The sequence below is a fragment of the Dreissena polymorpha genome, chromosome 9, assembly GCF_020536995.1.
Source record: "Dreissena polymorpha isolate Duluth1 chromosome 9, UMN_Dpol_1.0, whole genome shotgun sequence".
NCBI lineage: Eukaryota > Metazoa > Mollusca > Bivalvia > Myida > Dreissenidae > Dreissena > Dreissena polymorpha.
In genome coordinates, this window is record NC_068363.1 from 105,266,547 (window position 1) to 105,410,725 (window position 144,179).

At 35.8% G+C, this 144,179-nt stretch overlaps 6 protein-coding genes across 11 annotated transcripts in view; 2 read left to right on the plus strand and 4 right to left on the minus strand.

The window, feature by feature from the left end:
* The window catches only part of LOC127844086 (coiled-coil domain-containing protein 102A-like), a 30,109-nt gene extending 27,562 nt beyond the window's left edge, over positions 1-2,547 (minus strand). The window contains exon 1 of one of the 2 annotated variants that reach the window (XM_052374058.1): positions 2,100-2,547. In XM_052374058.1, the coding sequence (XP_052230018.1) occupies positions 2,100-2,153 (54 nt within the window). In that variant the 5' untranslated portion in view covers positions 2,154-2,547. Of the gene's footprint in view, positions 1-1,767; positions 1,891-2,099 lie in introns of those variants that run through there. The other variant, XM_052374059.1, reaches the window with a different exon arrangement.
* Positions 2,548-9,859: 7,312 nt separating this feature from the next.
* On the minus strand, positions 9,860-48,399 carry LOC127844088 (aurora kinase A-A-like). Its single transcript, XM_052374061.1, has 8 exons — positions 48,270-48,399; positions 44,298-44,428; positions 43,398-43,509; positions 43,104-43,183; positions 31,529-31,667; positions 13,882-14,030; positions 12,840-13,071; positions 9,860-11,944 (listed from the first exon to the last, which is right to left on the minus strand). Exons 2-8 carry the CDS (start codon positions 44,423-44,425, stop codon positions 11,846-11,848), a joined length of 939 nt encoding a protein of 312 aa, XP_052230021.1. The 5' UTR covers positions 44,426-44,428; positions 48,270-48,399; the 3' UTR covers positions 9,860-11,845.
* On the plus strand, positions 31,156-34,010 carry LOC127844087 (uncharacterized). The gene is made up of 2 exons (XM_052374060.1): positions 31,156-31,284; positions 32,547-34,010. Exon 2 carries the CDS (start codon positions 32,789-32,791, stop codon positions 33,764-33,766), a length of 978 nt encoding a protein of 325 aa, XP_052230020.1. The 5' UTR covers positions 31,156-31,284; positions 32,547-32,788; the 3' UTR covers positions 33,767-34,010.
* A 4,208-nt stretch (positions 48,400-52,607) lies between the features above and the next one.
* Positions 52,608-55,434, minus strand: LOC127844089 (uncharacterized). 4 transcript variants are annotated; one of them, XM_052374063.1, is made up of 6 exons: positions 55,292-55,434; positions 54,742-55,003; positions 54,327-54,429; positions 53,522-53,669; positions 53,042-53,191; positions 52,608-52,906 (listed from the first exon to the last, which is right to left on the minus strand). In XM_052374063.1, the coding sequence occupies exons 2-6, from the start codon at positions 54,931-54,933 to the stop codon at positions 52,705-52,707; spliced, it is 795 nt and encodes a 264-aa protein (XP_052230023.1). In that variant the 5' UTR covers positions 54,934-55,003; positions 55,292-55,434; the 3' UTR covers positions 52,608-52,704. The 4 variants fall into 4 exon arrangements, with proteins under 4 accessions (XP_052230023.1, XP_052230022.1, XP_052230024.1 ...); XM_052374062.1 differs by having other exon boundaries at positions 55,183-55,338; XM_052374064.1 differs by lacking the exon at positions 55,292-55,434 and adding an exon at positions 55,128-55,285.
* A 40-nt stretch (positions 55,435-55,474) lies between these two features.
* LOC127844091 (homeobox protein caupolican-like) lies at positions 55,475-61,052 on the plus strand. The gene is made up of 3 exons (XM_052374072.1): positions 55,475-55,708; positions 58,991-59,091; positions 59,720-61,052. The coding sequence occupies exons 1-3, from the start codon at positions 55,604-55,606 to the stop codon at positions 59,967-59,969; spliced, it is 456 nt and encodes a 151-aa protein (XP_052230032.1). The 5' UTR covers positions 55,475-55,603; the 3' UTR covers positions 59,970-61,052.
* A 622-nt stretch (positions 61,053-61,674) lies between these two features.
* LOC127844085 (epithelial splicing regulatory protein 1-like) lies at positions 61,675-93,361 on the minus strand. 2 transcript variants are annotated; one of them, XM_052374054.1, is made up of 13 exons: positions 93,067-93,361; positions 90,147-90,290; positions 86,696-86,921; positions 79,445-79,534; positions 78,703-78,757; positions 77,118-77,228; positions 76,537-76,712; positions 75,559-75,653; positions 72,329-72,544; positions 71,713-71,970; positions 71,042-71,306; positions 70,165-70,493; positions 61,675-67,731 (listed from the first exon to the last, which is right to left on the minus strand). In XM_052374054.1, the coding sequence occupies exons 1-13, from the start codon at positions 93,217-93,219 to the stop codon at positions 67,570-67,572; spliced, it is 2,280 nt and encodes a 759-aa protein (XP_052230014.1). In that variant the 5' UTR covers positions 93,220-93,361; the 3' UTR covers positions 61,675-67,569. The 2 variants fall into 2 exon arrangements, with proteins under 2 accessions (XP_052230014.1, XP_052230015.1); XM_052374055.1 differs by having other exon boundaries at positions 67,586-67,731; positions 70,313-70,493.
* Positions 93,362-144,179: the final 50,818 nt, after the last annotated feature.

A 144,179-nucleotide genomic window follows, 5' to 3' on the forward strand; every position in this document is an offset into this window, starting at 1 on the left:
CAAACACTCAACGTCACTATAAAAGCTAGGTGAGCTGTTTATATAGCAAGGCATTATAAATTCTACTGTAACTTATACCTCACACTATTTCACATAGTATTTTAAATGTGTGAGGATATTGTAGACACACTATCTGATGAAATACATGTAGTTACAACAAAGTTTAATCAATTATCATAATTAAGTTGGTATCCATTTTGTCAATTTTGAGTTGTCTTAACAAGATTTTAAAAGATAATTCTTTCTATGTCATGCAATTAATACTGGTAAATGACAATTAACATATTACATCTGAGGAAAACTGAATGCCTTGTGTATGCATAATCATTAAAGCTTATATTTTCCCAACCAACTTAGCATATAATCTGTAATTTTTCACAAGGAACGTGCACTGATGCAGCGTCTACAGTTGTATTCTAGAAAACCAAAAATAGAGAGGAAATTCCACCCTCACTTGCCAGTTGAAAACATTATCAAATACCATGTTTATACATTTAAGATTTTAAGTTCAATTGTTTTACCATAAAAAACATAACATACCGTCAAGTCAGCAAAATACTATGGTAACTGCTGTAAAATTTAACAGCACTTTCCATAGTATTGCACTGACTTGACTTAAAAACTAAAATGGCTTTACATTGATACATCCACGCTTTCCATGGGAATGCCATGACCTTGTACAACCTGATTTTCACTTGCTTTTAATCAAGATAAAGGATCAACACAAAAGACATGATCACTGTTTATTTGAAGCTATAATTTGTTTACGTCACATTAACATAAAGATTCATAAGTGTATTTCGGCATAAAAACGTAATTTCGCTCATTTGAGAATTAAACAAAATGTTTACAGTTGTGTGTAATGAATTAAAGGATAATTTGTTTGAATGCTTTACGTGTCCAATAAACATTTTGACAATATTATTATTACGCATTAAATTCAAACTTTCCACAAGGATTGCACCAGGTTGCAATCATCAGTTTTCTTAGAAACTGGACAGGATTTCATAGTGGAGGTGTACATTGTAGGGTTCGATTAGAATGATAGGTATAACAAAGCCAACAAACTGCCACAAAACCATGCACTTATGGTAATTACGTTACACTAAGTCTGCATGATTTCAATGATGTTATTGACTGCCTACGACTGCTGTTGCTCATTCAAAGTTTAAGCTCACAGTGGTCAATATTTTTTAACACAACACTGCTCAGCCTTTTAGCGGGCTTAAGTTGGGTAAGTTAATTTCATTGACAAACAATCAGTTATCAGCTATATACATTTTCGGGACCGTCGATATCGATTTGATCTTTAGTAAATTCTCCTAGATATCACGCCCACTGATTTTCTGCACACATGCTGAAAATATGCAGGATCATTGGAAAAATTATGCTGCCTAGAATGGACACTGCTGATAAAATGCAGTAAACTACTACATGTATTCATTTCATGAAAGTTACTTAAAGTAAGAAAAAACATTCAATAAAAATCAATATCTTGATGAATTTTATCTATATAACTTGGCATTGATCTTAATGAATGTATCAGATAAAATTCGAAATTTAATTGATTTTATTTTAAGATCATTTCAAATCATAGATTGATTCACTCAAATAATAGTTCAATAGAGTTAAATGAAGTGGTCGCGAAAATATGTGTTACTTTAAATATGTACGATTAATAGTATAGTATATCTTTCGTCAAACTTCTGTGATTTGCTAAATATATTTTGCTTGCTAATGAATGATAATATGTATTTAAAATATTACCTGAAATGGTAAATGCCACGGAAATTATAATGTCAAATTATTAGTGTTTGTGTTTTGCATTTCCCCCAAGAGCCTATACTTTAGGATACAGTACACTCAACTCCAATGACCTTAGAAGCCAAAAAGTGTTATCAAAAGTCATGCACATACGGACATGCTGTTTATTGATACAATACAATATAATATGAATATATTTGTGTTGCTTTTTATTGATACAATACAATATAAGATGAATATATTAAGTTATATTGCAATGAAAAATACGTTTATTAATTGCGCTTTATTATTAATGTGAAATTAAATGTGCTAATAGTAAATGGTAACAATGATACCTTGTCATTTTCGGGAAACATTTCCTGAACAGTTTCGTCATCAGTTTTCAACATACATGCATGGAAAATACATTTTCAATAAATGTAACCGTTATGCACTGGTTAATTGACGGGTTTGATCGGATGAATGGTCAATTGTTGATTGAGCCAGTTAAACAGGCCCGTACCCAGGCACTGGGCTCAGGGACCCGGCCCCCCAAGCTGGCTGTCGAGTTTTGATTTTTAGCTCATCTATTTTTTGAAAAAAAAATATGAGCTATTGTCATCACCTTGGCGTCGGCGTCTGCGTCGGCGTCCGGTTAAGTTTTGCGTTTATGTCCACTTTTCTCAGAAAGTATCAATGCTATTGCATTCAAACTTGGTACACTTACTTACTATCATGAGAGGACTGGGCAGGCAAAGTAAGATAACTCTGGCATGCAATTTGACAGAATTATGTGCCCTTTTTATACTTAGAAAATTGAAAAGTTTGGTTAAGTTTTGCGTTTAGGTCCACTTTTCTCAGAAAGTATCAATGCTATTGCATTCAAACTTGGAACACTTACTTACTATCATGAGGGGACTGGGCAGGCAAAGTTAGATAACTCTGGCGTGCATTTTGACAGAATTATGTGCCCTTTATATACTTAGAAAATTGAAAATTTTGGTTAAGTTTTGAGTTTAGGTCCATTTTATTCCGTAAGTATCAAAGCTATTGCTTTCATACTTGCAACACTTACTAACTATCATAAGCGGACTGTGCAGGCAAAGTAATGTAACTCTGACTGGCATTTTGACAGAATAATGTGCCCTTTTTATACTTAGAGAATTGAAAATTTTGTTAAGTTTTGTGTTTAGGTCCACTTTATTCCTACAGTATCAAAGCTATTGCTTTCATACTTGCAACACTTATTAACTATCATAAGGGGACTGTGCAGGCAAAGTTATGTAACTCTGACTGGCATTTGGACGGAATTATGGGTCCTTTATACTTAGAAAATTTGGTTTAAGTTTTGTGTTTTGGTCCACTTTACCCCTAAAGTATCATAGATATTGCTTTCATACTTGGAACACTCGCAAATTATCATAAGGGTACAGTAAAAGGACAAGTTGCATAACTCTGGTTGTCATTTTTACGGAATTATGGCCCTTTTTTGACTTAGTAACTTTGAATATATGGTTAAATTTTGTGTTTCGATCCACATTACTTCTTAACTATTAAGGCTATTGCTTTCAAACTTCAAATACTTTCATGCTATCATGAGGTTTCTGTACTTGGCAAGTTGAATTTTACCTTGACCTTTGAATGACCTTGACTCTCAAGGTCAAATTATTAAATATTGCTAAAATTGCCATAACTTCTTTATTTATGATTAGATTTGATTGATACTTTGACAAAACTACTCTTACCTGACATACCACAATAGACTCTACCCAAACCATCCCCCGTGCCCTCCCCCACCAAATCCCCCCCCCCTATTTTTTTTTTTTTTTTTTTTTAAGATCATCTCACAAATGACCACCACACCCTCACACTATACCCCCCACCCCACCCACCCCCAAATTTTTTTTTTGAAACTGTTAAAAAACACAAAGATTTATTTTTGTTATTTTATGTTTGAAATACCGTCCAACCATCGCACCGTAGAATCCCTCCCCCTCCCCCCCACCCCCCCCTAATTTTTTTTTTTAAAGATCATCTCACAAATGACCACCACACCCTCACACTATACCCCCCCCCCACCCTCCCAAATTTCTTTTTTTTTTTTGAAACAGTTAAAAAACACAAATTTTTATTTTTATTAATTTATGTTTGAACTACCGTCCAACCATCGCACCCAAGAATCCCCCCCCTCCCCCCCACCCCCCCTATTTTTTTTTTTTTTTTAAAGATCATCTCACAAATTACCACCACACCCTCACACTATACCCCCCACCCCACCCTCCCAAATTTCTTTTTTTTTTGAAACGGTTAAAAAACACAAATTTTTATTTTTATTAATTTATGTTTGAACTACCGTCCAACCATCGCACCCAAGAATCCCCCCCCCCCTCCCTCCCACCCGAATCCCACCCCCCCCATAATTTTTTTTTTAAGATCATCTCACAAATGACCACCACACCCTCACACTATACCCCCCACCCCCACCCCACCCTCCCAAATTTCTTTTTTTTTTTGAAACAGTTAAAAAACACAAATTTTTATTTTTTATTAATTTATGTTTGAACCCCCCCCCCCCATTTTTGGAAAATAATGTAATAAATGTCCTCACCCCCACACTATACACCCCTCTTCACTCCACCCCTCCCTCCTTTGTGATTGAAAATGAGAGTCCCTTCACCTTTAAAAAGAAAATAGATGAGCGGTCTGCACCCGCAAGGCGGTGCTCTTGTTTAAATAATGGGCCTACTACAATTTGTTCTCACATGAAAGGGCCCACAGTACACTTCCCTGCAATACAAATGCGAAGATGTGTTTTATTGCCCCTGATACACAAGGGGATTAGCGCTGATTTACTCGCCAGTGGAGATAAACATCAACATAAAGCAGGTTGTAAGAGAATTTGGGAAGAATTCTAGGAAGATGGCACTTCCTGACCTGATGTCAGAGCTATAGACAATTGTGATGGTGTATATGGTGAAACTGTGTTGTAGATAATAAACATGTTATTATATATTTACTTTGAAACTTTAGAGGAGGTTTGATTTCAAAGTGAAAATACTATTAGGTTATATTTCAGTGACTGACAAATACCCAGAATAGTATTTTCTCTTTTAATTCAAACCTCCTCTAGAGCCATACTTTATGATACATTTCTGTGAAAACTGTGTTGTAGATGATAAACATTTTATTATGAATTTACTTTAAAACTTTAGAGGAGGTTTGAATTCAAAGAGAAAATACTATTAGGTTATATGTCAGTTACTGACATATAACCATAATAGTATTTTCTCTTTGATATCAAACCTCCTCTAGAGTCATACCTTATGTTACATTTCTTAATAAAGGTTTTTGATGTTTAAAGGTTGCTTTTCCTTCTTCATAAAACATCATACATTTCTGAAATTAAAGATTTAAACATGTGTGTGAATTTCAAACCAATGGTTAAAGCTTTAGACTTCAGAAAGGTGCTGATTTACTCGTTATATACCATAAATCTATAGCACAAAATAAGGTTTTTAAACGCATTAAAATTCACCTTGAACATTGCCTAAAAATAAAAAATCTATTCCGGAGGGGCAACCCCATCCGCACCCTCCCCGTTTGCCCCCCCCCCCAGTCAAAATTTTCTGAGTACGACCCTGTTAAATGAGTTGACTAAGCCAGTTGCATGTATAAGTCAGTGGATTCATCAATGGACATGGTATTTGGCCAGTGTATTGTCAAACTTAAAGCATGGACAATGACTGTTGATTGTTCTAAGGGTGGATATGGATAATGCACTGGGCAATAAAGGGTTGATAAGTGGATAACTCAATGCATGAATTGGACAAGTGGTGTGGTCAATGGATGAGTTAGGACAGTGATGTATTCCAGTAAATCGATCAATGGGCAGATTGAAGCAGTGGATTGGTCAAAGGATGATTTGTGTCGGTGAATTGATTGGGGCAATTTTAGTAGGTCGATGAATAGGCTTGATAAATGCACCTGTCAATAATACCCGCAAGGGGAGTTAGACAGTATAGATAGAGATAACAGATTGTTAAGCCTGTGAATAAGCCAGTTGATGAGTTTAGTCAAATAAATGACTTTGGAAAATCAACCAATAGATGATTTTGGTGAGTGAATTGATCAGTTTATACATTGGTATGATATATTCGATGGATGGATTTGGTAATGAAACGGTTCGTTGATATGTTTGTAACGGGATTTGTTTTCATTTATTTGATTTGACAATTGAACAAGTCATCGAAAAGGAAGGAGCATTCAATGGTTTAATTGATGGATTGAGTCTAAGAATTGGCCAATACATTGATCGGGGTTCATTTATCAACAGTTGGATTTAGTCGATGAAAGTAAATGTATTTATCAAACATTTAAATATGACCCTGTTTTTATATTGGTGAGTCGGCCCGTCGATTGACTCATTAAAGGTGTTATTTTGAAAGTTGACTGATAAAGCATGGTGTTTGTATTTCAGATTACTAAAGTGGTGTTTTTAAATTTGCCACAGTGAACATGGCACATAATACATATATGCTAACAGTCTAAGAGACGTTTGGAACCGTACTAGAAATGACGATACATTGACTAAACCCACTACAAAAATATCAGCGAACCGCCGTTTACATGTTTGAAATTCTAAAAATATGTTCTGTTTTCCAATAATTAAAGTTTGTTTGATAGGAAAAATTATAATTTTATCACGATATTTGGAGCATTTAAAGCATTATTGAACAAGGTTCAAATGCTGTGCGTTGGTATTATTTACACGCACATGTGGTCGGCGTGTGGCTTTGTTATTATTAAGACAAGAGGGCCATGATGGCCCTGAATCGCTCACCTGACTCATTAAGATCAGATGAAAACTATGACCTCAATTGTCTACACAATGTTTTTCTATGATTTGACCTAGTGACCTAGTTCCTGACTCTAGATGACCCAAATACAATCCCAATCCAGATTTCATCAAGATAAACATTCTGACCACAGTTCATAAATATTGGATGAAAACTGTGACCTCTATTGTCAACACAAGGTTTTTCTATTTATTTGACCTAGATTTTTACCCCAGATGACCCAAATACAATCCCACCCAGATTTCATCAAGAATTCTGACCAAATTTCATAAAGGTTGGATGAAAACTGTGATCTCTAATGTCTACACAAGGTTTTTCTATTATTTGACCTAGTGACCTAGTTTTTGACCCCAGATGACCCAAATAAAATCCCAACCCAGATTTCATCAAGATAAACATTCTGACCAAATTTCATAAAGATTGGATGAAAACTGTGACCTCTATTGTCTACAGAAGGTTGTTCTATTATTTGACCTAGTGACCTTGTTTTTGACCCCAGATGACCCAAATACAATCCCAAACCGGATTTCATCAAGATAAACATTTTGACCAAATTTCATCAAGATTGGATGCAAACTGTGACCTCTACTGTCTACACAAACAAATTGTTGACGGACGGACGCACGGACACACGCAGGCACGCACAACGGACGCAGAACATCACACGATCACATAAGCTCACCGTGTCACTTCATGACAGGTGACCTAAAAATATGTGTCGGAGATAAACATGAACAGTTGTGGTTAAAATCCCATAGAATCAAGGGCTGTTTGTAAAACATGCATTCCCCCCTATATGGGCTATAAGTTGTAGTAGCAGCCATTGTGTGAATACGTTTTTGTCACTGTGAATGGTGGTGGTGGTGGTGGTGATGTAGTAGTAGTAGTAGTAGTAGTTATAGTAGTTGTAGTAGTAGTAGTAGTAGTAGTAGTAGTAGTAGTAGTAGTAGTAGTAGTAGTAGTAGTATTAGTAGTAGTAGAAGTAGTAGTAGTAGTAGTAGTAGTAGTAGTAGTAGTAGTAGAAGTAGTAGTAGTAGTAGTAGTAGTAGTAGTAGTAGTAGTAGTAGTGGTAGAGGTAGTAGTAGTAGTAGTAGTAGTGGTAAAAGTAGTAGTAGTAGTGGCAGTAGTAGTAGAAGTAGTAATAGTAGACGTGGTGGTGGTGGTGGTGGTGGTGGTGGTCGTCGTCGTAGTAGTAGTAGTACTAGTAGTAGTAGTAGAAGTAGTAGTAGTAGTAGTAGTAGTAGTAGTAGTAGTAGTAGTAGTAGTAGTAGTAGCGGTAGTAGTAGTAGAAGTAGTAGTAGTAGTAGTAGTAGTAGTAGTAGTAGTAGTAGTAGTAGTAGGAGTAGCAGAAGCAGTAGCAGCATTACAAGACCAATACTTAAGAATGATCAAATGGGAAAAGGTAACCTAGCACTGGCAGTAAATATGGGGCTCATTTACAGGTCAGATTTGGAATCTCTGCTGTAAAATGAGATTTTGAATGAATTAAAGGGATGCAAATCTGTAATAAAAAGAACATGCATAAACCGTAGTTGTTTCCCTTGTTTGAACCATGCTAAATCCTTACAAGTTTGGAAAGAATTGGATGAAAAATTTGGACTTTATTGAATAAACACCATTTTCTCAATTCAAGGGGAGGTAATTCTGTACTTCATGGACCAATAATGCTCATTTTTTGTAGGGTTCGTGTCCTCATTGATATAAAGACACTGTGCAAATTTGGAAAGGATCGGACAAAAAATGTGGAAGATTTTTGAAAGTTATCACAAAATAGGCAAAAACGAATAAACATGCAAAGTTCAACGAGCTCCTGCGGCCATGTTTTTTGACGAATCAAATTTCTTTGAACATCTTTTTCAGGGGAGCCCTCAAAGGTCATCCCTGTGAAAATTTTTGAAAATCTGATGAGCGGTTTCTGACAAGAAGATTTTTTAAGGTTTTTACCATATATGGTCATGGCGGCCATCTTGGTTATGTGATCAAATTTTTTTTAACAATTCTTTTGTCCCATGACCTAGGGATGCTCCACATGAAATTTAGTTAAAATTGGCTCAATGGTTAAGTAGAAGAAGATGTTTACAAATTGTTTACATACAGACGGACGGACGGACGCCGGACGCTGAGTGATCACAATAGCTCACCCCGAGCTATCGCTCAGGTGAGCTAAAAACACATCATTTTGAATGAAAAATAGTCAAATAATAACGAAAAATAAACTTCTCTTATAATAAAAATTCAATATCAAATACACATGTAAAAAGATTGTTTCATAGGCATTCGTACAGACCAAATTACTTACAGCTGCTACTGAAGAGAACCACTCTTAAATGAGTTATTTTTAAACTTACCAGTATGTTATTCATAGTAACAGCTGTTGTATTTGGTATTTTATTTGCAAGAATTGTTCTCATATTTGGACTTTCTTCATTTTAGAAAGTTAAGTACTAAGAAATCTGATAGATAAAGTAATGTTAACATTTAATACCAAATTTCTTATTAATGACAAGAGGGAAGGATGTTAATAAATCTTATATACTAGTATGATATGCACGTACTAATAAATGTGCCGTTGAATTTTTGCAGTCAAGTAAATTCAATTTTTTTGTTGATACAAACTTAATTTCGTGTTTTTTAAACAAGAATTGTTTGAAATCATACAGCAGAAGCACACGAAAAAACGTAAAATGGTGTAAAACAGATGGTATTGCATATATTTTTTATGAATTGTTAAACAACACATGTCAACCTGATAAACCAGTCACTGTTTTGAGTGTTTTCCCTTAAAGCAATAACTTTTGAGTGCCAAAAACTTATCACCACCAATAAACTTATGCCAGATTAATCATCAATTAATCAAGAAAACAATCTTGTTAACGATCTTTCTAAAATGTCTGTACTTGTAACTTAATTCAGAATCAGCTATCATCACCAACTGCGCACTAATTAGCATAACGCTTTACAGCAATGACCGCATAAGATTAAAAATTTATATATATAATGTATTTAAATTTGTAATCGCATCTTATGCAAGGATGTTTAAGAAACATCTGCAAATGAGGCGCATTTTTGCAGAGGCCTGTTACCTGAGTATATTCAATCAAGATTCGTGCCCTAAAAAAACATACATGTGCCCAAAAAAGGAGACAAATGGACTGTGTTCATAATTATTTTAAATTCCAACCCCAGACATTCATTGGCATCCCAAAAACATACAGCAGACATCCATAGAACATGCATAAAAAAACACATTCGAGTAAGAAAAGGTTTGGGAATTTTATTCAATGAGTGTATAACAATTTCGCATTAAATGAAACATATAATTTAAACAGCTGTACAATCAGTGCATACTGGCACTACAGATATTACATCAGGAATACAATAGCAAGCATAAATCATCGAACGAACAGCACCCAGTACCACAAACACATGGAGAAAAACTAAAGATGGACAGTACAGAATAGACCATACCGTAAGCCATTCTTCTTCCTACTGAAAAAGAATGCTTAGTAAGTTGATTGTAACATTCAAAAGCGCTTATCATCCTTCCATGCACAAGTACCGGTAATGATAGAACCTTTTGGCTTTTAAAGGATTAAAGATAAGATGGTAAATACGATACCAGCACATTAATTACAAGAATATTAAATTGAAAAATTTTGTGTTAAATTAACAAAGTAAACACATTAACAGCAAAATATCATGCATGTCCGTCTTCATGACTACCAGCAAATGCGCATGTATGCCTGTTATTATGACTGCACATATAAAATTGAAAATGTGCACATAGAGAAATCAGCACTATCAACAATATCAAGTATGGGTAAATCAGACAACGCATCAGTAATTCATTAGTTATTAGTTTTTACACGCATGGATCACACATTCTGAACAGCACTTGAACTATACTGTTTAAATTGAAGCACATAAATACATGCCAGCAGAGATTGAAGGTTTATAAAGAAATTCAAAATATTTGTTGCATTTTATAAACAATTCTGGTATTGATCTTTCAAAAACAAAAATCTAATTACTAGCCAGTACAAGATATACAACTGCAATTACTGGACAAGGAAAAATAGTAAAAATAGAGAGAAAAACAAGTACATGTATAAATGTTCCGTTATGCAAACTTTGTTCATACACTTTAAAAAGTTAATTAGCACCTTAATTTCATGACATTTTGTTATAAAACTTAAGATTCATGTAGTGTATAAAAGAATATTATAATACAGTAGTTAGTATGAGCAGCAGGAGAGAATGAGGAGCAGAATCACATATACATCAAACATTCCATTGAACCAGAGCAGTTGGACTTCCATGGATAGATTATAACTACCGGTATATGTAGAAATTGCACATGTAAGAATCTAAGGATGTACACATAGTAAGTTAAGTCTTTACCTCTAAGCACAAATGTAAACACAGTCCTTGTTCTGCACAAATTAAGGCACATTGTTATATCTAATTTGATATCACAGAATGATCACAAGAAGTCAAAAGAAAAATTAACTTCAGAGCGACTGTTTATTACTTTATACTGTCTGCATTACAGTATTAACAAATAATTCCTTATCAATCATGTTCACTGTCAATATTCAGATGTTACATAAAGCAAAGTTGATTGAATATATAATGCTCAAACTTTATGTTCTCATAATATCCAGAATCCTCACCCTTAAAAAATGGGAATTAACATGTTATCTGATAATCCAAATACCCAGTAAAAATAATAGTGAAACAAATTGTAAATTGTAATGGCAGATCATCAATTTCAATTTACAAACTTGCCAGGGGCAATATTACCAAGACTTTTATTAGTATGCAATACTTAAAGGCTGTATAACACAAATATGGAAGGCATATAGAATATGATATAGCAGATATGAGTAAACATGTTTCATGTCACAAAATTATCCGAAAGCATTACATCTCAAATAATAGTGTCTTTTATTGTAATTGACTATTACCCTTAAAATACCAATGTAATGACATTAAAACATCTTTGTTCATAAATTTAGACATTCATGTTATGTCTATTTAAATGTTTTTTGTTGAAACCATATGAATTTCATCCTGAATGACAAATAAAACTGGAATTGTCAAACAAGGTCAAATAGGTTATTTAGAAAAAACATATACACTCTAGAAGTATATGAACTTTTTCAAGCCCATATCCTCGATGAAAGACTCTTTTCTGAAGCAACTGATCCCATAGCAACCCTCTGTTTCCATGACACTGGCAGGTGTTAGCGCGGTTCCTGTTTGGGGCAGTAGTTGGCAGTGATCCATGGGTGAGTCATCACCTGGTCCAGGGGCATTCTTGTCTTCGGGTCATGCTTCAACAACTGTCAAATAGCAAGGGCAAGTGAAACATCATGACACATGATATGATCATGGGACATTATTAAATTGCAACTACAAACAATGTATTTTGTAATGAGTTTGGAATATATTGTTAAAAGTTTGGAATGATATTTTCTCCAAATGAAAAATGCTTAAGTTAAGCCGCATCTATAGGCTATATGGCCTCATGATTTTTCAGATAGATCAGTATTGACCAGTGACTTGTACATTTTATTTTATTAACCTTGACATGGTTATAGTGTACTTTGGCTTTATGTTTAAATAAGAATTTGATTGATTATAATTAAGAGTGCATGAAATAAGACTATAAGGATGTTGTCACGATGGCAATTGCTAAGTGAGCCCATGACACAAAACTGTTTACCTTTAGTGTGATGTACAATAAGGGTGCTAAACTAAACCCCTAACAGGATTGTTTTAAAGTTTGATAATAGAAAGGAAAATTAAAGTATGTTCTTAAATTTCTAAATGAAAATCTACATAAAAGAAGACAATTGACATTGTTGCAGTTACCAGAAAAATGTTAAGTGTAAGTTATACATACAATCAAGCATTGATTATATAGCTGGAATCCACCTAGGATGTGAAAAGGGCAGAGTGCTCTTTTGTCAATGGGCACTTTAGCCCACATGGTTATATTAACCCTGAGGTGTAATTACAATATAGCATGTGTTATATAAAATAAATATGTCATATTACAGACATTTTCATTTAAAACCTGGTAAAGTATTATAATAAAGTAATAAGATAAAAACAAAGGAATGGATGGGGTCTAAAACTAAAAGTGGAGGGTGTGATCTAAAGGGGCAGGTTGCTGTGTCCTCCCTTTTAGTTAGGCCTAGCTGGAGCACTGCAAAATAAACTGCAATCACTTACACTGCCGATCAAGTCCCTAGCCCCCTGTGACATGTATGGGGGGTAGCGTATATCGACCTTGGTGATGCGTCTGTATGTCTCATTGTTACTCTCGGTCTCAAACGGGGGTTTACCGACGAGCAGTTCGTAACAAAGCACCCCTAGGCTCCAGAGGTCAACGGTCTCATCGTGATACGCCCCCTCGATCATCTCTGGGGGAAGGTAGTCCAGAGTGCCACACAGCGTGGTACGTCTGAAATGTTATCATGATATGAGTCACGTCATGCGAAAATGGGTCTTATCCCAAGAGTTGCTGCACTCTTATTGAGATCTACCCTGTCCACTAGTGTAGTCTAATGCACTGCACAGAGTGGTACACCTAAAATGTTACAAAGATACATGCCACATCATGCAAAAATGGATCATATGCAGCCAGGGTAGTTGCTGACCAGCCTGGGCATAAGCACAGACTGGTCAGGGGCTTCCCTGTGTGATATTTAGACCACAAAACCTAAAGCCACTTCACAGCAGACAGAGAAGCTCCTGACCAGACTGCATTTATGTATTCTTTTTTTTTAAGTTAAAACATAAAAACATTGATGGCAAAATCGATGGACGATTGCAAAGAAAATGGCCTGATTGATGGAATGCGCCTTTCATGACCTGATTGAATCTAGCAAAGTGCCCCAGGTTACAAACAACTAATCGATTTTTTTTGTTCACATGCTGAAAACACAATTTTGGGGAAAAATGACACAATTTTCCTTTGTTTTGTGATTAGTATTTCAGACAACCATTTGGACTTTTGTTATTTTCATTAATAGGGAAAGTATAAATAAATAAGGAAAACAATCACTTTCTTTAGATGGGTAATACTACCAAAAAAGAGGGAGTGTTTTTTTAAGATATGCAATGACATATTTTTATTTGTTTTAAATATGTACTTGTAACATTTGCTTTGATATCAACCAAAACCAGGATCATGCTTAAGATAAATAATTGCGCCATGGCAATGGAGCCACATTTTGGTCCCAAATCATCCCTAAAACAAGTGACAGCCAACCTGGAGGATGGAGCATGTACGGACCAGCCAAAGTCTGCAATCTTGAGGTTAGCGGTCATTCCTAGAAGCAGGTTCTCAGGCTTGATGTCTCGATGGATCACCTTCTTGCTGTGGCAGTACTTGAGGGCATTGGCCAACTGGTAGATGTACTGAGACAGAGATAGTAGGAGGGGTTAAGATACACATCGAGTGCCAATTTTAATACTTTCCCATGCCCCCAAAATTACTGGACATAATTATGTATAGTACAATCAATATCTAATATAGTAGCCAACACCAAAACAGTCTAATACAATGGCTGTAAAACAAGCCCCTGCTAAAATCAAAGCTCTGACTGATATAATTTAGGCGAGTATGTTGGAAATCCTGTTTGCCCGCTGTAAACATCACTGCGACTAACAAGTAATGTTTGACTACCATTAACACTGGGGCAAAGTGGTCATAATGGCATTGATTGGATTTTGTAAAAAGGAATAATACAACATGACTAGATTGAACAATAATCAAGCGTTGTAGGGGCCATTTTTTTTAAAATTGACTATTGAGGCATTGGACAATAAGTGGGAAAGGAATCATCCGATGTGCTTAAACTGCCTGGGAAATGTCCTGACCACACATATCTATGTCCTTCAGTTTTATTTATAGACAACTTTTTTCATCTCTGTCAAACAGTTGGAAAGGTATTTATTCATGAATCCATGAACCTTTTCTTTCAGGACTTGTACTAGCCATTGTTTTTTGGACAAGAGGGCCTGAAAAGGCCCAAAGTTGCTCACCTGAGATTCAAAGAAACTGACCTATTCTGTGCAGCCCAAGATGTCATAAGAACAAAATGTTCTTACCAACTTTCATGACTAGTGAACACCCTGGCAGCCACATTTTTCAACAGAACAGGGTTTTACTTTAGCCATAAAAGGAACAAGACTACTGGAAGCAATAAAAGTCCCTTACCGGCTCCACCATTGTCAGAAATTCCACCATTGTCAGAATCTTTTTTTTTTATTTGTTGCCATAGCAACCAGAATTTTTGACATAGGAACAAAATGAAATGACGTGCATAATGTCCATATTGACATCTATCTATGTTCCAAGTTTCATGAAAAAATATTAAGAACTTTAAAAGTTCTTGCAGGATCCAGAAAACCACAATTTTCAGCAGTATTTCTAGCCTATTTGTTGCCATAGCAACCAAAATTTAAGACCTAGGAACAAAATGAAATGACGTGCATAATGTCCATATTGCCATCTATCCATGTTCCAAGTTTTATGAAAAAATATTAAGAACTTTTAAAGTTATCGCAGGATCCAGAAAACCACCATTTTCAGCAGTATTTCTAGTCTATTTGTTGCCATAGCAACCATAATTTTTGACGTATGAACAAAATGAAATGACGTGCATAATTTCTATATTGTCATTTAGCTATGTTTTAAGTTTAATGAAAAAATATTAAGAACTTTGAAAGTTATCGCAGGATCCAGAAAAAGAACACCATTTTCAGCAGTATTTCTAGTCTATTTGTTGCCATAGCAACCAAAATTGTTGGCGTAGGAACAAAATGAAATGACGTGCATAATGTCCATATTGCCATCTATCCATATTTCAAGTTTCATGAAAAAATATTAAGAACTCTTTAAGTTATAGCAGGATCCGGAAAACCACCATTTTCAGCAGTATTTCTAGTCTATTTGTTGCCACAGCAACCAGAATTTTTGACGTATGAACAAAATGAAATGACGTGCATAATGTCCATATTGCCATCTATCCATATTTTAAGTTTCATGAAAAATATTAAGAACTTTTTAAGTTAACGCAGGATCCAGAAAAAAACACCATTTTCAGCAGTATTTCTAGTCTATTTGTTGCCATAGCAACCAGAATTGTTGACGTAGGAACAAAATGAAATGACGTGCCTAATGTCCATATTGCCATCTATCCATATTTCAAGTTTCATGAAAAAATATAAAGAACTTTTAAAGTTATCGCAGGATCCAGAAAAAACACCATTTTCAGCAGTATTTCTAGTCTATTTGTTGCCATAGCAACCAGAATTTTTGACGTAGGAACAAAATGAAATGACGTGCATAATGTCCATATTGCTATCTATCCATATTTCAAGTTTTATGAAAAAAATATTAAGAACTTTTAAAGTTTTCGCAGGATCCAAAAAAGTGTGACGGACGGACGGAGACAAAACCATAAGTCCCCTCCGGTGAAACCGGTAGGGGACTAAAAATGCCCCGCCCCTGGCAGCTATGTTTTTCAACCAACTGGCATCATTTTTAAACTAGTCCAAGATATTATTAGGATGAATCTTCTGACCAAGTTTTATGATGATCGGACAATAAATGTGGCCACTAGAGTGTTAACAAGATTTTACTAGAGCCATATAAGGAAAAATGCCCCGCCCCTTGGCAGCCATGTTTTTCAAGGAAACATAACCATTTTGAATTCATCCAAGATATCATTGAGACCAATCTTCTGACCGAATTTCATGAAGATTGGACAATAAATGTGGTCTCTAGAGTGTTAACAAGGTTTTACTAAAGCCATACATGTATAAGGAAAAATGCCCCGCCCCCTGGTGGCCATGTTTTTAAAGCAACTAAAACTATTTTCGAACACATCCAAGATATCATTAGGACAAATCTTCTGACCAAGTTTCATGAAGATCGGAAAATAAATGTGGCCTCTAGAGTGTTAACAAGGTTATACTATAGCCATATAAGGAAAAATGCCCCGCCCCCTGACAGCCATGTTTTTCAACCAACCAGCATCATTTTTGAGCTCTTCCAAGATATTATTTGGATGAATCTTCTGACCAAGTTTCATGAAGATAGGACAATAAATGTGGCCTCTAGAGTGTTAACAAGATTTTACTATAGCCATATATGGAAATGTCCTGCCCCTTGACAGCCATGTTTTTCAAGCAAACGTAACCATTTTCGAACTCATCCAAGATATCATTGAGACCAATCTTCTGACCTAACTTCATGAAGATTGGACAATAAATATGGCCTTTAGAGTGTTAACAAGTTTTAACAAGGGAGTTAACTACTGGTATTAGAAAGTATGAACATTGTACAGGTTATCTTTCTTCAGCATACTGTTCACGTTTTCACTATATACATATAGAGTGTACTACCTGTGTTCTTGGATATTGAAAAGTGTATAACTTACTTTACAGAAACATTTGCAGCAATTAAAATAAATAATTTTAGCTTCTTAAACAGTTACTTTATTAGGTTTTCCATTCTGAATTATGATGCAAATACAACCAGGGCAACAGATAATATTTTGTATTTTGGGTCAATTCTTTTCACTGCAAGCTTTTTGTAACAATTAGTTTTTGCCCCTCAAAACTCAGGCTTTTTCCGCCCCATGCCACGGGTCCGAAATTCGGCCCCATTCCCAATGCAAATCTGGTAGTTTTTTTCCCAATTGAAAAAAAAATTCCCAATTCCAAAAAAAAAAAAAAAAAAAAAAAAAAAATTTTTTTTTTTTTTACCTTAAAATATATAAGGCCACAATTAAAATATTGTTGGTTTGCCCTTTACCGACCCTAAATTTTACAGGTGGGTAGGTAGGTAGGAAAATTATTTTATTTTATTTGAGAAATTATATTTTTAATACACTAATAGTCTATGAATATTTAAAACACTTTTATTAAAGCACTGTTGCAGTGTACGAAGCCCTATGTAGCTTAACATTATCTTGTTTGCTGTTTCTTGCATATATTAATATCAAATGCATGCTTGTGTGTTATTACATCAAATATTTGTTCATTATATGATTTTAATTGCTCAAATGCATTTGTAATTATTTAACAGCCAGACAGCTTTTATTTTTAACTTAAATCTTTCCCTTAAATTGGGCTTAATTAGCATGCAACAAGCATTTAAGGAGTGTAGAAAGACAGCCCAAAGCCTTTAATGGAAAAATTCAGACGTGGCGAAAGACCATCACATTTTACAGGCCAGACTTGCCTACCAGGAGAAACAATTCACAGGCCTGTTGAAGTTTTTACAGGCCTCAATTTTAAGTGTTTGACCGGTTAGTGCATAGTCTCAGCATGGAAAAGTAAATTCATAAAAGTGCAAACTGAACATTATTATAAAGCATTATTTCTTCTTGAATGCTCTGAGCTTTTATGAGTACATACGTACAGCTCAAAGGGTCAATAGCTGGGAGTTGTATTATTGCAACTAACATAAGCATGAAAACTTGATTTGGGGAAATAAATTCTGGATCTGGATAGGTACGTTGCAGGACCTTTCGGTGTAGGCGCAACGGGGGAGAGGGTGGTTAGTCCCACTGTAGGACAGTGGATATACTAACGCTTTAAACATATATACTTGAGTGTTGTCGATGTATTTAGCTAAGAGACATTAATAAATTAAATAAGTTTACCTTTACATATCCATTTCACTAACATGCCATTACAGTAAACTGTTCAGTGTGGCAAACATAATAAAGCAGAATATGCACATGAATCTGATTAAACACAGATCCACTTGCATATAAATCAAATCATGTTTGTCTTTTATTTTGCATTTTCGACAAAAAAAAATCCTGTAAATGTTAGTTCTGGCTTCCATAACTTTAAATGTCGCTTTTTATGATTTTTGACTGGCGCGACTTTATAGTTATGGACCAACTCCATTAGGAAAGTCAACCAGAAATTCCCGAAAAGTTGACAGTTAACAAAGACCGGTCCAAAACAGCTTTTAAATGCAGTTGTTGGCCCAAATCAACCACTTGATTGGAAAGATTGACATTTTTCACATTTAACTGATATATTCTTTCACAAAAAACTATCTTAAACATTTAAAAAGGAATCTATTCTGCTCAAACATATCGAGAAAAACAGCGATGTGACAGACTTTCTTGAAATGCGAATCTCCCGAGATTTCACGGTCATATGACGTTATTTCTATTTTTAGTAACAAACCATGTGCTCAAGTGTTTTTTCAAATTCAGAATGACATTTCCCGGTATTTTAATTATTCTGGCTTATTTTGTAAACAAATTGTAGTGTCAATACAAAGTCAAAGTAAATATTATATAAAACTACCTGATTCACAATGAAATCAGTCTTATAATCCACCAGACGTAAGTTGTTAATCACAAATAATAGATTTCAGAAAACGAAAGTAATGTTTACAATTTCAGCATAAAATGTCAAGGTTTATCCGAAAGTATCCAAATGAAAACTCGTCACGTGACAAAGCGACAATGGCGTCAAAATTGTGAATTTCAGACTGATGAGAGTTATTTTCGTCTAATGTAAGATGCATTTGAAACATCTGAACCTTAAAACATTCCTCGATGCAGTAATTTATATTCATTCACTAATATATGTAGAAATGTATCCAAGAAAATGAGCTTTCTTTGATTTATAGCGTGACATAAATATGTTACGACTCTGGTTGACTTTCGATACGGGGTTAGCTTCAGCGTACAGGTCTGTCAATACTATATAAACTGTACGCTGAAGTTTCTTTAGCTATGTAAATGTAAGATGTATTTTTCTTTGCGAGTAGACTGCATTCCAATTTTCAAACACTTCATCACTTGTTCTGTGACATTCAGTTCATACATTTGCAAAAAAAAGAGAGTTTTATTTGTATCTAAAACCTATGCTCAATCGTAGAATGACACGCTCTTTTCATTAATCGATACTAATTATATGATGTCCGTCGTAAATTCGATAGTTATTTGTTCTCGCTGAGCATCGTTATTTCTTTTAAGTGTCGGCCATCTTGGATCACGTTAACAACATGTGTACAACGAACGTAAACTCGTATATGTCCGACTACTTTCGCGAACCAATGGTTCAATCTGAACGCATCGGACAGTGGGCTACACCACACCGTCTCTCTGATGTACGTAGGCGGCCGTCATATTGGATTTGGAACTACTTTAGAAAACAAGATGGAGGCCCCCTCGTAAAGAGGAAAAATTGAAATGTGTGTTTTAGCTCGTCTTTTTCAAGATTACATTCTTTAAGTACTAATTTAATGTAGATCTGTGAATTCCCACAACGTACTTAAAAACTTGTTTAAATTTAAAGATGCCATTACTGACATACTGATAGGAGTACTTATAATATTGACATCGAGTAAATTTAAAAATTAAATCGACTGTTTTTGTTATATTTTGTGAGATACGAGGATTGATTACATAAACTTGATAAAGTATGAAACACATCACTCATTGTATGAGCATGGATGGCCGATTGATCCAAACGGTAGACTTTTACTCCATGGGGTCAATGGTTCGAGCCCATTTGAGGGTTACTTTTATATTTTTATTCAATTTTATTCTTTTTTTATTGCAGCATTTTAGATTCAATGTTTGCATTTATCAATATAGCATAGAGTCCATAATGACAAAAATAATTTGGGGAGTTCTTATGGTATAGGTAGATTTTGTGACATTACAAGGATTGCTTATATATTAATAAAGTATAAAATAAACCACTGACTATATGGGAGCACTGATGGCCCATTTGTTTAAGCTTTTACTCCAAGGGTCAGTGGATCGAGCCCAGTTAAGGGAGATTTCCTTTCTTTTTTTTCTTTTTTTTATTGAGTTATTTTGCTAAAATGTTTACTTATCAATTTAAAGTATTTAATAACAAACTTCAATACATGTCTAATTTGTGAAAATGTCCCTTTGAAATTGCTAGTTTTCCTCTTACATGCCCTTGTATTTTAAGATAGAATACTTTCCTCTCCAGAGGAAAGAGGTATGGGTTTGAATCCCATCAGGGGCTTCAGAGGATGATTCATTTTGAGACAAATGTTAATATTTGCTTGAGTGTATCCCAAAGTTAACCTAATATTAAATATATAACTGTGAAAGATAATTCAAAATAATGTTTGTTACAATATACATTGTGATCCATGGACATGAACATTCAATTATGCAAGAAACATGTATGATTTGAGGGAAGAATAAGACAGCAAACTTAGAATGGACATTCATTTTAGATTGTTTAGTAACTAAAACTATAAATGTTGTAAAGCTTGTGTATGACGTCCTTGCTTCTGGACAGCAGAACAGTTTAGGCATAAATGATTACCCTTTTTCTTTAGAATCAACATTGATGCATTATTACCTAAGCAAAGTTGAACTTTTTAAAAACTCGAATTGGGAACTGAATTTTTCATGTTCGTTGCTTGCAATTTACCAGTACTGAACATAATGTTACTGGTGAATAAATGCCTTCTCTCTTTACACTTTACAGGGAGATGGTGTTTTTCATAAATATCCAGGTTAATTTGTATAAGACCTCGTATCATATTTATATACATGTAAGCTACCCGGTATACATTTATGATGATGACATTTTGTGTTTGGCTGTAAATTTACAGAGAAAATATACTACAGTCGCATGTCACCAGAGTTGTTAAAAGGGCATTTAGACAGTATTGTCCCTGACTTTTGCCCATTTTGACATATTCTTATAAACAAGAGGGCCACGATGGCCCTGTATCGCTCCACTGCTGAAAAAAGGCTGAAATAAATATTCTCGGCATGTGCAAATACTTAAATATAGGCCCTATTTAAGCACATGTACACTTTTGTGACCCCTGGGCTGGGCCAAATTTAACCCCAGACGCATAATTTGAGCAAACTTTGTAGAGGACTACTATACCTCACTACATACAAAATGTGGTAGCCCTAGGTCCTAGAGTTACGGATAAGAATATGTTAACAGTTTTCACAAAATAAGCAAGATATAAGCGTATATAATGTTCAATTTTGTGACCGCGGGTCAGGGTCAAATTTGACCCAAAGGGCATAATTTGAACCATCTGGGTAGAGGATTATAAGATGTTACTGCATACCAAATTTGTTAGCCGTAGTCCGAATGGTTTTCGACAAGAAGATTTTTTAAGATTTCACAAAATAGGCGCTTTATAAGCGTTTATTAAATTTTGTGACCCCCGGGGCAGGGTCAAAGTTGACCCCAGAGATATTATTTGAAAAAGTTTGGTAGAGGTATATTAGATGCCACTACATACCAAATTTGGTAGCCCTAGGCCCAATGGTTATGAACAAAAAGATTTTTAAAGTTTTCACAAAATAGGCCCCATATAAGCGTATGTTCAGTTTTGTGACCCCCCGGGCAGGGTTAAATTTGACCCAAGGAACAAAATTTGAACAAACTAGGTAGAAAACTATAAGATGTCACTACATACCAAATTTGGTGGCCCTATGCCTTATAGTTAAGGACAAGAAGATATTTAAAGTTTTCACAAAATAGGCACTATATTAGCATATAATCGATTTTGTGGCCCCCAGGGCAGGGTCAAATTTGACCCCTGGGGCATAATTTGAAATACTAAGTAGAGGACTATACAATGTCACTACATACCAAATTGTGTAGCCCTAGGCCTAATGGTTATGGACAAGAATTTTCTTTTAAGTTTTCACAAAAAAGGCATTATATAAGCATATGTTCAATTTTGTGACCCCTGGGGCATGGTCAGATTTGACCCCAGGGATAAAATTCAAACAAATTTGGTAGAGGACTATAAGATGTCACTACATACCAAATTTGATAGCCCTAGGCCGGATGGTTATGGACAAGAATATATTTGAAGTTTTCACAAAATAAGCACTTTATAAGCATTCAATTTTGTGACCCCCGGAGCAGTTTCAAATTTGACCCCAGGGGCATTATTTGAACAAACTAAGAAGAGAACTATTACATGTCACTACATACCAAATTTGGTAGCCCTATGCCATACAGTTATGGACAATAAGTTTTTAAAGTTTTCACAAAATAGGCCATATATAAGCATAATGTGCAATGTTGTGACCCTCGACGCAGGGTCAAACTTGACTCAAGGGGCATAATTTGAACAAACTTGGTAGAGGACTATGAGATGTCATTACATACCAAATTTGGTAGCCCTAGGTCCAATGGCTATGGACACGAATATATTTGAAGTTTTCACAAAATAAGCACTTTATAAGCTTATATTCAATTTTGTGACCCCCGGGGAAGTTTCAAATTTGACCCAGGGGGCGTTATTTGAACAAACTAAGAAGAGAACTATTACATGTCACTTCATACTAAATTTGGTAGCCCTATGTCATACAGTTATGGACAAGAAGTTTTTAAAGTTTTCACAAAATAGGCCGTATATAAGCATATGTTCTATTTTGTGACCCTCGGGGCAGGGTCAAACTTGACCCCAGGGGCATAATTTGAACAAACTTGGTAGAGGACTATAAGATGTCACTACATACCAAATTTGGTAGCCCTAGGCCCAATAGATATGGACAAAAGATTTTTAAAGTTTTCACAAAATAAGCACTTTATAAGCATATATTAAATTTTGTGACCCTCGGGACAGGGTCAAACTTGACCCCAGGGGCATAATTTGAACAAACTTGGTAGAGGACTATAAGATGCCACTACGTACCAAATTTGGTAGCCCTATGCCCAATGGTTATGGACGAGATTTGTAAAGTTTTCACATAATAGACCCTATATACGCATATGTTAATTTTGTGACTCCCGGGGCAGTGTCAAATTTGACCCCAGGGGCATAATTTGAACAAATTTGGTAGAAGACTATTAGATGTCTCTACATACCAACTTTGATAGCCCTAGGCCCAATGGTTATGGACGAGAAGATTTTGAAAGTTTTCACAAAATAGGCCTTAAATAAGCAATTTTCAATTTTGTAACCCCCGGGGCAGGGTCAAATTTGACCCAGGGGCATAATTTGAACAAATTTAGCCAGTGGAGCTAAAAACTGATTCTTTGTTTAGCATGCAAAGGGGATGGAGGAACATTTGTTGGTGCCTTTTTAAAAAGTTGTTTCATTGTGTGGAAAATTGAGTTTAAAAATGTATACACAATGCCTTATTTGTAGCAAATTCCAACAATGTCTGTGGTTTTTCATGTAAAAACAAGAGATATGTTTGTCAGAAACATATTGGGCCGCTTTGAAGCCGTATATTTGACCTTTAAGGATAATCTTGACCTTTCAGTACTCAAAATGTGCAGCTCCATGAGATACACATGTATGCCAAGTTGCTATATTCAATATTGCAAAAGTTATAGGAAATGTTTAAGTTTTCGGACAAACAGTTAGCACATATAAGTTGGTTTTACAAATTCACTGAGTGTAAACATTGGGCACTTATATAGCTCAAAGTGACCGGGAAACAAATTCTTGTGTTCTGATTTACATACATGTATTTACACTTGCAAATTTCAAAGTTAAGAATGGTAATTGTTCTCTTATTGCCAACAACTGCATAAATCTTAACATTGTAAACTGTTTTGTCTTTATTACTACTTTTGTACATTCTTTTGTATTGCCCTCTTTATATTAACTTTCAACATATTTATTATATCCAGTAATTGTAGATATCATATGTTTTGTGATGTAAATGTGTAGGGTTCTTGTTACTTGTCACACCCATTTCCATTTCATAATGCCTTAACACTGATATAGGATATTAGTGATTTTTTATTATTGTATTTATGTAAACTTATTCTCTATGCTGATGAAAGTGTCATCCTTTATTTTCACAAAGATCCTAGTATCATCAGTAGTGTTTTTTGTAAAGAACTTGAAAATTGTATTAAATGGTTAGTGGATAACAAACTGTCTTTACACCTTGGAAAAACTGAATGTATAGTGTTTGGTTCCAAAAGGAAATCTAAACTTCATAATTTTAATGTATAATGTAATGATCACACTATTGTTTCTCAATCATCTGTTGAACACCTTGGTTCAATATTCGACACCGATCTTTCTGCTACATCTATTGTTAATAAAATTATTAAAAAGGTGAACTCAAGAATAAGATTCTTCAGGGGCGTAGCTAGCATTTTTTGAGCTGTAGGCCCAAATATGTTACATAAAAACAGGGTGTGTGTGCGGGGTACCCCCCTGGAAATTGTTTCAATCCCATAACGCCTGTGGTGAGATTTAAAGCATATCTAGACAAATAATAAGGTAAGAAAATATAAGACTTTGGCCTGTATTTTTTTTGATATTTTACTTTTTTATCTCAATGTCAGAGAACTAAATTTTACTGTATTATCTTTATACCTAAGAACTTAATTTTAAAACAATATGGAACAGAGAAACATTTAAAATTGTAACACTCACTTATTCACAAGTCAAACCATGGGAATTCTTTCCAATAATACTGTTTGCATGTCTATATAGAAAGAAGTAAAGTTGATAATTGGATGATATGTCCTTTGGAATCCATTGCCTGAGGATCGTGTCAATATGAAATGCAGATTTCTTACACCTCACCACCTTCAGGGTCAACATTTTAATGCATTTTTCGAAGTTGAAGCAATTTTAATTTTTTCATGTTTCAAAAAAATTTGTAGGCCCGGGCCTGCTGTGCCTAATAGCAGCTACACCCTGTTCTTGTATAGACAAAACCACTGTTCAAATATGGAATTAAGAAAATTGTTATGTAACTCATTGGTTCAATGCCATTTTGACTATGCTAGCTCTTCATAGTACAATGGTATAAGTAAACAGTTAAAAAATAGACTACAAGTTGTACAGAATAAAGTTGTTAAATTTATTCATGGATATGACTCTAGAACATCTTTGAAAGTAAAGGATTTTAGTAGTATTGGTTGGTTAAATGTTCAAAACAGAGTTAAGCAAATAACACTCAACCATGTTTATAAAATTGTTAACAAGAAATGTCCTTCTAACATGACCTTTTTGTATAATAATATTAGTTTAGTGTCTGATATACATAGTGATAACAGTAGACATAGTAAAGATAACTTTTATTTACCTCAATGTCCTCAAGTGAATGGTTTTACCAGCACTACTTTTAATTATAAACTATCAAAGACTGGAACTGTTTACCTGCTGATGTAAAAATCATTATAAAAGAATAAATATGAATTTGAAAACAGAGTGAAAACTTCTCTCACAGACAATATGATTGAAATTGAAAGAAGATGCTGATTTTATTTGTTACTAGTAGTCTTATTGTTTAAATTAATGTTTATGTGATTGGTTTGTTTTATATATATATATATATATATATATATATATATATATATATATATATATATATATATATATATATATATATATATATATATATATATATATATATATATTACTGTAGTTCAAATAAGTCATCAATAAAGTATTTGTATGTACATTTAAATGTGATGACAAGATAGTAGTATACATTGTGTAACTAATGCTCCCTAATAATACATACTAATTACTATTTGATCTCAAGACTATAGTCTCAAGTTTAAATTAATGATATTTTTATGCGTATTAATGCCACCATTTTTGTACATTTTCCACCCATCTATAGGGCCCCATTGGAAATAAGTTGCAAACCTTTCATGGGACATCCTGTGGTATATATATCATGTCTTGATTTCAACATCTTGTAACTACTTGTTATTTCAGATCTCTGCTAAATACACTTACTTTTTACTTGTAACTGAATTTAAATGATAAACTTTGACTGTGATATTCAAAATGTGATATATCAATGCATTGTGATCCAAAACCTGTAATAATTGTTTTCCAATTATTAAATGTTGTAAATTGACTGTATTGTATGATCTGTACTTGTATGACATATATATACATATGCATGAATAAATCAATATTTAGAAAAGTGTGATAGACACTGTTTCCAGACATATTACAGTTAAATTACTTCATGTCAGTAATGGCAGTCAGGGATGGAAAATATCTTTTTACAATTGTTGCCGGCACTGTCAACCATATTTAGTGTTTTTGTTTCCCATCTAAAGAGTACTGACCCAAAACCATGGGCATGCCTGTGATATGTATCTTAAAGATTCTTAAAAGAAAAATAATATAAATTTTTACAACACCACTGCTCAGTTTTAACATTTCGAATACAGTATGTCTTATTTTGAGAGGCCACTCTAAATTGAGTTCATTTCCAAGGGCAAAGTTATGTCTTAATTTAATAATATTACCAAACTGAAAATTGTAACAGGCTGTCCCTAATTTTAATGGCACTGGATTGTTTAAGGCTTTGAAAAGCTAGTTGCCTGACCGGGATTATAACAACATCTGGAATTAAAATGCCTAGGATAAAATATAAACAATATCTGCCAGAAGTACTGTATGGTTGCAATCATCAAATATACAGAAATAATCGTTTTTCAAATTCAATCAAGCCCCACTCATTCCATTCCATGAAACCTTTCAGGTGTCTCAATACTGATTATAGCCCCACTGAGGGCTGTATGGCTATAGTCCATATACAGTTTGTGACTGCCTGGCTGGTCACTATAATGCCATTGGGACCAATGTGGAGTTTACTATTTCTTATATTACATCCAAGAGTTTTCTCTGTACCACTGTACAGTGTTGTACGATTGTTTATGGTATAGAACATAAACATATTGATTAAATTTCAAAGTTTGTCGCCTGGAGCCGAACATCAGCAATGTTGCAATGAATATAATTTAAGAAATACTGATTCTCTTAAGTTTGAATAATGTTGATGTTTTCACTTCAATAAACAACTATTTTGCTTTCTTAACATTTTATTAAAATTTGAATATTTTGCATGCAATAATATCTAATTTTAAACAATATCATTAATAAATATTCTATTATATTACTCTTTACAGATATTGGTCATTATATATCTATATTATCGGTTGATTTAGTGCAAATTTGTTGGTGTGTAACCCGAACTATATTTTCGGTGTAATATCTTCCGCCTAGAGGCGTTAGACATATTCTTCCACCAAATACACCCGAGAGACGATCGCCGATATGGCGGAATTGTCCGAGGTGTCCCGATTGCCAATGGTTAAGTATGATGTCGTTCGGCCATTTTCACGGAACACCGCCGATCGCGATGCTGGTTATAGACGCTTGCATTACTGTCTATTCTGGGGCGTATGAAATTCCAACCATCGGAGCGACCTAGGTCGGTCAAGGGCGATAATAATAGACAGGGATATAAATACGCGCATGAATAAATATTGCTTTCGGCTCTTTTATCATCGTCGAAAAAAACGAAAATAAAAAAAATAAGTTTTCAGAAATCGCAATAAAAATTTTTGGGTCGGGGGGTAAAAAGTGGGTCGGTCGGTAAAGGGCAAACAAACTCAATTTTAATTTAGGCCTAAGTTAACCTGATCCGGTGTAGAAAATAGAAAGTGTTGCATAATTTAAGAATCTGTTGCCTTGAATTTGTTTTAAAGACTGTAAAATATGTTATTATTATTTAAGACTTTCCTTATTTTCCTCAAAATCCGGCGCTTCGCACGATTTTTTTCACCTCAAAAAAGGCCAGGCCTTTTCCCCAAATTCAGATTAAAAAACCTGCAGTTATCTCACATGTTCATAATACTTTGTAAAATTTTAATAATAAGTTATCAAAATAGTCGTTATTTACCAGTTAACGGCTTCTTTGAAATATAAGAAACACTATTTACATGCGATAATTTTTCCCAATTGAGCCAATTTTGCGAATAATTTTTTTCCCAAAATGGGGGTTTTCACGACGCGAAATTCCCAAAATTCCAGTGTGGCGTATTCCCAAAATGGAGCGGAAAAAGCCTGAAACTATTTGTCAATTAGTTTTTTACAATTTGATCAAAACGTATATACATTTCTGGATCAGATTAGCGCTTCATTTTTGGATATTGATAATGCTCAGCATTTCTTATTCATATTAAGTCATTATATATTCACACAGACAATGGTTGTTTGTAAATATTAGTACAAATTGTATATTGACAAATGGATGATGGAGTCATTTTGTTTAAACCAGTTTCAACACTCCTGCCCTGCAGTCTCAGATAATACTTACATTGCCCAACCCTCTCAATCGATGACAAGACAGTGGAAATCACGATGTTGTTAGTTTTTGAGACACGGAATCGCAGCAGTGTTTTGAGCCGAATATTTCAGAATATGTCACCTGCGCTATAAAATGTGATAGAATACTCTTCACAATGTCTTTTCACGACCGTTTGGGTCTCGTAACTAATTGTAAAATATTGGGCGCGCACGCCGTTTATGAAAGTTTCCTAACCCGACCGCGTTTCAAAGAGAACCTTTTTCCGAACTTATTTCGGCAGAAGTAACTTTTTACATTGACACCGGCCCAAAACGGTGTTTATATGAACTAACTGAAAATATTACGGCGGCACTAAAGGTTACAATACACTTATTATAATTAAACGCGGTACGGCCGAAAACGGAACAAATAAAACGACGAAGAATCAATATCAATTAGTTTTCCATTTTCATAATTGTTTTCTGTACGATTGATTTTTAATTTCTATTCGTTTTCTGTCAAATACAAATTGTAAAAACGATAAAACGAACCTTATCTGTTGCCCTGTACAACTACACATTAAAACCCATGGCTAAATACTATTTCTTCATTTTTTTGACAAGAAAACACAGTCAATTAGTAAGCTAAGTAAATGAACACTAATGTCACTGTCTCATCTCAAAAAAATCATTGCTTTAGCAGTTAACTGTAAACACCTTTTTAGCCACTGATATAATTATTATCAAATCGTTTAATATCGGGGCGACAATTTCTTTTTCTGGGTTTACATCTTGAATGTCAGGATGGTAAGACGACCGTATGTAGCCAGTTAATATGACAACTGTTGAGTGAGTGAGTGAACAAAGTGTTTTTTGAACCGCTTTCGGTTAAGCCGGCCTGCCCTTGCGCACAGACATATTGTTTTTGACAGGTTTACGAGTTACCAGAAATCACGCCTCAGAATAGACAATAATACCGGAACCCAGTCTAAAACTTTTCGGTAATTAAAATTAACGAAAAGCGCCATTAGGTTAGAGACCAACAAATCACGCGACTCTGACGCAGACGTATTGGTTAACAGTGTTTTTTTCATTCAAAATCGGGTCCGGTAACCGAACCCATTCCCAATGGAAAAAAAAAATATTTTTCCCAAATTGGAGCTAAAAATTCCCAATGGAACCAAAAAAAAAAAAAACAATTTTTTTTTTTTTAGATCATTATTTTGTTTATCTCCCATCCATATAAGATCAACCTTAGTAAATATAATACTGTGAACACTTGTATCCATAATTTTGAAGCATTTGTTAGCAAAACAACAACAACACTAATCTCCCAATTTTAGTCAAAACGCCGCGAATTTCCCAATCCAAAGGGACCCGGCCCCATTCCCAAAATGGTGGAAAAAAAACGCTGAGTACATCCAGATTTTTTTGTTAATGCGTACAAGGGATTTAAAAGTTGTAATTGTACGTCCAGTTTATAACAAAAGATGTGTTTGTCAGAAACATAATGCCCCCTTATGCGCCGCTTTGAATTATTTTTTTGACCTGTGACCTTGAAGGATGACCTTGACCTTTCACCACTCAAAATGTGCAGCTCCATGAGATACACATGCATGCCAAATATCAAGTTGCTATGTTCAATATTGCAAAAGTTATGAAGAAGGTTAAAGTTTTGGTTAAATTTTTTGAATTTGTTTTTTTGACCTTTGACCTTGAAGGATGACCTTGACCTTTAACCACTCAAAATGTGCAGCTCCATGAGATACACATGCATACCAAATATCAAGTTGCTATTTTCAATATTGCAAAAGCTATGACCAAGGTTAAAGTTCTGGTAAAAGTTTTGGGACACACACACGTACGAGATATCAATGAAACCAATGTTTTGATGAAATTTAATGATGATTGGGCTAAAATTGTGACTTCTAGAGTGTTCACAAGGTTTCTATAGCGCCATTTAAAGAATACTGCCCCGCCCCCTGGCCGCCATATTTTTCAACGGACCAGAGCCATTTTTAAACTCAACCAACATATCTTTATGACAAACATTTTGACACAGTTACATGAAGATTTGGCATCTAATGTGAGTTCTTAAGAGTTTACAAGGTTTTTCTTTTTTCTTGACCTAGTGACCTTGTTTTTGACCCAGCATGACCCAGTTGCGAACTCAGTCGAGGTATCAATGGGACAAATGTTCTGACCAAGTTTCATGAAGATCGGAAAATAAATGTGGCCTTTGGAGTGTTTACAAGGCAAATATTGACGCGGCACGACGGACAAAAGGCGATCACATAAGCACACCATGAGAACAGCTCAGGTGAGCTAAAAAGTTCAATTGTGAACATTTTGATGTACCGGTAATTGAATTTAATTTGAGATTTTATAATCAAAATACACTTCATTAAAATAACCTCATTTAATTGCATTTTTTTAACCATTTATTTTTCAGAATAGGTCCGTTTAGCAGCCCCGTACATATGCAAGGAAAAGGCCTGTCTTTCAACACAGCATAGCAAGATCGTGAGCAAAGTAATGGGCTGCTGTGCCTTGCTCCCTTTTGATTACCACACACTGTCTAGGCTGGTAAACACAATACAAAAATGTTTCTAAATTCTATTTTCTTTTGCAAATTACAAACTTCCAATACAAGTGTAGGCGAAGAGTGAAAATTACCTAGAGTTGTTCAATTATTACATAATGTCACCCCATTTATTCAACTTTTCATTCTCTGTGTGTCTCCTTTTGCATTAACATGAACCTCTTCGAGTTCCTTAATCTTTCCCAACAACATAACTAATCAAATTGCATGATAATATGTATGACCAACCTTGGCAGCTATTTTTTCCTCAAATCTCTTGACTCTCTGCAGTTCCTTATAGAGCTCTCCCTTTGGGGCATACTCCAGTATAAGGTACACACGTGTTTTGTCGTGGAAATAACCAAACAGCCGAAGGATGTTGTCGTGCCTATGGAATACAAGGGCAGATATGTTAAGACTTATCTTAAACTAGAATTTGTTACAATATTGACCATCAATAATCATGACGCGGCTTGTCATATTGAGCATCATGTTATAGATTAAGAATGTTCAAGTTTAGCCATTTTTTCGGCCCATTAAGGCATTTCATGATTTGGTAAAAGTACTGGTACCATACCGCTTGGGAATAATTCACCCAAACCCCCTGAAAAAGTCAATAGAGGTATTTCAGATTACGTAATCAGCCAATCGCTGAAACCGCTGGAGGCTAGGTCATTTTACCCTCGCACCGGTTGCACTTAACAAAGTACACAGAGGCTATCGATTTAACGCGTTTTTTAACCAATTCAACTGTCAAATTTGACAATAATGGTGTTAAAGTGTGGAGTTTATGGCTGCTCAAACAAAGCAGACCGAGAGGAAGGCTTACAATACTTCAGATTACCTGCTATTATTACGAATCAAGGCTCATTAGCTGAGAAACTGAGCACAGAGCGACGGCATCAATGGCTTGTAAAACTCAACCAAAACTTCGCCGATAAGAACCTGGGAAACCTCAGAATCTGTTCTGAACACTTCATAACTGGTCTGTAGTTGCATTATATGCGATTTTTTTGACATGCAACCATCACACCACATTATGACATAATGAACGAAGTATATATTTTGCTTGTGACAAATTCTATTTTTAGAAATTAACTTGTCATCTGTATATATAACAGCTAATAGTACACAAGTTAATAAATATTGATATATAAAATTCAATCTTCCCAACTACCATGATCCAAGTTGGTCTTACAAATAAAATTATTACTTGCGAGAAAGATTATTAAAGTGGAGTTAATTTTGAAATACAACTGTTCTTCAGGTAAAAAGGCAGAGCTCCATGACAAAGACAACCCAGACTGGGTACCAAGTCTGAAACTAGGAGGGCAGAAGGTGACTACACCAAATCCTGGTTTCATTTCTCCACAGCTGGGCAGGTACAACCGAATCCAGCAGAGGACCAAAAGGAAGCTAGATTTAGACACAGAAGAAGTCTACGACATACAACAATGTGATGATAGCACCACCACCCAAGGCACACAAACTGACATAGACAGTAGGTACATGGAAGGCATGCAAAGTGAACTGACTGCCCTCAGGACTGAAATTGATTATCTGAAATCAGTTTCAGTAAGCAGCAAGATCTCAGAGAAGGCTTTTCAGGGAAATGATGGGAAAGTCAACTGTTTCACAGGTCTAGCCTCCTTTGCAACACTGATGGTTCTGTTTAACTATCTGAAAGAGTTCATTCCAGTGTCCGACAGCTTGACAAAATTCCAGATCTTGATGATGACCTTACTTAGGTTTAGATTTAATTTATCTGTACTGTTTCTTGCGCATGAATTTAATATCTCACAACCAACAGTATCACGCTTGTTAAACTCTATGATAGATGTAATGTATTATCGCTTGAAGAGATGCATTAACTGGCCTGAAAGAGAGACGCTTGTAAAAACTATGCCAATACAATTCCGTAAACATTTTGGCACCAAATGCGCCGTCATTATAGACTGCTTTGAGATTTTTATTGAAAACCCGTCAAATGTGAAAGCCCGTGCTGAAACATGGTCTGCATACAAACACCACAATACTGTGAAATTCTTAATTGGAATTACACCAACAGGCAGTGTGTCTTTTCTTTCAAAATCATGGGGTGGCAGAGTAAGTGACAAATACATCACAGAACATTGTGGATTCTTAGATAAAATTCTTCCAGGCCATTTAATATTAGCAGACAGAGGATTTGATATAAAGGAAAGCGTTGGATCATTATGTGGACATGTGTATACGCCTGCTTTTACTAGAGGACAGCGACAGCTATCAGCAGCGGATATAGAGTCGACACGAAAACTAGCAAATGTTAGGATTCATGTGGAACGCATTATTGGGACAGTTAGACAGAAAAACCCCATATTAAATGGAACAGTCCCTATTTGCCTAATCATGGGTAAAGATGAAAATGGATTGACCATGATTGACAAAATAGGAGTTGTTTGTTGTTCACTGATTAATTTGAATAATCCTGTTATCTGTTCCGATTGAAATAATTTATCACCAAGATCAAATCAATCATTTGAATTAACTCGGCCAGACTATTAAGTTATTTTACCTCAAGCTTGTTCAATCATACATAACTGTAGCTCAATTGAATGAAGTAAAGGAAGAAAACAACTTGTTTATAAACAATTTTAATTTGGCTATATTTTAATTCACATACTGACAAGTTACTGTGTATCTGAGAACTATTTTACTGGCATATTTTCTGTCACACAACTCATTTTATAAGTAGGAACAACAAATAAATACACAAATATATTTATGCAATGCGTTTATTATCAATTTTATCAGAGTAATAGAATGACTTGCACAAACATTTGTTTTTAATGGCACTGATAAAACTCAACACATGGTAGCATATTCAAATGAGCCATTCTCTGGGTAAACGGGTCTTAATGCATGTGCGTAAAGTGTCGTCTCAGATTAGCCTATGCAATCTACACTGGCTAATGAGGAACAAAGAACTACACTTTCCGTCAAGACTGTAATTTTGCTAAATAAATATCGAGCCTTCCTTTAAATGAAAAATATGCTTAAAGCGAAATGTTGTCCCATATAAGCCTGTGATGACTGAACAGACTAGTCGGGGACTACACTTTATGCGCATGCAATTGGTCCTGTTTTTTCAGAGTGAGGCAAATATAATTAAATTTCTGATAAAACCTCTAAGACAAAATAAAAAAGTGGTGCAATCTATTTTGTTAACTCTCACAACTCAGAAACACTTTGAATTCACCGCTTTCTTTTAAAAGCAGGTAATTTCCTGCATTCTGGACAGTACCATTTTCCTTGGGGTTCATTCTCAATGCCCACACATCCCCAGTGGAACCATTCCATTGAACATTCAGTATTGTCACATGCGGTCATTAGCCCAAACTCCACTTGTCCGCACACACAGTACAATTTTTCATCATCATCATCATCCTTGTTTCCGCAACCTCTTTTTTTGGATTTCCCAGATGCCAAAGTATTGGTGCTGACCGGTTTAAGTATTTTCGAAGATTGGTCATTGGGCTGACCATTTTTGTAGTTTGCTGGCTTTTTATTGCATGGCAATTTTGAAAAGTACTTTCCAATTAATTCAGGCAAAACACCGCGGACGAAGAAATTCTTCGATTTTACACAAATTTCATCCCACACATCCTCATCGAATTCTATTTGCTCCAGATGAACATTTTTTTCTGACCATACAAAGAAGAAACATAAGTCATTCTGTGTCACACCTAGCTGAGCCTGAATCTGGTAGTAATATTGATGGTTTTTCTTCAGGGTCAGTTCTCCATCACGCAGTGTAAGAAAGGGGCAGGATTTTTCGGAGATAGGTTCCTCTTGTGTATGGGGTTTGAATGGACATTTTATTTCCACACATGCTGTCCCACAACAGTCACATGACCAAATGCCATCTGGCAAAGCTCCTAGGAAGGGCAGTTCTTCGCTGATGACCAGTCCACTATCTGAGATTAAGGCATTCTCATGATCAATTTGAAGCATGTCAAATAACATTTGTCTGGCTTGTTTTTCATTATCACGTCCATATGTCAAAGCTGGAATGCCCTTTGTTTTAGCACTATTTAAGTCTGGATAGCAAATTCTCTTCACTAGAGATCCAGATGGCTCACTTGCACTTGTGCATACTGCTTTCGCATTGGAAGCTGTAATGCGTCCAGCACGAAAGCGGTACCACAGGGCTGAATCCGACTGCTCTCTGGTCTCTAACTCAGCACTCTTTGCCTGTTCTGCAGAGCATTGAACTTTGACTGTCTGGCAGTGTGTCACTAATGAATCGTAGTCCTTGTCAAACCACTTGGGGTCTCTCAGTGCAGACAGATCCTGTGGGTAGTCTTTTGTAACTGTCTTTGGAATATACTGGTCAGCATAGGGCTCCACTGTTGACAGCAAAACTGGCTTGCTGTCCAATTTGCTCAGTCCTTCACAAAATTTCAAAAACTCTCCTTCGGTTGCCTCGGGGACAGTTCCTTTACTAGTCGGAGTTGGTGTCTGTGCGCCTTGGCTTACACATGCAGCATTAATTATGGAGTCCAGTTCTTTTTTGGCTGACCGTGCTGATTGAAAGTTTATTTCAGACACTTCTTTATACTCAACAGCCTTCATTGATGTAGGCAGCTTCCAGTAAGCTGGCTTTTCAGTGACAGTTTTCGAGTCTCTGATTTGGACAAATGTTGCAACTGAAAACAGCAGTGCTGCTACATGAGTACAGGCCTCGCCGAGTCCAGCCATGCAGTCACAATGTGCCCCGGCAATGGCTCCATCTGGCCGCACAATCACCCATGGGTTAAGTGGCTTTTCCCTCATTCTCTGGGAATGCATGACCTAAAAACAGAAAAATTAAACAGGTTGAATTGTTTTATCAAAAAGATGATGATATATAAAAATAAAGATACGGTAACAGCCCGCATCCCCTTGACACAGGATGAGGAGGAAGTTTTGCTGATCTATAAGTTACAAATCAAACAAGATGATTAAGTAGCCAATGATTGACATGATTTTTAATCTACTTTCTATTGAATTAAGTAAGAAATAAAATAATACATTATGAGTTGTGTAAATTATGGCAAAGTGACAATGCTGACAGAGTTGTATATGATGCAGAAACTCATTCACAAAAATAAACCCACCTTTGCTGTGACAACAACATGGTCTCCTTTCACAAGGGCCTTTTTCTCTCTCGCCCATCCTTGGCACACCTGATTTATTGCCTCCAAGGATTTCCAAGCCTTCAAATCTTCTTGAGTGTATACGCTAGGAGTGTGGATAAGGTAGAAAAAAATGTCAGGATGAGTAATGGGTGGGAAAATATCCTCTTTGTCCGACCACCCTTCCTTTTCCTCGTATGGATCTAACCCATTTATCAGCGACAATTTTTCCTCGTAGCGCTTCCTTGCCACAGAATCTAGTCCATCTTTGTATGGAACACAACTTTTAGACATCTCAACAAAAGCACACTATCAAATTTTATCACTATTTGAACAAATAACCGTCTTAATACGCTAGCGAATTCCTTTGTTCCTTTGTTGACAATCGATCGATAAGCGGTGCTGCAGTCCGAATGCCTCCAACCGGTGTTAGGGTAAAATTGTTACCTCTCATGGATATCCTCTATAGGGAAATATCACGTCATGAAATCTTCACATTGGGAATTATGGGTCTTTTTAATCACTTGGTAAAGATTGCACAAACCATTTCAAATATTCATATACATGCATTTTGGCTTGAAATGTTTCAGTGCTCATTTTACTTGTTCACCTGCAGATAATTCACTTTTGGAACTAAAGTGATGTAATTTTTTCCTTCCTTTTAAGTATTTTTCAGATGGCAATCATGAATTTTGTTGCTTTTCCTCAATTAAAAAAGTATCTTTTATGGGCCCTTATATAGAGGGAAAAAATTGATGCAGTTTAAAAATGGACATAAGTTTGATTTTCAATGCAGGATTATAAAAAATGCACATTAACAACTTTATATCATAAGAAACAATGTCTTCAAGGTTGAATGTTCAATGCTAAAGTGAAGGAGGATGTATTCTGGACAAGATTTTATCTACAAATGTCCATGGTGATTTCAGTATACCCCCATCACCTCCTGGTACTATGTAGCACTAGGAACAATCATGAGACTTATTTTTAATGCATATTAATTAGCCAATTTCTACATCTAACTTGTTGGGTTCTAGTCCTTTCTAATGAACATCAGGCCATCCTTAAAAAATTGTTTGTTTGGCATAACCCGACCCACGTAAATTTGGGTGGGTAGGTAGGTAGGGATTTTTTTTAGCATTTTTTTTTCTGAAATTGAACTCAGACATATACCAAACTAAAAGGTAATTATCAAATAAAGCTCCAAGTCTTCTGCCTCATGAAAGGAAATTGGTAAATATTTTTCTGCACCTTCCGTATCACCTCACGTGTATTCCAGGGCCCTCACACTACTTTGGGGGAAGGGGTCCGCAGCCCATAGGAGGGGGAATTTTCGCGGCGTTTCCCTTTTTGGGGGATTTTTTTACTTACTCTCCTATTATTTCATTTGTACATGTTTGCACTATATTCATTGCATTTTTCATAATTTAGTATGTTTGAAAAGATTAAATTTAAATAGAATTGAGATATAATAATCATGAGACACATCTTTCTAAAAAAAAAAAATTTTTATTTTTTTTTTAGGGGAAATTTCCCCCCCTTGTATACTTTTCAGGTAAGGGACTGCCACCGAAATTCGACGGCAGATTTGATAGATTGAGGGCCCTGTATTCATAAGTCTATATTTTTTTATAAAGAACATCGAAAATATAATATAATCAACAAAAACAAAAAATACTTTATCCGAAAACGAGAGTCCGAAAAGTGTACGCATTTTGCACATGAAATTAATATACTATTTGGTTGACATATTACTTTACTATAGCATAGTTTGTGAGTAAAAAGCAACAAAGTAATCATTACATTTTAATTTCAATCAAGAACAGAAAGGTGTAACATCTTTGACATGTAACTAATTATTTAATTATCATCCTTTAATTAAGATCGATAGACGGTAGAAAGTTGTAAAGTGATCAGCTTAAAAATAATTTATATAGTGTTACGCTTATTTTCATTTGCTTATTTTTTATACAACTTTTGCCATCGGCCATTATATTGCAGGCAGACGACAATTTCAACTGTGTATTCCATTAACAGCGCATGAATTACCCAATATTACCCCATAGCGAACTCAATGTGGATTGGCCAGCTTCTATATGCGCTTCAAAACGTTCATGGAAACAAAGAGAAACAAGAGCACCGCCTTGCGGGTGCACACCGCTCATCTATTTTCTTTTTAAAGGTGAAGGGACTCTCATTTTCAATCACAAAGGAGGGAGGGGTGGAGTGAAGAGGGGTGTATAGTGTGGGGGTGTGGACATTTATTACATTATGTTCCAAAAATGTGAAAGAAATGCAAAAAAAAATAATAAAATTGGGGGGGGGGGGGATTCTTTGATGTGATGGTTGGACGGTATTTCAAACATAAAATAATAAAAATAAATATTTGTGTTTTTAACCGTTTCAAAAAAAATAAAATTGGGGGGGGGTGAGGTGGGGGGGGGTATAGTGTGAGGGTGTGGTGGTCATTTGTGAGATGATCTTATAAAAAAAAAAAAAAAAGAAATAGGGGGGGAGGGGGATTCGGAGGGGGGGGTGGGGGGAAAGGGGGGGGGCACGGGGGATTGTTTGGGTGAAGTCTATTGTGGTATGTCAGGTAAGAGTAGTTTTGTCAAAGTATCAATCAAATCTTATCATAAATAAAGAAGTTATGGCAATTTTAGCAAAATTAAATATTTTGACCTTGAGAGTCAAGGTCAGTCAAAGGTCAAGGTAAAATTCAACTTGCCAGGTACAGTAACCTCATGATAGCATGAAAGTATTCGAAGTTTGAAAGCAATAGCCTTGATACTTAAGAAGTAAAGTGGATCGAAACACAAAATTTAACCATATATTCAAAGTTACTAAGTCAAAAAAGGGCCATAATTCCATAAAAATGACATCCAGAGTTATGCAACTTGTCCTTTTACTGTACCCTTATGATAGTTTGCGAGTGTTCCAAGTATGAAAGCAATATCTATGCAGTGCTCCAGCCAGCTTTTCAAAATAGAGGGGAGCTTCCCCAAAAAGGGCACATTTCACGCGTAGTTTTGGAAAATAGGGCATTTGGTAATAAATATACTTAAGTATATACTTGGGTTATACTTTATACTCATGAATTGTAAACATTTGTGCATTTGATGATTTCACCAATTGTATGCTGTTCCTCATTTTGTGTAATGAAATTATAATAAATATATTACTTTTTACATTGGCGCTAAGGAAAACAACTTAGTAGCCAATTTCATAAGCAACTTAATTGGCCTTGGGCTAGCATCTGACTACACATATTAGAGAAACGAAGAAAACATGAAATAAATTCAGGGGGTTTCACTGGGTCAAAAAAACGTTGTGACTGTCAACTCTTAAATTCATTGCTTTAAATAACTTTGAGCCAATGTTTGTCCACAATAATAATATCAATTAAAACAAAAATCTATATTGACAAATTTAAAGTCTAAACAATGATCAATGTCACCATAAAGTAGCATCCAGTCTGGAGATTAAAATGAAACATTGTTATTTTTAAAAATATTATATATTTATTTTACAATACATTATTTCACCTAATGTCAACAACGTTGACAGTTTTGTTAGGTCGCGAAAATATATAATATCAAAATTACATTTTACTTGCAGAGTGATAAATCCTCCTTCCAAACAAGCTCTTTATTTGTTGAAATAACAACTGTCTGTCCCTATTCATGTTAAAATTCATCATGATTGAGGACAGACAGTGTTTTAAAGTTCAGAAATAAAATCCAAACACTAATATGTTTTTCCATGCCGTAATTTCGGACTAAAAATTAACCTAATATTCGCATTAAAAAAAGATGATTAATTTTCAAATTTTAATATGTATTTTGAATTAAAATTCACTATTTTTGGAAAAAAAATCATAGCCAAAGAATTCAGAAGTTAAAAAAATCAAAAGTGCTGAGTTTGATTTCATTAGAGTGTGATTGTGCCTACCCAAGTGTGACCCCAGAGATAATCTCTCACAGCATGTTACTATCGTCTGTAACAAAAGGCTAATTAGTGATCTGATAACAAACCATGCCCTTGGGGCTTGTTTGTTCACAATGTGTTGACTTAATATGCCCTAGGCAGTCATGTACTGGTAAGGTGTTATCTGTGTATTCATGTCGATGTTTCTGGCGATTTATACAGCATGAAAACAGGAATTTAAGAGACCAAAAGGGCATTTGACAGAAAAATAGAGGGGCGCTTTTTAAGAGGGCAAATTTTAGAGGGGCGCAGCGCCCCTCTATTTATTGCTAGCTGGAGCACTGCTATGATAAGTTAGGGGTAAAGTGGACCAAAACACAAACTTAACCAAATTTTCTATTTTCTAAGTATAAAGGGCCCATAATTCCGTCCAAATGCCAGTCAGAGTTACATAACTTTGCCTGCACAGTCGCCTAATGATAGTTAATAAGTGTTGCAAGTATGAAAGCAATAGCTTTGATACTGTAGGAATAAAGTGGACCTAAACACAAAACTTAACCAAATTTTCAATTTTCTAAGTATAAAAAGGGCACATAATTCTGTCAAAATGCCAGTCAGAGTTACATTACTTTGCCTGCACAGTCCCCTTATGATAGTTAGTAAGTGTTGCAAGTATGAAAGCAATAGCTTTGATACTTAAGGAATAAAATGGACCTAAACACAAAACTTAACCAAAATTTTCAATTTTCTAAGTATAAAAAGGGATCATAATTCTGTCAAAATGCATGCCAGAGTTATCTAACTTTGCCTGCCCAGTTCCCTCATGATAGTAAGTAAGTGTACCAAGTTTGAATGCAATAGCATTGATACTTTCTGAAAAAAGTGGACCTAAACGCAAAACTTAACCAAAATTTTCAATTTTCTAAGTATAAAAAGGGCACATAATTCTGTCAAAATGCCAGTCAGAGTTACATTACTTTGCCTGCACAGTCCCCTTATGATAGTTAGTAAGTGTTGCAAGTATGAAAGCAATAGCTTTGATACTTAAGGAATAAAATGGACCTAAACACAAAACTTAAAAAAAAAATTCAATTTTCTAAGTATAAAAAGGGCACATAATTCTGTCAAAATGCACGCCAGAGTTATCTAACTTTGCCTGCCCAGTCCCCTCATGATAGTAAGTAAGTGTACCAAGTTTGAATGCAATAGCATTGATACTTTCTGAAAAAAGTGGACCTAAACGCAAAACTTAACCAAAATATTCAATTTTCTAAGTATAAAAAGGGCACATAATTCAGTCAAAATGCACGCCAGAGTTATCTAACTTTCCCTGCGCAGTCCCCTCATGAAAGTAAGTAAGTGTACCAAGTTTGAATGCAATAGCATTGATACTTTCTGAGAAAAGTGGACCTAAACGCAAAACTTAACCGGACGCTGACGCCAAGGTGATGACAATAGCTCATAATTTTTTTTCAAAAAATAGATGAGCTAAAAATAGTTAAAAAAATAACAATCTGGATTAAAATGGCGGATGTTTTCAATGAAATTTAACGAGATTTTAGCATATTCGCAAATTATATTTTTCTCTGGAGCCAAATTCGCTATATTTTTGCAAATAGCAAACGACAGCGCGAGCCCTGTAAAAGTGAGCATTTATTCCAATAATAACATGTTCGCAATGCTCGTGTTGCCATTTGAGCCATCTGCACCATTTGCAAAAATATTGAGAATTTGGCTCAAGAAAAATCTAAATTGCGAAAAATAAAAAATCTAGTAAAATTTCGTTGAAAACATCTGCCATTTTAATCCGGACTGGTTTTCTATATTTGTCTCTTTGTTTCAATGAAAGTGTTCGCAATTTGAACAATTAACAAAACCCGGTCTGTACCCGATTAGACATCGCTTGACCTGACATTATTTTTATTGAAGTGCACATGGTAGCTGGCCAATCAAAATTGAGCTCGCTTTCACATGACATGACGTGGTCGAATGAAACATGAGAAAGGGTGGAGCTATCGGATAATATTGGGTCATTTATGCGCAGATGTTGTATAATTTGAATACACATTTAATATCGCAGTCTGCCTTCAAAATAGCGGCCGGTCGCTAGAGATAAACAAATAAAACAAAAACGTGACAATACCCGTCAATAAATATTTCTAAGCTGACCACTTCATCTTTCTTCCGAATATTTACCCATCTGAATTAAAGGTGATAATTAAATAATTAGTTATATGGCGATAATATTACACATCTCTGCCAATTGCCGAATTAAATTGAACGGTGATAATTAATAAATTTGTTTTTTTACTCCCAAACTATCCTGAATGACAGCAGCGTATTTTAATTAAAGGGATACGAGAAAAACAGGAGCGGTTTAGTCGTATTTAAAGTCTAATTAATCTCAAATGCATATGTCAAATAAATAGGCGACTCAATAAATACCGGTACGCGTTTTGTTTATTGCTATTCTAGATATCCTTGAAAGAGCATTCAATTAAATGACGCAAATAATCGGAAAGGATAAAAAGCGGAAAAATTTAGCGGAAAGAATTTTCAGCGAGCAAAAAAATTTTTTTTTGGAAAGTGACCAAAAAAAAATCAGTCGGCCCGATTTTAGTGGGTCGGTCAGGTTATGCCGAAACAAAAGAATTTTTAAAGGTGGCCTCATTATTCATAAACATGAGCAACCAGTTTGACTATGTGAATTGCAGTTTAAGACACTAGTTTTAATCTCTTACCTCAAATGTGACTGTATTTCTATTTCTCTTCTAAGTTGATGTTCCACACCTGACTTTTGAAGTTGTGATTTAAATAAGACCTGAAATAAACAGAATGGGGCTTGAGCAATAATTATTTTGATCATTGTGAGAGATTCTAGCGATTGACAATGTGTTTGCATTACAGTACAGTCCATTTGTATTCAGTGGCAGTTAAAACATTTACTATTTGAAATCTTTTCTATGCATGGAAATTATTCCTTTAAAAAAAGCTGAGAAGGAGTAAGTATAAACAATGTTGGCTATCTTTCATACCTTTAATGCTACTACATATTTGCTGCTCTTCTCTCTCGCCAAATATACATTCCCAAATTTGCCTTTGCCCAGCGGCTTTCCAATCTCAAAGTCTTCCAGACACCATCGCTTTCTACAACAACAAGATATGTGTTTGTCAGAAACACTATGTCCCCTTCTGCGCCACTTTGAAGCTATATATTTGACCTTTGACCTTGAAGGATGATCTTGACCTTTCACCGCTCAAAATGTGCAGCTCCATGAGATACACATGCATGCCAAATATCTTCAATATTGAAAAAGTTCTAGCAAAATGTTAAAGTTGGGGCAAACAAACACACCAACAGACAGGACAAAAACAATATGTCCCCCACTATAATGGGTGGGGGACATAAAAATATAAATTTTGACAATCTCCATATACATAACACTAAAACATAAAACACTAAATAATGCTACTTTTTGCATAGTGACTGTCAGATCACTATGAATTCTCATGATCCCAAGATGAGTGGCAATTCGGTCGCAATTTCAATAACCTGTGTACACATTTGATGTTGGTGGACCCAGTAGACCCTTTAATACAATACAAAATCAGAGTATATCCTGGGCACCCGTATTACCGGTGACGTAAGCATGCATTTGTAAATAAAAAATATTAAATTAATAACATTTGTAAGCCTGTCTTAATATCAACATGTACATGTACTTATATTACTGATAATATGAATATATGAAAAAAATAGCAACAACACGCTCTTTTTGCATTAATAAAAACATAGAAAAAAGCAGAAAAAAACAACAATAAACTACTGAAATTTTTTACAATGTATAACATTGTAATCAAACTTATTGACAGGCAGAATTACCAACTGACTGACTTTGTTTGTGGGGTTATAATCACTATTACAAGAACATTACTTTTCTTTCTGTCCCCCTTGAAGGTCTCCCCCTGGGGCACCTGCAGCCCCTCCCTCTGTAAGGTTCTCATCTTTAATCGTCTGTAACACTCGTTCATCTTTGATTTGCTCTAACACTCTCGGATCCATTACCTAAATTGTAACAAATACAATGTACATAATTCAATGAAATGAATAAGAAAGGCGAACATTTTTAAAAGGGCCTACGTTTTGCAGGGCTCACAATGACATTTACCAATTTAGCACTTTGAAAAGATGTTCAGATGTTCTGGGACATTGAGTTCAATTTTCCAGGACTTGTGCCAATTTTCTGGGACATGTATACATATAGCGATATTTAAAAACATATATGCATTTTTGGTACGCATTTTATTTCACATCGTAAATTGCTTAGTTCGAAAGCCTATCCAAAATACACTAGATTTATTAACGTCAAATTAAACATTACTACTTCCATTACTAGATACAAGCCACGTGTTTTTCGAGTTAGAAAAGAGCACCAAACTGCTTTTGTGTGTACACATGTCACATCATCTGCAGGAAACGTGTGACCGAATCAGCTGGACCAGGGATTTCAATAGATTTTAAAAACCAGGAGTCAATGACCCCTGGACTGAAATTTTGAGGAGTCAAATTGAAAAATGCTGGGGTCAATTTTGAAGCGCGTTAATTGTGTTTTTGTCTGTATTATTCAATTTTTTAGATAAAAATATGCTCTAAGAGTAACATAATAACTTAAAAAGTTATATAGCTTTATTTAATAACAATACCATGATAAAAAACACAACATATTTTAATGAATTGGTACATTAAAATCTACTTCCTTTTAAAACATTTAAGTCTTTTAACACATTTAAGTAATTCAAGATATGTACCGGTAGCACCTTTTCATCACATATTTATCGTCATTATATTATCATCATCCTTATGATAGCTTTTCTAACAAAACACAATCAAAATGCATGGAACATCTAGTATATCTATTACTGTTTATCCGAATACTACACATGTCCGAAATATGTTAGTATAAAAAATGAACTGTGATTCCAGTTTATATAAGATGGGTGTTACTCGTAATTATCGGTGGATTAACAAACTGACAAAACTTACTAGTGGATCTACGTAATTAATAGACCTTTGATCAATTTTGTTTTTTCTTTAATTACTTTTGCCGACTTACTTTAACTGTGCCGTCTGCAAGTTTGCAAAAAAACCTGCAATTATCGGATGGTCAATCAATAATCACGTAATCTCTGCTGCTAATTACCCAGTTAGTGCGCACGCACTATTTAGAAGGTGACATGTGTATTTGAGGAGATGAGATAAGATAAACAACGCCCGGGGTATTCCCTCGATTATAGACCGAGTTTCAAATACTGAAACATTCATTTCAATTAGGAGCACAGTGGGATTTATTACCATGGAACTCAAGATGTTAACTCACTAACGCACGGGTCAAATTTTTTATGCGTCAAAATGACGCATGGCAGAAAAAAGGGTTGCGTCAAAAACGAGTCATTTTTAATTTCTCGCGTCAAAACGCAGGATTCTGCGTCAATTGAAATCCCTGTGGACGTTTTTATATGGCGAATGCAATTCAAATTCACTTATTATTTGTATTGTTATAGTTACTGGGGCTTATAAACAAGAGTAGACAGAAATAAACCTAGTTAGGATGACGATTTTATATGCTAAATTTTTTTACTCAACTTCTTTGTCGGTTAAACATGCAAACATAACCTGCTTTTAATTTTGTACTCAACGATGTTGGACTTCAGATGTGTGAACAACTCCTTGCCCTTACGCAGTGGGAAATCATAACATAGTATATAAAAGCTAATTAAAAACCACATTAAACAATACCGCCTTTTCGGTTTTACTGCGAATGAGAGAATAGTTCTGGCTACCATAACTTTAAATGTCGCTTTTTAAGATTTTTGACTGGCGCGACTTTATAGTTATGGACCAACCCCATTAGGAAAGTCAGCCAGAAATTCCTGAAAAGTTGACAGTTAACAAAGACCTGTCCAAAACAGCTTTTAAATGCAGTTATTGGCCCAAATCAACCACTTGATTGGAAAGATTGACATTTTTCACACTTAACTGATATATTCTTTCACAAACTACTATCTTAAACATTTAAAATTTATCTTTTCTGCTCTTACATATCGAGAAAAACAGCGATGTGACAGACTTTCTTGAAATGCGAATCTCCCGAGACTTCACGGTCATATGACGTTATTTGTATTTATAGTAACATATCATGTGCTCAAGTATTTTCAAATTCAGAATGACATTTCCCGGTATTTTCGATTATTCTGGGTTGTTTTGTAAACAAATTGTAACATATTTTCATCTATTGTAAGATGCATTTGAACCTTTAAATATTCCCCGATGCAGTAATTTATATTCATTCACCAATATATGTAGAAATGTATCCAAGAAAATGAGCTTTCTTTGATTTATAGCGCGACATAAATATGTTACGACTCTGGTTGACTTTCGATACGGGGATGGCTTCAGCGTACATGTCTGTCAATACTATATAAACTGTACGCTGAAGTTTCTTTAGCTAACGTGAGACAATATGATAACAGGACCCTAGCTAAAGAAACTTCAGCGTACAGTTTATATAGTATTGACAGACCTGTACGCTGAAGCTAACCCCGTATCGAAAGTCAACCAGAGTCGTAACATATTTATGTCACGCTATAAATCAAAGAAAGCTAATTTTCTTGGATACATTTCTACATATATTGGTGAATGAATATAAATTACTGCATCGAGGAATATTTTAAGGTTCAAATGTTTCAAATGCATCTTACAATAGATGAAAATAACTCTCATCAGTCTGAAATTCACAATTTTGACGCCATTGTCGCTTTGTCACGTGACGAGTTTTCATTTGGATACTTTCGGATAAACCTTGACATTTTATGCTGAAATTGTAAACATTACTTTCGTTTTCTGAAATCTATTATTTGTGATTAACAACTTACGTCTGGTGGATTATAATACTGATTTCATTGTGAATCAGGTAGTTTTATATAATATTTACTTGGACTTTGTATTGACACTACAATTTGTTTACAAAATAAGCCAGAATAATTAAAATACCGGAAAATGTCATTCTAAATTTGAAAACACTTGAGCACATGGTTTGTTACTAAAAATAGAAATAACGTCATATGACCGTGAAATCTCGGGAGATTCGCATTTCAAGAAAGTCTGTCACATCGCTGTTTTTCTCGATATGTAAGAGCAGAATAGATACATTTTAAATGTTTAAGATAGTATTTTGTGAAAGAATATATCAGTTAAATGTGAAAAATGTCAATCTTTTCAATCAAGTGGTTGATTTGGGCCAACAACTGCATTTAAAAGCTGTTTTGGACCGGTCTTTGTTAACTGTCAACTTTTCGGGAATTTCTGGTTGACTTTCCTAATGGGTTTGGTCCATAACTATAAAGTCGCGCCAGTCAAAAATCATAAAAAGCGACATTTAAAGTTATGGAAGCCAGAACTAACAGGACCCCTGTTAATTGATCGATTTTGACACTTAGTGTAGTCACCTATTTGGGTAGGCATGGGCACGCTGCGGATTAGTAGGAACACAGATTTGAGGTGCAGTTAAGACTAAGATAAGGTTCATGCATATATGGATTTTGTAAAATACGGGACATTTGACAGATTTCCGTGACTGCGGGATACGTTCTTCATTTCCGGGACAATCCGGGCGGTATGGCGTGTATGTCACTCTTCTTGAAGAACAACAGCTTTTGGAAAATGCACTCGTTCTTTCAAGATTTAAAGAGAAAAATGTTTGTCCTCTGATCCTACTAACCATATCGAAATATGAATTGACATGTTTACAACTGAATGTCATGTATTTCACTGATAATTGGGTGAATAACTGGTACGCTTTGTCTTAAAACATTGTGTCATCTGTCTTGGGTTCGAATCAGATACTTACTTGGTCGTTTAACTCTTTATAATCAACTCAAACTAAAATTAAATTGGATTCAAAATAAAGATGTTTATTCGGTCTTTCAAATTTGCAACGACAATTTCAATTGGTAGAATTGAGTATCGTAACATATTTTTTGATTGGATGATTATTTATAGGTAAAACACCACTATGATATTCAGCTTTTAGGGGCTAGATACTACTTATCAAATCAAATTAAAACGAGACTGTCACTTAATATAAATTGTTATAATGCGCTGTCCTTTTAAGGTTTAGTTTCTGATTCTATGTCAATCAATTTGATGTACTTAACATGCTCGATAACAGCATTCTAAATCACGGAAAGCAAATGTCAATTGGACCAGATCAACTTCTTTGCAATCTAATGATAATACCGGGGTAATACTTATCGCAGGCATACAATAAAACATCGCTTAATTAATAAGTAAATAGCATACTTAAAAAATTTCGATTTAGCAATTTATTTTTTATATATATATATTTCTTTACTTATTATTTTTATGATTTATTTATCGCATTGAATAATTGTTTTATCAGACAGTTTTAATTATTTCTCTAGCTCGAAGTCGCAACGGTTTGCTTTTCTTATTCCTTCTGCTTCTTCACAATAGAAGCTACACTAAGAGTAAGGTGGCAAGGATGAAAAGAGTGTCATATGTAAAGCCTCCACCCGTCTATATAGCTTATCCTGCATACACACGGGTTCCGGTCGAACATGTTCCTTTAGGGGGTTAAGGTCTCTGCATTCCTTGAGGAGATTTTCAGCAGTTACAGCGCTTTGGAGACGGCAAGAGGTGGTTTGGTCTGCTGTGCCCTGTGCGTAGTCGGAAGATGATAACCTTTTTCTAATCTAGACAATTAACAACTAGAAAAAATACGTCACGACGAACAGTTATGTACAAAGGATGGATTGGTTTAAACATAAGGATGGATTGAACACTACCAATGACTTTAAATCTGCTACCTGATTGGAACAATTAAAAAAAAAACTTTTTTAAATTCATCGAAATGAAGATATTATAAGATAGAACTGCCTGAGTTAATAACACTGTTGACACTATTCCAAATTTCCGGGCGTCATGCACTTTTAATTGCAAAGCGTTTTGAGTTAATTTCAAAAGCTGTTCATTTTTTTCTAACTCCTCGCATATTTTAGTGAAACGACGAAGTGAGCCAAACTAATCTTAATCGTGTCCACTTTCGAAGCCCAGTAATGATCCGTGTTATATCCCTCTACAGGCTCTTTTTTGATCATTTTTAAATATTTACAACATATTTTCTTATTATTTTATAGGCAAACTAATATCATGATTCTAAAAATAGTTGAAGCAATAGAAATATTGACAAGAATGGATAGGAGGCAGAAGAGCGGCACGACGAGAAACCCCTGATTACCTGATCCTTTTAACGCCCCGACTAAAAGATCACATTCTGCTACCACCGCGGCATTTAACCACCACCCAAACCCGGCCATGTGCAAAGATGATCTGAACAGCTATATCACTAAACGTTACGGCAACAGTTAAGAGGAAGTTGCCACCGACCAGTTTTTCTAACTTTCTCTGGCAGCACAATCTCCAGATCTATCATCCACCTTGCAGCACAACCTCCAGATCTCTACCTTCATCTGGCAGCACAAACTCCAGATCTCTCATTCATCCCTAAGATGACTCTACAGGAAAACCACATATGGTGCTTTAGCATACGTAGAAACGAAAACGCACACACTTATCAATAAAATGAAGAAACATCAACAACACAGTGCGAGTCTTCAACACAAATAAGGCCTCAAATAAACAAAACCTTAAGGAGTCGGAAATAACAACTCCCCATACATGACAAAAGAATTGCAGAATGCACACGACACCTTGACACAAGTCAGAGCGGAGGCGAGGACCAACCCAATTCATAAGAACAATACCAATCGTCAAGAAATCCCAATCAAGCTCGAAAGTACATGAAAGAGATGCGGAGAAAAGACATCGAAACAGAACATGAACAGAACACAACAGGGCCACTACCGATACGTGACGACTAACTAAAACCTTAAACGACGAGAACGACACGAATCGCAAAATCATCATGAACATGATTGAAAGCGCGGTTGCAAATGATTTGGCATAAGCATGCGCAAAGGGGAGCAACACCACAGTACCAAGGACACTAGAGACCGAGTGCGGTAGAAAGGAAGAGAAAATATGACAAAAAAAAACAACAACGCACAAAAGACATGAAAAAGAAACTATACTATAGGCAATGAATAAGGACATCAAACTACTGAAGAAAAGAAAAGTCCTAGGCCCTGATAACATCAACAACGAATCATTCAAACAACTTCCAGAAGCAAATGGACATCTTCAAATTCGCTGATTGCAGGGCCAGGTACCCCAGTCCTTGAAGTAGTCCAGGATGATTCACCAATATTCCTGCATCTAGTAGACCATAGAGAAAATTGTCAAAAAAAACCCATCCAATAGAACATAGAGACAGAAAGCATCTTAGTAACGGAGCATGGTTTCAGAAAATGCAGGAGAACGGAGGACCAGACAACATACCTTGAATAGGTTATGCAAGACGCATTTCAGGCCCCGCCAGTGAGCAGTTCATAGACTTAAAAAAGGTCATCGACAAAGTGTTGAAGGGCGGACTTCTAGCGAAAATTCTCCGCAGTGTGTTCAGTGCAACATAAACAAGTAGACTAAATCGTATCTACACAACCGATAAGCCCGTGTGTAAGAAAACGGTCGTTGCGGACAAACATGCTGCTTCGACAAGTGGTCCCAACGGGGGATTTCTCCAACTCTGATTATTTTCATCAACTTAATCATACAAGAACTGTCTTAAGGATAACGAGACGGTGAACTGAGTGAGACCTCACATAAAATATGGCTCCTTCTTCTGTATTACTACTCGCGTAGGACGGCTGCCTAGTCATTTCCAGCAGAAAAACTCTACGTCACTTCTATATATTATAATTTATGTATTGCACAAATATTTTGCGAGCAATACACCAAATGCCTACTACTACTAAAGCACAATTAAAAATGCAATTCTATTTATGAAAGACATTGACTTTGTTGGATTTATGGGAAGCCGAAATAGAGAAAGGATTGCATCGTGCGTTTAATCTTGATGTATTAATTGTACATATGTATTTAATTTTTAGCGAGTGCAATTAGGGGCGAACCAACTTACAACGAAACGTCGTCGATTCATCTTTTTTTATTTTATGTTCAATATATCATATTATTCCAAGTATTTAACTTTATTTCCTGTCAAATATTTGACTTTTCCAGATGAATATTCTTTTTATTGGTTTGGCACAGACCGCATTTTCTCGTCATTTCAACTCATTTGTTATTATATGGTTAACTACAGAAATGTTGTTGAATCAACGAAGGGAGCAATTTGACATCACATAAGCTAAAATTGCTCCCTTCGTTGTACTACGGTAAAATCATTATGGTATTTAATATCTTACAGTAAACAAACTATTTACATGACGTATTTTAACCACGAATAAGTGAAATACCACATAGCAAGTTGACGTTTATAATGGCTATTAGAATATGTTTAACTACAGAAATGCTGTTTAGAATAGAATATGTGAATATTTGTTATCTTATTTACTTCCGTACATGATTAGATGGGCAAAAATTCTCATGCGTTTATACATGCATGTATATACGTCGAAATTAATTTGTATGGGTCATTTTCTTCTTTCTTGTGAACGTTAATGTTGGTCATATTCAGTTATAGGCTCGGACTTAATGCGTAGACAAACTGACAAATGATAAAATAGTTCATGATTAATATGTGATATTGCAAATCAGAAATATAAACTCTGTCGCATTTTTAAACATACAGATGGTAAAGCATGCCATGCCTACGTAACGTGTAACATATTTCTTAAACGAAAAATGTAGACATCAGAAAATGGGCTTTTTTTCTTAAACATTCATCACATACAAATGCAAAAAATATACAATTTAATTTTTAAAACTATAGCGAACGATACTGATGCACATGTAAACAAGCGTATATCGGCTCTTAAAACATAATCATTCATATACATGTACATGAAAATACCATGACCAAATTTAAATACCATCTACATGTGCTTCGATTAAACAATGACAATCGTCTATATGGTTAAAACGAAACAGTTGACAAATTGAATTATTTGATATTTGAGATTCCTTCCCAATGTTGGAGATAATCTGTAAAAATCATGTTATTTTGTCTCATACACACGCACATGCACGCACGCATACATACATGACGAAAATCCGAATAAGGAAAGTAATATCAAGTAAGAAGGAGTTTAATTTCAATATATTGATTTATTATAAAGGAACACTTTTAAAGCATTTTTATATAAATAAATGCAACAATTAACGATTATTTTAACGGACTATTTCTACAACGTCCAGTTGTTCTGTTCTATGCATATGATCGCTACAACCGGTGCCATAACGAGGCATCCCATCAGCCCCTCGCCGTTAATTTTCCACTGCTCGCCGGTATAATGACCAGGGGTGTTGGTGTAAATGCTGCCTAGCACGGTGGGATTGTAAACGTTCCAGAACCAATGCATCACACTGGCAGGCCACATTGAATACCTGCCGATGAAAGGAAGATAGATTCAGATCTATATTCATAAATTACAGAGAGTACTTTTGTTTGTTTCTTGAGATTATTTCATCCTATCACACGATACAACATGATTACATCAGTGTCACTACTGAATTACAAACCCCGACTTAATGGCGACCCAGCCATGTGTGAACGCAGCGAATACACACGAGACACATTGCACGATGGCGGTGGTGCGAGGGCGCTGTGGCTTCGTGAGCGACATCAACAGAACCATGACGGGAACGTGGAACAAACCCCAGAACACACCACTGCAACGAGGTATGTGCATTTTGTTTTGTTTTTTATAGAAAATTATAAGGAATGTTGAAGTGATTCCAAAGTACTGAGGTATGGATGCGACGTGTGTATTGTTATACCCCTGCGATAAGTGGGTATATTGAAGTCATTCTCGGTTAGGGTCGATCAGTCCGCACAAAATGATATAAACATGTACATGCTGATCTGGAGCACCGGTGGCCGCATATAACCTAATACTCATTTTCGCATGACGCCGCTCAAATTTTATTTAAACATTAAGTCTGGTCATGAGCTATCATAACTTACACAATAAACACTGAATATAATTGTACTCAGTTTACCATATCAGTATAGCCTGGTTGGTAGAGTAGCGCTGCACGAGGCAAGGCAGCAGGAAGCAGCGCCAGCCCACCTCCTCCCCCGCCGCGCGCATGAACCCACTGACGTAGTTCCGGTTATGACCGTGGATGGCGGATGCGCGCATTTCAACTGGAGATAAAAAAATAACACAATAATCAAGTAGCTCCGCAGGGTCCAAACTTGAATTATTGCCTATAGGATCAATCGTGTGCAGGAAACTGCATGTAAAGATCTCCACATGTACTCGCCTTCAACATCTCAAGCCTTTCGTTCTTATGTATCTGTTTCCAATTCCAGATATGAAGCTTATAAAAGAAGTTTCCCAAAATACCAACAAAACGCGATAAAACGATTTATACTGTTATTTGTTTCAATGCCCGGATTTCCATACACGGCACAACCTGTGCAATACTTACCTTGCTTATGAGTATTATTTCGCTTGTGCATGGTGCGTCCTATAATTTGTGACTAATTACAATAGTTAATTTGAACAAATATGCGCCTCGCTCTGGGAAAACAAGGCCGAATGCATGTGCGAAAATTGTCGTCCCAGATTAGCCTGCGCAGTTCACACAATTAATCAGGGACGACACTTTCCGCCAAGACTAGATTTTCGTTTACAAGAAACCTTCTTAAAACGACTAGTTATATTAAAGCGGACAGTGTCGTTCCTATTTGCATATGCGGACTGCACGTGTTAATCTGGGACGACAATTTACGCACAGCCATTACGCCCCGTTTTCACAGAGCGAGACTAAAATGTTCATGTCACTATAAGGACCGTACCTTTCTGTGCCCATCCGATGTGGCTGGATACTTTCACACACATCTGCACGAGTGCTACGACCATTACCATGGAAACAATGCTGTACACGATACTTGACACGGGCTGAAAAAAATAAATGAAGAGGTTTTTTTTCAGAATGGTGAAAGAACTTGGCATATTTTTTGTTTATTTGAAAAAAAGGAGATGTTTCTGATATCGAAATCATTATATGTGGAACAATTAACGATGAATCATCGAACGCGCATCTGTCACTATTCTTAAACTGGCCTTTTATGAGTAGTTATGAAATCGAGTGTAAATCATTAGTGTAAAGCTCGTCGCAGACAATCTAACTTATTTCGCAAAAAATGTCATATTATGCAAACTTATATGATTTCACCATCCGTTGTGAGTAGAAGCGTACGTTACACATACCTGGTCCAAACCGGAAGTCATCCAGACGAACTCCCGTAGCGTCCCCTTGAAGAACGACCACACAAGGGCAGTTGCCCCGGGCAGGAACATGGCGTACGCTAAGAACTCGAACGGCCGTTCGCGCAACACGTACACCCATATGGCGGTAGTAATTATCACGAAACCGCCAAACAGAAAACATTCCGTAGCCATGGTGATTTTTGCTTGTACTTGAACGTATTGATCGATGGAAGCCGTTTACAGCAATCGCATCACCGTATATCTAAAATAAAAATAAAATGATTGCGAGTGTATTTTTTTTAACGCGTGTTTGATTATGTTCGACGGTTGACACGCTTTGTCATATCTGGATAATTATAAGTTTATCCTTCTACGTTTACTATTACCGGTTTCACTCGCGATTTTACAAGTGTATTTACATCCTGAACTTCAGTCACATACACTGCATTTGCAAGGGCTGGTCCTTCAACTGTCAATTTAACGGATCGCATTGAATCTATCAGAAACTTTACTTGATCGAACGATCTAAAACGACTTATGTACATATCACCTTTCAAACGTTGTTGACAAAATCTAGAACAAAAAGCAAAGTTGAATTAGTATTCTTATCAGCCAGAGCACGTATCAGCTAATACTGGAGTGAGGTTGATAGCCGGGCTCTAGGCGATACGTTAGGTCACAAACCAATAAATTATCATATTTTAGCAGAGTTGTCGTTCGTTGAAATCACCACGGCCGTCTGCAGAGGGACTATTCGCGAGAATCAAAATCGAATAATTTTTTACGGAGCGGAACAAAATAAATCTTATTATACGCACGTCAAGTGCACTTAAATATTTAGTGTACATGTCAAAGCGCACCGATGAAGATTCACTACTTCTTTGACAATTCTATATACTTCCACATACAAAGAACTGTACTCAGTATGGTTCAAATTGAGCATGTTACAGCTTCACACATCCAACAAGTATGTATACATCTATATTACATACCTAAATATAAATAGAAACAAAATTACGTTGATAGTTTTCTATATGGATTTCAAAAGGCTGCGAGTTTGAACAATACAAAACGGGCAAACGTAATTTTTATACAACATAATAATTCAGATTATGAAGATGATGTTGAACAATTAGTCGAAAATGGAAAAATATGGCGAAATACTATTTGTTTATATGCTATTTATATTGTAATGTACGTTTATTCAGAGACGTAGATAACAGAGATTGGCAGCTCTTAGACGTTATCTTCGTCTCTGGTTTATGCAGAATTTTCTATGTGTTTGATGTAGAATTGTTAAAACACATTATATGGCGTATTTATATCAATATAAAGAGGAAGTTAAACTCGAACGCCATTTGCTGATACGTTCTTGCATAACGTTTTAATGAACACAGGCTGCATTGGAAACATACATCTTTCACATTAGACCAGATCACATGTGAAAATTCCAATAAACCAATCACGGCTCATCAACCCGACTACTCTGATGACATAACAAGGCGGGGTACCAGGCTATGCTCAATGCAATCACAATCAAGTCATTTCAATTAAACCAACATTTAACGGATCTCTAACAGGCTCCCCGCTTTCCAACCTATTATGACCACTGTCATAGCGACCCATCCGTCAAATTTATGTGACAGGAGTAGCAGTGGGTCCATTTTCGCTCGTTATAACTGGCGCCGCGCCATAACGCCCATCTTCATCCGAAGTCTCCCCATACTATTTCCTGTTTACAATTTAAAGAATTAAGTAAATGAATTGGTAATTGTTGACCAGTTACTGTTTACACGTTTTTTAGTTTTAAAGCATTTTATTAATTGTTATTAAAGAGTTAACCGATCGTTTTTACGATCCGGGTTAATGAACTTTTTCACGAAGTAATATCGCGTTGCTTTTATTGGAAGAAGTGAGAGGAACTAAGATGGAACAGGTGTGTCCTCTTGTATACACGGATGACTATACAAAACGTAAACTTTTTAACGTAAGTAAACATTTTTAAGGGACTTAAATGTCATTTAAATTGCTCTCATTTAAAGTGTTTTGACTAATTAAAGAACAGATCATATGTTCATACATACTTTCGCCGGACATAAAGATAAAATAATAATAAAACATATTATATGTACCACTGTTTCATTTGAAATCAGAGTAATAAAACGTGATAATTAAAAAAAAGAAACGTGCGAAGGGGACTTGTTCATATAGTTTCGACATTTGTTGAAATTCGTCGCTTATTTGCTTAATAAAGTAAACTAAATTAAAAAGCTCAAGTATACACACAACAGCAATAACAAAATAAAACCTTAAAAATATATTTACATTTATTGATGAAACCAAGATACGAAGCGGGGACGTCTGGATTTTGCGTACTAGTATTTAATTTTATTTAATCGATACACGTTATGACACAAATTAACGAAAACAACAGAAACACCCCAAATTGCTCCATCGTAACGCTGTTGAATTGTTTAAATTTTCATTGATCATTACTCATAAAAGGAACATGTATTTTCATAATACAAGTCTATGCATGTATTATTATTTTTTCCATGTGTTCACTGTTCTTTAATTTTTAAATCGTTGACAGAAAGTTGGAAAATTGCCTATTTGTCAATCTTTGCATACGACCCTTTGAGACACTGGACAGAATGTAAACACACCGTTAGGAATTGTTTTTCAAAATATCTCAAGTTATTGAAATACATTTGCAAAAAAAAATCGTGCATAAAAGACAGTTATTCTTGCGGTTTGTGCCGATATCTTAAGGTATAAGAATAGTTCATTGAATACGTCTGAAATCAGTGACAAAATTTCAAGTTGCGTGCAGCATAACAGTGCAGCACACAACGATTTTTTGATCAAGAACACAGGCTTATTAAATAAAGTAATTCTTGTATTTTTCACATCGCCATAAGAAGCATAAAAATCTGTCTTTTATGCACTAGTTGAAATTAAAAAAAAGTTTAAACAGATGTTTGAAAAAGTATTCATAAAATAAGCGATTTGGGTAACATATATTTGACCTCTGACCTTGAAGGGTGACCTTGACATTGACCTTTCACCACTCAAAATGTGCAGCTCCATGAGATGCACATGCATGCCAAATATCAAGTTGCTATCTTCAATATTGCAAAAGTATTTATAAAATAAGCGATTTGGGCCACATATATTTGACCTCTGACCTTGAAGGATGACCTTGACCTTGACCTTTCACCACTCAAAATGTGCAGCTCCATGAGATACACATGCATGCCAAATATCAAGTTGCTATCTTCAATATTGCAAAAGTATTCATAAAATGAGCGATTTTGGCCACATATATTTACCTCTGACCTTGAAGGATGACCTTGACCTTTCACCACTCAACATGTGCAGCTTCATGAGATACACATGCATGCCAAATATGAAGTTGCTATCTTCAATATAGCAAAAGTTATTGCAAAATGTTAAAGTTGGCGCAAACAGACCAACGTACAGACCAACGTACAGACCAACAGACCAACAGACAGGGCAAAAACAATATGTCCCCCACTACTATAGTGGGGGACATAAAAAAAAGCATCACTTACCGGTGTGTTTTCATTCATTAACGTATAATTGGGAAACCATTCAAGTCACGTGATCCTGCACCCTGGTAATCGAGAGATATGAGACATGCTAGAATCATAACGATGTATAGCAAGTATATACGATTTTAATTCCTGTAGTGTATTTTCTTAACCATAAAGCAATACATCCGAATAAACGAGGAATGTTAAATGAAATATAGTAATTGCATAGTATACCAATGAAAGACAACACCGGCAAGTTAACTCGTATTTGTCGCAATACAAACAGTGTGTCGTTGAGCCGCATATGCATAGAATATTGAACATATTAAAGTGAAAATGTTTTTGTTCATGAATGAGTGTTCTGCTAAACGCGCGTAAATTATTTGTACTTGAATATAACTCTAGTACCGTTTATTTTATGTTAAGATTTAATAGGCTTAATTCGTGTGCGTAAAGTGATTTCCAAGATTAGCCTGTGCAGTCCGCACACGCTCATCAAAGACGACACTTTCCACATTCACTAGATTGTATTAAGTAGAGACTAACTTTAAACGGAAAAATCCATCGAAGTGGAAAGTGTTGTTCTCTGATTAGCCTATGCGGACTGCACAGCCTAATCTGGGATGACACTTTACATGCATTCAGCTCAGTATTCCCAGACCGAGACTCGCTGTATATTGACGACCTTTCAGCTCTGTCCTTCGAACGTTCGGAAGCAAGAGGAGCCAGACTCGGTTGATTGGGAAACGGGTTCTGCAGCCATTACGCTAGGAGCCGCACGGGAGATTCATAGGTAAGCCGGTCGTAGCTTTAGAGACACATTTACAACCATTATCAGCTAGATAGGCCGAACACTAAAAGCCGTGCCCTATGTATTATAATAAGATATATTTTAACACAATTTATTCAAGATTTTGTCACACACTTTATTCAAAAACAAACCTCATTGCGCACGTGTACATGTCACAAGAATGACAACAACAAAGCTGCAAGGCGGTGGTTTGCATAGAAATAACAGTTTAAACATTTAAAACCCAACTATATACCATAACAGAGATGCATGAACACTTTTGGAAAATGCCAAATATTATGTGAAGGATATATCTCAACTACAGATGAACATATATTTTGTTTCCCTGACAAATACGGTAAAACGTTTCAGTGGTGGGGCAGGTCTGAAAAATGAGCGTCGTCATGCAGTGTATGAAAACAAAACTTTAATACATATTTAATTGTTCATATGACTTAACTATCATTGTTCGTTTTCGTTTGGTTTTATAGTTCACGAATGAAATATTGAAATTTGACATTATAATTGAATAATCCCCCTTTTTCTTTTCTTAAAAGTTTATATTTGGTATTCATACAGACTGGCAATAAGCACAGTAATATATTTTATCTCATTTAATCGTATTTTGTAGATCCTACAACCCGACACATTCCGACCGGAAGCTGCCAGTGAAGGACAACGTCGGGGCGCTCAAACTCTGGCTCACCGTGCACAGCGCCAACCCCTACCCGAACAAACCCGAGAAGATCATGCTCGCCATCTTAAGTGACATGACTTTGACGCAGGTGGCCACGTGGTTCGCGAATGCAAGACGGAGGCTTAGAAAGAGCTACGCAGGCGATCCTTTGATCAATAACTGCCATAGGGCTTGTCCCCATTGAACACAATGAGACGAGATTTTGTATTCAGTATTTTCCAGCACTAGCTTATTCAAATATATCGTCATTTGTATTACTTTATAGTGTGTTTTAGTAAAGCGTAAACCTGTAAAACGCATACACTAATTGAAGTTAACGCAGGGAAAATTTCATAAGAGAAAAAAGAGTGAAACTTGTTCTGTGTCAATTTAATTGTATCCCTGCTGGATACGAACTGAGTAACTGAATTAAGAAAATGGTTACACATTGCTATCACAATTTCAAAAAAAAAATACTCCCGTTATACTTTATTCAGTATTTTAATCTTAATTGTGATTTGACTGTATTTGTTTGCGTTCCTTTCCGTGTTTAGGGTATTTTAAATTACTAGTATTATTTATTTAGACACGTACCCAGTCCTTAATTTTTGATTGCCATGACGACAGCTATTCAATATTATTTTAATAATTACTTTTCATACACGAGAAAATGACTGCATGTGCAGTGCAACTATTTGGTTGATGGCATAGTAATAGAATTAAGACAAACGACACACTTCGCAGCATCAATTTTCACGATTTTTGAAATGACTTAAAATCGTATTAATTGAAAACCCGAACAATCAAACTATATATGTTGACCTTTATGTGTGACCACGGCATTTTGACCCATGGGTATGATTTGATCTATACAAGCCCTCTCATCGAGAAACAATTTGTGTCAATGTTGTTTTAATCGCTTTATTCGTGGCCATTAACACGCATTTATAGCATCAACTTGTTTATACATGTATAAGGTTTTTTAAATTGTTTTTGCCGATGTTTATATTGTTAATCATACACGTATTTTAAAATTTTCGGTTTCATGTTTTGTAAAATATCGTGTTAGTAAATTGCTTTATTTAAAAGTACTGGAGGTTAATAGTAATTTTCTCTAAATAATTTATCAGGAGTTTCTTTCTTTCGTCAGATATGAAGGACCAGGCCAAAGAATATTGTAAGTGTGGCTAGGTTGCTTATGTTTTGTCGTTATTTTATTTCACAACAATAAATCAATAAATTAACCTTTGTTTGGTAGTGGTGCAGCAACTTATGTTGCAAAAAATAAAAGTTCAAAGAATTTCGGTTGGTTTGTTCTTGCTTTATATCGCAGTACCAAATTGAACGAAGGACCGAATAATTGCCATATGCATGTAACAATTATCTGCGTTTCTTTTGCGTAGCATACACATACATCAACTGTGTCCGATAGGTTCCAATAGTGATCAAAACAACTTGAAAGCGATTTATGTGTTTAACTATACTTGCTTCATATTTGCCTTTGGGGTAACAGGATTGAGATGTACCTATTCGAATATGACGGACTATCCATTTGTTTATGGTGGTAAATGCATATGGTTCGGATTTTCAACAGTGTGCCCGTGCTATCACGAGGGCTTGTAAACCCTACCACACTTTGATTGGGCAAGGTATGGCAGTTACTGAAAACGATCCTTCTTTTTGTGTTGGGGTTTGCCGTAAAAAAAACTGAACGAGTATAATGCATACACATCTTTGTTACCGGGCTAAGATTGGAACTTATGACTCCATTTGTTCACTGTTCTTTAACATTTAACAAACGGGCAACTACTTTATTCTCGTATATTATAACATGTTATACTTGTATGACGTCTTTTGAAGGAACCCGATTATTGCTCTGATTTTGTTTCGCGGGCGTTTAAACATACATATTCTTTACTTCTGCTTTATTTTATTTTTCATTCTTCACACTCTCTCAAACACTCTTAACAACAATCATGCGCGTGGCATGGTCATGGAGCCATACATGTACATAGTTATAACAATGAAATGCATATTGATAGAGAAAAGGAAAGTCTAAAATAATAAATTAAAAATATGTCTCTATGCCTTGAACAGACTGGATATGTCGCCTATGATATGTCTGTCTTGAGATACTATCTTCTAGTTTAAATATCAGCAAGTTTAAAAACAGTTACAACATAAAACTGGTTCAAAACTTGAACCGAATATGACTAGGTTTGTAAAAAATAAATCATAGATAAATATACTTTAAATGGAAGTATTTACATAAATAAACTATATATTAATTTTGCAAAGCTATACGGTCCCCTTGATGTATTAAGATTGAACTTTTATGTTTTATTGCACTGCATTTGAACACGGTTGGTTCATGTTTCAGAATAATATTAAAACCCAACGTTCTTTTTGTCGTTATACCTACAAATTCATTATGAGGGTAATCAGTAATACATATAGTAATCAAAACCAATTAACAACAATTTATAAGGACCACACCATACATCGTAAAATAATTAACGTTCAATGGTCATGCTGAACTTTCATGTGAAAGTCTTAACAAAACATGTTTAACAACATTAATTTAAAAAAAACAAACATGAAAGACATAACGAAGTTTTTGAACGTGGGTTTTATGTCTATTCCTGAAAACAGAACTTTAATATTATTGTGAGCATTTTATGGGACAGGTACCAACTCGTTCGGGGATTATCCATGCCCGGTTACACATGCAGCCTACCATTATTCAGTAGCCACTCACATATAGGGTTTGGTCACGCGATATATGCTGGCAAGATTACGACGAACGACTCCTTCACCAAACGGAACAATCACTGGTAAGCATTCGGTAGTTTCCGTCACGTTTGCGGAGATTGCCGAATGAATACGAAGCGCGAGGACCCTTGTCCGGAGAGGCAGTATTTAGGTCACGAGTAGCTACCCTGGGCACGTATGTGATGGGAACTAGAGCAACCATATTTGAATTATTTTTAAATGGACGAAATACATCATCAAATGATTTTTTATTTGCAAATAATCAATAAATGTCAATCACTCTCATGATTTAGGATAAAATAAATATACTCTCACAATTGTCTAAAACGTCGTCGATATCGACAGTGTACAATCAGCAATAAATACATTAATAATCATTAATAAATTAAAAACAGAATGTTATCACAGTCTTTGAGAGAAACAAATCAACAACATATCCCCTACCCGCATTATTTCCGTGTCCGATTAATTGGCAATCAACAAAGAACCGATTCATGAAATAGGCAAAAGTTAACCTAAAACCCGTCAGCCAGCGTTCAATTAATACCAGTTAAATTTGTTGAGTTTTCCCAGTCCACCAGCGTATTGTTTTACAAAGTAATCACTATTTAGTACAGTTCTTATCACCTATCACATCGTGCTGTTTTGGTCACCCACCGTGTGTTAATACAACAATGTGAAATGCATGAACGAGCCTGCTCCAACCCCTACAAACACGTGCCCAGCTGAGATCAACTCATGACCTACTACCAGATAATTAGGTACAATGTACAATATAAACAAAAGCAACAAGCCAACACCAGGTTCAGAAATGAGCCACACCAGTAAAACCACCACCATTATATGAAGATAATATTTATTGCTGCATTTTGTATGGAAATGTAGCGTTATTGTAATCTACATCAAAGAAATATGACTGCAAAAAACATGTTATTAATTAAGAGATGACGTCATCTGCATGATAACTATGAAATCATCATTCAATACAGTTATATGTTTTCATATGGAGTAAATTACTTAAAAGAAACAACAATTTCGATAATATTGCTTAAATCAAACGTTTTACATGATATTCAATTAAAAGTTTCTTTCTGATACCCAGACAATATCTATTCTATAAATTACTCTTCTTTTCTACCTTATGATGATTATTTTCCAGTAATTTGTTTATTCGAGAAGGCCAAAGGAAATACTAGAAGTATCTGCTCTAAAATTTCTATACACGATGATATAATGAATACAAGAAGAATTTTCTGCAAAGTCACTTAACTATTTCAGTGCTGGAACCGAATTTTGAAGGCCTTTGCAAACAGTTTGGATCCAGATGAGATGCCACGTTCTGTTTGCTATTATGATAGTATTCTTTGAAAAAATCGAAGAAAATGATAATTTTAGAAATTCAGCAGACGATATTTTAGCAGACGACAAATTTCCCAGCATGCAAAGGGTTAAAACTGAGTATCTCTAGATGTCTTTTATATACGTGCAACGCTTATGAGCTTCAGCTGTTTTTTTACTACTCGCACGAAGCTTACCACTGTTTTTGAAGTTCGAAACAAAACATTAATTTATGGTCGTCATAAAGTGCACATACTTGTTTAAGTGACTTTGCATACCTATCGAAATATACCCACCGCATAACCAAAATGTAGCGTTTTAGTTGAGTTATACCCTTAACCATATTGCACAAACGCAAGAAAATGTCATGTTAGCCTGCAGATCATGTTTCCCAGGTGACCATTCGTAAAGAGATGTATGCTTTATTACTTGATTGAACATTTATTGGAAATATTAGTTTCGAAATTCTCGTGCATGTCCGTATACCTGCTGAACGTTTTTTTTCTTACAATTTGTTATCATATGACTTTGCGAGTGCTTACAATACAATTTTGAACGACTGTCTTGTTTTACTGTCTTAAATTTTGAAATTAATTCAAATTCAACGGCATTATCCGAACAGTTTAACCCAAACTGTAATTTTTTATCATTCATTCAAGTATTCCATTCATTATTACACTTTTTATAAGATTGTAAATCTCTTTAGAATGGTCAAGAAAATGGTTATCCCATTTATGCCTAGCGTCTAGAAAAAAAGGCCTTGGCAAACGGCGTAGACCCAGATGAGACGCCGCTTGATGCGACGTCTCATCAGAGTCTACGCTGTTTGCTTAAAGTAATTTCTGTAAGAAATATTCTAAATATAGAAATAAATATACTAGAAATCCCTAATTTTCGAAATAAATTTATCCAATTTAGAAGGATGGGAGAGTCCACTAGGCATAAATGGGTTAAATTGAGCTCTGTTTACACAATAGAAAATATAAACCAAATAAATACGTTTGAACCATATCATGCATGAAAGTATTGAATGTTTCACAGCTGAAAAAGGCATCATTATCTACAGCAATGTATACAGTTACAGTTAGATTATACCCTGAAAAATAGGCATTTCATATGTCATTAGTTTAAACATAAAATTGACAAAAATATGTACAATATAACATAATTTGTAAACTATTTTCTTATAATGTTAAAATACACAATACAGATCGGTGATAAATGAAATAGTTTGTAACATGAATCACAATATTAATATTGTTGCACCGCTGCTTGTTAACGTTTTTGCACGTGAATTTACCTTTAATGTATGTATCTCGATAAAACGTCCATGTATTATATTTATACAAATAGAAATACCAAATAATGTTTAATCTTTAGAACCCGAAACAGTGTGTATCTCTTTTCTTTTACCGTTACACAAGAACAACTTTATAAATTAATCTATATTTTTTCACAACGTTGATCCTGGGTTAGCTTTGCTGCGTGCGGTACATAGTTCATTGTTCAATCAACGTATACCTTAACAAGCAGGTCGGCGGATTGGGCGCATTATATTGCAAAAAGCAAAAAATATCTTCAATGGTGTCTGGCATACAAAGGCACATAATGGAATGATAATGATTACACAGCATACGTGTATGCGGTAATTTTCTATGTTTTGAGTTTGTGAAACTTAAAAATGACAGTAGAACAATTCTTTGAAGTACATGACAAAATATACATTGCACGTAAAAAGTGCTCATATTAACAATATACATGTTGCGTACTTTCGGAAGACAAAAAATACATGTATATACTGCTTCTAATGCATATATTAATGTAAATAGTTCACAAAAATATTTATAACAACGCATTATTTCATACAACACGGCAAATTATTTGAATAAATCTGGAAGACAAGTGAATTTGTTGTCAAACAACAAAACGATTGTTAGAAAATATATGATGCTATATAAAACCTACACATAACCGAGTAGAAAACAAAATGAAGTTATATAAAACAATCTTGCAGACTGGCGTAATTTGTAGTAAAGTTACTGTGGTACTGTGGTAATATCAATTATGTATTTTCCCAACCCAATTTCATGACATTAAAATCTTGATTCATTATTGAGTGGTACCAGATTTAACTGTTTACTACAAATTTGAAAAATAATTAGCATGTTTCCAATTTTAATAAATTATATTTCATCCAATTATAAGAGACATCGTTGGAAATTTTACAATTGAAGTTACACAATTGAATATCGCTAATCAATTTAAGGCACTGTGGTTTTGACAAACAACAACAACAAAATCACTGCGTAGATGCCAGATGCTATTTATGGGAGAAATTAGGAGTACACACACTTCCTTACAGAAAATAGCATCGCAAATCTGCAAGAAGATTAGATAGCACTTTGAACACAATTAAGGCACTATGGATGTCTGAAAAAATGGAATGTTGACATTATGGTACAATTGCATATGATAAGGTGGTTATTGAGGAAAAGATTCAGAAAATGTGCTAGTGTCTTTCTCTAATCTTTGAAAATAATATGACTTAAACTCAAGTAAACAAAGTATGGTATTTATTATAAAGTAATCTTACACTATATTTTGTTGGAGGATCATTTGACTAGATTGCTTTCTCATTTGATTTAGTCTTGTCATGTACAAAAATATTGTATATTTTACATTTATATTAACATAGTAATTAGAATCTAATTCTCAATAATGCCGAATTAATAAAACATCTATGTACAACAAAAAATAAGAAACGTGAATTTTAATAAAATTTACACACACTTCAACAAAATGTCAGCAAAATATGCTGATCATATTAAAATTAATTAATATAACACAAAAGGCAGACAGATCCTCAGATATAATTGTTATATAATAATCATAGAATACATATATATTAAAAACACAATTTCAAAAGACAATGAGACAAGAAAATAATGATAATAAAAGGCTTATAAGCATTTTGCACACAAAACAATATCAGGAAAAAATAAAAAGGCAAATAAAACGCACAGCTGAACAAGCTTTTCAAAAAAGCTCACCATGTGAGCCAATTAAAAAGCTTGTGTTTTCACTATCCTCAAAAGTAGAAGACGACTTGTTATATCAAAATATCAAAATAAATGTACGCCTTTGGTAATAAATACCACGATACGTTAACGCAAATATTACCAATATTAAGATTATGTACCGTCCTTTTATCACGTAGCAGGCTTGTTACGTAACATGTACAATGTACTTAAAATTAATGATGAAAATTCAATTACCGACAATTAGATTTTTAATTCAGAGCATGCAACATTGAACACTTCTCATACTAGTACCAGAACCATCACGTTGGGCTACTTTTTTATATTAAAAAATGAGCAGGTAACCAACTTCTAGAAAATATTCAGACCTTATCGACATTTGTCCATGATTTCTATTAACATACTAGATAATTGAGATTAAAAATAAAACAACAGATCTCTAATTTAAATACCATTTATATATTGATATGAATTTCCTTTAAAATGGAAATTTTTCCGTATTAATTTAAAGGAACAGATCTGTATATGATACAAACAATAAACTCTGTTCTGAACAGCAATCATATTGACAGAAACAATGATTGGAACGAAATTATAAATAAAAAAATACGATGACACGATTCAATATGAATAAAAGTGAATTCTAAATCCATAAAACTACACGGCTAAAAATAACTCCACGATTCTGTTTCCCACGATTTGATGATTTTTTTCGGTCACCGCGCGTTCTGCCTCACCACGTGATGCGAACAAAATGACTACGTCACCGCTAGGAAGTCCGTCATGTGTGTATTGAACCTGAACACTGTCCGGTGTTACCTGATGGGAGAAACAAGACGAATGATGGTGCTAGTTAATGTGAACAAAATATGATAACATTTACAGCAGTGTTACTGTATGTATAAACTTTCAAAACGTCCTGCGGTATGAAGACAAATAATTGTCAAAATACGTCCAAAACATGGAGTAATACGTACTAAGTATCGACGATTTCAAACAAAATGGTAACACTAGTAGATTTAAACTTAACTTAAATTTAGTCGATTATAATGACTTGTTAAATAGGCCATACATGTATGCATATAGCAACTTATGATTGCTAACACGTGCGTTTACAAACATGCAGAAGTTCATACAACACTTAAAAAGACAGCTGCACAATGCAATTAGCAGAAACCGTTTTATAACGTTTTAATAACATTTTTGATGAAAATGTTACGAAATAAAATAAAACTGCCTAGCTAAGTTCTGAGGGAGGCGGAAAACTACAACGGGCGAGACATGGTATGGTATTGCGCAAGGGGGGGTTAGAGGGTTAGGGTTATGGTTTGGGTTAGTGTTAGGGGTCGGGTTAGGGTTTGGGTTAGCCTAAACCCAACCCTAACCCTAACCCGACCCCTAATCCTAACCCTTACCCTAACCCTTTTTTGGGGTTATCACCCCTGACCATGCCTCGCCCGTTGTAGTTTTCCGCCTCCCAAGTTCTGATGGTTAAAAGTAGCTCTAGAAGGGTATACACAAGTATTAAGTAACAAACAACTACCCATCAAATGTGTTTCATGCTTGTTAGTACAAGTACATTATAATAATTATTGCTTGGTTTTGTGTGTATCGTACAATAACAAACGTTGAAGGCAAAACGTTGATGGTTTAATGTACATCGTGCATAAAACACAATTGATATATAATAATTTACTTCCAAGAAACTTCCCAAACGTCTACAATACGTGTTGTCCTATTTTATTTTTATCCGAAAATACAAATTAGGACCAGAGTTTTGTATTCATGCAGAATATCGCATTATAAAAACTGTATATATTTTCGACAAAACGTGTGGGTTCTTAATGTTGGATATATAACAACGTTCATTTTTAACTTCCAACCATTTAAACTTAGGTTTTTAGTTTACCAGTCCGTGTGATAGTGGGTAATAGTTATCTCCCTTTTTCAATGAATTATACATGTTCTAATTCCTGCGGATACAAAACAAACAAATTGAAATTTAGAAAACCCTCGGCGTGTATCATTTAGTAAATTTGCCATGCAATTTCCTAAATCTGAATGCAATAATACAGACATTTCTCTGACATAGGGGAATATTAGCCGATTTGTTGTCCCGAATTTAGAGGGGAGCATCATATTTCCGTCCTTGAGGGTGGCATTGCATTTTGTCAACCCCGGACAACACCGTGAATGAAAATAACAAAGAATTGCGGATACTTCTTATTTGATATTAATTGTGAAAACGCTTGATCGACGTAAGCATCTTCACACGCAGTACAAATAGTTTTTAAGTTTCACATTCCGTTATAATCTGGATTTCCATTGTTCTAGTTCAAGTTCCACGCGAAATTGCATTAAAGTTAGCCATTGTCATGAGACATTGTGCATATTGTTGCCCGGTGAAATTTTATACAAACTGAAAATGATCATGCCATGTATAATATTTAAAAAATATTACCCTCAATGTTAAGCGAAAACAACTTGACAGCGTATTCCGAAATGTCAATAACAAATCTGTTTTATTACCTACTTCATAAAAAAAAAACACCGTTTACTTTAAATAATTAATATTATATACCTTTATATTACTTTACTCTTTTAATATTGAACCTTAAAGTTTTGCGCAGTTTGAATATGTTGGCAATATAAAAGTGAAAACAATGTAACATCACAAAATGGTTGTTTTAACGCACTGATACACAGTATACAATGCTTTATATAAATTCATATCGTGAAGTAGGTGATAGTAAGAGCATGTGATCTTTTCTTGGAAGTGAATTATGTTCCAACAGTAAAGAAACAGCAAACAATCTGAAAGGAGGCTTGCTAAGAAGGTTAAACACAGCAAACAGCGCTAGTACAAGATTGTTAGTGCGAATATAGTGCGGCGTCCAAATACAAGATATACCTCTACTTTTCCATCCATGGTCGCCAGTTATGTAATCAACTTATCACCCTAAAACTCTTACAACTGAATTTCAGCAGTTGCTTTTAATATGAATCCTATAAAAATAAATAATACTTGGAATTATTAACAATTTCCATGTCTTTGTTGAGTTTTGCGCCGTTCTTTGCCTGCTCACCTCAGTAGATAAATTTCTACAGAGCAATTAACATAAACGTAACATTCCAAAACACCATGATAATTTAGTACCTAATTATCAGCACCCAAAACATCCCTACATTCAAAATTAATCATAATCAATCACAATTTATCATAGGCGTTTTCAACTCTGTCAAAGGACATACCTCTGGATATCCTTGATAGAAATTTAAAATATCTTGCAGAGAGACATTAAATGGTAGCCCCCGCATAACGACCATGGACGGCGTGTTGCAGGGCGTGTTAGTATAGAACGGCTGGGCGCTCTGGGGTGAAACGGGAGGGGTCGGGTACCAGTAGATGATCTGGGGGTACATGGCGGGTCGGGCGGCGGCGCTGACTAGAGGTGACAGTCCCTGCTGGAAGGGGCTGCCGTAGATGGGCTGTGGGAGCGCCGAGAACTGCAGGGCGGAAGTGAAGGGGTTGGCAAAGTGGTGGCTGGCAGGGGCCTGTAGGCTGGACAACAATGTGGCTCCTGAAACAGGGATGAACACACTCCATCAGGGTTGGCTAATACTATTATAAAGCTTAGATACATGTATATATGAACAGTCATATACATGATATTAAGAAGTAGACGCCGTTCTCTCAGATATCCATGATTTTATATGTGTGTAGACATTGTTGCTCAGTTGTGTACTGGCTACTTTGATTTTTCGACCGAAATTGCGTTACTAGCTTTTTGGATCCTTCTACTTGTTCTGTTTTCAAAACTAAGCATTTAAGCACTAAGTATTTATTTGTACTTCCAAATATAGGCGACATATTACACTGCGATTGAACGGTCGCTGCATTTATTCGTATATAAGTTATTTCATGCAAAAACTATTAGCCTTGTAATGTGAAAAGGGGGTTTAATGCATGTGGGTAAAGTGTCGTCTCAGATAAGCATTTGCAATTTGCACAGGCTAATCAGGGACGACACATTTCGCCTCAACTGGATTTTCGTCAAGAAGAGTCTACTTTTAAACGGAAAAAATACGACAAAAGCTGAAAGTCAAATATATTTGAAGATAGTTTTACCAGGCGAGATGATCTGCCGCTGTATAAGCGGCGCATGTGTGAGGGGGAGGGCGGCTTGTTGCGCTAGCGGGACGACGGGCGACAGGGTGGGGGATGAGATCCCGTGGGTGAGTACGAGGTTCATGTCCTCGCCGGAGCACTGGATCACCTCGATCACGCGTTTCTTGCCAGCGTAGATGATTTGTCGTCTGTTCCTGTTGATGGCGGTTAGCTGCGCGGCCTCCTCGGAACTCATCTGGATGAATGCCTCACCAGAAGGCTCGCCCTAGGGACGAAACGCGCAGGTGAATAGCGATCGCTATTTCATGACATGTAAATAATAGCCGTTATAAATATTATGGTGACAATATGCGTACCATAATATGTCGATTATTAGTTTTTTAGTGTTGCACAAGTACACGTTTTTTACTGGCTGAAATAAAATCGAACTAGTGATGCTGTATGCTGAAAAAAATCGATTAAATTCAAAGTTGATGCTGTAAATTATACCGTGTATTCACTTCTTTTAATTGTTTTGTTAATATTCTCCCTTCAGCAGTCCTGTAACATATCTATCTTACCTTCTAAAATATAACGTATGTGATTACAGTAAGGCCCCCTGTCCCATCAAAACCAGAATTTTAAAATTCTTTTTTCGACTAGTTATTATAACAAGTGCATAAATGAACTACCTGGGCGCTGTATACCATATGCACGCCTTGGTACACAATGAACTGCGAGAATTCGCCCAGAAACGACAAAATGTCCGTCACTTGTGAACACGTCGGCAAGTTCCGTAACCGGATACAGTCTCGTTTTGTGCCGCTCGTTATGAGATTTTGCGGGATGTAGGGCAGTGCCGCCTGCGGAAGCTGAGCAATCAGGGGAGGTAATGCTACTTGGTTTTCTTGTGGTTCTGGGTTACGGGGATCCATACTTCTGTTCAATACCTGGCACAAACAGCGCGTGTCATTATAAAAGAACAATCTGACAGGAAAGGATATTTACTATTAATTTTGGCAATTTTATTAATAAGGCGCTGGAATAAAGCGTTTTTGTTTGAAAATAAACACAGCAACAGCATCGTCTACGTTTTATATAATACGGAATTCCAAACATGAAACATTGCATTTGCCTATTAGGCACTTTGATCCTCTGCATATTTCGCATACAAAAAAGTTTTGAAATTATTTGCACTTTTTAGCAGTACATTATGTTAATCCAATTTATTACACTGTAAAACTAAAAAAAAACTATATTATAATACTGGACAGACTCATCCCTTCCGGTTATCTCGTCTTTGCGTACCTGTTGTACCTCCGCCGTGGTGGACTTGAAGAGCTCGATGTAGCGCGTGCCCATGATGTCGCGGTGCTTCTTGAGCGCCTTGTCGGCCTCCTCTTCCGTCCCCATGAGTACGAAGGCGTCTCCGGTGGAGCGCCCGTCCGGGTAATGCACGAAGAGAATGCCGTCTTCACCGTCCAACACCTCGCTCACATTGGGTTCGCGCGCGAAAAACTCGAGCTGCAAGAGGACACACGTGTTTCGTTGCGTGAATGAGCGGTAAGGATGTACGGTGCGGTTGAACTGTATAGTCGGAACATCAGTCCGCGGAACCACGCTTTATAATTATTGATATAATGCAGTTATAACCGGACATAATTTTATTTGTATTTGTATCGTGGGTTCCAGTGATAATAAAATGGGGAAACTATATAATGCCGTGTACATATGACACGATGTACATATATGTAACGATAATATCATGAATAATATGTCTAAAAATTCAAAAACGTGTATTCATTTGTGTTAGCAATGTTCTTTCTTCAATACGTAACCATTTCGTTTATTGATAATGCATTCACTAAACAGTAAACACCACCACTTACAACTGTGAAAAAATAATATGAAAATGCACCCAAATTTAATCATGTTCATGCCTGTGACATCTACGTGTGCCATTATGCCTAACGTCTAAATTAATGGGTCATATATGATTGCGATGCTGACAGAGAAACAAATGTATGTTTCACCCTTTAAAAGTACAAAAATAATGTAAAATGTAAAAAAAAACATGTATCACTATTTATCCCTCTTCGTCTAGCCAAGCCATTATAGTAAGAAAGTTTTATATTATAATACATTGACTTTGAAATACATGCCATATAATTGTTTGACATTAATCAATTAAAAATTTGTGATAATATTGAACGACCTGAATTTAAAAAAAAACACGAGAATATCACACAGAAGTTGCTATTATAATATACACGCAATATAAATTTGGGCCGCGTCGAACGAAATTATGTAGTATGCCATATGCAGCCAGCGTAGCTCCTAAAAAGCCGGCGCAATTGCGCAGTCTGGTCAGGATCTACGCTTTCCGCTATAAAGTCACGAAAACTTTCGTGGTCGCATAAGAGGACACGGTAGCTCCTGACCACACTGCTCGACTTACAGGCTGGTATGGAGCTACGCTGGCCGCATATGGCATAAGACCTGTTTTCGAATGACGCGGGTCATTTAAAGTCACGTGGTATAACAACTAGCGTGAAAGTCTAGCAGAAAGCGCCACACAACAGATATATACCGCTTGCCACATAAGAGTCATTTAAAATATATAAATAAATGAAAAAAGGTAGTTGTGAAGTTATCGTATCTTTGATATTTCCTTGCTTCAATATTTTATTTTAATGAAAACGTATTAATACCCTGGCCTAATTATATAATGCACGATAGACATATAGTTGAAACTCAACGTGTAACGGCCTGTTTGAAGAAAACAAAACATGCAGGGATGCTTAATCTTTTTTATTTTTGTTGTTTACGGAGTATAGGTCACTTACAAATGAGGAAAGTTACTTGACCGTTTAAGCATCAATTACCAATGACATTTCGAGTTAAGAATTCGTTCCCAGTTAAGTCTCTATTCTACCACACAATATCAACACAATCATTTTCCCTAACGATAGACCGGTGTTATGGTTAATTAACATACATATTTCACCAAAATACATGTGTGCATATGAATGGAGACCCGAAATAACAGGACCCCTTTCTGCCGCCATGGTTTCCGTCACCATTTTATTCTTCCATGCAGAGAGTGGCAGAGTTAACACTAAAAGTGACGTCATTGCTGTTCAAATCGACGCCAAAGAAAGCCGTTATATTAACTGTCGAGCAAATAAATCCATTCTCTTATAATATGCTCATACGCGATTTTCTTTTTCACGGATGAAAAATATCAGAACGAACGAAATGACTTGTTATAGCATAAAACATACAAAAATGAACGTTCTGATTTTTAAATATTCTTCTACTGCTGAAAGGTTAATAAAAGATAAGTTTACAAACTAAATTTACAGATTTTCCAGCTATGGATGGACTATACTAGACAGAGAAATAACGGCTTTCTTTGGGCACAGTTATACACACTGACCAATCAATGCCTTGTACAGATTCTGAGTAACCGCTACCAAATGTATCTGAATTAATGGGAGGAACAGTTAAGAGACTATAATATATGGTAGAGTGTAGCCTGCTTATGCCTGGCCGGAAGGCGGGGCGCAACACCGTGCTAACGAAATAACGAGTTCTCGTTGGTTATATTTCTATAAATATATATGCGTATATCAAGTGACTGCTTCTAAAACCAGATTACTGGAAATAAAATAAAATGGCCGCAGAACCATCCCGATTTTGTTGGATGACGATCACCATTGTACCTGTGTGCACATGGCACACAAGTAACATTTGAAACAGCCCCACACCTCGGAATAGATCCTGCAAAATGATTGGCTGATCCAGTCACCTCATTACCATATCCAATATGGCGACCAAAGTTCTAGACCCATCCTGTACCACACTCCGAGTACCAAGTCATAAGACATGATTAAGCCTTCCCTAAACTTACCTCGTCAACGAGTAACATTAGTATGTTTTAGCAATCGTTTAGCTAACCATGATGTAACATGGTATCCCATTCGGCTGAAATTTTCAATACATCCGTGTCAAATACAGTGATATAGCTCGTCCATTTAAGTGACATCATGACCATTTAGATTTTATATTAAAACAAGGTGTATAGTCCTTTCTAAATAGGCTTTGAAATTTGAGAGGTTAAAAGACAAAATCATAATAGATAACTTATTTTTTGTACTGTATTGCAGTTTCAGTAAATACTTGCATTACGAATGTGTTTGTTAGTTTCTGTTTCACAGCTTAGGTTTTGTGTTTCAAAACGTTTTGGAACTTAACGCTCTTTGTAAAGCAAAATGGAGTTTGTTTGAGACCTTTGAAAATGAACCGTTCAAAATGATGAACTGGGGAATTATGTTTGAGCTTTTGTAAGTCACCTTAGGAAAAATTACAACTCATTCATTTCATTTCAGAGAGTTAAAACACAAAACTTACTCGTAATTACAACTAATGACAGTTTTGCTTAATCCGACTAGCGATATATAACGTGGGGGTAACAAGAATGGCTTTAATATATTGGTAACGGTAATGGTAATACTTTTCTATTTTTAGACACTTACCACTTGCTGAGTGGTTGCTGTAAAAGGCAGACCGCGCATGCGTATTATAACTTCCCCACCTCGAGACAAGAATGCCTGTGCTTCGGTATTACTTCCTGAAATGAAAATTATTGCATTAATAAGGAAGACATTGAAAGCTTTTAATTATTCTGGACGATTTTCTTTTAACTAAAGGATGAAAGAAGTGACTAAAAATATTTCCTATATTCCTAAAATTATCCTAAAATTATGTTACCGTGAACATGTAAAAATACATGTAAAAATACACACATTTGGTATGTTACAATACACACATTCGGTATGTTACAAGACGAGATGTTAAGAAGTCGCGCATATCATGATTTTCAAAATAGTGATACCCAAAGGCATCGCTATTGTTATACGTTCTTGTAAAGCCCTTTCGGCATAACAAGTCAATTTGACTTACAGTGTATAATGCGAGACTTGCTATTAGACATGATTTTTACCGGAATTTATGTACTGCTATGTTTCGCCGAATTGTCGTTTTTCAAGGAATAAAGCAATGAACGACGCTGAAACATGAATGCATAAAAGCACGACCGGAATATAGACTACCGGTAACTCCGGATTTCGCTTTAAATATTGTCTGTATTACACGCCATATCATATAATATCTGAACGAAATCATTGGTACAAATAAGAGGTCAGCGCAATGTGTCCCCGCGGAATATGATACTGATTTATCAAAAGGTGTGGAGATCCGGGTCCGTATACATCAAACAAGTCTTAGACTTAAGAATAAAGAATAGAATCAGAACCAAGAGAAAAATACGTCCAATATTTTTGTAAATGTTCTACACGTAGAATGATGTAGATAGATGATGTCACTGCAAAGTTTTACTCAAAATTTAAGCAATTCATGAATATTCCAATTTTAAGAATATTCTGTATAATTAGAATTTAGTATAAGAATTGTTTGGTGAATATGGGCCCGGATTACAGCTATTAGAAGGTTACCGCCGGCGACATTGAGAAAGTCCTTTCCTGTGGCCTTGTACACCTCGATATAGCGTTGGCCGATATGATGCTTGTGGCGTCTAATGGCGAGGTCCCGCATTTCTTGGTCGGTAAAGCGTACCAGCGCCTCTCCGTTACGGCGACCCTGGGGGCTCAGACAGAGCGCCACACCACCCCTGCAAAAGCGCCGACAGTGAACATTATAGTAAAGCGAGTGAACGCATACTGCTTTTTCAAACTACTTGTTCCAACTTACAATAAACTCACAATTATAATACTTATGAATAACACAATTAATTAACAGTTATTAGCATTAAGACCACTGTTTGTGAAACAAATATGTGCTTTTATGGAAATTTTGCTTATTTTAATTACCGTTATATGATTTCATTAATGTATACATTTAGACATGCATGTTATTGCATTTTAATGCCAACAACCTATTTGGCAAGGGTCTTCAACTTTTTGTACAGACATACAAACGGTTTTGTTGGCATAGACTGGATGAACATCGTTCTAACTGCAGTTACTATGAGGATTTACAGAAAATTCATATATGATCCATATGTTTCTTGACTTACTTCGCGATGTTGAGACCTTTAAAGAAGCGGGCGATGTCCTGATCAGACGATTGCCATGGTAACCCGCGGGCACGAACGACAACTTCGTCATCGACCACGTCACTCTTGCTACTGCAAACAACATAGCACGATGGCGTTAGTGGACAGGCAATCGCCTACCGGACAAGGTCAAGTACATGTATAATAAATATCATAAACATTTATTCATGTATGCAATATTGAAAGAGTTTGTGAATGAAATCTCCGGACTGTCCTCATAAGGTATGCATCTCTATAATAGTGGCGCTTTTATCTTCTATTATCTTCCAGTACATTGCGCATGTAATTTTCTAATGAAAAAAATCATCGGGGTATTGAAAAATTAAAAAAAACATTTGTGGAACAAAATTAAATACAAGTACATTGTATTTTAAAAAGAATTACATGCACTTATTTTGTTATTGACATACACATGCCGATGACAGTAACGCCTTCAAGTGAACAAATTAGTGCGAAATATAAAGGGGGACAACCACATATCTCGAAGGTATACAACCGTCACTTTTTATTCCAGAAGAAGCATTCTACCTGACAATAGTTTCAATGGTCAATTGTATAACGCCTAGTAACGTTTCATGCTAAAATGTCAACAAGTGCCGGAATATTTACATCTGTCACTTTCAATTAGGGCCCGGAGATAAAAGTTACGATACCGCATAATAGACACATTGTTACGTGTATTGACCGGTGTCTACCGAAGAATTAACCGGGAGATACCGTTGCGTGTTAAGATACACAACAAATTAATTTGATATTTCGTTAATTTTACCTCTTATCTTTTAATAACAGTGACATCATTTCAAACATCTGCCTCTGCAAACCTTGCTCAAAATTGTCCGAGTATCTCTTTAGAACGAATAGATAAAACTAAACCATCGTCAACATTATTTTCTATCATAATTGTGTAACTTGTTTGCCAAGTATAATTTGAACGCATTTGTCGACAGATTAGCAAAACGTAAACGTGAGCGTAATTGCTCTTTCGTTCAATATCAAATATATATGTTCACACATGTAATAAATCACTACATGGTTTTTAATTACCTTATAAATTGCATAAACCACAATAAAATATGTAAATCGTCTATTAACCATAATGAATCATGGAACAAAACATTAAAATTTACATTTTTATCAAGCAGTTATAAATAATAGCTTTCCAGTTGAATAAGTTTAATATAACATTTGATATGGATATGAATAACCTATCAATCATGAATACCGAGTCTCGACTGTGCGGTTGAGCAGTAGGGAGGCGGAAAACTACAACGGGCGAGGCATGGTCAGGGGTGATAACCCCAAAAAAAGGGTTAGGGTTTGGGTTAGTGTTTGGGGTCGGGTTAGGGTTAGGGTTGGGTTTAGGCTAACCCAAACCCTAACCCGACCCCTAACACTAACCCAAACCCTAACCCTCTAACCCCCCCCCCCCCCTTGCGCAATACCATACCATGCCTCGCTCGTTGTAGTTTTCCGCCTCCCTTGAGCAGTAAAGGCAATTGGAAAAAAGAATACACGCGGGAGGCTAAAGCTGCCGTATGTTGCTTACCATATTCCCGGTTCAAGACGTTCGTTGACATACTCGTGTTCACCGAATACATGACCTGCATAGAGAAAATCACATTATTAAATAAAACATATCATTATTCAATATCAACACATAATTGACGTATAACTGCAACCGCAATACAGGTCTTGAAATTTATTTAGCGGAACACTAAAACTTTTTAAATCGCAATAAAACAAAAATGCCGATCGTATGTTATGAATGGTTAAGATGTATGGTAAGAAAATACAGAGCACAGTGGCAATACGAACACGTAAAAGGTACATACTAGTATAATGAGCACCGAACAATACCTGAATAAAAACACATGTCCAAATAAGTGTTCCTTATTGGAACACAGAGTGCAACGGTCAATGCAGTATACATGTATACAAATATCGAAGCACAGAGCACATTGTAAATGTGTACAAGGGTCACATTTACTCTTGATCAGCAGCGGAATAATTGTATAAATCAATCTTGCTAATTCAGATGAAGGTTGGTAGTTGGATTTACATGATGATTAGGAATACATCGCGCTCTGAGAAAACGGGGATAAATGCATGTGCGTAAAGTGTCGTCCCATATTATCCTGTGCATTCCGCACAGGCTAATTAGGGACGACAATTTTCTCCTAAACTGGATTTCCGTGAAAGCGAAAAATGTCGCCCCTTATTAACCTGTGCGGACTGCTTATGCGTTAACCCCCATTTTAACCGAGCGAGGCACAAATCATGAAACTCACCGTCGACGACCAGTCTGTGAATAATGGCTGCCATCTCCTGGGTCTTCCTGATCCCGTACTCGACCGACTGATCCTCCTGCAAACCTAGATCTGATGTTACGGTCAAGGAACATACATTCATACATGTATATACGCGCACATGTTCATTGGTTTGATGCATACATATTTGTCCGAGCAATTTGCATATTAAGGGCCTCGTATCCGGATGATAAGCGTGAAAATGGTCGACTCTGACAAGAAAGATATGCGCCGAAAGGATAAGAACTATTACATAACTATATATTTATATGTAAATTCTGATTTGTTGTAAATATGCAAATACGATTAAGGCTTAACTTTGAAATGCCGTCGAGGCTAATACTGCTATAATCAGGAAAATTGTAAACTACAATGCGACATGCTTTGGAAACAAGCTGCAGCGTCCATATTAGTATACTAGTATTTGTGTGCATTGTTGCTGCTGAGTGTTATACCGACGGTGTTCTTTGTAGTTGTGTTGCTCAGTTATTGGTCTATTGGGTAGTGACTGCCATGGACCATGTTTGCCATTCTCGTTCTTCCATGCTACTCGAACGCGTAGCGTAATTCGCAAGTTTGTCAGGTATCTAAACCCAATTATGCCTATTGGACTCTCCCATCCTTTTAAATTGGATAGATTTATTTTAGAGATGTCTAGTATATTTATTTCGATTTTTTGAATATTTCTTACAGAAATTCCTTTAAGCAAACAGCGCAGAACCTGATGAGACGCCGCATCATGCGGCGTCTCATCTGGGTCTACGCTGTTTGCCAATGCCTTTTTCTAAACGCTAGGCATACGTGGGTTAATCTTATTCCTGGCCAGCATTACAAAATTAAGTCATTAGCTAAGAGATAAAAAAGAAAGAGTTGTCCTTGGGCGGATTGTTAAAATCGTCAGATTCAAGATGACAGGGTGTGTCGTACATTTCATACCGACACCCCTTTCGTTCTCTGAGTGACGTATTGCTTTTGCAAGAAGATCAGATACGTTTGTACTTGGCCGCAAACTGTTTAGGTGAATATACAAACACCGTGTCCGTAGGCCATACTGACCTGTCAACATTTATTAATCATTTGTTTTTGTTTTTGAGGTGAAAGATTCATGTGGTATCGTAAGCAAATTCAGCGTGAAGTTTAACGAGGTGTGCAAATTGAATTTGGAAGTTTAATGTAGTGATAAACATGTATTTTCGTATATGTGTAATGGTTGACTAAATCGTGACGTGTGTAAATTCAAAACGCTACAATTATATTAATGGATTTAAAAAAAAATCATCTATAGGAAAAATATACTTTTTAACCCTTGTCAAGGTTTAAGTTTGCAAATAAGAAGAATTGTTGCAAAAACTGTTAATTCTGTATTGATTATCAGACGTATATTAATACCATTGGTCGTGGATCTAAGCGATTAAGTAACGATATCAGTTCTAAAATGCAGACTACAATAAAATCAGCCGACTGTAACGTCACCAAATTAACACTCCAAAACTGTATACGGAGCTATTATGCATACAAATCACAACTAAAACAATGGGACATTATGCCCATGCATGAATAAATAATAATGTGTTACACCGAGACATACACTAGTCTAACCAAGCACAAAGACGATAGATTAGTACCACGTAAACTTGTTAACACGAGTTCAAAATGAGAATAATTATTTTCGAAATATTTTGCGAAGTCAGAAAATTGCTTTACAAATGTCAAAGATAACGATCGGACTCTTCTCCAAATGGGTTTAAACGAAAATAAGAACAAAGCCAAGAATGTTGATAAGAATAACGAGAACAAAGCACGTAAAGCTCAAATATACAAGTGTTGACAAGGGACGAACTAGAAACAAACGACACACAATGCTGAATAGGAGAGACAAAACCCGGCACTAACAATGACCATACAGTCGGTCACAGATCTCTGGGTTAGGATCGCCATTTTCTTCTTTAATCATTACTATCATATCTATCATTTTTAAAAGATATCTCAACACCCTGTCACCGAATCTTTTTGGTCGTTGATTTAAAGAATCCGTATTTTGTAAAGACTATTTACTTTGAATACGATTTGTATACTTTTTTTGATTAAGCGCCATACATGCAGATATTTTTTATTGATGTAGTTAAATTAGACCCTGGGAATGTTCTACCGATCCCAATCGGCGAGGAAACGAAATACAGACTCTCAAATTGAGCCTAGTTCTGCAAAAATTGGACTAAATGCATGTGCTTAAAGTTTCGTCCCAGATAAGCTTTTGCAGGCCGCTTCCGACAACACTTTCCGGGTTATGGAATGTTAGTAAAGTAGGGACTTCTTTAAACATAATTTCCATAAAAGCAGAAAGTGTCGTCACTGATTAGCCTGTGCGGACTGAACAGCCTAATCTGTGACGACACTTTACTCACATGCATTAAGGCCAGTTTTCCCAGAACGAGGCTAAAATAATAAATGACGCTTTTAACAGATAAATAATTACAAAAACATGAGTAACGAAGCAAAGTAATTTTACTTCAAAATGAAGTTGTTAACTTCAAAGTTTCATGCTTAAACCCAAAAATTATTTGACATTAAAATTTGTTTCCGTATTAGACAGGAAATTAATAAATCAATACAGTTGAAAATCTTCCTGGTGAATTTTATGATTGACAGTTATAAATCTCTATATATCGTAGTGATGGTCTGAGAAATTAAAGAAACTCCAAACGAAAGCATATCAGCATAATCATCAAAGGACCGCTGTTTAAAATAAAAATAATTTACAACCTGAGCACTGCATGCTAATTATCTAATTAACATTAAATACAATGGCGGTGTGATGGCGTTACATCAAAGGATCCGACGGTACGATACTGAGGCAGAGGTTGTCAGTCAATGATGACAAGGGGGCGGGGCGAATGAGGGAGCTATGTTTGAGTGACTGACAGTCAAGCAGGAAGACTTGCATTCCCGGATGGAATTTAAGATATTTTAGCAAACAATACAATAGTTCCGAGAATACTATCAAAATATTAAAGTGAGAACCGTGTCGCGTAGAGAATCTTGATAAGTTGCATGTTGCTTTCTGTAAAAGCATCTCTCTCGATCAGTAACAACAGGCTAAAAGTAACAGCTCGAAGTACAATTATCATTCCTTGCTATAAAAGCATTCTAGTTTACGAATTAAAAAGTTTCCATAAATTAGCACCCTCATTAGTGAGCCACTGATTACGCCCAATCGGTTATATCTGACCAGCAACCTCTTTTGAAAATGAACCCGGGCTCAACATTTATAACGCCAGAGACATCCGCATAAACGCATAGTTCACATTGTCGGCATAAACGCATAGTTCACATTGTCGGATTCTTCGTCCAATTACACTCTGGATGAATTCAGAGAATATTTCGGAAGAGAATTTTCTAGAAATTATGTTTGTACTCATTGTGACAAGTGTCAATAATGTTTTCTATTCACATTCAAATGTTATCTCTTTGCCAAATTGAGATGCAGATAAGACTCGAGATGACGTCTGCGTGCCAAGATATCCAGAGAAGGGGGACAGAAACGGAACGAGGAGTCACGCCGTGTGAGAAAGTTTAGTTGTAGTATCTTAACCCCTTCCCCATACGAAGCAAAGTGTAAATAGCCATGTGCAAACAGCATAAAACCAGAACACCCTGCGAGTAACTCACAGTCTGTTCAGGTTTTATGCTGTTTGCTGCTCATCAGTATCTAAGGGAAAGGAATGAAACACTTAAAACTTGGATCTAGTAAGAACGGCCTTTAATTAAATTCAAATTTCTAAAGGACTAAAATTGCGTTAAAACGTATCTTAGTGGTAAAGGGTTAAACTATGTTTCAAATGAGGAAGTCGACACAGTAGTTTCCTCGTTTCAGTTTAGTAGTTCATTGAGAGTTTTCAGGTAACTAACTTCAGCCGTATGCGAGCATTTACCTTCAAAGAACGACAACATGGAATACAGAGAGATATGGCCCTTATACGAATATGAATATTTTACGAAATTAGAGCGTTACCTTGAATGACTTCGTAAAGAAAATTGTAAACTGTTGAAATGACCATGGACAAATGTTAAGAATTAAGACCTTTCCTAAAAACCGCGTCTAAATTCTTTCCACGAATTTCAATTAATTATAGCATCTCTTATAATAACGTACAATGCTTTCGTAGACTCAAAGAACATACGCTAAAAGCGTTCAATTAGTCATTACTTTTTTCATTACGTGATATTATTGTGTGGCATTTCTCAATGTATTTTACACTAAATATCGATACATCTAAATTGTCCGTTTTAATCCGCATTCAATATCAGCTTATATGATAAGAGCTACTAAGCGATGTATCTATCTCAGCTAATGACACGGTTCCTGCTGCTACCAACAAGCGATAGGGCCAAAGATCATTAGAGAAGAATCGAACCAACAAAGTGATTTTGATCAAACCGATTGAGAATCAATAGCCAACTTAATCTGTACACCATTCATCCCCATAAATACAGTACGTGCCACATCTGTAAGCCTTTCACATCTAATCCCTGTATACACGCGGAGAATTTAAGATTTCTTCATCTCTATTATTCAGAGAGGCGGTCGTTTCGGGGATGTAAATCGCATATCATGCGGGCTTTTGTCGATATATTAACACGTGTGACCAAGGCTTACTTAAAAGAAGTCGCATGTTAAGAGGGAATTTTACAGGAAGCTGCGCCACTTTATTTGACATTTAAGCCTCGTTGTGGGAAAACTTGGCTTTATGCCTGTGCGTCAAGAGTCATCCCGGGTTAGCCTGTGCAGTACTTGAAGGACAATGAGGGAGAGCACTTTCCGCCTAAACTTGATTTTCGCTAAGAAGACACTTCTTTGAAACAAAACAACAAATCCCATGAAGGCAGAAAGAGTCGTTCCTGAATAGCCTGTGCGGATTTCAAAGGTCTATGTGGGACGACACTTTACGCACAGTCGTTAAGCCCCATTTTCTCATAACGAGGCTGATGTGTACGATGCCTCGTCGACGTTTCCGTGAAGCAACTGAGGTTACACGCTAATAAAACGTACGTTACTGTGTTGCGCCACAAAAAAAGAGACCTTCTGTTATAAAATGTTTTGCATTAGCATTCGCATACTCAAAACATTATACCCAGCAAAGAATGAATATGTTACTTAAACAAAGTAGTTACTATACATGCTATTGAAAGTTGAAATGAACAAACTTTTTAATTTCTTTGTGACAAACTTGACAACAAAAATACCATGGGATATTTTCATAACAATCGTATAGTTTTCACCGGCGTTTCTCACTCCAATGGATTTCAAAGTGTTTCACCATAATCAATTTACCAGATCAGTAAAACCGAGCTATATCAACCTAAAATTGGCTCGCTTTGGAATGTGAGGGGAGATGGGTCGTTTTCACTTCAGTAATTAATTAAACAAAAACGTATTACTGGTTTAGTTATTTTCTTATTTCATACTTCGTAATGTCAGTCTATGCCATAAAAGGTTGTTCATACCGCTGGGAAGATTTCTATCTTGTTTTCGCTTAGTTTCACTATCATGGTTTACCCCCATGTTTTGTTTTTGTGCAAGGAATCCTAGAGTATATAAAAGGCAACCGATTTTCTTACACCGGTCTTTGTTTCTTTATTGTCCGGGGTGGCTTAATTTCAAAGGAAGGAATAGTTGCGTTACTAACCCTGACACTGTTATCGCCTCGCGATCGTGTAACAAGAGTGCTCTAAATATCGTCACCAGCAAATCTCTAATACATTTAAAACAAAACAATTGAAGAATGTACAGTCATAACAACAAAATAACCACAACTAAGCCATCAAGTATTTAGCTTTCCATAAGTGGTTCTAAATTACCTAATTTGCTGACTATAGAAACAATATATGAAAGCTTCGTAAACTGTTTCAGTTGTTCAGGAAAAATTAGCCCGTCGCGTGAATAATTATTAGTAATTACTAACTTGCATTTGTATAACAGAAGGTTACATGTGTTTCATACTTCTACAAAGACAATTTTCATTCCATGATCATTAGAAATATATCCAGACAATGCAGTAGGTAATGACATTCCGAATTGCGTTCGAAGACACAATAAATAACAAAAGAAAACTTGTTCAATACCCCGAGACCAACAAAGCGATGTCAAAACCACCATGGAACTATAATAACAACGATAAGCAAAATGAGTGAAAACTGTCCCAGCTATTAGTCACGAAGACAAAGGTATCTCCCAAGATAAGAAGTATCGTCCTATGACAGGTGACAAACATCCTAAGTGAGGGAGAAGACAGGGGGACAATGCGGTACATGAAAGGGCAAAACACGGTGAATCATACGTGACAGTGAAAAGACGCGGCGCTAAATGAAGTTTGCTTGAAAACTTGACACAACGTGTCCCCCGACGAACGGTAGGAACGATCATATTGATCTTTCTGGGTGTTCGGCACCAAACGTATGCAGTACAAATGCTTATGACTAAAAACACGTATTCCATCGAACACACTCATTACCAACATCATTGTATACATGTAAATCTTGATAAATTATACGAAGTAGTACTATTTGATTGTTCTGTGGTAGTTGTTTTTCTCTTCTTACATAAAGCTAACCCTGTTGATTGAACAACAGATCAGTAAACTGGTTCTAAGTATACAACATTACCCATTAGCGTCTAGAAAAAAGGCCTTGGCAAACAGCGTAGACCCGGATGAGACGCCGCATGACGCATGATGCGGCGTCTCATCAGGGTCTGCGCTGTTTGCGGAATTTATGTAAGAAATATTCTAAATATAGAAATCAACATACTAGACATCCCTAATTTTGGAAATAAATTGATTCAATTTAGAAGGATGGGAGAGTCCACTAGGCATAAATGGGTTAATAACTATCGCATAAGGAGATAACGTAGCAGGTACTGTCTGGAGCAACTATGCACAACGTAGAGTGAGCATTTAACCGCGATATTTTATTATTTCAGTAATGGATAATTTACCCAGAGGGCCATAGTGTCGTGTACGGTTGAGATAATAGCAATAAACGTTAATCATAAGCCTTTAAGCGAAACCCACAAATATGAATTTCTTACCTTGTTTCTTGAACCAAAAACAAGAAGAAACTTATTTTGAGCTAAAAATGGTTATTCCGTTCAAACTCGTTAGAACGCTGTTGCAATTTTTACCCTCTTGCGCATGAAACTGCTTCTGTTACCATGGTTTCAAACACAAAGGATACAGTCTAACATAGTCTTGATGCCAGTTATATTGTCCGCCTTGTAAAATTTCTTAAATTCCTTTCTAACGTCAAAGTAGGAGTACAAGTATTGCGGGATGTTCACGTTCTTCGTGCCACATTCCGGATGTAGGACCTGCCGGATATGTGTCGGTCCGTCGGTGGCCAGACAAAAGGACTTGCCGCCGTGGTCGGGATGGACACCCTTCGAGACTAGGAACCGATCGAACTGCAACAACAGAAGAAAAGAAATTTGTTGATTGGTAAGCCGTGTGGCGGAAAAGAAATCCCCCAAAATTTATTGAGTACCTCGGCTAAACCTTTATTTCGCACATATCTTGTGGAAAAATGAAAGAAATATAACCTAATTTAATAAAGGATATTAAATGAAAGATATCTTCAAATACTATTTTCATCATTGTTTCTATATATAGTTAACAGTTAATTGTGCGAATGTAATCGATGCAGCAAAAATGATCGAACAATTATTCTTGAACACCAAAATAAAAGGTTGGGGTCTACAATAAAAAAGTAGAGACGGTCGTCTGTTTGGAAACAAATATCAGTTTAACGTCTAAAAATAGGCAAGGTGCACGTTAGATAATGATTCAGTTACTGTAGTGTGCGCCGCGGATAGCGAATACAATTGTACATTCATAACGACTAGGGCCGAGAAGTAAGGGTTTCTGTATAAAAACACATGATACAGACTATTATACAATGATGCATCGATGCTTTAAATGATGCTAACTAAAGTAATGTAGCTAATATGTTTCGTATTTTCTCTGAAATGACAAGGAGACTATTACACGTACAACACACGACGATGAGGCGCGACAAGCTCATAATTGCCGAAGCTATGTATCCGGTTCATGCAAAACGTCCACACATTAAAAGTTATGCACCGGTAATCATATTAATTTAATGAGCAAGATATTTCCAGAAGCACAACGCTCGCAAACAAGTTAGCACTTAATGCGAGAGGTTGACATTTAATAGAACAAGGGAAATGTAACGTGTGGGGGGGGCGGGGGGGGGGGGGGGGGTAAAGGCATGGGGGGGGGATGGGGAAATTGAGGTTACTCCAATCCTCAAAAGTCGATTTGTTTACATCCATTTAGAGTGTATTAGTTTGGTGGTGGATTTCGAAACTAACGGAAAATTAAAAAAAACCTTACATATTATATTGTACATAAAAAATGTGTGTATATTCATTCACATACATTCGTGTACTGTCTTAATTTTTTCGCATGGGTTACCATATATACGCAGAGTATACTGATCACATGGTGTTTATAGTGCTTAGGTAAATAACGTTGTAATATTTAATATTGTAACCTTGTAATGAAAATAAAACAATAAACCATTTTAATTAAACATCTTTAGGCTTTTCCTTTGTACTTTCTTGCATAAACGAAACACGTTTACACATAAATTCACTGACAAAACATTTCGTTAGTGTTAACATTTCTATTTGGGGTTATAAACACAAAGAAAAAATACTTTGTTCAAAGTAGGCAATATTTTTGTGAAAAGAACAAATGTTTTCATTTTCTTATCGGATTATCGTTTTGTCGCCTGAAACTTTTCAAATAACTTGTAATTCTGGAATAAATTTGATCAAGAGAAAAATGTCGTTCGTTTACATATGGACTTTCTTAAATCCGCCTGCGTTAAATTTTCGGACCATAACATTATTCGCATCAAAATATTTCCTTTATAAGCTGTATTCATGAATGCAATGTTTATGTGACAAATTAAGGGATCAGGGATATTACGAGTTTTAATCACAAGAAGGTCGAACTTTACAAAGATGTTTTCAAAATCGATCAAACTGTATTGACTGAACATAACAATTTACGCGAATTTCATGTTTGCTTGAAAAATGTAAAATTGTCTTTCCCTCTCAAGGCAACATAAACCAATACGAGATAATATTCCAGTTATATTTAAAAGAAATGGCATAAAATAATGAAGAAAATATTAATCCTTTTAGAACTAAGTTTTCCCAGAGCTGATTGACACACTATTGAAAAGAATTTGAAACTGTTATAAGAGCTTTGCAATAAGTCGTTATATACATGCACGCATATTTCACTGGAATCTATTTGTCACCATTCAGCATAATTTTAGATGTCGTTATTGGCAACAAATTGACTGTAATGAATTAATAAAATGAAATATAATTAATTAAAAGCAAGAGCTCAAATAGTTAGTTCTTTTACTGTATATATGTAAATGCACATCTTTTGCAGGCGACATTTGTAAAACAGCGGTCGACACCTGTGACCGGAAATATCCGAAACTGGCGCCATCTGGAATCAAAGGAACCTTCGAAAAGCGATCCTAACACCAATGGTCATATACTTTCAGCAGGTTTTGTTATCGACCAAATTGTGTTGCTATAGGCAGACAATGTTGAAAGAGTAGATTACGCATACTGAACGCCGCTGATTCACAGGAAGGCGACTTCGACATGGCAACAGACGGAAAGCTGTTACTTCGGTGTTTGAGTTCGAACAACGCTTTGGTAACACGTGCAGACATGTACACACATTATTCAATGATTTATGAACGTATGAAGCGGCGAAAATACATGTTCAGAATAATAATATGTTCACTTTGATATTGAGACCATAAAGTGTTTCCTTTAAAGCGGATATATACGATTTCGATGCCATCAATTTAATTTTGCAATCTTAAACTTAAAAACGAATGTAAACGAAAAATGTTACATACAATTAATTAACAGACTTTCTATTATATCATCAATGAATTATTGTTTTCTTTAATAAAATGTCTTACGAACAAGTTTGCGCCGATACCGAAACATTAACTCTTTTTTGTTCCAGAGAAAAAAGTCTATGTGTAGAAGGAACAATCTTGCAAAGACTAATGAGTATTTCCTAATAGCGAACGTGTCCTGTGATCATGAATGAGTTTAATGCTGTTAAGTGCTCACGTATGTGTAATTGAATAAAACTATATGTGTTTATATAACGTTATTACGTATTGTGAATTTTTATTCTAGTGTTTTATTTATTAACGTTATATTTGTCTTGAAAAAAAAGAAGAAAAGGTAACAGAAAAGGAACACGGAGGAATTCGCAACATTGGGATTGGAAAATAAATGATGTATTGTTGCGTTAAACCAGACAGGAAAACCAGACAGTCACGTTAATGTTGCTTTTTATCCAATATTTTATTTTAGTATAGTATAGTAAGTGTTAATTTTCCCACATGATCTTAAAAACCAGCAACAGTCATTCATCCGGATTTCGTACTTTATTTAAAAGGCATCTGCCTTCTTAATAAATATGTTTGATGTCGCTACCTGACTCTTGAGGGGTTTTATTAATCGATTTAGAGCTTTAGAGAAACAATTTAATAGAATATCCACTAAGGTGACGCTTAAATTTAAAAACCTATTTCAAAGAGGATGTTGGCCTCTCACCTCTTCGAGGGCGTGGTCTAGCGGGTGGGCATTCTTGATGACCTCCTCGTCAAGTCCCGTCTCCAGTCGGCATTCCTCGGTAATCACCGTCTCGGAAAGCTCACTCGGGGTCGGCCGGACATAGTGCTGCTGCACCGCCACGACCTGCAGCAGACGAAGGACATGGTTGCACACCACTAACATTCTCATATAATAAGTACTTATCACATCGTGTTAATTTATGCCTTACTTATCACAATGTCTAAGCCTCATTTATGTGTATTTATAACAAAAGTACGTGTATTTACAATGCAATTGAATTTCTGGGTAGATTGATGGATGGACGGACAGACGAACGCACGGGCGAATGTTTAAATGGCCGAACAAAGGGACAAACTGGCTTTCTATATATTAACTAGCACATACTTGAGTACAATATGTCATAGGTTTTTAATAAAAATACGTGTATAAAGGCCTCACAATTTTCAAAGCATCATTTAAAATAAAAACATAATTATCAACGTCATCAGGTTATAAATCGAACGGAAAAATGTCAACGTTAGAAGATGTTACCATGTTGTAGTCATGTGTGCGTTGTTTTATACAAACGACTCATTATAAAGGCAGACTGTATATATGAGGCCTGCGGGCATTGGTACATCCATCACTGGGACAGGTTTATAGTGTACACCGGCGTTCATGTATGTAGTGTGACTTGTCTAAATCGCATACTAATTACTGAACACGAATTGAAATCGTTTAAAAAATCGTATATGTTCGTGGTTATTGATAATATTTCCGCCCTGAATTGTAAGAATTCAACATGTTGTTTTTAAACTTAACTTTCATGGACATCAATAGGGTATCCCCAAATCTGAAGTACGTTTTTTATACTTTATATTCCCTATTTGAATAAAAATATCCCTGATTAAATTTCCGCTAAGAAACAAGACATTCGTGATTCAAAACACACTTCCTACCAAAATCTACAGACTGCCCTTAACACTGTATATACAGCAAACAAATAAAAACATAGAAATTAACAATTATATTAGTTTATTACTACCGCAACAGAAAATGAAACCTTATTGAAAAGCTGCAGTGCATCTCAGTCCGTTTTCGTTATAACATTAGCATGCTGCATGTGAACTTAAAAATAATTCTTGTTCAGTGAAATGAACGTATCTTAAAAGAACACTGTATGATATGTCAATAATCACGACTTTCTCGACAAAATCCACAAATGTGTTAGAAATTGTGTAATTACTACGCGACCTTTCAGCGAGACACGATATTCAGAGGGTTATACTAATTTGGTAAAATTAACCCATTTATACAGTAGCGATTTCTCTCATTCGCTCATAAATGTCAACACAGGCTATACGCGAGTTAAGAGACGTATACACGCATTATAAAGATAAGAATGTTATGAAATTAATACAGGTTAACAAATTTAATAAACGAAACACGGTGAGTACACTACAATTAAATACAGGACAGCTATTACACTTTTTCAATCAGTTAATCATCGACAAAAAATTGTCAACAAATTATGGCGTATTAAATTACCGTCACTTTGTTAGACCTTATGTTGCGAGTAGCGTGTAAGCGTGTACCTCATAAGCAAGGTGGGACTTCAAATGCCTAATAGTTGTACAAATATGGCAGATAAAGCTTGATCCGAATTTTTCAAAGATAAAATAAAGAGGTTTTAGGATAAACCCCTTTCTGCATAGTTGTGTCTCTACCATGGTACAAGCGCGTTGAATAAATCTAAATTTTCGATTTAAATGAATGTACCATATGGTTGGTCATGTCAGTGAGACCATGAAATTCGCAAAATTACATCCAAATGGTGTACTCCCACGTTTTGAAACAGAGATTGTAGGTAATAAACTGGATGGTTTAAAAATTAAAACTACTGAACTTATGGTTTAACTCGTTGTAAATGCAGACTTGTATGCAGCAGAAATATGACAAATGTGTGTATTTCACGTCCTAGCAAAGAAAGTGATTCAAATAAATATATTCAAGAATGGGTGTTCATTCGGGACACGTGTATTAGATAACGCTATTAAAGGGATCTTTTCACGCTTTGGTTAATTGACAAAATTGAAAAAAGTTGTTTCAGATTCGTAAGTTTTCGTTTTAGTTATGATATTTGTGAGGAAACAGTAATACTGAACATTAACCATGCTCTTATATAGCCATTATATGCATCTTTTGACGATTTTAAAACCTAAAATTTATAAAGCGTTGCAACGCGAAACGATTGAATAATTTGGAGAGTTCTGTTTTTGTCGTTAAATTTTGTGAAACTACGAAGATTGCTTATATAAGGTATAAAATACGTACAAATGTGTACTCGGCGGAATAGATTAGTAGGCTAAAGCGTTTTTACTTCAGGACTCTGGCAGGACTCCAGGGGTCACTGGTTCGAAACCTGCTCCGGGCAATGTTATTTTCCTTTTTTAATTTTTTTCTTGATTTTTTAGTGGAGCTTTTACGATCCAATGTTTACATTTATCAATATAAAGCATTTAATGAATAAGTTAAAAAAATGCCAAAATGTGTGAAAAGGCCCCTTTAAAGTACAGTGCGTGCACAATTAGAAAGTGCAAATTTAAGTGAGCGTGATATATTTTCCCTCGCATCCCTTAAAAGGGCATTATTGCGTGCACGGTTCACATGTACTCATATAGTATTGTAAACCTGAGCCTTATATTAGCAATACTTGATAGTCAAATACTTCAGTAATATATAATATTATTTATTGCAAACTGAAAATGGCTATTATTATTCTTATTATTATAAGCATGGTTATTATTATTAAGATTCAAGCTCATTTCTTGCAATCACATCGATACAAATTTAAATAAGGCAAACCAATATATCCATGCAAGAACATAATTAAAAACAACAAAACCCATTATAAACTTACCTTATTATTTGGCAGGTCGTATAAAAGGTACACAAACAACACTACTTGTTCCTCGTCCACGCCTAAATCATCCCCATTTTTACCCGCGGTCGCACAAAATAACACGACCAAATAAGAAGAGTTTGTCATACTGTTTATTTCTTCAATTTTCATTTCCGTGTATCTATTTTTTAGTTAAAAATCCACCATATAAACCGAGCACATGTAGTTATGTGCTAACTGTGTAAATACTGTAAAGTAAATGTTTTGTTATTCGTCACTCCATGTGAAGATATCCTATGCCTTTTACCGTCAAAATGCGACACGAGTTCTTATTGGTCCGTGTCATGAACGTGGCGATAAAAATAGAGGGTCGCCGCAGGATCTCTAATTATAGTCTGGCGATTGTACAGGTAAATCTGTCAGGTGTAGCGAAAGAGAACTTGATTGACAAATAATGTTTTGCTGATCATAAACGGACCGTAAAGATAAGTGAAAAGATGCGCTATCTTGCTTTTAACAGGATATGTTGATTGCATCAAGAGATGACAGATTTAGAAAGCGATAATTATGTAATAATATAACAGAAATATCATTATCAGCAAAATGAAAGTAGGCGTAAATCACGGACATTTAAATACTGTGCATGCGCAGTCATACAGAAGGATTTTGAATTAGCAGCCGACAACGTTGTTGACAAAGTGATAGTAAAATGCATAGCTTTTTGACTAAATTAATGTACGAATTTTACTTTAACATGTTCTTATGTATGACAAGCAGGTATATAAAGTGTATAATGTTGATATAACGACGAAACTATATATATATGCTCTTTATATTCTGTACAATATCAATATATGTTGAACAGGAGACCTTTCCCATGTGTGTTTACGTACACAAAATCATGTATTGAGGAATTATTTGTTCTTTTTGGTTTTTTTTAACTTTTAATGATGACACACAATTTATAGAAAATCAAAGGAGTATTTATGTAAATTTACGAAAATATGGTCATATTATTTTTTTCGATTCACAACATGTATATTTTCAAATAAAAACAAAACAAATGGCCAAAACATGTTATTAAATGTATTGTTGGAATTATTTTGATAACATACAGCTCTGCAACCCCTTCTCCTGGCCATATGTAATCAATTCGAAGTGTTAAGTGTAAGTAATTTCAGTAAATAGTATCTTTTGTTTAAGTCTTGCATGCATCGAAATGTAATGCGTATCATTTTTTTTAAGAAGTTAAGAGTCAATTTTACCATGCATGGTCCTTAACAAATTGTGTATTGGTCCATGTCTTGCTTATAATATCATAACATGTTTGCCAAAGCATAGATTGCCCAGTATACATATAAACAATATCAGCGTGTGTCTACTATTTTAAATTAATGAATATGCCAATGTTTCTTTCGTCCCAAAATGCTTCATTCAGAATATTCAGTCAATTTAAAATAGCACTTATTATTGTATGTTAAATAATAAATATTGCAGCACATTTACAAATCCCATTGAGCAAACCTCCTTTGACAATACACAATCTTCTTTAGCACTCGACCGGATGGTATTTGTAGCATGTAAACCGCAGAGTCAATATATACATAAGAATTCGATTTTATAGGAGAAATCGAACTGTTTGGATTGAGTGTTGATTAAAGTTATTTGAACAGGCAATAAATCCTCGAAGTAACTTATTTAACTCGCTATAGGAAGCTACTGTGTAAATATTGACATTATTGGTCACTTAAATCCCAGCCAAGAGGCACATCAATCATTGAAGCGCCACGTCTCATGAGGGTGATACAATGTAGTATGCATGTGATAGAAGACATTATTTCCAACGTATTTTTATCTTATTTAAATGCAATCAGACCAATAATGTTTTGGTGGAAGTTGATCAACGGAAAACTGGCTTCCAATTTGACTACATATGCTATGATATGAAAGAAAGGCTTTAATAAAAAGAAACATTTTAATTTACATAAAAAAACGAATGGAATTGAACTCGCGTCTAAAAACCATATAAAACTTTGAGAATTCAATAGCATTTTTATGTATTTCATAGTGAATAAACTATCAGGAATATATGACATTTATTGCACAAACGACGTCGACAAACGTTTTTTATCCGTATGTACACATTTTTGTTTAAACAAAGCAAAAACCTCAAACTGAGTAAAAAATATGCTATTTTCTCTCATTCTCGACTTCATTATTACCCACAATAAAGCATTCTTTGAGCTTTAAATTTAACAAAATACAGAGCATTACTGTCTGCAAATTATTCCAAATTGGTATCCAAGGTATTTTAAATGAATTAATTTAAGGAATAATCCACATCCTTACAAATTGTCTTCATATTTCAAATATTGCACAGTCGCAACAGCAGACAACACATGTTGTAGAAACCCCGTTTAAATCTGGTGTTCACTGGGCTTCTTTCTGCCCAGGATTTTATAATTAGCCACCGTCCCTTTCTGCGCTAACCCGTCCCTAGGGTTCAAGTGTTATATAAGCCCCGATTGTGTTGCGATATTCGTGAACCCTTATGACCCGTGCGAACTTGCTTCAGGGGGCTTTGGGCAAGGCAGATGAAATGGCTTTATCAGTCTCAATAAACCTGCAGTTAGTTTAACGGTTAACTGGACCCACACACCACAGACACTACATTCGAAATGAGCATCGTTCTGTAAAAGCACACAGGCTTAATGCATGTGCAGAAAGTATCGTCTGAGATTAGCCAGTGCAGTCCGCATCACGGTCGATCAGGGGCGACACTGTTAACATAGCTTTTTAAGATGTCTTTTCTGAACGAAAATCCAGTCTAGGCGGAAAGTGTCGTCCATGATAAGCCTGTGTGGACTGCACATGCTAATCTGGGAAGACACTTAACGCACATGTATAAAGTCCGGTTTTCCAAGAGTGCGAATCAAATCTTATCGGAATAGGGATACACAAGATCATACTAATGACTGCATGTACGTCGTATGAAAGAATTATAAAAAAAACATTTCCGTACCCAGATGAGTTGCTTTTTGAAGAACGACATACATGCACTCAATGCTGTGTTGTTTTCCACTGTTACAATATATTTCGAAGTGTATGTACGTGTAATATGTGTGTCATATCTTTAAGCAAAACTCTCAAAGGTGCTTTAATAATATGTGAAGTAAAATTTATTGAAAATAATTCTAAGTGTTTTCTTTATATTAAACGACCGTTTTCAAGATAGGAAATGATGCCTCTATCACTTTTAATTTACGTTTTCTCGATTAAATAGAATCTTTCCATAAATAGAATACCTCTTGACTGAGGTTAAAATTGTTGTGACCAGAGATCGACAAAGACGAACTATCTATTATCATTTACAGACACATGAAGCTCATATTTTTTCGTTAAACTTTAATGGTTTTACATAATGTATAACTACTGCATCGACGTAAAATGCTTCCCTGGAAATTTACCATTAAACAAAATTGAAAGATCATCTAGCTAAATTCTCATTGACCCATTTATGCCTAGCATCTAGGAAAAAAGGCCTTGGCAAACAGCGTAGACCCAGATGAGACGCCGCATGATGCGGCGTCTCATCTAAGTCTGCGCTATTTGCTTAAAGGAATTTCTGTAAGAAATACTCTAAATATAGAAATAAATATACTAAACATCCCTAATTTTGGAAATAAATTGATCCAATTTAGAAGGATGGGAGAGTCCGCTAGGCATAAATGGGTTAATACGTGAAATATTATTCTAACACGGCACGCGACTTGTTTTCTATACACAAAGAAGGAAATCAAGTGTGGGTTATTCTGCATTCTACCACGGCATGTGACTTGTTTTCTATATACAAAGAAGAAAAACTACTGTTGGTTATTACCCCGATATACCAACGGTTGTTTGAAGTGACGTCACTTTGATTGTCCGCGCATATTTTATGAATGAAGACGACGTCATTTGATAGTAATTTTTGTGGTGACGTCACGTTTTCGCGGAAAAGTGGAGGACGTTCGGTTAATATAATTCTCATTTGTAACCTCTAAATCGCGGATAACTTATTAATGAAAACGTGTTAGAATCGAAATAATCCACGGGTAACCGTTGATTATTGCGGTAATAACCAACGGTATGTCGTTCCGATGCTTGTTATCAAACCACTCGGGCTACGCCCTCGTGGTTTAATTCCTACGCATCGGAACTCCATACCGTTGGTTATTACCGCAATAACCAACGGTTACCCGTGGATTATTTCTTAAATAACTTATGGGCGGAGCTTAATGTTTCGAAAATAGTTCCGAATAAATAAATAAAATATTGCAGTAAAATGCACGTGCTAAAACCCGCTCTTAAAGAAATGTAATAAATGTAGCATGTATATAAATGTAATGAAACAATAAATTGTATATTTGGTGATAAGTGGCATAACCACGTCTACAAAGAATGTTATTTGATAGGAAACGTAATTCAGAAAACATTTATAGCATGTCAGCTTTTCAGTAGCATCAATAAACGTGACGTCATTAAGTTTCTACGATTGTTGTTTTCAATGAAAGTGACGTCATTTGCAAAATATTTATTAATGAAATTGACGTCATATGTTTGTACAATTCAATGACGTCACTAAATAGTGAACTTGGTACTAAGAAGGGCGGAGTATTGAAAAATATAGTTCACGTCCTAAAGCTTGAACCAAATCAATCAGAATCGTGTTAGAATCGAAATAATATTTTTCTATGATGGTTTGTTGTCGAATAACCCACAGTAAGTTGTATAGATGCGTGTTATCAAATCACTCGTGCTTCGCACTCGTGATTTAATTCCTACGCATCTATACTCCTTACTGTGGGTTATTCGACAACAAACCATGATAGAAAAATATTATTTCTTAAGTATACCACGCTACATTTTAGCAGGAATTAATTTAATGTATGTAAATTATGAGTTTGTTGATGTTTTTGTTTCCCTCGCGTCTTATTCAGACACAAGCACAGTAAAATCTTGGACGACACTCTAGACATAATTGTGTCTTGTTCTGTGAAAGCTGGTCATAATGCATGTGCGTAAAGTGTCGTCCCAGATTAGCATGTGCAGCCCGCACAGGCTAATAGGGACGACACTTTCCGCCTAAACTTGATTTTCGGTAAGGAGGGAATTCCTTGAAACTAAAAATACCAGTAAAGCGGAAAGTGTCGTCCCTGATTAGCCTGTGCGGACTGCACAGGCTTATCTGGGACGACACTTTACGCACATGAATTAAGCCCAGTTTTCTCAGAACATGACACATATACATTTAGCCCGGTATCCAAGAGCGCGGCATATATATTGCATTGGCCGCGTCATGCGAAAATGAGTCTTATGACCGCAGATTCGCATAGACAGGTCAGTATCTACCCTGTAAACGAATATAACCAATGTATCTTGCGTGACTTTATAGCGGACAGGCTAGTTCCTGACAAGACTGCAGAATGGACTTCAGCTACGATGGCCGCATGTGCCATAAGACCAACATTTTGCATTTTTCACAAACCCACTTTTACATTTGAGAATAATCTTAAATCTAGACCCAAGACAACTACTACTGATTTTACACATGTACAGTTTACTAATATTGTTTATGAATAAGAAATTGTTTTAAACGGATAATAATGTATATATAGCTTGTACCTTCCAAGTTAGATTCAGCTTTAAGCTTTTTTTCTTCGAAGTGTCTTGGTCTTAGAAAAGGTAAGTGAATGCAGTCCAATTTCATAAAGGACGCTTAAAGCCCGGCGACTTCGGTGTCAGTGGCACAACCGTCTGTCGAGACCTCTGGCCTTAGTCGATTTCTTACGCTTGTCTCATACGCTGGTAGTGTATATTCGGCTCTTGTTTTGTCTGTTTGGCATGATCTTTCCGGAACACTCATGTCATGGAGAGATATGCTCAAACTGCCTCAGTGAACGTCTGCACCAAGGTTTATAAGGGTTCCTTGATATTGAGAGCTGTTCCGAATGCTATTAATGTATGCATTTAATTAATCAAATTGTTATCGGTGATTAAGTGAGGGATTAAAAAATAATATTCCTAGTAGAACCAATTGTTGTTTTCAGTATCTGCATTAATATTAATATAACGCGAGGTGAATATGTTCATTTGAGAACTGTCGGACGGGCGGCCAAATTCAAGACCTCTTCGCAAGGCGAACACCATACCGATTACGACATGAATGGCAACATTGTGAAGGAGTATTCACATGATTGTGTTTGTCGTAGAGATAACCAACCCTACCAATAGTTGTCCACTACAGAGGCCAGTTTTGATACATCAGGATAATAATTCAAATTTCAAAACACGTGAAAGCAAACATATGACGGCTCAACAATTCTTTGAAAGTAGCTATTGATCATTGAACAATGATTCACGTCTAAACAGGACGTCGTGTACACGCAAAAACACCACTAAAACTGCAACCAAATTTGCAGTACTATGGTACTGTTAACCCATGACACGCCGTCGTCGGCAGAAGGTATGTAGTCGTAATCGCGGTCACGAGTCGGCAGCCAATATGCGGAGGTTATCGCGGTCACGTGTCCCCTTTCAAGGCTCCAACTGCCGGTCTCACACGCCCATATCAGCACGGAGCGAGATATGAGCGGCTTAAGATGTTTTATTGACACGTTGTAAGGTGCTTATAACGGCTCTTTATGTTCACTATCAGTCGTGTTATGCGTACTTATAAAGCTGACGGTTCCCATGCGTTTTGGATAACAATACCTATCACTAATATCCCATTTATGCCCAGTAAACTCTCCCATCCTTCTAAATTGGATCAATTTATTTCCAAAATTAGGGATGTCTTATATATTTATTTCTATATTTAGAATATTTCTTACAGAAATTCCTTAAAGCAAACAGCGCAGACCCTGCTAGGCATAAATGGGATAAATATGTGTGGTGTCAACTTGAATTTTGTGGAAAAGTACGGAAAAAAGAACCTTAAAGTTGTAACCTTTGCGGACAGGTGTTGTCCCATATAAGATTTATAATATGTATTTGAGTACATATATTATGTATTTTGTTTAAGTTTCTAGAATAGTGAAGTGTCAAATTTAGAATATACATGTACCATTAAAACATTCATCTTTATGTCGAGAATGTTTGTATAATGGAGGTTAAAGGATCTTGTGTCACATGCAAGAAGGAAGTGTTTAATTTTGTATGATCCTTTTATAATTTTAACGATGTCCTCAACGTAAAACTGTTTATAAACAGTGACTAACTATATGAGTGGCAATCGCACATTCTGTTCAGGAGCTTCGCAATTCGCTAGGATTTCGTGGTCTCATTAGCGGGCAGTACAGCTCCTTACCAGACTGCGCACATGCACACGCTGGTTTGGAGCTACGATGGCCGCAGATTTCATAAGACCCATTTTCTCATGACGGTACTCATATATTATATGATGGGATATGACAAGTCACTGGACTCATCATCTCGGTACACTAGTATTTTTTTAAAGTCTCAAGTAAGGTGAAAATGGTCATAATAAGATTAAACTTATAAATCAAACATTTAAATGTCTAGAAAAAAATTAATAAATCAAACATTTAAATGTCTAGAAAAAAAACAACAACTGATGTTTAAAGATCTTCTATCCTCCACAAGAAGACAAAGCTTGATTTTGTGGAAACCTTTAAAAAATATTAAGACTACCCTCTAAATAAAACTTTTTTTTAAACGGTGGCATTAGTTATTTACACATTCAGTCATTTTCATAATTTCCACGCTTTTCATAAAAAGATTTATTTCTTGCCTTCATAAGCCGGAGAAGAGATTTTAGGATATTATCATACATTATATTTTATTGTAACTCCAGTGTAGTTGGTATGTGATAGCCATTCGAGTAAGAAAATAACTCATTTGCACTCCAAGTCACGCGTGATCTCAGTAGTACTACTGCGGAAAGTGCTTGTAATAGAACGACTATAATGCACATGTGCTGTTAACGCGGATTTAACACAATTTTAGGCAATATCTTTTGCCACGTGCATACCATATAGCTCGTGAAAATATGAGGAATAGTTTTCTGTATTATGCGTTTAAATCCAGGCTCTGTAATCGGGTAATTCACACTTTGAATTAGGTCTTTCTCCGCAGATGCATTGCGATGTACTGAATATGTTATACATGTACAATGTTAGGGTCTGAATCTTGTCAACAATAATGGATTAAGCGGATACTTGGATGAAAGCCCCTTAAACACTAAAATCAACAGATTTATCGTAAAATATCTCTTTAAATGAAGTTAACCCATAAAAAAGTGTTTATTAAAGCAATAGCCAAAATTTCAACGCTAGATGTGGTCTGGTAACATAGATTTAACGATATAGAAAATAATCGTTTTTATTTTTGTGTGACATTATATTTCATTTGAATTTCCCGCGGCGATATCTGAACATTTATGAGCCAATGCGAGATTCGCTTCGGCGACTCATGAGAACTACGTCGTGCTTCCGAAGCTGCCCGAAGGCTATTGCTTTAAGGAACGCTGATTGTTTATGGGTTAATTTTATAACGAATTATTTTACGAAATATTCGTTGATTTTGACTATTTATGTGACTTTAACTTTATTTCAGAATGTTGTAATTCTGTAGTTCTGCTTAAATAATAAACATCTTATATAATTGAATTGAATCACATTGGTGTTCCATTGTACTGCTTTCTAATTTGAATTTCCATGGTTTGAAGTTCACGTACATATACACTGTGATTTATTTTGAGTGTGTGCTGCTGAATTGAAGGCTTTTTACCGGTTTAAACGCCGCAAATGCTCTGAATTGACCATTCCAAGGCGGCGATTCCAGCTGGAATACTGTTTGAATGTTAATGCTGTATGACATGGTATGTCCTATATTGAACAGGCAAGTGGCTTGAATGAAAGACAAGCGGTTGTTCACGCACACGTATCTTCTGTCTTGAAATTCTTGGAATTCATTTTTTTTTTCAGTATAAACATGTGAACGAAGACGTATTAAAGATAACAACTTTTCCTTTTTGTTGTGATTTATATTATTGAAAGTTTTTTTATACGAAGCCACAGTTCTCAAACACATAACAGAATATATGAGCCGTGTTCTGAGAAAACTGGGCTTAATGCATGTGCGTCAAGTGTCGTCCCAGATTAGCCTTTGCAATCCGCACAGGCTAATCAGGGACGAAACTTTCGGCTTTTATGGTATTTTTAGTTTCAAGGAAGTCCCTCCTTACCGAAAATGAAGTTTAGGCGGAAAGTGTCGTCCCTGATTAGCCTGTGCGGACTGCACAAGCTAATCTGGGACGACACTTTACGCACATCTATTATGCCCAGTTTTCTCAGAACACGACAAATATATAAATTAAGATGACTGTAAGATGGGCAACATAATTGGTATATTTAAAGGGAAGTCACTACATGTTTTCAATAAAACACACCAGAGAGAGTTACAACACGTGTTCTTAATGTAGTCTGTCCGCATACAAAACTTTCAAGCTGTGCTATACCGGGTGAGCCGTGGTTCGTTTTTTTTATGTCTACCTCTTCACTTGAGCATTTGAACTCTGTCGGCGGGAAAGCTTCGTCAGACCTGCCTTAAATATCTTCTACACAATATTATTTTAGCAAGGAATTGAGAAATTATCAGAAAACACGTAACTGACCGTTCCAACGGATGACCCCTGCTTTGATCATGTTGATGGTGTATTATTGTCCTATAATGTATAGGCGATTGGACACTTGTGGATTATACATATAAAGTTTGTACGGATAATCTTTATTAAATTTAATAATTGGATTTTCCCTGTTTGTAAATGTATGTATTATTGCTTAGTTCTTGTATTACATTTTAAAACGGATGATTATTTGTAACTTTGTTAAAATGTATACATTAGTACAAATCAATGATTTATATGATCTTCTCAAAGGTTTTCTTTATGAAAAAGCGCCTTCAAATTGTGTATGCACACATATAAACATGTATATTTCTTTTATACAAGGTAATAATTATGGTTAAACGTACGGAATCCGGATAGTGTCATCTATAATCTCGCCATTCTTTAATCAAGGGCGAAACAAGACACACGAAGCGATACACGATATTTTGCGCGACAGTCGTGGCGACGCCCGATATTTTGCGTGACAGTCACGGCGACGCACGATATTTTGAGCGACAGTCGCGGCGACGCACAATATATTTAACACGATATATCGCCCTTGTGTAGGTAGCCCAAAAGGCGATATATCGTGTTGAATATATCGTACGTCGCCGCGACTGTCGCGCAAAATATCGTACGTCGCCGCGACTGGCGCGAAAAATATCGTGTATCGCTTCGTGTGTCGTGTCTCGCGTTGAAAGGGCGACGCACGAAACACGAAGCGACGCAATATATTTTGCGCGACAGTGTCGGCGACGCACGATATTCTTTATTCAAATATCGCCCATATTATCCGAATCTCGTGTATCGCGGTCTATTTTCAGACCGCGATACTGGACACACGAAGCGATCCTCGATATTCTGCGCGACAGTCGCGGCGACGCACGATATGTATGTGTGTGTGCATCTTTCTAGGTTTCTAGGTACTACCCTTTCTTAAGCATCAACGCATAAACACGAGAAAAGATACATACACTGAAATGTGTAACGACGTATTGCCCCAACAATCTAAAAAACAGCAGGCACATAATAACTGAAACATAACATACTATTAGATATTACACGAACTGGGTCGGTCAAGGTCACAGTGTCACATTATAGAGGGTCAGTCAAGAAGCTGAGCATGAATGTATCTTACCATGTGACATTCTTTCGTAAGCATCAACCTCATATTAGGAAAACGTACTATATAAAGCATTGTTTACGACATCTAGTCCTTTTCTGTGATGTCATTTAGCGTTGCTAACTTAACATGAAAAGATACGTACTTCATATGGAAAAGTACGCAAATAGATAAACAGTTATAAAACGTCAAACAATTCGATATAAATTAACTGTCCACAACTTCCCGATGGTTATTTACAGCAGACTCATTAAATTCACGGATCGATTGGAAGATCTAACCCTAAGAGAACCAAGACAGAATGCTTTTTTATGCAAATTGTATCAACAATAGGCACTTATCTTTCTAAACCGAAGTATTGTTTTGCAATTTTAATTTTTAGATGACCAGATTCCCATTGCACGCCGGGTATACGGATACTTTGATAACAGATGGCACTTCGATAAGAGAGAACAACAAAAGCCACGCGCGAGCGGCGAGTTCCTCAGTTTTTTTTTGCATTTATGTTCTGTTCATTTGGTCTTCAGACACGAAACATTGTTTGGTCGATTAATGGTATAGTACTTCAAATTGCGAAGAAAGAAATTCGTGGAAAAACGGTGGATTTTATACAAAATATACATAATATTCAATCGATAATCATCATGAATAAGATGATCAGTACGTATTTCAACAAAATACAAATACTTTGACATAAATCAAGAACGTGCCAACTATTCCAAATAGAAGATCAATATGTCCATTAATGTTACATCGTGTTACATTTTAGTTTACTAACGTATTTGAGGAAATGCAAATGATTAAAGAGTCGGATGCCAAATTTTCATGGACACTTCTTTTACCGATTATCTCAATGACAATGGCACTTCTATTCCAGATTACTCAACACTTTTTACCAGATAAAACACACTCTATTTATTGAATCAGAAATGCGGAATTCGCCGTGGAATACTGTAATAGTAAGCAGGCGATAAATAAAAATGTATGTACTAGCGAAAATTAAACACGAATAACCGAAATATTTTTTATCCTTTTGGAATATGATTATGGTTTTGTATTAATGTGAAAGATAAATGTGAAAATAATTCGATATGTCTGATTAGCACAGTCTATATGACCATACATTTTCCAGTTTTTGAGTCACCCAACAGATGGATTTTCGTGTAGTACACGAGCTTAAACGATTTTAAATTACATTCTTTGTAGCGAAACGTCTGATCTAAAGCATGTATAATTATGTCCTAATGAAGTTACTTAGGCCATTTACGTATATTATACTAGATAGCATGTCATGAAACATCACTCTGCTAAAACTGCAACTTAGAGGTAAATATCAGCAGCGACGCAGGTCCGAAATTTTAGTTGAACTTTTTGGCTCAATGTCAGTAAATTACAAAAATAGCAATAATGGAACAGGTGGTCGATTAAATCACACGATAGTGGTGTCAAAGTCGTGCATACCCGTCGTTGTTATTAATATAAACACACAACATTATGCATATGAACTTGGATATACATGACATTATTATATATTACAGGATGAGCGAATCGGAGTTAATTAATGTTACCTTTTATTTGTTTCTTTCTCATCACTGTTTACCAGTATATACTTGTTAGTCTACTGTAGCGACAGTTTTGTATTGGGAACTTATTCACCAAGTATAGTGTTACTTTACATACGATGTTATGAAGAACAAACGTGTATTTGCCGCTTTAGGATCCCTTTGCTCCCGTTATCTAGAGACCTGCTATGATAAAAATTAAACACAATCGTGTTAATCCACATATCAGTTGTATTTTCATCTCTCTGAATCTCAAGTTACATCCAAAAACAAGTTCATTATGTAGACAATTATTTATAGGTCCCCATTGTGAAGAATTTTTTGACTGGTTATCAAACCTTAGACGACGCTGTTCCAGCATCGTCAAAAAGAGAAGCTCCGCTCTTTTTTTAATTGTACACCGCTTTTATTTAGTTTTGCAGTCCTCTTTTTGACGATGCTGGAACAGCAGCGTCCAAGGTTTGATAACCAGTAAAAAAATTCTTCACAATGGCAACCTATGTAAAAGACCGAGCCAGTCCGATTGAGATAACTCGATTTTTCAGTTACTTCCCTTGGCATTCGCCACTGCGTAGGAGATTGCTCGTTGATTTTCATTGATAACATTCTCCTAGCAGAGTTGTCGTTCGTATTGATAAAGGTAAATATTAATAGAACAGCATATCCTGGGGAAACAGATTCAATAAGTGTATCAGAACGTTAATTTCAAAATAGTAATTGTACATCCATTTTATTTTTATGGACCAATGAAACAACTATATATTTTCTCTATTTTGTTTGATATTTGTTCTCGATTTAGTAAATAAATTGCGAATAAAAACATGTAAAATTAACTTTTTACGTGATCACAAAACTAAAGAATGCGAACGATTTCGAACCTGCAAACTGTAAACGCTGCACTGCTATGATATATATAAATAAAACAACATTTCTTTCCGTAATTGTCCCGCAGCGCAGTGGTAAGGACGTTCGCTTTTTCACCTTTACGACACCGTTCGATTCCCGCTCCCGGCGCAATGTTATATTTTGTATGTTTTGTGGTCACCATTCCTGACAGTTGTTTTTTCCGGAAAATCTCATCCCCCCCGCAGCATTTGACCATATAAAAAAATAAATAGTATTTCAGTACAAAACAAATAGCTGGAAATTGCAGCTATCATTCAAAATTCGCCCCAACTGTCGTCAATCTAATCTTATTAGGTAGGAGTGCTGGACACACTCCGGGTCCCAACATTATGCAGCCTCAGCGCGGACGTAACTCATTACCTTGGAAAAACACAAATACACACACTGGGTGCAGCCTAGGCGCGTATAGACTCAAACAACGCAACAAACTCAAGTGCGGGAACAATCATTTAAAATTTACACATTGGATACGATATTCTAACAGAAATTACACACCCACCTAAGTGTACATACCATGTTTGATATTTCGTTCGATTGTTAGATTTCAGCATATACATGTATAAGGTCATTTCGCTATTAGTTAACTTATCCATATGTTCGTGGGCGAACTCGGATAGTCAAGTGCTCATACGATTGAGCTCACATGGTCCGGCTATGTGCTCATACCTACTTTCGAGAATCATCATGAATGTATTGCCATACTTAATGAACAAGAATGTGACCCGCCTCCCAGTTTCGCTCAATGGGTTAAGTTACCCTCGGGTACTACTTCCCCGTACCCCTAAACTTTTTTTTCGTACCAAAAATGTTTCGTACGCAAATTTTTTTCGTACCAATTTTTTTTGCGTACCCAAACTTTTCGTACCCAAATTGTGTATCGTACCCAAATGTTCGTATCAACATACACAATTGTGGTGATATAGATAAACTTAAATTGATGTTTTATATCCATCCTCTTCAAAAGCATCGTCACACCAGTACTGCCAGTACTTTGATTTCTATCTCGTGGCCACGACATAGCTAACTCGTGGCCACGAGATAGAAAAAAGGAGAGCAATTTAAAATAAGAGAAGTGAATGTCACCTCTATGCCACCCTACTCGCGCGTGGCTTTTGCTGTTCTCTGTTATCTAAGTGCCATCTGATATCGAAGTATCCGCATTACTAGCGTGCATTGGAATAGTTGACAATCTGCAAATGCTCTCTCCATTACATGTAATTTGAAAACGGGCGGAAACATAAATGACTTTGGAAAATGTTCGGTTACACTCTACCCAATGAAACGTCAAATTAGGATCGATGCCTAAAGGAGGTGGCAATGCTATGATATTACCTTTTTTTCTATTTATCACTTTGTGTTGTCATAATGTATATTGAGCACACCTCTATATATGAAGAATATACATCGGCGTTCATTATTGTGTAATTTAAATGCCAGGTTATGAGAATCAATATTTGTTATATAATTTTAATCTTTAAAGCTTATATTTGATAACTGCAACGTCTTATAATACTTACATACAATAGGCATTATGTAAATCCTAGTCAATGTTGTGGTATTTTCCTTTGTTCACCACGGTTGATATCTACATCATTTATAACGCCAGTTATTTAAGCCCGATATGTCACTGTCGGCTCCGGTACTACTTAAAAGTACCCCGGGTACTCTCAAGAATACTGCAAAGTATCCAGGGTATGGACATTATAGTAAAAAGTAACCCGGAGTACAGCAGTGTGCCTTTAAGAGCAAGGGATTTATTTATTATACTTAAGAGTACCCGGTAGTACCTGAGTCGATAGTGACCTATTGAGACAACCACGATTGGACATTATAGTTTGGGGAACTAATTAAAACAGCTCCAGGTACTCTGAAAGATACTATAAAGTACAGCGGAGTATGGCCAGAGTATAATCTTTCCGTAGCCGGGGTACATTTTAGTTTATATTAGAGTACACAAGGTACTTTTAAGAAGAATATATGCCGACAACGACCAATTAAGTGTCATTTAGATGTTCAAATGACGTCATTAGGACATCAGTTGACTTCAGACACTCAATTGATAAGGATGGGTACAAAACAGGATACCATTTTGGATAGTTGTGAGAACGGATACAAGTTACGATAATTTAGTTACGATTCCGACCATGTATTAAATATTATTGTGAATGATTATTATTAAATTGTATATGCATATTTTTTGTTTGTGTATTCGGCGTTCACGTGTAAGTGGTGTTGGTACCGTATGAGACCACCAGAAGGATCGTCATTCACAATTATATAGTTCAATGACAATTATATAGTTGTAGTTGTTGTTTTAACAGAGAAGTTGTTTTAATATTTTATTATATAAACAATATGATGATATTCATTAATACTCAACATGACACAAAATTAACAAACTAACTGTACAATTATTATTTTAACAAAAAAGGCCAAATGGAACGAAATAATGATTGATGATATTATTCAGAATAAAAGAAAAACGTTTTAATTAGCTATACATTTTAATTAAAAAGCTTTTTAATTTTAAAGAAAAGTGAATTAATTACTACAAAACAGTCTTAAATCGGAATACTGTCATGCAGAAACCTACAAGAAATAACGTTTACGTTATTGTTCTTTATACATTAACAACGAATATTCGTTCGGATTCGTGCATTAAAAACACCAATGGCTAACGCAATATGAACTTATATTCGTTGGTTATCAAATGAAAAACAGCTGAAAAATAAAACGTATCCCGTCAATTCTAATTCTTTAACATAATGTATGCTAATTGTTGTAAAATTGATAAATAATAAACCGCGCCAGATCCACAATCCTTCTGAGAGAACCGTAACATTTAATTCTCATAGTTGTCAGATTACGTTAGAATCAAATATCTCATCATTTTGTGTTATATACATTCCAATACATAATTCGTTATTGTTTTGATATGTGACTTTTAAACCACTCGAACACAACTTTGATCTTTAAAACACTATGTTGTTTAACCATAAACACCAACCAATCTTAAATAGTGTAGTATACATATAATTGTTATTATGATTACCGTGCGACCATTATGAACGTAAATCGTAATTTGGTTTAAGTGATGCGTAATTTCCTCTTTTCATCGATATTTTGAACTGTTCAAACGCTGTGCTTAGTACTATAAAAGACAGTCATGTGTATTTTTAATACAGGAATTAACATTTATTGATCGGCGTATACGCAAATTGACGTCATCTTTTTGTTATGCTCCTCGAAAATTTCGGGGAGTATTAAGTTGCCAGTTTGTCCTTCCTTCCTTACTTTCTTCCGCAACACTTGTTGTCATATCATACCATATTTTATTAAACGAGTTCAGGAAATTTGTTAGAAAGCGAGCCTTTGGCGAGCTTACTAACGAATTTCCTGGACGAGTTTAATAAACTATGGTATGAAAGGACAACGAGTGTCAGATCTTTTTAATCACATGCTTTTAAATGAGCAAATTAAATAAATATTTAAGCAAACATAATGATAAATCTCGAATGATGTTTACATTTCGTGACGTCATTTGACGTTGCAACGTCATTTCAGCAAAATAACAAAATGCGATTGGTCAATCGAACGAAAATAAGCAAATGAAAACGCTTAAAAAGTATATTACGCATGTGTAAGATAAAAATATTCGTAACGGTTATATTACATGGGAAACAGGGTATGGCATGTGATTATATTATATCATATTATATTATATATACATATATATATATATATATATATATATATATATATATATATATATATATATATATATATATATATATATATATATATATATATATATATATGCAAAGTTCAACGACTTCATGTGGCCGTGTTTTTTGACGAATCAAATTTTCTTGAACAACTTTTTAATGGGAGCCTTTAAGGGATAAATTTGGCCCCAGGGGCATAATTTGAACAAACTTGGTAGAGAACTATAAGATGTCACTAAATATCAAAATTGGTAGCCCTAGGCCCAATTGATATGAACAGGAAGATTTTTAAAGTTTGCACAAAAGAGGCTTTAAATAAACATATGTTCTGTTTTGTGACCCCCGGGGCAGGGTCAACTTTGAGCCCAGGGAAATAATTTGAACAAATTTGGTAGAGGACTATTAGATGTCACTACATACCAAATTTAGTAGCCATAGGCTCTATAATTATGAACAAGAAGATTTTAAAAGTTTGCACAAAATAGGCCTTATTTAAGCGTATGTTCATTTTTGTGACCCCCGGGGCAGGGTCAAATTTGACCCCAGGGGCATAATCTGAAGAACTTGGTAGAAAACTTTAAGAATTTAATACAAACCAAATTTGGTAGGCCCATTTTTAGAAACAAATTTGGGTACGAAAAAAATTTGGGTACGAAAAAAAAAAAATTGGGTACGAAAACAAAATTGGGAACGAAAAATTTTTGGTACGGAAAAAAATTGGGGGTACGGGGACGTAGTATCCCTGGGAAACTTGACCCACAATCGCACAATCTTGGCCCTTTCCGTCAAACATCGGATAAGTACCTCGAAGGCAATAGTATGAATACACATTAATGGCGTACCATTTGTGTCGAAAGTCAACAAGACCTAGTAGGTGAAACGAGAAATGTACTTTGACGTACAATATGTACGTCGAAGCCATTTATATGGACATAAGCAACTAGATCATCTGACAAGAAAAGAAACATAAAAAATTATTCTAATAATTATCATCAAATGGAATGAATATCATAATACGTTGCTGTCACATTGATTGTGTAGTCACTTCGAATAAAATTGTTATTGCTTACATGCTATTGTGTGATTGCACAAAGTTTTGCATAGGAATTTTGAATGTTGATTATACAACCCTATTCAGTTCACTTTATCTTAAAGTACATATAGTGATAGAATAATACTGAAAGGGTAATATATGGACATAATTTTTAAACAAAATGTCACTACGTTCATTATAGAAAAGTTCAACAACAAATATTAAATTCATAAGTGTTTTGGATTTTGGCAACTTTCGGGTAAAACACACAATCTTGATATAGCAATATCGTCTAAAATCTTCATTGTGACACCACAAGGCCACAACGGCTCATACACACACCATGATTGATGAACGAGATTCAGTTTACAAACAAATTTGCAATTTGTTGAAGAAAAACAACTCAAAAGTAAGAAAAAACGGTTAATGTTATGTGCAGATGTGCAAAACAGATTCTACAGAGCAGACTGAAATCCTGCGTATATCCCAGTGTGTATTCGTCATCAGAAATTGAGTACATTCAGCTTTTTGGCATGTGTATTATCCGGAGCAGATTAAGTTGCCGACTAAACTATTTATTGTATGCTGTTTAATAAACATCATTCGCCTTCTAATTGTATGATTGTTATTAAATAAACTATATTCATCTTCATCCGTACAATCTTGCTGTGTTTCACTTCATCCGTAATATATTGTTAGGTTTATAAATTGCGATGGAGAACTAATGAAGCCCTAAAAATCTGCACCAGTTGACATTCAAATATTCTTTTAATACACGGTATTTGTGCATTATAAAAAGACGTTATATAACTCATGCAACCCATATCGATATGCGTAGCGTTAACACATAGAGAGTGCTTATCTTAAAGGGCTGCATTGCATTAAATGCGATATGAACTCCTTATCATGTTCGTCTAAACAATCTTAGAAGGTTCTTAAGTGGGGTTAATTTTGACAAAAAGCTAATACAGCCTTATCGATCTGCATGTGTTCCGACTGCCTTGACGGTTTTATATTTGTTTTACTCCGCAGCTTAGATTTACAAGTGCTTATCAGCGCTTATTTTCATTAATTAAGTCATGTACCCCATGTTCATCTTCGTCGAGTAAACACCTAGAGGGTGCCTATCCGATCTGTATTGTAGTATTAATATACGTAGTGAACCATTATCATATGCGTCCAAAAAGTATGAACAGGTTAAGATATTGGTTTTATACGACGGATAACTACTGAAGCCTATCAACATGCACGAGTCCGTAACCTGCACGTGGCATTTCTTATTTATATTGGTTTGATAGCGACGGAGAAGAAATGACGCATAATTAATCGGCATGCATTTCGACAACATTAACATATCTTGGATTTTTATCTGATTGAATTTGCGACAAAAAATATTAAAGCCCTATAAATCTGCATGTGTTTCGACAATCTTCACATGTGCTTAATATATCTCAGATTCTTATATGGGTTTACTTGCGACAGACAAAATGAAGCCCTATGAATCTGCATGATAGATTCTATCAGATTCTATTATCGATATAAGTTCAACGAGTGTCAAATCGTGCTTCGCGCGTCGTATCGTGCGTCGCTTAGATGTCGAGTGTCGCGTTCGAAGGTCGACACATGAAAATTGAAGTCGACATGCAAAGCGACACGCCACATTCATTGCGACGCACGATATGACAGTCGAAAATTCAGTCGACAGTCAAGATTTTCTGCAATATTTTTTTTTCCCTAAAACCCAGCGCGATATGCTATACTCATATCTTGATTGTCGCATGTCGATTTCAAATGTCGAGTGTCATATCGTGCGTCGCTTGAAGGTTGTGCGTCGACCTTGAAGGTCGACACGCGACAAGCAACTTGGCCCTATCCGGATTCCTTAATGGACAAAGATCAATAGAAGTTTATTATTTAGTTGATGCAATTGATATTGTATAAACAAACTCAATAAATTCTCTCGATGCAGATTGATTGGGTCCATCAGCTCATAATGCAATTAAAACCATATAATTGCATGTGAATGTTCACTGGGCGCAGATAAATAGGGATCCATCCCTGATTTTACCCAAATTCAACCGTATAAGCACTATGCTGACGTAGTCTGGATGCTGTTTCTTTGTTTTTGTTGTTTTGGGGGAAGGGGATGGCTTATTAGTTCTACAATGGTAAAAAAAAACGTATAAGAACTAGTGGGGATTTTATGGACGTACATAAATAGAAGTAACTTACTTTTTTGATGCAATTAATAGCATTTAAGCACACTCAATGTGTTGACTCGACGCAGATCGAAAGGGTTCCATTAGCTCTATAATGCACGTACGACCTTATGTGAATGTTAACTTGGCGCAGATTACCGTTACTCATCATTATTCAACCCGAAAATAACCATACGCAGGATGTGAAAAACGTTGTCTGGACGCAGACTAATAGGCGCTCATTTGTTCCAAAACGCTGTTATACCAGTATTCGCGCAGATTGTACATATACATAGAAGTCAATGAGCTATCCCATGCTTAAATCGCTCACTCAATTTGTTGACGCAGATTGATAGGGTTCAACTATAGATAGGCTTATATACGTATTAGCGCATGCCAATGTAAACTGAACACAGATCAATAGCCTGAATAGGGACCAATAACTTATAAACCCGAGTTTAACATTATAAGCACGATGCGAACGTTATCTGGATGCAGATTTATAGGTGCTCATTGTTTCGCCAACGCTGTAACACCCATATAAAAACTTGCGAAGAGACACAGAGACGCAGGCAAATAGAAGTTACAGGATCTGCACTATAAATCTGCATATGGTGTGCATGTCTGCATCTAACGCATTAAAATCTGCACTAGATTATAGAATTCCATATGGTGTGCATGTCTGCATCTAACGCATTACATTGTTGGCGCAGACGAATAGGGCTTCATAATCCATTCTAACTGAGCCGCAAAATAAACATATCGCACTTTTCATCACGTGATACACTAAAAATCTGTATTCCAAATTCAATATGTTGTGCACGTCTGCACATAACACTAACCAAGAAAAACTCACCTTTAAAAAAGCAGGAAGTTTATAAAAAAATGAACAATGTCGAACTGTGCCCTACTGTATTGATTCAATGTATAAGCTGAGGTTAATTTTAACCATATATAAACCATAAGAAAATACGGAAAAGTATTGTTCCCTTAACTTAATTACCATGGTTTAGGTTTTTCTTCAAAATTAAATTATTGTTTTATCTCAAGAAGTGTGTTGACAAAGAACGCAAAACGGTCATCTCAAGTTCAAGTCAATATGGTAACGACGTCAGCGCAAAATGGGTCAGAATCTCATTCCCAGCCACATAGTGCCTGTAGTGTAACGGTTATCAATAAAGCAATAAACCGTGTAATCGCTGTCGTCTTGTTAAAATGAAGAAAATACGCGTTAACCAAAACTCGAACAGCAAAAGTCTGCGCTATTGTTAGAAAAACCACAAAATAAATATATTTTGATTATGTTTTGTTTTTATACAAAACCAGAAAGTTTCGCGTATTTGCCCAGTCCCTGTGATCTTTCCCCAGTGATCAGTTGTGGATCAGTTATTAATTAAAACAATTAGCTTTGCATTATTGGCAATAAATGTTGTAATAAATGAAATAGGCACAAATGCAATACTTATTTACACTAACTTACACAAAAATCACCACTATGCAAGATATTCTTAAAACAAAAATATATACATTGATCCGTAAAATAACTTCTCCTCCCATAAGCGAAAAAATGCATTACTTACTAGTCGCCGCACTCCAGTGCGACGCCAATAAAATGTCTATTTTTAGCCCCATCATCATGTGACGTTAATAATGTTATATATTTATGTTACCATTATGTGTCTTCGATGTTTGAACTATTGATTAAGTTGATACAATGAAAATCACATCTTATCATACAATTAAAAAACATCTTTCACAAAGTTCATTTTAGGGAAGGATCATATTACGGCCGTTAATCACGCGCGCCACCTCTTTTTTGAAATGCATTAATAAATGAGCCAATGCTACTTCCGAGCTGGCGCTCAGGCCCGGATGTGTTGAAATTTAAAGGATAATTTTACAGGGTGTGTAAAAATCGCCAAATTAAGAGCGATTCAGCGATTATAAATGCATCCAAAAATGTGCAGAAACATACAATCACAACCCATTTTGGAAACGCGAATATCTTTATATAAGTTGTGGCATGGTTGAAATGTTAAAAGCAAATCGATGTCGTTTGCCTATGTGACGAGCAAATTCCAAGCCAATTAAATAGCTCATTACATAAAATGATATCTTTGAACATGTACAAGTTAATGCGTGCACAAAAAGAGATAGAGTCAATGCCAAGGAGGTGGCGCTAAGATTAGGAGGTGGCGCCAATGCACATTTATAGCTATTTTAAATGGACCGTCAATCGTGATTGACGAAAAAAGAAGTTCTAAAATACCGTGTGTTTTTTTACAATTATTATTTTATATTGATAGGAATATCACAACATGTATATTACATTACTTGAACAAAGTTAATATTTTCAGTATATTCGGTAATACAATTTCGCGATGTAAAATCGAAAGTACATCGCGGAAATATGTGACATAACGATATACACACTATAAATAACGCAAGTAGATTTATCATTTTATAAATAAAATATATACAATTCACTACGCATGCACAATTTGCATTCCTGGGTGTACCACGTGACGATGATGATCAATGTACTTGCGTTATTTTTAGTTGGTAGTTACCTGGTACCTGTACCCAGTAAAATTTATTACCAAATATACTGAAAATATGATTTTTTTTCAAGTAATGCAATATACCAGTCGTTATTTTTTAATCAATATAAACTAATAATTGTAAAAAAAATACGGTATTTTAGAACTTTTCTTTTTCCGTCACTTGCGGTTGACGGTCCCTTTAAAGTGAAATATTTTATGTAATGGTTTCTATTATATTAACAGGACTAAAATTATTTTTTGTAAGTTGACTACTTCGGCTCATTTTAGGCGCGTGCGTTTTTTAATTAGAAAAAGACGTTTTCTAATAATGTCTTGGTGGATTTAAACGTTCGTCTTTGTAAGATAAGAACATTTAACACGTTTTATACAAAAAGGTTAACGGAAAAGACCGAGCTATCTTCATTTTTTGGAGTTAATGGTGGGAAAAAACAACATATATGAGCCTTATTAAAGGGACCTTTTCACAGATTTTGGCATTTTTTTAACTTATTCATTAAATGCTTTATATTGATAAATGTAAACATTGGATCGTAAAAGCTCCAGTAAAAAATCAAGAAAAAAATTTAAAAAAGGAAAAGAACATTGTCTGGAGTAGGTTTCGAACCAGTGACCTCTAGAGACCTGCCAGAGTCCTGAAGTAAAAACGCTTTAGCCTACTGAGCTATTCCGCCGAGTACACATTCGTGACGTATTTTATACTTTATATAAGCAATCTACGTAGTTTCACAAAATTTAACGACAAAAACAGAACTCTCCAAATTATTCAATCGTTTCGCGTTGCAACGCTTTATAATTTTTAGGTTTTAAAATCGTCAAAAGATGCATATAATGGCTATATTAGGGCATGGTTAATGTTCAGTATTACTGTTTCCTCACAAATATCATAACTAAAACGAAAACTTACGAATCTGAAACAACTTTTTTCAATTTTGTCAATTTACCAAAGCGTGAAAAGATCCCTTTAAGATATGTTGACCTTGGCCTATTAGTAAATTAAGCATTTGGATAAAGGGACACAAATCATCGTTTCAAGAAGAAGTACATGTATTATATTATATTTATTTTGTGAATTATCATACTGTATACAAGTATCGCTGTCAATGAATTATTTGGATAATGTTGATAATTAAGTTATTGGTTTTATTGAGTATTACACATGTTTGGTACATACACTATATTTTATACATGTTGGTGACTTCTTAATTGAGTTCATCAATTATATATTAAAAAACTGCATCTTATTAATTATAGAATGTGTTTATTTTCTGTTAAGATTTGGGCCTTCGTATGAACGTTGAAAAATAAATTAAATATAACAAATAACATTATCTATCAAATGTACGTAATTGATACACCCTGCATTGGCGCCACCTCCTATCATTAGCGCCATTTCTAAGCATAAAATCCATCTCTTTTTGAAAAATGCAAAATTATCTACTACGTCCGCACGAAGCCAATATTTGTGTGCATGAAGCATCTAATGTTTGTTGAACGCAATCGTTTTATGCCGTTAGCGATTTTATTGGGTGGTAATGTTCTCGTCTCACAGGAATAACTCATCGAAATGCTTTTTTAAACTCGACCATGGCACAAGTTATAAAAGTTCTAACGTTTTTAAATGGGAGGCGGAAAACTACAACGGGCGAGGCATGGTCAGGGGTGATAACCCCAAAAAAGGGTTAGGGTAAGGGTTAGGGTTAGTGGTCGGGTTAGGGTTAGGGTTGGGTTTAGGCTAACCCAAACCCTAACCCGACCCCTAACACTAACCCTTACCCTAACCCTAACCCTCTAACCCCCCCTTGCGCAATACCATACCATGCCTCGCCCGTTGTCGTTTTCCGCCTCCCTTTTTAAATGGGTTTAGATTGTATGTTTCTGTACATTTTGAATAAATTAATCTTCGCTCAATCGCACTACATTGCCCTTATAAAAATAATGCTTTATATGTTGGAAACAAACATTTAAAACATCAAAAATCACTTTGTAACATTATCCATGAAATTTCAAAATTAAAGGGCCTGAGCGCCACCTCGGAAGTTGCATTGGCTCCTGTATTAATGTATCTCAAAAAGAAGTTGCGTGCGTGATTAACGGTCGTGTATATGTTAGTAATGCGTACACGGATTTTGATTTTTTGTTCCTAACCTAAATGTTTAGAAAATTTCTCTTCGAAGGGACGGATTATATTTATGGAATGTTCGAATTTTTTCAAAATACATAATCTTCGCAGAATGGTAAACGTTCCATATTCTCTTCAACAGGTATCAAAATTTATGATCGGACGAATAACTTCATTACCATTACCAGTCACCTGTCACCCGTGTATATTGCTAACAACTTAAATCAGAGATACAGGCAGAATGGCCGTAGAAAAGATTTCGTGACCGCACATGATTTTCTCGGTGTTTTCGTCTAGCATTCTACGAACTCAGCTAACTGGCAGCAAAGATCAGATCCACCTAAAGGACTTGATTAATTATACTGTTTTCGGTTGTTGTTGTTTTTTTGGTAAGTTTGTGAGTATTTTCAGAGATTATGCCACACATCATCATAATCATTATCCTCGTCATCGTAATAGTCGTCGTCGACCTCCTTCTCCTCGTCATCAACAAGTTCAACAACAATTAAAACCTACGTAAAAATCGAACAGGTCTTTTTTAGTATTCGTCAAATTTGCTTAAATGCAATAATTACTTTTATTTCATTCAAAGCTTAACGGCGTGTATTCCGTTTTCAACCTTTCGTATATTTAGCAAATGATACACGTAAGTCTTAGGATTGTGTAGGGTCCCCGAAATATGAAGTAAAGGAAGAAACTATAAATGACTATTTTATTATTACAAGTATAAGTATGCAATAATATTAAAGCGGGACTGCACGATTTTGTCAATTATTTATGAATTTATATAAAATGTGTAAACGACTGATTATACATGTACATATATTTCAATAAAAATTAAAATAAAAGTTAAGAAGAACATGTGTCGAAAAATGCGAAATAAGCCAGATATCTAATTCTAAAATCGAAAATGTCTGTACAGTCGAATTCGCCAGCATGTATATCATACGTGTACAATTTGAATCTTAATTTTGTTTTACGGATCATTTTAATTTTCTGCAACGACATATATTCACATAACACACGAACACTAACTCCGATCCTAATAAAAAAGAAGAATGCTTCGGTTATTGTAGGAAAATATGTACGAAATATCTTCGTCACAATCAGCTCGGGGCGCTAATTTATCTTTGCTGCATTTTATGAAATTCGTCTTCAATATATGATTTTTGTTGCTTTTTTTGTGTAATTGTAACATATTTTTTATCAATATATTACAATTTAACACATGTAAAAATCGTTCAGTCCCACTTTAAACATGGTTCTGTTCAAGAGAAGCTATGATTTAAATGCAACCCCTTAATAATGACACGAAACGCATATCTTCTATTATTTAAAATTAATACATGTATATGCTAAAGCAACACAAGAAATGACAGTTTTCAATGGTAAAAGATCACTCGCAGATAATGAAATATCTACGTGAAAAATATCGACCGCCGCACAAACAACTTATTTATGGAAAGACTTATATAGAAAAGTTGTATTGTTAGCAATATACACGCTAAGATCAACTTTAAATAAATCAATGTGTTTAAAAGCCATTGTTATGTCTGTAAAATCCATATACTTCCATATGTTTTAACTTCAACTCAATAAACTGAGAATGCCGGATTCGATATTCTAAGAACGCTTATTCGCTTTCTGTTATATCAGATATTTTATCAATATGAACGTATGAGTCCGAACTACAGATCTTATGTCTATGTTGAAATCAATCCGTATAAAAATTAAATTGTCTATTGTGGATTTTGGGGTTTATAATTATTTGTGTCTATTCATTAAACTTAATTTGATATGATATAATATTTGTATAAGAAACATCTATTTTGTTCGATGTTCATTTTCCAATCATAGTCTAATTAGCATTTGGCACTACTTAAGACGAACAACAACACACACGTGACTGTAAAGACCACGATGAACGGAACCAAAATCCATGCAGAACACCCCTTGGCACCTGTGCTCTGACAGCAAGCAAAGCAACTTCCTCGGGGCGCGAACTAGTCTTTGCTGCATTTTATGGAATTTGTCTTCAATGTTTAATTTTGCTTGCCTATTTTGTGAAATTGTTACATATTTTTATTAATAAATTACAATTTAACACACATGAAAATCGCGCAGTCCCGCTTTAATCATGGTTCTGTTCAAGAGAAGCTATGATTTAAATGCAACCCCTTAATAATGACACGAAACGCATATCTTCTATTATTTAAAATTAATACATGTATATGCTAAAGCAACACAAGAAATGACAGTTTTCAATGGTAAAAGATCACTCGCAGATAATGAAATATCTACGTGAAAAATATCGACCGCCGCACAAACAACTTATTTATGGAAAGACTTATATAGAAAAGTTGTACTGTTAGCAATATACACGCTTAGATCAGCTTTTAATAAATTAATTTGTTTAAAAGCCATTGTTATGTCTGCAAAATCCATATACTGCCATATATTTTAACTTAAACTCAATACACTGCGAATGCCAGATTCGATATTCTAATAACGCTTGTTCGCGCTTATCCGCTTTCGGTGATATCAGATATTTTATTAATATGAAAGTATCAATCCGAACAACAGATCTAAAGTCTATGTTGGAATCAATCCGTATACAAATTAAACTGTCTATCGTGGATTTTCGGGTTTATATATATTTGTGTCACCACAGCCACTTTTTTCTTGTGTGCATTTTTGGTGCGGGATGCGGCGCTATATGATATGCCCGGAAAATGTTCTGACGGTTTAATAAGGGGGGTGGGGTTTTAAAAAAGACCCCCCCGCTAATTTTGCCGGGCTAATTTTGTTTTCAATATACACTAATTGTACTACGAGAGTTGTATCGCATAAGTCATTACAAAAAAATGGTATAAATAGGAGATGAATACGTTAGTAAGTCTAAGAACGTTTGTTTGCAAACATGTCTGTGTACAGTCGTTTTGCGAGGCTTAGAAAATCTGAACCACGAGCCTTCAGTCGCTATCAAAATATGGACCAGAGACTTCAAACCTTTGAAGACAGGCCATCCAAACGCAGCGTGTCAAAGGAAGACCTGGCTAGCCAAGGGTTCATCTACGACCCTTGTGTCATCTCCGACACGAGAGAGAATTTCTCCGACACTATTTTTAATTGCGTTAGATGCGTGTTTTGCAATGCGCACATTTCTATTTGGAACATGGACAAAGTAGATGTGAGAGTTAGGCATCGACAGCTGTGCCCCGCTTGTCCTTTTGTGTTCGATTGGAACATGAACAAAGAAGAAATAGTGAGACTCAGTCATCGACGGTTTGGTCGTGCTTGTCCTTTTGAATTTGAATTTCTTGACTATGAGTTATGCGATAGGTACTTGGAAAACGAGTTTGAAAAGCAATATGAAAGAGATAATTATGGAATTGTGGAAACAGAAAGCGATCAAGATGTTCATTCTAGCGATGATAACCAAAAATATTCAAATAAATCGGTAGAAAGTCTTCAAACAAAAGATGACCAAAAGTATGACGAATACGATAATTATAGTGATTTGGATGAGCTGCTAATGGCGAAAATTGACAAGACTTGTACTCGTACCCGCTACAAATCTTATCAAAAACAAACTGAAAAGCAGCGTAAAAAGGCTGAAAACAGGCTGAAAAAGAAACGAAGAACAAAAATACGCAATGCAAAACGAGATCAAAAGCAAACATATTACCAGGACAGAATCGACGATGATAATTACATACCTCAAAAAGGTTCCAATGATCAAGATGTAAAGAAACATGATAGAAAAATGTGTTGGGTTTGCAGAACTAATGATGCTGGCGATATACTGGAAGAACAGGTTTTCGAATCTTACGAACAGTTTTATCAAAAGCAAAAATATTACCGGGGCGAAATCGACGATGATAATCACATATTTCAAAAGGGTTCCAATGATCAAGATGCAGAGATACATGATAGAAAAATGTGTTGGGTTTGCAGAAGCCGTGATATCGATGATATGATAGAAGATCAGTTTTTGCAATCTTACGAACGTTTTTTGGAGGAAAAATATAAAGAAGAATTCGACAATTGTTTTGCGGACGAAATCGATGGCGTCGATGATGAAGAACAAAATAAAATTGAACATCTACCTTATGTTCAATCGCCATATGACTATTTGATTGACAAAAAGCTGGATGAAGAGGCCCACCATATTTATTTTTCTGATTACGAGGCATTCGCGCAATACATCGAAACGCGGGACGAAGAGGCCGACCATATTTATTTTTCTGACGATGATGCATCCGATGCGGCATTCGAGTGATACATGATATTAACACATAGATGTGTGACTCAATAATTAACATTTTATGCATGTTTGTTTTGTTGTGTTCGATTGTATATTTTAATAAAAAACCTTGAAACAATTTTGCGTGTTGTTTGTTATTTGAGTATGTTCTGAACAAATCACGAAAACACAAGCTATGATACAATACGTTTTATTGAATATTCTTCATGGACATTTTATTGGAATATCTTGTCATCGCATTCGCGCTAAACATTTCAAAAACGTGCTCTGTTTCAAGAATATCTTTGGCAATATCTTTTGACTTTTCAGCACCTCGAAAATCAATTGCACCACATATCCAGTTTTCGGCATGAATGAAACCATACAATAAATCGAATCTACACAGGTTCGCTTTCGTAGCAAGAACGTTCAAGGTTTCTTTTGTCACATCTTTGATCAGAAACGACCAAACTGAAAAGGTTTTCCTTGAATTACAAGAGTCCATCAGCGCATGTTGAATCTTGATTTTGCTTATGTTTGTTTTGCTGCAAACGAATTCAACAATTTCATCAAATAGACACATTATCAACTTCGTTGGTTGTAGAGAAGCTTTGAGTCTTGCGTACGTTTCGAATTGATGTGCAAAATGTTTTCTTGTATTTATTTCTACATGCTGGAAATCTGTCCACAGACACATAGGAATGCTATTTGTGGTGTAATCCATGTGAATGACTGGAAGACAAATAACTTCAATTTGTTTGTAGAAAATACTTATATAGGAACTTTCCAAAATGACAATGCATCAAAAACTCGTCATGTATATGTTTGTGCATATAGTTGCCCTGTTTTTTCCCTTAGTTTTACATACAAATGCGTTAGGACGTCCTAAACCAAATTTTTATGAACCGTCTTGTTTCAAGCATGTACAGAATACACCGATTGACGTTACGAATGGTTTATTTTATGTGTTGATAAACGTAACCTATGAGTATTTGTCATTATACGACGATGTCAAAGAAAATTTACAATTTTTCAACAAATGGATGCAAAACCCAGAGTTTAGTTTAGAAGGTCATGAGCAACAATGCAAATCCATAGGTCTATCTAGATGTCCGAACAAGAAAAAAGCGTTTTCAAAACCGGTATACAGTGTAGTTGATGGTTTTGTAGCGGGATCAATGTTTATCACTTACGACTTACCAAGTCTTTTAGTTAGATTGCAAATTGAGCCGAAAACGTACTCTATCAGTGAGTTTGTAGAATCTGTGTTTACTGAGATTTACACACACGCTTGGATACCTTTGTTTCCGTACAATTTTTCATTGACCTATGATGGAAGTGAAATTTGTGCAAATGGGATGCACGGTCATGCCTTCATCAGATTTAATACTGAACTGTGTACAACGTTCGGAACATGGTGCGATGTGAATTTAGAAGGTGCTAGTCCCGAGAAACAGGATCATGCGTTAACACGAATCAAAAATGCGTTATTGAAGAGAAAAATGAATGATTTGTCAGTCGCCAAGTATATCAAAGAATATGATCTAGGTTTGGAAATAATCCCTTCTAAGTCCAAAGAATTGCGAGACACAATTACACAAATAGAGCAAGAAATGAGTGAGATCCGCTTAAAAATCGATGATAAGTTCGACTTTGACTATGATCAATCTGACGAGGATTACTCTGACGAGGATAACTTTGATGAGGATTACTCTGACGATAATTTGGATGAAAAGCAAAGCGCTGAAAATGTTCCAATTATCGATTTTTCTGACTTTTTTTTCAAAAACACTAAAGTTCTGTCAGTAACAAACAAACCTATCGTTGAACCTATCGTAAGCCAAAAAGTTCACGATATTCAAAATGCCAATACTTTCGTTAGCCAAAAATTTTACGATATTCAAACTTCTACCAACAAGCCAAAAAACAAGATAAGTCCAACAGTTAAAAAAAATACTGTTGTTAACCAAACTTCTCACAAAATTCAAAATGCTCTTACCAAGCCAAAACTCACCGTTAGTCTGCCAGTTAAAAACGATAACATTGTTAACCAACAATTTCAAAATATGCAAGATGCTATCAACAAGCATAAAATGGGAATTAAGCACAACAAGCAGACCGTTGCAGAAGTATCTACGTATGGATTGCAAAATTGTTACTGCATAACATGTAATCGTTCTACTACAATCGGTAAAGTACATAACAATCGTTGCTATTTCATCAACTTGGATTCATCATTCAAGATTTCCTCTAATACGCATTTTTCTCCGTTTCGTGAATACACACTCTTGATTATCAACGAACGTAATCATGCTTTACGTGCGATGCTAAGTCAAATAGTGAAACAAGTGAGTAACGAAGTTATTCTCGCGAAAAAGGCTTCATCATATCGACTTACTGTCTTCAGCACCAAAGATGGCACAACTGTTGATAAGATTTGTATGTCGTTATTCAGAAATACGTATCAAATTGAGAATTGTACCGAGAGCACGAATGCTGTGCTTATAGCGAGAAATGGTCATTTCATTCGCGTACCACAAATACAATTGGCTAATTTCACGTTCTGCGATATTGGTGCTGTGAAAGCGGAAAATGGCAAATGTTTTCGGATTGATGCAAATTGTTCGCACTCAAGTATAGCGAGTGTTTACGATTTGGATAATACGGTTGTTTCATATTTGGTTAGCATTACTCAGAACACGGCACACAATATGAGTGAGGCAAAGTTTCAAATAAAAAATATAGATGACAGTTCTGTCACAAGCGAACACTTCATTGTGTACAACAAAAGGACGAACAGTGGACAAGAATGCACGTATGTCGATATGCGATCAAAGACCATTTCAATCGAAAAATGCAAACACAGTCCCACGATTTGCGAGGTTTTGTTGGGTAAAAGTACATTGAATGACGAACCGGGACTAAGAAAATTAACGTTTTGGGAAACTGTCGCTGTTTGTGTTGGTGGATTCATTGTGCTTGTGATAGCTGCTATTTGCTTCATAATTGTACTACACAGCATAGCTCGGCATAACGATACTGTTGTAAACAGTTAACATATATCAAAGCGTTTGTATCCGTTCTTGTCACAACTCACAATGACTTCTTCGTATGAGGACATGTATACGATTGAAAGCGAGAGCCAGGGTTACATTCAAGAATTTTGGATCCATGTTGATGAATGCATCTTGTCACAATTTACAATGTCTTCGTATGAACTGCTCGAGAGCATTTTTGAAACCATACTAGACGATATTGGAGACGAAAACGTGTTCATATTCGACTTGACAATCGAGTTTTGTTTCACAAAAGTTAGTAAAACTCTACATATCAGTCAGCTAAATTCGCAAAACTGTTCGTGTTTTGACATTACTTGTGCTATGCAGGAACACGGAATCAATTTCACGGTACCAGCTGATCTTCACGTCTCAGTAACAAAAAGCGTATAAACACATTTTCAGTCATAATTTCACTATTTCGAGTTGTTGATGGACTACAAAGTTAAACCATGTAACGGTGAGCGCTGCACTCTATGTTCTCAAATAAAGAGTGGAAATAGTTTTCAGTTTAAATGTGGTTTTGTGTATAAGGTGGAAGATGGAGAGAACTTAACTTGTAAATCAACAGATATTATATACGTACTGAAGTGCAACACTTGCTGCGGTGAGTACATTGGAGAGACCATTAATCTGAGAAAACGCATTCATACACACAACTCTCATATTCGAACAGAGCAGCATTTGTGTCGAGCTACTGACCATTTGATAGAATGTGGGAAACACTTGTGCGATGTTAAGGAACGGTACACTGTATTCGTTTTGGAGACAGAGCGAGACAAGCACGTGCGTAAAGCCAAAGAGGCGTACTACATTCGATTATTCAAGCCAATGATGAACAAGTAAGGCGTGCATTATTTTTCAAGCGTATATATATAGCTGCAGTTAACAAAATAAGCACACTCGCAATCACTTTCTACGATGGCACAAGCAATGTTGACCTCGAGCTATGCTATAAAAACGAACAACCGAGAACGAATACAGCAGTTTGCGAACACTGTACTCAATCACGGCGTGAAAAGGAATTTGGTTTCTGAAGTCGAGTCAGGTGTCTTCTTGTCGCCTAACGATTATTTGAAGATAAAAGAACTTTCAGAGAAACTAAAACAGATTGATGCCAAACTAGCGCAGTACAAAAGCCTCAAAGTAAGAACGCAGAATCTGATAAAGGGCATCAAGAAAACAAAAAACCTGCAGAACGATGTTGTGAAGACTGTGAGCTCTAACGTTTTCGATCGAATTCCAATTGATGTGATTAACAAAATACTCGGTTCTGGGGAAGACGAAAACATGTTTGCGCTAATAGAGCGAATAAAATCTTCCAATGTTGAGGAAAAACGCAAATATGCCGATATCGACATCTCCGATACAGAAATCTCAGATACGCTAAACGATGATGAAAAGGAAATTATGAACGGTCTGGCTGTTAAAAGAATGCGCAAATCTGGTGAAACGAAAGCTGCAAAGAAACCGAAAAAGGAAAAGACTATACTCAGTGATCTAGAATTGAGCGATGATGACGAATGACTACGTTGTTGCAATATTGTATGATTATGTTGACTTGTGTGTGTTACATTTTTTGTATATGTTGTAAATAAATTGTATCAATGAACTGTAAACATTTGTTGCCTTATCAATGGATATCGACGAGGTTTTGATTGTTGACGAAGACGAACAGTTAGCACAAAACACCTACTTGCTTTCACCCATGTACTCTAGACATCACCACGAATGCTCGCTATGCATTTTTCAATACATAACAGAATATGAAGAACCAATACGAATATTCGAAAGCAAGCTAGTAAAAATGAACTCAAAACTCGGGTGTGGAATTCAAACGTGTGTCACAATGGTTCTCAATGAGTTCAAAGACGATGAACGCATGTCGTTGTTCAAAAAATTGACAACTAGCGAAATTACAAGCCATTTTGATTCAGTATTTGGCGATCCTATTTGTGGATACAACCGACTTAAAGCTTACAATTTTTTCTCATTGTTTGACGAAAGTACAGTTAACAATTCCACATACATCAAGTTTATTTACGATACATACAAACATTCGAGAAACACGTCACTATGTCCTTATTCGCTTCTAGGCGTTTATGTTTTTCTTGTCATGATCAACACTATAGGAGGTGATGCCCAGCTTAAGAAAAAACACGACTTTTTGTGGATGTTTAACTGTCTATGCAATCACAAATTACGGTTTGGAAAATTGAGATAAAAATCTATTTAAGGATAGTTTTTTCTATAGAAACGCTAAACCCGCACACAACCAACAACCATGTCAACCATAAACATTAAAGATATTAATCGTGTCACTGACACCGAAGCCACTAATCGCTTGTTCACTAAACTGAAGTACGATATTGGTATTGAAATCTCTTCAAAGCTCATTCAGTCGCTTAAACAAAGCAAAGACAGGGTTGTATTTTATGTGGGCAAAGAACAAAGATCATACCCAGCAGCAATTGTGAAAATGTTCACTAACGTTAAGACAAATCATGTCAAGATTCAGCCGAAGTACAGTGTTCAAGAATTGATGAACGTGTTTGAAATTCTCATGAACCTGTCTGAGTACCAATGTAACGGTCTCACGCTAGATTACTCGGATTGGCAGTCAATCTCTAGTCTGGTAAACATGATCGAACTCGCTGAGCACCTAGGCATGACAGAAGTGGTGATGTTTCTTAAACGCATTCCACAACTTCTTACATTTCACAACAAAACCGCGTATGATAACGAATTGTTAAGACGAGAAAACGAGTCTAAGGAAAACCAAAAACCAATGTCTGTCAACGAACCTAGCGAAAACGATGAAAAGCGGTCGAGAACTAGAAAGAGAAGCTTTACAAAAGTGTTCAGTCGTAGTTTGAGCCGAAAGCGCAGAGAAGAAAATGTTATGAACTAAATGTCGTATTTTGTTTGTTGTATGTTGAAAATAAAGAGCAAAAACAGTAAACACGCGTGTTTGTTTTCTTCACGCAGCAAGATAAAACCCAAAACGTCAATATACTTGCATCTTCTCTACCAAACTAACAACCAAAACATAAAATGCATTTCAACATTTTATTTGACGATACTATTCAAACAAATACACACACAAGCATGCACTAAAAGTCATAACACTAATCAGTCCAATGAATCCGCTTCCAATCAAATATTTCAGATCTACAAACAGCGCATTTGTTCCCATATATATGCATGTGCCAGCAACAGTGTACGCAGAAAAGGTGCATGCATGGTGTTACGGCAAAGGTTTTCTCTTCATTGCAGCAAATTATACAAGTACGCGAGTCTTTCACTGCTTGTTCTTTTTCCAGGTGAAGTTGAGCCATACGTTTTTTGCAGTCTTTGCAATCACAGCAACTAATTGCTTGAAAGCGTTCACGAAGTTCTTTCATAACCTGTATGCATTCTTTTCGTATTTTTCTAACAGAAAACCACCATCGTAAGTCTTGAATACAGATCATCGCAAGCATTGTAACACCGATCATGGCTTCTTGTTGTTGTCAAGTTTAGTCTTTTTGCGATCCCAAAAATCGGGGTTTCGTTCTTCGATGATGAATCGAATAAGCAAAATGCCAAGAAATAGAGTCGCGAACATCAACAAATGAAATGAAGCTTACTTTTTATGCTGCGCTTTTATATGCAAATTTTGTAACGATCTATTTCACAAACCGTTTCACTTTGTCTGTAAACGTTGCCACATTGGTCACATTTTAGAACATGGAGAACGTTCAATGCATATGCTTCAATGCTCGTTCGAAAACACCAGAGCAGAAACGTATACAGAAAAGAAAATGGAAAATCAAATCTCAATCTGCTGCGAATAAGTTGTGGGACATCATATCAAAGCATATGAGCATAATATCCACAGAGGAGCCTAGGGTGAAATTGTTTCGCATGTCAAAATCTGAAACATTTGAACCATATGCATTTTTTTCTCCTGACTATGAACCTCAACCCGAGTTCGATTATCAGATCAAAATCACATGCTTTGGACTAACAGTTCATTTGAATGTGTATGTAAGATTGGGTGAAGATGACGACGAGGACGACTTGATGCTTGTTATGGACAGACCAGACGATACAAAACTATATTTCAACATTTTTGACCGCGATGGCGTGGTTGAGAAGAAACACAGTTTTCTAAAAACCAATGGTTCTGATATGTGCAAAGAAATCATCGATATGATTGGTCTCAAAGACATTATCGATGAGTATGAATTATTCGAAAATTTGATTTTAAACATATCGACATCTATAGAAAGTGAAGTTGAATGTGAATGCGATACTGAATAAAACAACTTAACACAAATTTGTCTGTTTTCTACTTTTTATTCAACAAACTCGCTTACAATACTGTACAAACGATGTCCATTTACCAGGTTGATTTGCAACCCAGTCAGTAAGTCTATATTTACGGAACACGTTCTGTAGTTTATTCAGGTGGTAGAAGCCTTCAGCGTTGTAATTCGATATTTCACGTACGACGGCCGCAAACAAAACAAATGCTGTCACAAACACATCCCAGCTCAAACCATTGTTCAGCTTTTGTTCAAGCAACTCGGCGAAATAGTCTTCATCAAAACAAGCTATGGTCAGTTCATCTTTTGTAAGAACATGCATCGTAACAGTGCTATTTACAAGCAAAATCACACATTCGACGATGTCACAAAGAGTGTCATTTGAGTCCTCAAACTGCTTGCATTCCAAGTAATTTGCTACCATCGCAGCCACAAACTCACAGCTGAACATTTTTTTACGTTATGACAACTACTGACTTTGCGTGAATGGTTTTATACTCGAGTTAGGCGCTTGTTATTTGAACTGTTGTAGTAGTTTGTAAACGTCTAGATTGAAATCCTTGCAACACATACGCAATAACTATAACTATAACCAAAGAAACAACCACAAATGTTAGTGCAATAAATAAGACCCAAAAGCTGTTTATTTTGGAATCATCGTCACTCGGTGAATCCAGTCCCATACCAGGAATTCTAATCTGACACAGAGTTCGTTTTGTTGTACAATCTTCATACGAAATAGATTTTTCATTCACGTCGATATACAAGCACGTATTGTTCTCATCATATGACACTCGCGAATAGACTATCGCGTAATCGTTTAATTCGAGCGTTTCGTTCAGACTGTCAATTTTGAACATCAAATTTTGAGATATTGCATTCACCTTCGGGTCGTGCGTTCTGTTAATCAGATAGTCAAAAGCGTTTTGCAACTCTTCTTCTGTTTGCAGCACTGCTGGTAAGCACTGGCCATCTTCATTCACCACGAAACAAGTTTTAGGTGATGTGATCGACGCTGCTGCGTTTTCGTCAAATGAACATGTCTTGTACGCACGCGGATTGAAAGGTGACACAGTCACAAACTCTCCTCGATCCGCTTTTAACAAGGCTACGTTAGCCGTTTCGCATGAAATGCCCAAATATTTTCGTTTGAACAAATGAACGCATTGAGCAGGCCTATCTTTGTTGTTGAACAGCGCTATCTTGATAGAACCTTGAATGTTGTTCAAAATAAATTCGTTGCTTACTTGAGTGAAAACCGTTTTTAGATGAATGTTTTTTTGTCCAAAAATGACCACATCGTATGCATTATAGTCGGCACTGTTTACAGTTTTACGTACATTGACGTGCGTTGAAAACTGGTTTCCAACTTTGAACTGTTGCTCAATACTGATAAAGTAGCAAGATCCATCATATATTTTACCAATACTTTTAGTCGGATCACACACATTGCAATAACAGTTTTGTAAACCGTAAGAAGAAACGCTTTGAACTGTTGTGTCTGCGCGGACAACAATGAAAAAACACAAAATGATAAACGCCCGCATGCTTGGCTCAGAACATCAAGAATGACAAGATCCGTTTGTTTAAGTGTGTTTTATATTTATTTTAGTTCTTATGATCTTTTTATTACGTACGACATAAATCCTATTATTCCAAAAACGATTGCAAACACGACTAGAATGCAAAACACAACGTCGACAGATCCTTTTTCGCCATGTTCGTTAGCCTTTGTGGTTGTTGAGCCATTGGTGGTGATATTACCACTCGTTATGTTATCGATTTCACTGTAGTTCTGTTGTGTGCTAGTTTTGTTTGCAACTCTCGATGTGGTTGTTGAAGAAACGCTTTGAACTGTTGTGTCTGCGCGGACAACAATGAAAAAACACAAAATGATAAACGACCGCATGGTTGGCTTAGAACATCAAGAATGACAAGATCCGTTTGTATAAGTGTGTTTTATATTTATTTTAGTTCCTGTGTTTTTTTTATAACGTTATACACAAATCCTATAAGTCCAAGAACGATTGCAAACACGGCTAGAATGCAAAACACAACTTCGATTATAACAAGGACAGATCCTGTTTCGCTATTTTCGTTAGCCTTTGTGGTTGTTGAGCCATTATTTGTGATATTACCACTCGTTATGTTATGGATTTTACTGTAGTTTTGTTGTGTGCTAGTTTCGTTTGCAACTATCGATGTGCCAAGATCGCTATTTTCTTCAACCTTTGTGGTTGTTGAACCATCGCTAAGGGCATTGACAACTGATGTGTTATGTTTTTTACTTAATGTTTTAGTGGTATTTTCGTGTGCAACTCTCAGTGTTGCTTGCGTGCTTTTTTTGTTAACCTTTGTGGTTGTCGAACCATTGTTGGGGATATAAGCAAGCGTTGTGTTTTCCATTTCGCTGTTTGTGTGTGTGTCAATTTCGTTTGAAACTGTCGATGTAACGAAATCATTATCGCTACTGCGTTTTTCGATGTCTGCAACATGATTAGATGTATTGTCTGGTACCAAGAATCGCCATAGAGAATCAGTAGCTAGCATCCTACCTATATTCGGGGTCAAAATCAAAAAGAGTTTGCCTTTGATTTGGAAACAAAACCTGTCCCTGTGATTATCAATTGTCAAATAATTGTCTTTCACGCCCAAATTTTGATTTATGACTTTTCGTATGGCCTCGAGAATATCATATTGCGTTGTGTACATTCTCTCAGGAATATATACAATTTTGCGTAATTTGTCTAGCGCATCATCATAGGAAACGATCGAGAATGCACCATTGTATATACCCAGATCGCGCTCTGGCGATTTCTTGAAGCAGTTATCGTTACAGCTACATAGAGACACAAACAAGACAAATAGTATGAAGCGCAACATTGCTGGTTTTTATTTCATTCATCTAACAAAACACATGTAATAGCTATATAACAAAAAATTTGCACACAACAGACTACAACACAAAATCTGCAGGAATGTACAAAACGAGGCCGTTTGTCAGCAATTCCTTCGACACACAAAATGCGACAAAGTTCGGTGGGATGTGAATGTTGGGAATGCATGTTCTAACCGCTTGAGAGAGCATATCTTCGTGTTCTTCGTTTTGACACTGATTGATGAAATAAACTTTACATGGGTCTTCTTCGGGCAACATATCGCTTACGGGCATCGGGTTTTCTTGTACCTCTTGTTCTGGGGTGAACGTTTCCACGATTTCTTCTTTCACGACTGCCAAATCGACCGGCATACTGATTATCTCGTTTTGCTCCGAACACGCCTTCTTATCAGAACAAGGCAAGTCATTCCATGTTTGTTCTTGTGTTTTGCAAAGCATCTTTTTGGGGAGACTGGACTGATCCTTTGAATGTTCAGCAAATTTGCGTTTACGATTAGGAATAGCATTGGTTAGTCTTCCCTTTCCCCCATCAATCAGCTCCGTTTCAATTTGAAGACTCTTCCAATGCTTTATGTACAAAGGATGCATCACAAACAAAACCTCTAACGCCTGACACAAATTTGTATTTTGATATCCATATTTTGGTTGTAGTGAGTATACGTTAGCATTCATCTCTCTCATTTCGATGCCAGTTTGCAACGCTTCGTATATTTCACCACAGCTTCTCACAATTTTCAGACCTATTGTGAGCTCTTTCTGTGTACTGACAAGCTGAAAGTTTTTACTCGGTAGCACTCCTTTTTTCACCAATATTTCCACGATATCATTTTCCGAACAATCGAGTAATGTCATGACTGCTCGAAAGTAGGTGTTCAGCTTCAATCGTATCTGTGTCCTTTCCAAAGATAGGCAAGTGGATTTCACCGAATAGACTTTGCTAAACTCCTCGATTCCGTGCAACTCCAACACTGGTATTATGCATATCGGCAGTCTGTAGTTTAACGTGGGATTCGACTGCATGTATCTACCCTTCTTTATGCGCTCGGTTAGAGTTGCGAAATGTTCTGGTACTAATGTTTTCAATATTTTGAAGTAGCACATATCAATCTTTTCATCGGCAACAGAAAACATCAAGTCAACATATCGTTCAAACGCAGCTAGTGTCGGTTCATCGAGAAACACATGGTCCAGCGTTGGCTTGTAGTTCAAGTAGTCATACGGACTGTTAGTTATCGACGTAAAACGCAGTCCCTCGACATCTGTGAAAGGACATGTAACGCTAAACATGTACTTCTTTTGGTGACCATTCGCATTGAAATTTCTTTTCTCACGAATGAATTTTTCGCACAATGTTTGGACCGACATGTTGTCGCTTCTGTTGTCAGATTGTAAATGAGACACATTCAGTTTTTGTTGCAGTATTTATACAAGTCGTCGTATTACAAATTCCATGATAAAAACCTAAATTGTTGAATTTGAATAACAGAAATGGCTCGTTGCATCGAAAGGAAAGGCGAAAGCAAATTGAATACACTCATCAAAGCAAACCAACCCGAGTTGCTAGCTACACACATTAATCAAAACTTTGGTTTCGATTCATCGTGTTACATTGTTATCAAAGAAAAACATGTTTTGCCTGTTGATTTCACACAAACAGACCTAGAACAAGTTGTCATTCATATATCTAAACCTGAATACATACAGTTTGTGAAGCTCAGGTTTAGTGATTCACACAGCAATGGGTTTGATTTTCTGCTTTGCGAACAAACCGATTACGAAGATAACTACGGCAATGAGGTTCATCAGTGTCACCTTTATTTTTCAAGAACATGTACCAAAGATATGGCAGCTACGAGCTATTACTTGACACAAGCCTTAAGTATGATTGGAGTACTAACATTTTCAAAGAATACGCATGACAAACTGGCTTCGTGTCTAATCAAACGTTATGGTCAAACACTCGTACCCAAATGCACTACTGATTTTTGGAACAAACAACTTGACTCATTTCGCATGAGAAGCATTCTTGAGGTCTCGCAGCAAGATGACTCGGCGACACTTCGTGAGGAAATTGAGCGTTTGATGCAATCAAAGTACAACTTCGTTTCTTGTGAATACAATACGGCCAACAAAAACCTAAATATTCTGTATACTGAAACAAGTAACAACAGCTTTGGGTTAGTGGTTGTCAAAGAGTCGCTGCAAATAAAAGGCGCTACATGACTGGTAGATCAAATCATTCTTGATCTAACCTTCAAAGCGATAACATGTCTGTGCCAGCAACTACATTCCGGGTTCCAAAAACTGAGGACTGGGATATGGAGATTAGGCTGTCTGAGATAAAAAGTATGTTGTTAAGAATTTCATATGTTAGTGTTGGAGGTTTGATTGTAAACGTTGAATGCTGTAACTAACTTTTGCTTGTTCTGTTTCAGAAACCGTCACTCCAAAAACTGAGGACTGGGATGCCGAAATTGCGGTGGCGAAACGTCCTCCATTCTTTCTCAGCGTGGGCAAAATAACACAGCGACGTATAAACCGAATGCACCGATGCTGGACCTGTCACTGCGTGCCTGTCAATTGTACATGTTCAAAGTATTGAATAAAATTGTTGAAACGTTCACAGGTGTTTGTTTGTTTTGTAGAAAAATGTTATATAGCAGTAATTTGACTTTGTACACTTCACACAAAACAATGCTAGCCGTCGAACTCAAAGATTTAGGTTTTTTTCGACACATGTTACGTTTAAACCTCGAACAGTGGAATAAAGCAGTCGAAATGTATATCACGGATCTCTATCCAGATGTGAAGTTTACATTTTCGACGCGAGATCAATGTTGGAAAGCGACAGATACGGAAATTGTGTACTATGTCGATATTGAGGTTATTCTGATCAATCCGAAATATGATTTGTGCTGGACACACCAAGATCCCACAAAACGACTTCAAACCATTAATGGGATTTTGTTGAGCTCAAAAGCCAAGAGAACAAAACTCGTAACGTTTGACCAAGAGTATTTTTGAGACAAAAAATATATAAAGATGTTGAAATAACCAATTGCATGTGTAATATAATATCATATCATATAATGGATGATACCGACGCTTTCTGCACGTATCAAACAAGTATGTACATGGAAAACTATATCGATAGACTGAAAACTTTTGAGCATTGGTCGCCCCAAATACAGCCAAACAAATACCAGCTTGCTTCGTGCGGGTTGTACTACTTGGGACAACACGATCGTTGCAAATGTTTTCGTTGTGGCATTGTGTTGTATCATTGGAAATCTACAGACGATGCGTTCTTGGAACACCATAAACATTCACCGAATTGCCAGTTTTTGCGAATGGTGGGTCCAGGAACAAGACTATTGATAGACACATGAGTAGGTTTTGTATGATCGTGTTGTAAATAAATATCATGAACCGTTCAATTCGTTTTGTTCTAATTCTTGTAGTAACATATACTTATTCATGCAACTACCAAACGCAAAGTTGAAAAACAAGTACTATTGTGTGCACGAATGTTTGATTTTGCTATTGCGTTAGTTATTGATATAACCCAGTGTCGTATGTTTTCTCAAACTATATTATCCAACTCTAATCAAAGCAAATACAAACAACTATGTATATGTAGTTTCAAACGATTTTATTCTGCAACAATCAATATTTCAAACATTCAATCTTTCGCAACAACAACGTACAACAGTTTACATAGTCCACTAGATCAGCCCACATAGTCCACTCGATCAGTCCATCACAGATGCAAAAGCCTCGCTCCTCTGTTTTGGCCGTAACCCTGAATTTCGCCACACCATTCGCAGCGATCGTCGATCCGCGTACATGACACACAGCTGAGGGCCTCGCATCTACGGCAAAAGTTCACCATCGAAAAAAAGTTTTTGCACCTATGACACACAATCACTAACGTAGTGTCATATACAGTTGGCAGCATTTCGCCAATGCTCTTAATCCATTTGTCACAAGCTGCTTTGTTGTTTCCAGCTAACGACTCATTCTCACGATGCTTATTCTGCCTCTCTAACCATGCCTGGAAACTGCCACTTTTCTCCACACTTGACATCCATTGCTCGCAAGCTTTTCTGTTACTCATTATGCGTGTTGTTCGTTCAGTTTCAAAAATCGAAATGATTCAAACACGATCAATTCGCCCTTTTATAGTATGCCGTTATTCAACTCAACAGCATAAAAACTCGAAATGCATGTCCCTTTCCCAACACATGAAATTTCACAAAGTCGACAAAAGCCCCAATTGTATGTAAACAAAGTGTTTTATGTTTTCATCGACGAGTATTTTTATCAACAAGCCGAATTTTGCGGAATATGCGGTGTCATTAGTTCTAGAAAAGATAGTTTTAATTCATGCTTGACAAAAAGTTTGTAGTTTACTTTGCTTTTTGGAGAAATACAACGTTCAAAGATATGAGTTTCATCCGAACCTTCCGAAAAATGGGTGTTGTTCTATGTACAGTATCGATACATGTATGTGAGGCATGTTAATGCTTTCTTTCTTGGATTGAGAGTTCAAGAAACGATGAAATCTGTCAAAACATGGATAATTTGACAAGCAAGTACCACGAAAATCGTTTTGTTTTTTTTGTGATAGACAAAACCGTGTATTGTTGAAATGTCAACACATCTCAAATACATGTAAACAAAGCATGTTGAACTACATGATAAATCATATTGTGTAGTTGTTTGTACCAAAAGTGAAACACTCTTAGCAAAATGTGTACTTCAATTCAGATTATTGTGAAAACTTCTGGTTTATACAAAGTCAGTCAGTTTAGAACTTGATTTGTGTTGTTTTGTTTTTTTTATCTGCATCAGACTTTTTTGACTAGGTTATTTGTACACATCAAACTCTGCCATACTAAGTTGATTTCTAAAATGAATGAACACTCAGTATTTATTTGTAACTGTGTGCCGCTAACACCGTGATTTCATCTCATGGCATAAGTTGAACAATTTCTAACCAGAATTTACATTTCAATGTGACATTTTATATATGTATTAATGAAAACATGCACTGATATATCAGAATATTCTAGGCTTACTTTTCATATTTTAGACATAGAATGCACAATTGCCCATGTTAAAGTCTTATTCGCAAGCACATTTTATGTCCTAAACTCCAAAAAATCTATATACACAACAAAATGCAAATTCTGCTTTTTGCCAACATGTGAATGTTTGGTCACAACAATCTTTCTTTCAAGTCAACACAAATGTGTGTATCAACAAGCAAACCCATTTGTAAGTTTGTCCCGAGTCAGTTTTTATTATCATTGCCTATAGTGTATGTATTTGCAAATTTTTCAAGCAAGCACGCATAACAATTTCAGATGAAAGTGGATGAAAAAAAAGTATATGAATGCTATTTAGAAAAATATGGTTTTTTGTCAGCACATTCATGTCTGTCCACAAAACTCATTGTGTGTGTTTGTTGTGCAGTGATTCAGTCATTCACAAAGCGCATCTAACAGTGTCTGCTTGAGCTAGCAAGCACAACCACAAGCCATGTTTTGGTTCAGATTTGGTTTATTCATGCATATGGATAAGAATATGAGAATTTTTATACATGGCTCTCATAAGATTTCTGATGCAAATGCTTAGAAAAAAAGTATATAAATGCTTTTTAGAAAAATATGGTTTTTTGTCAGCACATTCATGTCTGTCCACAAAACTCATTGTGTGTGTTTGTTGTGCAGTGATTCAGTCATTCACAAAGCGCATCTAACAGTGTCTGCTTGAGCTAGCAAGCACAACCACAAGCCATGTTTTGGTTCAGATTTGGTTTATTCATGCATATGGATAAGAATATGAGAATTTTTATACATGGCTCTCATAACTGGTCTGATGCAAAAAGAGATTGCCATTCCGAACGCATATTTCAGTGTGTGTGAGCTAGCAAGTACAACCGCAAGTCAATTTTTGGTTCAGATTGGTTTTATTTGTATCTATAGATAAGAACATGAGAATTTTTATGCATGGCTCTCATAACTAGTCTTATGCAAAAAGAGATTGCCATTCCAAACCCATATTTCAGTGTGTGTGAGCTAGCAAGCACAACCACAAGTCAATTTTTGGTTCTGATCACAGGATTAATGGTTATAGAAAGCATTAACTAGTACAACATGTTTTCAAAATGTATGTTTCCACATTGCAGATATTTGTGAAAGTTGATACACAAATCATACTTTACAGTTTGATGATCACTTGAAATTTTGCATTTTGGTCTGCACATACATATTTGATCACAATAATCATTCTCTACCCAAGCTAATTTGTATGCAATGCAAATTGAAGCAACCAAAATGTATTAACACTGTGTTGGCTGGGATAGTAAAACTGTTTTCCTATTGCAGAATATGTTAGCTATACGTATGATACAGATATTTGAGGATTGCAAATCAAAACTGGCATATCATGTTTGCCTGAACGTATGTGAACAAATGTCATATACATGGTCAAACGGGGTATTTTAGTTGAAGAGAATATCTGATCACAATCATAATTGCTAGGTTTTGACTGCTATGCATAGTGACTATCCAGCATTGATCAGTTCAAACGCCAGAGTAGTAGAATGTATAACGCTTTCTCCAGTCCTGTGCTGGTTGAAAAAGATCCAGGTTCAAGTCCTGGCTTTGGCATGAACATGTGAAATGGCTGCATTAGTCAATATCTTAATTTCTGATTTATCACTATCAAAGAAACAGGATTAACTGTTATAGAGAGCATTAACTAGAACAACATGTTTTAAAAATGTATGTTTCCACATTGCAGTTTTTTTGTGAAAGTTGATATGTGTGTCTGACGTGTGTGAAATGGCAGTTTTCGTTTTTTTATATGGCAAAGCATTTGACAGTTCGTTCTTGGTGCAAATTCATAACGTCATTTCAATATTTATTTAAGTTCATCCTACCAACTAAAGCGGCGTTAACATATCGATGATAGAAAATTGTGTTTATTTGTAAGTGGTTTAAATGCAATATTTCTATAACCCGTTGTCCGAACTCAATAAAATTTTCACAAGATTAACCGAAATTTCGATGCGCTCATACTGATACTATTTGTTCATACAAAATCGAATGCGCGAGTTATGATATTTTGATCTTACTGCAGTTGAAATAAGAACAGAGCTGTAGTCGCTTTAATAGTGCGGAATCATATCGAGCTGATTTCGTCAAACGAACGTCATGTAAAATGGGCGACTTCAGGCTCATATTGGCCTTAAAAAATAGTGGAATGAAAACTCAGATGAACACACGTTATTGTACAATATTTTAACCCATCAAGCATGTGAAACAAAACACGTTGTAAGGTTCTATACATTTTATTCATTCTAAGTATCAACCAATAATACCATAGCGAGCACCGACTTGATATGTGGCGTTCTCATCGTACTGATATTTACATTTCAAACAAATCAGTCGCCCAGAATTTTTGTTGTAGACGTATTCCAAATACTTCATTATGCAATTTATGCAGCAGAATCCGTGCCCGCACGTCTTGCTTATAATTGTTGGTGGATTGTCTTCATTTTTGCATATTCGGCATGAGTCAACATCGCCAATGTTTTGTAGTTCGCTCGAAATGCTTTCTATAGCATGCGAAATATTTGAAGATGCCTCGGACAGAAAAGAGCAAACCGTTGGCTCATCGCTTTCTTTGGATTGCACATAGTGTAAGGATTTTTCAATGAACGCTATCCTTGTACGAGCATCAGCGTGCAACGATTTTATTTTTTGTTGTTTCTTGAGATACTGCTCTACAAAGTCAGTCTGCTTATTTTCACTTGAGATTGCATTTTGTTTTGCATTTCGCGAGCCCTTAGGTTTTTTGACAGTGTGTCCCTCGGAATCACCAATAGCTTTGCGTTTGTTCGAATTCTTAGTACTACTCGAACCTGATGAGTCGTTGGAATTTTGCTGTACAAGCTGAGCAATAAAATCGGCAGCTTCTTTTTCTTCATTTTTTTGCAAATGATACTGTTTATCAGCTTTCTCGTCTCTCATTTTTAGAAGGGAGTGCACGTTTTGACAAGTTTGGTTGAGCTCACTTGGGGTGAGATATAACGGATGACTTTCATCATCTAAACATAAACCAACACCAGCAAGTTGTTTTGACACCATTTCGCTTCGTTACTCAAATGAGAATGATTGCGTTTGTCAAAAGACTGGATTTATATAGTACAAGTTTGTGTTATAATATTTTTTTGATTTCGCTGCACATTTCGAAACATGTTGATACTACTAGATGTTATATTACACAATGACTCATATTAAGCATTCGATCCATTGCAATTCAATACGACATTGTTCGTAACAATCAAACTATATCTAACCTGCTCAATTAACGACCAACACATGATATGCATTTCAACATTTTATTTCACAACAAACAAACAAGCATATAAATAAATCCAAAACATCTAATCAGTCAAAAGCATTCGCACCCAGCCAGTAACGTCAGCTCGACACATAGCGCAGTCTCCATCAAACATCATCAGGCAGCAGTTTTCACAAAAAGTGTGCCCACACCTTGTCAAGGTACTGTTTTTTTCCTCATCGTAGCATATGGTACACGTTTTCAATGCTCGAATAGCCTCTTCTTTTTCTTCTTGAAGTTTTGTTCTAAGCGAATTCAAAGCCTGCTCTTTCTCAAATTGGAGCTGCGATATTATCCTATCGGTTTCGAGTTCATGTTGCTCTTTTAGCGCGCGTTCGCGTTTAGACCACTCATCCTCGAAGAAACGCTCTTGATCATCAACCAAATGTTCGCTCGCTTCTCGCTGATAAGATGAAGCCTTTTGAATACACGATACCATTTTCTTGCAGACATCGCGACCTTCTTTAGACATAGCGAAGTCGCTGCTGTTAACGAACGCTGTAACCTGACTTCCAAGTCTGTTCAGTTGATAGCCGAACGACTTTAGATCAATTGACGCCGATTGTTCTGGTCGAGTGTATGGCTTTGTAGCATGTCGCTTGCCCTTGCCAGTCGTTTCGCTACTACCACTAGCAGCGTCTGTGTCCTCGAACTTTGGCAGTCGGTTTGCGTATTTCGGCATGATTTCGAGTCAATGTTCTCTCTTGGAGTCTCAAATCAAGAATGATGACAATAGCTGTCCGTGTCGCTTTATATACCCAACGGGCTGGTGCGTTTTCAGTATATAGACAAAGCATAGCGCTTACATACCAAAGTCCTTGATAAAGATGAATAGCAAATTTCTTACGCGTGGTAAGTGTAGACATTTATATCTGAGAAAAGCGATGAACAAAGTGGCATGTCTGAGAGATTTTGATCAAACGTACGTTAGCGAGTTAGGTCTTTACCTAAGAAAGACATTTCCCACATTACGCGACGACTGTAAATTGTACATTAAGCACGAAGTAACTATTCAAAATAGACGACCCGATTTCGTTATTCATGTACCAAATGTTGCGCTCATACTGTTAGAATACAAAACGTCGAATGTTACAACAAAAGTACGCAGAGAATATCTAACTCAAGTACTCGATACGTATCACAAGTTTCGACAAAGCTTATGCGTTAGTGAAAATTCCAGCCATATACGTTTACTTAGCATTTTGCTCATTCGCAATTCTTCATCTCGACAAAATAAAATTGTGTGTGTGAAAAATGAGTTAATACCTAACAGCTGTTATTTGATATGAACTTGTATGAATATTTTTGCGAAATGTACTATGATCAATTTTTAAACGCAACAGTGCAGTGGAGTATTTTTCAAATCACAATATCTCGCTAGTACAACTTTTTTTCCAATCCAATACTTCATCAAATATCTACCAGCATCGCACGAGAAATTACACCCAGTACAGCGAGGTCATAAAGTGCAGATAATATCGAACGTCATTTCAAATTAAAGTACACGGATAGATGAGTATTTGCGAGAAAGTTTAACTGTACATTTCTCAACAACCTATGCAGATATTGGGATCAAATTTTGACTATGATATTCAACTAAGAAAGCTCCACAATGATTGTTCCATACGTTGTATTCTTTTGTTAATGCTTCTTGGACAAAAGTGCAAGTTTATGGTCGAAAATACCGTTTGTATGAAGAAAACTTTTTTGCCTTTTCGTTTTGCTAAACGAAATATGTACAGTTGAATAAGGAATTGTTTTCTGAAGAATTTGGTGTATACCACTTTGCATGTATGTGAATCATTTCGATTAAATACGTAGGAAGTTAAACGCAACATTGATATTTTTCTTGACATCGGCATCGAGTCAAAATTCATGACGTGCAGTAGATCTACGTAATTTCGCTTCATGTAAACAACCTTGGTGCAATATCGTACAACGAGGTTTAAGTGCATTTTCTTTGAAACCACTCAAAATATCAATATGAAATTTTCAGTACAGTACACAGATGGCTATATGCTACAATTACGTACTGATTAGTTTGCCCTGAAATATATGCTTCTATGTAAAATATCTGTCCGAAATCTTTTGTATGAAGAAAACTTTTTTGCTTTTTCGTTTTGCTTAACGAAATATGTACAGTTAAATTGGGAATTGTTTTCTGAAGAATTTGGTGTATAACACTTTGTATGTATGTGAAACATTTCGATTTAGCACGTAGAAAGTTAAACGCAACATTGATCGTTTTGTTTAAATCGGCATCGCGCAAAAATTCATTACATGTAGTACGTCATTTCGCTTCATGTAAACAACCTTGGGTAAATATCGTACACCGAGGTTTAAGTCAAATTTCTTCGGAACTGTTCAAGTCATCACTATCAAATTTAAAGTACAATGCCCAGCTTATTGTTAGCTACAACTTTTCTATTGTAATTTTTGTTCCAACATACATGCTTATGAGATAAAAATCACGTTGAAAACGTTCGCAACAAGAAAACTTTTTCATCCTATCGCTTTTTGAAACAAAACTGATATCAACATGAAGAGCATGTAATTCCACATATTTTGATATGACATGCTTGTATGTCTATTGTATCGCTTGATCAAGACTAGCCGAAAACCATTTTGCCTGTAATCATGAATTGACTTTTAAAGCACACATGTACTGTAGCTCGAACGTCATTTCTATCCATGAAAACAACTTTGGCTTGGGTGCAATATCTTACAATGAGGTTTAAGTCAATTTTCTTTGAAACCACTCATAATATCCAGATGAAATGTTCACCACAATATTCTATCATATGATAGCTACAATTTTTGTCTCGCCTATATTGTTCTCACACGACTCATTGTGTCAGATATTCAATTTTGCAAAACTCGCTAACAAGAAAACTTTTTTGCGTTAAGAGCATTCATCTTTAGTTTGGTATGATTCTGTTGGAAATTCAATTCCACGCATTTTGATGTATAACACTTAGCTATATATCATAACACAACAATAAAACAGTCCGATAACGATTTTGTCATAAACGCATTTCTGTCTTTAACTTTAGATTTTTTTTCAACGTCATTGCATTTCTATGCATGTAAACAAGCGGGGAAAGAGTTTAAGTTGCATCGGTTTAACTCAATTTGCTCGAAAACGTCTCATGATATTAAGATGAAATTTTCAACATAATATGTAATCCTATGATAGCTACAATTTTTGTCTCGCCTATATTGTTCTCACACGACTCATTGTGTCAGATATTCAATTTTGCAAAATTCACTAACAAGAAAACTTTTTCGTGTTAAGAGCATTTATC

What these genes read in the sequence shown, in the direction of transcription:
- LOC127844087 (XM_052374060.1), top strand. Translation starts at nt 32,789, where the DNA reads ATGGAAGGCATGCAAAGTGAACTGACTGCCCTCAGGACTGAAATTGAT.
- LOC127844088 (XM_052374061.1), bottom strand. Translation starts at nt 44,425, where the DNA reads ATGGATCCGAGAGTGTTAGAGCAAATCAAAGATGAACGAGTGTTACAG. An exon ending in CAAGGGGGACAGAAAGAAAA is followed by an intron (nt 43,510 to 44,297) that starts GTAATGTTCTTG and finishes TTGTTGTTGTAG; the next exon opens with AAAGCGATGGTGTCTGGAAG. An exon ending in CTAGGGACTTGATCGGCAGT is followed by an intron (nt 11,945 to 12,839) that starts GTAAGTGATTGC and finishes GCTATTTGACAG; the next exon opens with TTGTTGAAGCATGACCCGAA.
- LOC127844089 (XM_052374063.1), bottom strand. Translation starts at nt 54,933, where the DNA reads ATGGCTACGGAATGTTTTCTGTTTGGCGGTTTCGTGATAATTACTACC. An exon ending in TGACTTCCGGTTTGGACCAG is followed by an intron (nt 54,430 to 54,741) that starts GTATGTGTAACG and finishes TATTTTTTTCAG; the next exon opens with CCCGTGTCAAGTATCGTGTA. An exon ending in CATCGGATGGGCACAGAAAG is followed by an intron (nt 53,670 to 54,326) that starts GTACGGTCCTTA and finishes TTTTATCTCCAG; the next exon opens with TTGAAATGCGCGCATCCGCC.
- LOC127844091 (XM_052374072.1), top strand. Translation starts at nt 55,604, where the DNA reads ATGAAGATTCACTACTTCTTTGACAATTCTATATACTTCCACATACAA. An exon ending in CAGCTTCACACATCCAACAA is followed by an intron (nt 55,709 to 58,990) that starts GTATGTATACAT and finishes ACGACCTTTCAG; the next exon opens with CTCTGTCCTTCGAACGTTCG. An exon ending in GCCGCACGGGAGATTCATAG is followed by an intron (nt 59,092 to 59,719) that starts GTAAGCCGGTCG and finishes CGTATTTTGTAG; the next exon opens with ATCCTACAACCCGACACATT.
- LOC127844085 (XM_052374054.1), bottom strand. Translation starts at nt 93,219, where the DNA reads ATGAAAATTGAAGAAATAAACAGTATGACAAACTCTTCTTATTTGGTC. An exon ending in TAGACCACGCCCTCGAAGAG is followed by an intron (nt 86,922 to 90,146) that starts GTGAGAGGCCAA and finishes CTGTTGTTGCAG; the next exon opens with TTCGATCGGTTCCTAGTCTC. An exon ending in CAGCAACCACTCAGCAAGTG is followed by an intron (nt 72,545 to 75,558) that starts GTAAGTGTCTAA and finishes GTCCTCTTGCAG; the next exon opens with CTCGAGTTTTTCGCGCGCGA.